At 34.9% G+C, this 144,179-nt stretch overlaps 1 protein-coding gene across 1 annotated transcript; it reads left to right on the top strand.

Moving 5' to 3' along the window:
• Window positions 1-28,527: 28,527 nt before the first annotated feature.
• On the top strand, window positions 28,528-130,823 carry LOC145246676 (uncharacterized). The gene is made up of 6 exons (XM_080108389.1): window positions 28,528-28,685; window positions 99,187-99,298; window positions 106,225-106,493; window positions 119,048-119,078; window positions 125,366-125,393; window positions 127,433-130,823. The coding sequence occupies exons 1-6, from the start codon at window positions 28,613-28,615 to the stop codon at window positions 128,195-128,197; spliced, it is 1,278 nt and encodes a 425-aa protein (XP_079964515.1). The 5' UTR covers window positions 28,528-28,612; the 3' UTR covers window positions 128,198-130,823.
• Window positions 130,824-144,179: the final 13,356 nt, after the last annotated feature.

Raw genomic sequence — 144,179 nt, 5'->3', positions numbered from 1 at the left:
AAAAGGAGACGGTCAATAATATCTAGATTTTGTGTAGAGATCACGCTGGAAAAATGGTAGGATCTTTCTATCGATCCGGTAGATATCTCACTGCTGATGCTATTCTCTATCTATATAAGAGCCAGGTACGTCCAAGGATGGAATACTGTTGCCACATCTGGGCAGGAGCTGCTAGAAAGGACTTGTCCTGCCTTGATAGAGTTCAAAATAGACTTCGTAGCCTCGTAGGAGATGTCCTTTTCTCCTCCTTGCAACCTCTATCTCACAGAAGAGATGTTGCGAGTTTGTCTCTGATGTATCGTTATTTTCATGGAAAGTGTTCAACTGAGCTTCAATCTATGGTCCCCCTCGCAAAACTTTCACAAGAAACACTCGTCTAGCTGTAAACACTATCAATAATTTCCCCCACTCTTTATCTGTGCCTAAACCTAAACGTAGATTCTATGAACAAAGCTTCTTTCTTAGAACTGCACGCCTGTGGAATTGTCTTCCGTTTTCCTGCTTTCCGGCTGACTACAATATGGTTGTGTTCAAGTCTAAGGTAAATAAGTTCTTGATGAGCCGTTCCATATAAGTTATCAAATTTACCAAATTTTCATTACTAATGATTATTATATTGTCCAATTTCTACTGTACACTCTTTAACCCTTATCCTTGAGTGGCCTCTGGGCCTTGATAATGTGGTGATGCCTATGTAAAAAAAAAAGAGAAAGTTTTATTAACAACTGGAGATGAGATACATTTAAGAGGCTTTTGTTGATTCTGTCGCCCGATTTTTCACAATCAAAAACTCTTATTTCATGACTCTGTCGCGTGTTACGTGACCGGCAGCTTAAAGATAAAATTGCATATTTGATTTGCAAAGAGAAGTTTTTCTTATTCATATAGTATAGAACCTTAAGTGAACACGAGTCTTTCAAGTAGCTGTTGCGATAATGCAAAATTATTTGCAAAGCTAATCGAAACAGGTGGAGAGTACAGAACATTCGGGGAGACTTGTTGTCACCTAGACTTCAGGGAACACCATCAGCTATTATCATATATATATATATATAGTAATCTATAATCTGATGGCCTCTGAAAACTTTTAGTGGTTACTACTACTACTACTACTACTACTACTACTACTACTACTACTACTGCTGCTGCTACTACTGCTACTATTACTACTACTACTTATAAGACTATTATCCAATCTACATAAGTGTGCCTATACGCCACAAAGATTCATATATAAATTTGATGGCAAAATAAGATTCTTAACTTTATTTAAAATAAATACATGAAATAACAATAATAAAATAAACTTAAGATTGTCTTGAAAATATTAGATCCCAGTGAATTTTCGAACGTAATAAAATTAGATTAAATAATGGTATTGCTTGTGACTCAACGGGTCACTAGTATGTCTAGTATATCAAAAAAAGTACATTTCCACTTACGTTATTTGTATATTAAGGCAAACCGTTTCCTCCGACTCTCAAGATATGCATCCATTCGTGTCCAGAAAAACGTAAGGTAACAACCTGTCTGTTTGTTCTTAAATCAGAGTTTCACAGTTTTTCGACTACTCTTTACACATTTAGTGTTATTCTCAGTTTCGGTTGATATGATCTCCGACTTTCTTCAAGTATATCTTGGCAAATTAAGTAAGTTGGTTGGTTGTTTTTGTTTTATGGTATATCAACCCTTTTCAGGTTATTTAATGCCAAATCCAGTGATTTTGAAGAAAAATGTTTCAATAGAATATGTATTTGTCGTTGTTTTTAAGTCGGTTTCCATTTAGCCCATAGTTGGGAACCTGACAGGTACTACCACTCCGGGTCAGAATGGACCTGGTAGAAATGCCAATTAAAGGGTTGATTCACACTCCTCAAAGTCCGCAAGCTGGGGCCTGATCATCGGATATAGTTTAAGGTCATATCCAGGACCGGCAAATTAAGTATCTGTCTGTCGAACTCTAGAATCAGCACAGAACCTTTTATTTAATCCACGGGAGGAGCATATTCTCATTCCATCAGCCATGATTGATTAGAACCTTAAGTAATTCGCAATGGTATTTTGAGTGTCGCCCACAATGAATCATTTAATCCCTAGAAGAGTGTAATTTACAACTAAATGTTATCAAATACTTTATCTACTGTACCAGAGAAAAACCTAGTAAAAAATTTACGAGACTAAAACCTATTTATTAATCGTTGTGAAAATAACACTTAAAATGAGAACAGTAGTTCGAAGAACCTAACAAATACAAATAATCAATGCTCATCTAAAAAATTCATAAACACAAAACAAAATCTTTTCACTGATGCTAGTCACTCTAACCTAAACAGCGCATACGTGTCGACTACCCAGTAACCGTGTGAAAACATTTTTTTATTTTTTTTATTTTACAATTTGATACATCACCTCACATCCACGGCCTATTTCTTCTTACTTTTTGACTATGTGAAGTCATTTCAGTCATGGTTAATAAACCTGAAATGTGTTTTTATTAGAGGTGCGCTGAATTCAGTGGTTTTACTAGTAAGTCCACACCCACCTGCAAATGGCGTAACATTAGGGGATGGGTCACTTTTTTTGTTCACCTCGCATACCAAAACTATCAAAATGATGTGCTTTGAACCCATGACTCAAAGGTTTCTCATTAGTTAAAAGAATAGAAGATTTACATTAAATCTGTTGCCAAGATCGCTAGTAAAAAGATTGGATTATTCTACCGCTCCAGAAGGTATATCACTTCCACATCTGGGAAGTAGCTAGCCCTAACTCCTTTTCCTGTTTTGATATGGTTTAAAACCGGCTTAGAAACGTAGTACGCGATATCCATTCACCCTTCTTTCAAAGTTTTTCTCTCAGAATGGACGTTGCGAATATTTCTCTGCTCTATAGTTACTCTCATAGCAGGTGCTCAACTCAGCTTCAGTCTATGCCCTACCCCGTGCAAAATGTTCACGACAAATAATCTTCTAGCTACAAGAAGTGCCAACAAGTTCCCCTATCTATCTATCTATCTATCTATCTATCTATCTATCTATCTATCTATTTATCTATCTATCTATCTAGAAAAGTGAGAATGTGTATGTGTGTGAGGACACTTCCCCACCTACATGTCCAACGAATTTTTGATCTACAGACTTGAAATATAGTATATATGGTATTCAACCATGTAGTAAACCTTTTAATCCGTTTTCATCCAGAATAGGTAGATTTGAAAGCACTTTTTAAAGATCAAATCAAGTTGGTCTAATAGCTATCGCACTTTAATCACGGTTATTAGGTTTTAGTTTCGATCTCAGGCTGAGTATTCTTTACTTACAAGAAGTGACCTGTTTAGACAAATAAAAAAATAATACCCGCATACACATGTCTCAGTCTCAGCTTTTGCATTAATTAAAATATAATATTTATGCATATTTTACGACCGGGCAACGCCGGACAGCCTGCTAGTATAGTCCAAAATCTAAACGCTAATTCCATGAACAAATTTTTATTCCTAGAACTATTCACATGTAAAAACCAACATATTGTAGTCAGCTGGAAAGCAGCCCCGCCCCGAGCTGACTAAAACATGGTTGTTTTTGAGTTCTTGTTTAGCCGTCCTTTTAAATAATCAAATTCTATTCAATTTTCTCCACAATAATCAATACACTGTTGTCTTACCGACAATCTTGCACTCATTACCCCTTATCCTCGAGTAGCCTTCACTCCTTGATAATTGATGACTTCCATACATAAAAAAGCTGGACAGCTTACGTCGCCATTTTGCGTTGAAATATTACCTGAATTGTGTTCAACCATACATAATTTTGGTGATTCGACGAAAACTCCTTATTTTGGTGATTCGACGAAAAATCCTTATTCAACGTAATCCAGCAAGAAGAGATTGAATGCTCCGTTTTGATTAGTTTTGTTTTTATTTTCCAATGAAAATCAAGCAGTACAGTATTACTGGATGTGTACTTAATAAAACCAGATAAAAATCTAGGTTGTCTTTGATGTGTACTTAATATAACCAGATCTTTCGAAGACAAGATAAAAATCTAGGTTGTCTTTGATGGTCCTACCTGAAAACAGCATGATATTAATGCAGATGAAACCCAGGAGTTCCATCCTAAAACCTTTATTATTCTTCATATACATAAACGACCTCTTTGATAAAATTGTGTCCGAGATGGGCATATTTGCCGATGAACCACGCTCTGTAAAAGACAAGAGAGAAAATCGAATGTACATATGTTCAAGGCAATACTTGAAACCTTATAAAAATGACCTACGATTTATAGTGAAATGGGAACGAAAATGGATAATAACATTGAATGATACGATGGGCGTGCAATAAGTAATGCCCCTGACCCACTTCCAGTTGTCTGATCGAGCTGAAATTTTGCATGTGCAATGATTTATATCTCTACAGGTTATGTGGCAAAGTACAGCTCTGAACTACTTGTGGTTTCTGTTTTATAGGTGTTTGAACTGAGTCAGGTGTGAAATGGAACCTGTTGAATGTCGAGCACTGATCCGGTTTTTGTATTTGAAAGACGCATACCACAGGAGACTTTTGATGAAATGAAAGAACTTATGGCGATAATGCCCCATCATATGACCTTGTAAAACGCTGGTATCGTGAATTCAAACATGGCCTGAAGTCTGTGGAAACAACTCCCAGACATGATCGCCCACCCTCTTCTGCCATTGATGAGGAATCTGTCCGTCAAGTTGAGGCTGCCAATTTGGAAGATCGGCGCATTACTATTCGCCAAATAGCGCAAGATGTCAAGATTAGTACAGGGTCTGTGGAAACTATCATTCATGACCATTTGCATATGCATAAGGTGTCTGCCAGATGGATTCCCAGGTTGCTCACACCATTCCAGAAGTGAGAACGCGTCGAGTGGTCGAGGATGAATTTGGAGATGTGGCAAGAAGATAAGTCAAAGTTTTTCAAAAGACTAATTACACAGGATGAAACCTGGGTTCATCACTATGATTCAGAGACCAAAGCCCAGTCAATGTAGTGGAAGCACTTCGACTCACCACCTCCAAAGAAGGCAAGGGTGCAGCTCTCTGCGGTCAAAGTCATGCTCAGTCTTCTGGGACCAGGACGGAGTAGTGATGACAAATTTTCTGGCAAAGGTTCCACAATTACAGGAGCCTATTATGCTTCACTTTTGAGGAAATTAAAGGTAGCTATCAAAATCAAGAGGCGAAGCAAGGTCAGCAAAGGTACCCTCCTCTTGCAGGACAACGCTCCGGTCCACAACTCGCATGTCGCCAGATCAGAAGCACAGGCGTGTGGTTATGAAATCCTTCCCCATCCTCCCTACTCTCCTGACCTTGTGCCCTCTGACTTTTACCTCTTCCCAGCCATGAAGTTGTTTTTGAAAGGAAAGCGTTTCCCAGATGATGCAAACTTGATTTCTGAAGTCACGTCCTGGTTGGATGACCAACCAGGGGTGTTCTACAAAAACGGTCTCCAGAGTTGGATCAAACAATGAGAGAAATGCATAACTGGCGGTGGTTCCTATGTAGAGAAAGACTAATAACTGTACCAAGTTTCGTTGCTCTGCTGCTATGGAAAGTAGGTCAGGGGCATTACTTATTGCACGCCCCTCGTAATAAGACTAAGCTTAGTTCCTTTAACAATTACAAGAAAACTTCTCAGCCACCGACACCGATGTAATAATAGTCTGCCTGAAACTCATAATTCAAACACTGCTTAGTATTCACGTGCAACGTGAATTGGAACAAATGCATTGAATGGAATTGCAAAGACTGCTACAAAGATGGGCTCCTGCCACGGTGCTAGAAACCTACTCACGCCTGACTATTTCATATTTTTATAAAGCCACCATTCGTCCATGCATCTAGGTTGATGCCTCTATCACTAATCTCGTTTTCTTAGACACGGTCCGAAAATAGTTTCAAATCTAATAAGTTCCGCAGTATCATTGTGCTCGTTTTACATGTAATTTAGTGAAATGTACTTTGAAGAACTTGTAGCACTGATGCCTCCTCCACATAAACACTTCTGACTAACTTGACAAGGAGCGAAATCCCATCACTTCACTGTAGAGATCCCTATATGCCGTGTATGAAACAGCTCGTGATATTAATGAAGCGTTTGGCCCAGGAACCACTACTGAACACTGAGCACAATAATGGTTTAAGAAATTTCGTAGCGGCGACGAGATGAGCGTAGTGGTCGGTCATCGGATGTTGACAACGATCAATAAGAAGTGTTAGTCGAATTCAATCTAACCCACAAATCTTAAAGAACTTGCTTCTGAATTAGACGTACAGTATACGACGTTTTCCAACCACTTCAGAGAGATTGGAACAACAAAAAACTTGATAAATGGGTGCCTCACGATTTGAACGACAACTAAAAGAAACGCCGCCATGAAGTGTCATCTTCCTTTGTTTTACGCAACACGACCGATTTGTGACTGGCGATGAAAAATGGGTTCTTTATTACAATCGGCGACGCTCCGCTCAGTGATTAGACGTCGACGAAGCTCTAAGGCATTTCCCGAAGCCAGATTGCACTTAAAGAAAAACCTGCTGACTGTTTGGTGGTCTGCAACCAGTCTCATCCATTACAGGATTTTTTTAATATAGACGAACCCATTACGGTGAATACTGTCAATAAATGGATGAAATGCATAAGAAACTTTGACAACGCTCAACATTAGTCAACAGAAATGGCCCAATTCTTCTCCACGACAATGCCCGACTGCATGTTGCTAAACCGACCCTGCAGAAGTTGAAAGAATTGGGATACGAAACTCTGCCTCATCTGCCATACTCTCCAGACCTCTCACCAACCGACTACTACATTTTCAAGCATCTCGAAATACTTAAAAAACCTAAGTGATATAAAAAAAACGCCTTCAGCGACTTCATCGGCACCAGAAGCAAGAATTTTTACGTTACTGACATAAATACACTTGTTTTGTGTGTTGATTCTGATGGTGTTTATTTCGACCAATAAATCTTTATTTGAACCGAGATAAGTTCATTTGAATTTAAACATTAAGACTACAAGAACTTTTTTGTCAACCTGATACATAATTCCTCTATAGACATAGTCAAAAATAGTAGTACCTTAGGTCCAGATGGCATTATAACGTTACCGTCTTGAGGAGCGATGCTGCTCCCCATTGGGAAGGTTAAAATCCTCTAAAACCCGTAATAAGACTGGTAAATATGCTGAGATTGTCCGTTAAACGTTAATTGAATCTCAGATAGCAGCGGGTGACCTATAAAAAGAGACGAGTTTATTGTTTTTGATAAAAAACAGACAGATATTTTTATTGTTTAAAACAATGACAAGAAATGTCAGAATACTGTAACACCGAGATCATGTACGTGTTGGCCTGGAGGACACCTGCTCAGACGTGATAAGGGGCAACCTCCAGGACGTGGGAGGAAGATTTAATTTTGGTTTCAGATTCATAAACTACGGACGATCGATGAGATGCACACATGCAAAACGGATCTGGGGATTTCCCAGAAGGGTGTTAAACCCTGATTGGTTTAGCAGATCGACCCCCACCTCATTCTCCACTATAAGAGAGAATACCCGAGGCGAATTGAGCAGATTAATTCAGACCTCTGCGAGAGAAGAACTAACCAAGAGATACTACCTCTGCCCCGGCCGTCGCTACCACCGCCACCGTGAGAACGAAGAATAAGATTTTGGGAGAATCTCGATATTTTCTGGTGTAATCGAACTGAACGTCGTATATATGTAAACACTTGAATTTTGGTGGAATTAACTTGTTTCGTAGTTAAAAATCCTGAGCCTGTCTTTCTTTTTCTGGTATGCATGCGAAGCTATTCTTTTTCAGCAGAAATCCACACGAAGCTGAGACGCTGAGAACCCATGTGAGGACCTTCCCAGCAGAATAGACGATCACAATCAAGGTCAGAGATCAATTGCTGACCTGACCGGGAGATCTTTTCACATTATGTGAATGAGTAAAATAAATAATTAAATAATTAAATAATTAAATAATCCGAACTTTTCTGCTTCTCTGTTAATTTCGTATCAGGAAGTTTATAAGTTCATGAACCGAAATCTCCATGGAATCTTTCGATTTTCTTCCGTTATATTTCAAGCGAAGCTTTCATGAATCTGGACCTAACAATTTAAATTAGTAAGAACGCAGTGAATAAATGAAATTAAACTTAACAAATTACAAATAAAGTTATAAATACGCAGAATAAAAAATAAATTAAAATGAAAATAAATAATAAAAAAAAGGATATTAACATTTATCCTACATTGTAGGGTTTAACAAATATTTGAAAAAAAAAAATGAAAAGAATTCCATGTCCACTTCAGTTCCTGCAAAACTGCTCTCGTTTACAACAGTTCACATATACACGCTTGAACTAAAGTCGAACACGTATCTGAAAAAGGAAATCTCACCGAAATATCATACCATACGAAACTTCTCTAAGATCACACTCGCGGAAGTAAGAACACAACATAATGTCTTAAATATATAAATATATAAATATATATATATATATATATATATATATATATATATATATATATATATATATATATATATTGTATTAATAAAAAGTGAATCTTCATATAGGGTGGGACGATAATGTTGTCGCCCTGAAGAAAGCACACTATAGCTTTATCTTAAAACGTTTATTAAAAAAAATCAATTCAGGTAACTTGATTATACAGTAAAGCTGACATCTATTCAATGTAGCTGCCTTCAGCCTCAATCACCGCCTCGGTACGGGTCCGGAACTGGAACCATACCCTGTCCACAAGGGCCGGAGGGAGCTCGGCAAATACTCAACGGATGGCGGCGACCACGCTGGCTTTGGTGTTGTGGCAGGTCATGCTGGTGATGTTCTTGAGGTATGACCGAACGAAGTAATCCAGCGGGTTCGGGTCGGAGAAGGATCGGGGCAGTGAGAGAGGGTACAAAGTCGTAGCACTCCTTCTGAAGTCAAGCCTGTGTCTCTTTGGACTTGTGGGCCAGCGTCGAGTCCTGCTGCGACACCAAGTGTCTGCTAGCGACCACCCGATTGTACCAGGGGATAACCACACTCTTCAGCATACTCAAGTACATTTTGGTGCTGACTTTCAAACCGACTTCGAAGATATAAAATGGCATGATGTGGCTCTCACTTGAAACCACACCAAGAACCATAACCATGGCCAGAAACTTTATTTTCATCACCCTAGGAACGTCCCCGTTATTCGTGGCAATTCAACGATGCATTTTGTGAGTGCTGGCAATAGTCGTGTTGTCATAACTTAGATCGGTAGAGAGCAAGAGTTGTACAGTGACGCATCTCCGATCTCGCTCGCTGAACGTTTGTGTCACTTTCAGGCATGATAGAAGGCTTTTATCGCTCTTTGGATTTCTACACAAGTGGCCAACTAGTAGATGGTCTGCAACCCCCAAAAAAGAAAACTGGTTTTCCTCAAACGGAAATGGAATCATGTTGTCTTTTTAAGGGAGACAATCTTATCGTTTCACCGTTATGTCTTAATTTGCTTCAGTTTGTGTCTATCCATAGCCTCTGCATTATATCGCCTTCTAATAAAATACTTTTATATTCACACGTATGTCTAGCAAACTACATTAACTTATTATTCTACGGTATACACTTTTGTACGATATTAAAGCAGAAGAAAGCACGTATATTTTAGATTTGATGATATCAGTTTTTTATGTCATAAATTCTGGACTAAAACTTATTTTTATTCTCTTTTGAAAATAACTCAACTGAAAAGGATTGCTCTGGATAAGAAAAACAATATAAAGAATGTCCCACTCAAGAAGGATGTTTAAACCTTTAATCAAGAACATAAAAAATACTACTGTGACACTTACGTCACACGCGTGTCGTCTAGTGGTGGAACGCTCCCCGATCGTTGGTCTTCGTGTCTTTTGATGAGAATGTCAGCGGCCAGTACCTGAAAGAGACTCGTCGAGCGTTTCTGCAATCATGCCAAACAAACAAAAAAAAAAAAGACAAGTCGATATTTGTTTTTTTTTTTCTGATTCAAAATTCCTTGTTATTCATAAAAGATTACAATCGTCGTTTCGTATGTCACTAATAAGTTAGGGACTGGCCGTTTGTTAACTGCAAAGTTATTTCTTTTTCGGTAAAAACTAAAAATACGTGACAGGGTCAATCGATGAGGCAGTCGGCTTTTTCGCTCGTTCGAGCTCAGGGGAGCAGCTGTCCCTCTGTGTCTGTCAGTCTCTGTGTGTCTTGCGCTCAAAACTCGCCGCTTATATTGTGGGGGCGGGAGCTATATCTTCTTCTTTTTCTCTCATTCGGCCTTTTAGCCAATCAGGATGCCGGAACCGCTGTCACTACAAATCTTCACCAGGCGGCCTATGCCCAAAAAAAGGAGGCTGTTTCTTCTTCTTCTGTTGGCAATCGAGTAGAATATCTTAGCCGGTGTGTGCCTAATTGAATTTGACGAGCCATTAAAACCAGAATGGTCTCGTGCAATTAACTTTGAGGGATCATAAAAATGAACCAAATCCAATTCCACAAAGGCCACGCGTCTTTTCAATAGAGGCCACTTACCCACCAGGGAGCAACCAACAATGGTCGCTTTGTAAATTGGAATTTCATTGGTACGCTTCCTTCCACTCACTTATCGGGCTGTCATAGTCAATTAGCGTTTACAGCTTTCTTGGCCAAAAAAAAGTATCCCTCGCACATACCATTCTGGCCCTATCTACCTTTTTTCCTTTTTATTTTTTCTCTTTTGTTTACGACTGTTTTTTTTCTATGCCTGTCGTCCGTCCCCCCTCTTTTCTTGGTCGCCTGCTACCTCTCTCAGTGTCTATCCCGTTGAGTGCATTTAGCTTGCAGTTTACTGCACTTTCGAGCCTGTCTCACTACACTATAATCCTATTTTGAAGGCTAAGAAAGTGTATTTTAATTCGATGGATAAAAATAGATCTAACTGCCCCCCCCGTTCTCGTTGAACCCAAAATCAATTGAGATGAATGGCTCTCGTCTTGTTTTAACAAGCTTCTGGGCTTGATCTCTACTCCTGATCTAAAATGGAATACATACATCAAATCTGTTGCCAAGGTCGCTGGAAAAATTATGGGATCTTTCTATCGATCCAGTAAATTTCTACTTGCTGATGCAATTCTCTACCTATATGAGCCAGGTACGTCCAAGGATGGAGTATTTCTGTCACATCTGGCAGGAGCTACTTGGAAGCTCTTATCCTGCCTTGACAGAGTTCAGAATAGCTTTCGTAGCCTAGTTGGGGTTGCCCGTTTCTGTTCCTTGCAACCTCTTTCTCATAAAAGAGACGTTGCGTGCCTGTCTCTGTTTTATCATTATTTTCATGGCAAGTGCTCGTCTGAGCTCCAATCTATGACCCCCCCCTCGACAAACATTCACGAGAAACACTCGTTTGGCTGTCAACACTATCAATAATTTCCCCCACTCTTTATATGTGCCTAAGCCTAAACGTAGATTCCATGAACAAAGCTTCTTGCTTAGAACTGCTCACCTTTGGAACTCTCTTCCGTTTACCTGCTTTCCAGCTGACTACAACATGGCCGTCTTCAAGTCCAATGGAAACAAGTTTTTGATGAGCCGTTCCCCTTAAGTAATCCAATTTACCAAATTTACAATTCTAACGATTACTATGATATTGTCCTTTTGACCACTGCACATTCTTTAACCCTTATCCTCGAGTGGTCTCTGGCCCCTGATAAGTGGTGATATTTTTGTAAAAAAAAATAGATAACATTTCTTCATATTTAGTCCTGGGCAATACTGAAAATTTATTGATCCCTAGCAACGCCGTTTCTTATCTACCTATTTCCGATAATGTTAGAGTTATTTATGATCATCCAAATATTGAGGAACGCTAATCACTAATTATCTTCCTGTTGACCTCTAAAAGAATGTACTATTTCAAAAAAATATGTCAATTTTCTGTCTAAGGCAGTGGTGAAGAAGAATATATAAGCTTTGTGAGTCTATCTTGTGTAGTTTCTGACATTTTGTCAAACGCATACATAGACAACTTTCCTTTATATAATAGAAATAGATTCTTTGTTGTGCCAAAGAGTACGAATAGCCTTAATGTAGGTCAACGTTGCGTGCATCGATCATTCATTCTGAGATCGATATTAGATTACAATCAGTTCGTCCATCTTAACTTCAATAGCGAATCACTCATAGTGATCGCAAATGAGCCCAACTGATATCGATATACTCTCAATTCATACCTATACAAACGTTGAATTAATAAAAACCTTCCATGTTGCCGATCCTTCCGTAAATCGCAAATAAGAAAGAGATTTTTTTATTACAGGTACAGTGCCACTTTTATATAAGGGGCTACTATCGGGGCCATAAGCTATGTAGGGAGTTGAGCAGCAAGATGTCAGTTCACATTATACTTGAACTTCTGCATATCAGTACAGTTAGGGGAGCAGGAACCCGGAAGGGCTTCCAAAGTCTAGCAGTTCTGGGGAAGAAACTATTAGAGTAGAAGACTTTCTTATAACTAGGGATCTTCCAAAGACTTTCTTACAACTAGGGATCTTCCAAAGACTTTCTTACAACTAGGGATCTTCCAAAGACTTTCTTACAACTAGGGATCTCTATCGTGTAAAGGTAGGATTTTGCTGCTTGTCGGGTTTGTTGGGGGTATTTATGTCGAGGATACAAGGGCCTGTAGTTCGTCAGAGTATCCACCATTAAAATACTTGTAGAACAGGCAGAGGGATACTACATTTCGTCGATGGGACAGAGGCTGAAGCATAGACGACAGTTCAGAACCTATCAGGTTGGCGACCCTCTTTTGAACCTTATCCAGGAGTGAGAGACTAGTAGCGGATGTGCCCTCCCAAATGTGACAACAATACTCCATACATGGGTGAATGGTGCCTTGTAGAGGTACAGGATACTTTCAAGCGCAAGTAACTTTCTAGCACGAAATAGATAGCCCGCCTTCCTCGCAGCGGCCTTGGCAATGCTGTCCATGTATCTGTTCCAACTCCTATTTCCTGTGAATGTTAAGCCGAGGAGTTTGAAAGAAATGCGTACACGTAATGTATCTTTAGCCATAGCTATTGGTGGTTTAGAAAGTTTCTTGTAATTTATTATATATATATAAACGTGAACGTATCTGTGTGTGTCTGTGTATATTTTCCCACGCAATAACTCTGCCAATTTTTCAGTCTAAAGACTCAAAATTTGATATACAGGGTACTGAGATTTGAAAAAATCTTTGTAATCAGTTTTCGGCCAGAAATTTGGCTGTTAAGGGATCAAAGTTCAACAATTTGATCATTGAGAACTCTACCAAACTCTTCCTCCAATTTTTGGTCTAAACACTTGAAATTTTAGATATAGGTACCTTGGACATGGATCTAACTTAACAACTTAATTTGAGCCCAAAAGAATAAATATTAAGGAGTCATAATAGGGGTCAAAGTTTAAAAAATTAACCTTTTTTTTTTTGCTCAACATACACCTCCAAACACCCGAGCAACGCCGGACTGAAATGCTAGTTATTGAAGAAAACAAGCTTAAATTGAGAAAAAATGTAAACAGCCAAACAAAGCAACAAAAATACATGTACAATCAATATTTAGTTAATAAGCCTTTGCTCTCAATGACAGCTGCACATCTTCGACAACAAGAACAAATCAGTTCTTGACTATCTTCGATACTAATTCTAGACACTCCCTCTTGAAGCTTCACCCACAACAGCTTAATATAAGGTGAGTGCAAAAATAATGTTGTTTTTATATATAAGTTAAACGTCAAAAAACGACTTTATTTTTGCACTAACCTAATAGTAATGATGATTTAAAAATAGTAATCATGATTTAAAAATAGTACTGATGATTTAAAAGAAGTACTGATGATTGAAAGAAAGTTAGCTATTTTTCTCTAATGAAATGAAAAGAATACGCTGTTGTCCTAGCCCTATTGATTATATAGATGTGAATTTTATCCTATCCTGCATTTTATTACTAATTTTTAATGCCGTATTTTGATCTTAAGATTTAGTTCAAGTGGGAAATTATATTTATTTTGCTTTTAAACTTTAATTCAAGTAGGAAATCATTTTCTATTCGACCGTTTAAAGGATTGAAAGTTACTTTCGAATAAGATAGCTCCACTATATTAAAAACCTTTCTGTCATTTTTTTAATCAATTAACAATTCATTATCTATCTAAATACACATTACGTTATTATCTTGCATGTTTGGTTGTGATCGTGCACTACAGTTTTATACGGATGATTTAATTCATAGGAAGTAGGATAATTAACGTAAATAAATGGCGAACGATAAGAGAAGTAAAGAGATGAATGTAATGAGGCAACTGAAGACAGATAGATAGAGAGGGGGGGGGAAGAGAGAGAACAGAAGTGGAAAAGAGGGAGAGGGGCAGTAGGGAGAGGTATATTATTTCAGTGCAGTGCATTCTGACGTTTGAAAACATTTTCTTTAAACAGTGATTTTATAGTTTTGTGAGAAAAAAAGTAAGTTCCAGGAACAGCGTCTGAAGCACAATGACAGTAATGTTTTCCAAGTTAGTTGCACTTCATGCAAGTGCAAATCGAATAAGCAAATACACTGGACGCAATAAGATTTGAACAAAATAAAATTTATAACCTCAAATTTACCGTATTTCTGGCGACCACCATTTTTATCACAAGTCCTTAAGCTACAACGACTATCGACAATTCCCCTCACTCTCTACCTAAATCTAACCGCAGATTTTAGGAACAATTCCTATAGCTGCTTGCCTGTGGAGCTCTATTCCACTGACCTCGTTTTTGATGACTACAATATGGTCGTCTTCAAGTCTAATGTAAACAAATTCTTGTTGAGCCGTCCCTTTTTAATAATCAAATTATACCCAACTTCTACTTCTGCTGTTGTTCCGGTGACCACCGTACACGCAATAACTCTTCTCCTCGAGTAGCATTCATGCCTTGATAAGTTGCCACCCCCTTGTAAAAAAATGAATGGACAAAATTAAATAGAGAATGAACTAGCTAATTTAAGTAAACCTAAAATACACGCATACCCTTTTGTGGTAGCTTTATTCAGGTTTGTATAAAAGCGGAAGTAGAAAAGACTGTACTTTTCGTATGACGGAAATCAGTTTTTGCGGATGTTTGATAAATTATCCACGGTTCATGATTGTCTGCAGCGAATGACGAAGTTTACATTTCGTTGTCCCAAATAAAAATGCTTAAACTCGTCTCGGCGATTTCACTCATCTGAATTTCTTTTTACTTGCCTCCCCACGAGGGCAGCGTTAGACACAAGGCCGAGTTTTAATGTGTGTATATGGGGGGGACCAGCTCCCAAAAAGGGGTATTTGGTTAATAACAAAAAAGAAATGCATCAGTCATGAAGGAGTTCTCCTCCATCAACCGAGACCAAAAAAAGTGAGGAAAAAAGTTCCTAGTGACTTTGCCTCCCCACAGGACAGAGTTAGACATCAGGGTCGTTTTTTAACATGGAAAAAGGAACAAAAGAACCAGCTCCCCCTAAAACAAGGGGAAAAAGAGGTCACTCTGGCAGTATCACAAAATTAGTAATTGTCTCAGTATGAAGGGTTTCCACCTACATTAACCAAGGACCAATTAACTTAAGTGAAGCAACAGAACAGATACTACACTCTGCTTTTGGCCCGTAGGCCAAGAACCCTTTTTTCTATTTCACTCGTCCGAATTAACAAAAACAAATATTTTGAACAAAAACATTTTAAGCCAATAAAAGCGTTTCTCTAAATTTATCAAATTTGTGCTTTTGATCAAGCTTGAATTTATAATTCTTTTTTTCTTTCAATAACATCCACTTCCCTCGTCCCTGCGTCTGGCGGTAGATACATAAAATAATACATTTTTAACTGAAGCGCACACACTATTATACGCATACGGACTCTGATACTAACACACACACACACACACACTTTTTTAAACTGTCGTCTGCTCATCAGAAACAAAGGTATAAAATAGTGTTGGTACGATTAATAGGAATCTGAAAAATCTGAACTTTTTTAGGTATCGAAATCGGAAAATTTTGTGCTTTTTTCTGATGCCAAAAACGATTCCTTTAATTTTTTTTTTTGATTTTGTTTAAAACAAAATTTTCTACTGTTGTTCGTAATAATAAAATACAAAATATTTATTGATATTAATCTATCAATAAAAACTAAAATCTCCCTCCTACAAGTGTGTTTTTACGTTTCAGAAAATATCTGCACATTTAACGTGCGCTTTTACGGTAATCAAGAAAAAAATAAAATGATTTATAAAGAATCGGAATCGGTAATAGTACGGATTCGTTAATTGTATCGGAATCGGGAAAAATATTGGAATCGTCCCATCACTAGTATAATCCTATTCTTTTTAATACACCTAACTTAAAACAAAATTTAACTGAACTTTCTACATCAAAAACAAATGAACAGTGACTTGTATTAATACATTTTAATCAAATGTAATGTTTACAATTGAGTGGAGAGATTTGGATCAAGAGTTTTCGATCCCATCGATAAATCACAGCATTAAATCATTGACTCGGGTTTCCGATGTATCTTATCTAAAGGAATTCTCTTGACGAAAGCCAGAGGAATAGTTTGCCGAAACGTCACGAAACAACAACAAAGGGATGACGATAATAGTCCGCAATAAATAAATTAATAAGTAATACTCATCTCAATAATGAATCCCAATCAATTATATAATACATGAAATTCACTTTGTTCTAGAAGAACTTTAAAAATATGAACAAACATTCCACGCTTTCTTATCTCTGTAAACATCCATTTTAAACATATATAAAATATTTCTTTCTTGAACTTATGCTTTTCAATTCGTTATTTTGTTTGTGTTTATCAATATAACATTTCCTTCGACTCTCTCGCATTTGAGTTATGATCTAAGCTATTTTCCTTTAACAATGTGCCCTTAAAGCTTAAAAACGACCCTCCCCAAAGACTTTCTTCAAATTGACAGCCTTAAAAAGGTCGCTCCAATCGACTTTCTCCGTGATTTTCAAATAGTCAGTAATGAACTACTAGACATGGCGAATATTGTATTATTGCAACGCTCTTATTACTTTTAAAATGGACCTCGCAAAAAAAAAAAAAAAAAAACTTTGACCCGGACCTTTTAGGTCAAAGAAGTTATTTATTGCGTTCGTTTTTACACGTAAGTCGGCTACGCGTGTTTACAGCACGACACAATATGTTCTCTCTTTCTTTGTTTTTTCTATCAGTTAGCAATCCTTTGTTTTTAGCTGCAATCAACTCTTCTGTTGCAGTAATTCTCTCTAGGATCCACAGGTCGGCCGGCTCGCCTTCGAAAGGGTAGTAGTAATAGGAGCATCACGTACTTGTCAAGCATATGTTTTAAATCACCATGCGTCTTTTTCTTTTGTGGAACTCTGCCCCGTCTGCCTGCTTCCAGCCGGACTACAACTTGGATGTCTTCAAGTCCAACGTTAACAAATTCCTAATGAACCGCCCCTTAAGTAAACACTTCATCAAATCTCCACACTAACGTAATGTACTTGCAATAACCCTTATCCCTGAGTGGCTTCCGGGCCTTGATAAGTGGTGATCACTGTGTAAAAAAAAAACCCCTCTTCTTTTTCGAGCTTGATTCATATCTATTCAGTTCATTCTGAAACGCGACGCTTAGATTCACTGCTTAAATGCTGAATCGATATTAACTTGGCACGTGAGTCGTCAATATGCGAACGTGTCCTAGCTTGATCATTTAAACAATGAACCCAGCAACTAGGTTAGATTATGCTAATCAGCAGCACATTATTTTAGCAGTTCTGGACTTTTTGCCGTTGTCACGTATGTCGTCGCGCCCGCGCGATGCAGGGTCCTAAATCCGTGGCCCTCCATACCAGCTCGTTGTTAAGAAAACTAAACTGTCAAGCGAAGGGCCTTGTTAGCATGTTGTTTTGTTTTAAATATTTATCGTTGAAAACATTTTGGATTGTTGAGCATTTTATTGGTTTGCGACAGACATGCTCATAGTATCTTTTTATTTAGCTGAAGCAAATTTGTCAACGCGTATTCTTCCGGTTTGTATGCAATAACGTTGAGCCGACAACATTTAGACACTAATCCCCCGACAAGAATTGGAAAATAATCTAAAATTAGTCTAGTGGTATTTTTCTTATGTTAGGAATGAGTCAGCTATTTAAAACTAGTGATGCGTAACAATGTAGAGAGACATGATCGTCTTTCACTCTTTTTTTTTCTTTCGTTTCAGAAACTAGATTTTAGACGCTATTTAAATTTAAAGCCACGCGCTCTTTTGTATAAACATTTGTTTTTTTTTTAAATTCATTTTACTTCAGTAAGTTTTAACAGATCAGGAGGCTCCCTCCTGGAGCTAACACTTGATTCTGTTATGATTTAAATTTATATCCGAGGGCTCTTTTAAGAATAGATGCTGTTCCCTTTATAGCTGTATTTCGTTACAGCTTGGTGTTCCAGGGATTGCTTCTAAGTATTTATGAAGATTCTTTTTTATTAAGCCAGTTGCTCCTATCACAACCGGTATAATGTTTGTTTCTTTCAGAGACCATGCCGTTTTTAGATCATTTTTGTAGATCCTGATATTTTGTTATCTTTTCCCGTTCAGCTCTATTGAGGCCGAAATAATTTGGGACTGTGACATCGATAATGAGTGCAGTTTTTTTCGGGCTTGTTCCATATTACAATATCTTGAATATATAACTGATCTGGTATGTAATGCTGTACAACATTTTTAACAGCGTCGTTAAATTTTTACGGACCCAACACGATGTAGACTCCGTCGTAAGAAAACAAAAAGAAAAAAATGGAATCACTTTCTTTTATAACAAAAGTCTTTATAATTAGTATTTCCAAAAACGATTTTTCTTTTTGCTAAATATTTAATCAGTTCATTTCATCTTCCCCAGCCAGGTGTGACTTTTCGTCTCTACTGTGACATTACCCACCTGTTTCGAATACATGCTTCTCTGGACACGTCTCGAACACGTGCTTCTCTCATCACGTCTCTTCTCCGAGCACCCGTGTCCTTTTATCTCTACTAATGTCACTACACGCAGGCGGCTTGGTCATTTGCATATTTTTATGCAGCTGCTGCCAGCGTCAGTGGCTCTATTACGGGTATAGTGTTTTTTTTTTAATTTCCAGAGTTAAACTTTGTTTTTTCAAAATCTGAGCAGAAGCTAATAGAAGCAGCTTAGCCTGTTTTGACAGATTCAAAATAGACTTCGTAGCTTAGTAAGGGATGCCCTTTTTTATTCTTTGCAACCTCTTTCCCACGGAAGAGACGTTTCGAGCCTGTATCTGCTTTATCTTTATTTTCATGGTAAGAGCTCGTCTGAGCTCCAATCTATGGTCTCCCCTCGACACACTTTCACGAGAATCTAAACGCAGATTCTATGAACAATGCTTATATTCCTGTAACTTGCCGCCTACGGAACTCTGTTCCACTGGCCTGCTGTCCAACCGACTACAATATCGTAACCTTCAAGTTCAATACGAACAAGTTCTTGTGGAGCCGTCCCCTTAAATACTCAAATTCAACTTACACCAAAAACGATTACTACATTAGCACTTTAAATTCATTAACCCTTATTCTCGAGTAGCATTCGGGCCTTGATAAGTGATGACTTACTTGTAAAACTAATTTAAAAAATGTTTGCCTAGCCTATTTTGCGCTTGCGTTCGAGGAGGACTAGCAATTCGCTTTACTGAAGGCTGCGTGTTTTCACACAGTTTGCTGAGGTGACATGTTGGACAAAGGAACCAATGAAGCATGGAAACAAATATTGCTGCTATTTGCGTTCTATTTTTTGAATCAGCCTTTCTTCCCGTTGTTTTGTTTTTGTTGAGTACATTTCTAGGCTGAACCAATCGTCGTTTAATACGTATTTTTTAACGCAACACCGCTTATGGCGAAATGGGCTTTCTAAACATTACTCAACTCCACCAGGAAGTGCCTGCTCCTCATCTAATCTCAATGGTTAGAGCAATAAAGTTACTATAGCATCTAACAAATAAAACATCTGCGTTTTTTTACACGATATGCCATGCTATGACACCAGCATAAATCCCAGGCTGGTTAAACCACGACCACCGAGATATAAAAGGCCTGCAGGCAATGTAGGTAAGATTTATCGAACTGTTACTGTCGATACTATATGAGGCATTTTTTTTAAAAAGAGCATTAAAACATGCTAAAAACGAAAAGAAAGGAACCCAATTCGACTAACAATGAAACTGAACTTTATTTAATATAAAATATAAATATTATCTATGTAAAATTACGTCAATTTAAAAGCAATATACAATATATACAATATACTAATATACTATAGATAGCAATATACGAGTCAAACTGAATTATGAATTTAAGGAACAAAAAATTAAAGAAACATAAAGAACAAACAATCCTTGATCGTCGGGATAAGATCACAGTGTAGTATCTGTTCTGATGCTACAATTCACCTTTTCTGTCCTCGACCGGTGGAGGAGAAATCCTTCATGATTGAGACAAATTTATTTTTGTTTCTACCCAGAGTTATTGATGAGCTGTATTTTTCCCACAAGATTATATTTTGAAATATTTAAATAACTATTACTTTTAATACAGAAATTACATTTAAAGTTTTGAATTTCTGTTCTTTTATATTCATTTTCCCCATGTTTTTCATCAAAATGTGTAGCGTATTTTCATTAGTTACGTGATTAGGAATCCTATACTCCACTATAGTCTTCATTTTCATATCAGTGCAGAATACATGAATACGGAAATGAAGTTCACATAACTACCAAAAGACAATCATAACATAATGTGAACATTGGTTAAAAACTAAGACATTATAGTAAACATCTACGATATTAAATCAGGGTGGTGATGAATTTGGGAGAGGACATGATTATTATTATTTCACTCACTAGGAGTTTTCTCACAAGCCATAATCAGTGATTGCTCACTGACTGTAACTCGTGGAATTCGCGAGAGACCGAGTGACAACAAGACTCCCAAGATTTCCAATGTTCTCCACCTCTTGACCACTCATGCAGATGATTGCACGTTATCGCAACAGCCGTTTACCATTGATTACTCGTTGGCATCGGCCAGTTGTGTTTTCTGGGGTTTGGGTGACAAAATACCTCCCCAAGGTACCAGATTTGAACTGCACACTTCCAGTGGATATTTGGTTAGTACTCTCCTACCTCGGACTCTCCATCCTCCCTGACCCTTCACAACTAGTTGGTGTGGCGCTAGTCGATATCATTTGCAGTATTTTTAATCAATTCACGGGAAACATGGATTCTGCGTAAACGGGTTTTAATTTAATGGCTGCTCCCTAGGGTTATCTTTTACTTTCTTCGTATATATCTCATAACCTTTTTTTTTTATAATCGAGCGTGTATTTTATATTTTTTATTTTTTATTTCTTTAATAAAATTTGATTCATACTTTTATTTCGTGCTTGTTTTTATTTTATTTTTATTTTATTTTAATTTATTTTTATTATTATATTTTCGACACTAATATTTTTATTTTTTGTTCCATTTATTTTTTAAATACATATTCAAATAATGCTTTTGACCCTTTTTTGCCTCAAGTAGTACCTTCAAAAAAGTTTTCGTGATTAAAAAAACTAATGAAAACCTTCTGCGTATGCGTTTTTTAGGGAGCAACCATTGAATTAAAACCCGTCTACACAGGGTCCACGTTCCCCGTGAAGTACCATTTTTATTATTGTTGTTGTAGTAGTAGTAGTAGTAGTAGTAGTAGTGATGATGATAATAATAATAATAATAATAATAATAATAATTATTATTATTATTATTATTATTATTATTATTATTGATGATGATGATGATGATGATGATGATGTACACGGACGATCTGAAACTTTTTGCAAGGATCGAAAACGAGCTGGAAACACTAATTAACACTACCAGGATCTTCAGCCAAGATATCCAAATGGAATTTGAATGGAAAAGTGCGCACAACTAGTTATAAGAAATTGAAAACTGGAAACGACAGAAGGCATGGAACTATCCAACCAAACAGAGATGAGGGCACTAGGGGAAAAAGACGACTATAAATACTCGGGACTTCTGGAAGCGGACACCATCAGAGCAACAGAAATAAAAGAGAAAATTGGAAAGGGATAACTCAGGAGAACAAGAAAACTCCTGGAAACGAAATTATATAGCATAAACCTAATAAAAAGTATACATACATGGGCAGTATCACTAGTAAGATACTCTGGACCGTTTATAGGGTGGACAAAAGAACAACTGAGACAACTCGACCAGAAAACCAGGAAACTCATGACGATGAATAATGTACTACACCCAAAGGACGATATCGACAGACTCTACGTGAAAAGGAAAGATGGCGGAAGAAGACTGATCTGTATAGAAGACTGTGTGAAGGACACGAAAAAAGTACTAGAAAAATACATAATGCAAAACACTGAAAGGATAATTATGGCAGCGAGAGACACCGAAAAAAAAAACACTAAAACAGACAACAGAGAGACAAATGACAAAACGAGAAAAGAGAAGTGGAAAGAGAAACAACTCCACGGAAGATTCATAAGAATGACAAAAGATGAGAATAACGAAAACACCTGGACATGGATGCAAATAGGACATATAAACCGAGAAACTGAATCTCTAATAACTGCAGCACAAGATAACTCGATAAGAACCAACCATATCAAAGCAAGGATCGATGAAACACAAGAAAACATGCAAATGCAGACTATGTGGACAAAGAGACGAAACGATAAACTATATAGTAAGTGAATGCAGCAAATTGGCCCAAAAGGAATACAAAAACAGACATGACCAAGTGGGGAGGGTGGTACACTAGGAATTGTGCAAACGATTGCATTTTGAGCGTACAGACAAATGGTACAAGCATAAACCCGCAACAACACTCGGAAACAAGAACCACAAAATCCTATGGGACATGGACATACAGACGGACTAACCCATCCAAGCAAAAAGACCAGACGTCGTAATAATTAACAAGAAAGAAAAATCCTGTCAAATCGGAGACTTTGCAGTCCCAGCTGACCACAGATTGAGTATGAAAGAAAAGCAGAAATGAAGCAAATACACAGAACTAGCCAGAGAGTTAAAAGGGATTTGCATGATGAAGAAAATCAAAATAGTACCGATAATAGTAGGAGCACAAGGAACAATTCCGGAAAACTTCGAAAAAAAGGATGTCAAAAATTGGAATCAGAGGAATAACTGCAAAAGTACGACTAACGATAATGAAAACGACTGAAATATTAAGGAAAACCCTTGAATGCGGAGAATAATACAAGACAATATAACGAATAAGCGTTACAGGGAATGAAAAACACCGAAGCTGCATATCTACAAGGTCTACACCCCCATCATGCATCCCCCCATTGTTTCATCACCGATCCCCCAATAAAAAAAAAATGATACCAAAGGGCCGAGAAGGGTCAATAAGGACTGAAAGACCGAGGAGCGAGCGCCAACCAGACCTCGGCTGGAGAAGCGCAAAGAAAACTGGAACAGTAGGGAGGCTGAGTGCCACTAATTCCAGTATAAACCAATGGCCACTACCAACGAGAAATCAATGTAAAGCGGCTGTTGCGATGATGCAAATTCATTTGCAAATGCTATCGAAGGAGGTGGAGAGAGCTGGCCATCTGGGGAGACTCGTTGTCACTCAGCTTCCAGAGAACACAGGTTTCCAATCAGATCGTTTGTTGACTTGTGTGAAAGCTCCATGTGAGTCGATAATAATAATAATAATAATAATAATAATAATAATAATAATAATAATAATAATAATAATAATAATAATGGTGCTTGTACAGTGTACGCACCATGCTATATTTTAGATAGGATTTTCAGGTTAAATTTAATTCAATGGTACCTTTTTTTCATTAAATTGTTAGGTAAAAATATAGAATAGTTAGAACCCCCTGTTAAAAATGGCTTTCTAAATAACTTTATTATTTCAATACGGTACGTACACGGCCCAAATACTAAACAGCATTTATATATATTTTTATAAGATAAACATAAGAAAATATGTTAACTAAAATTTAATGTACTTTTTATTTTTTTAGTTCATATCAAAACTTTAATTAAAACTGATTAGTTAATGAATTTTTAAGATGAATTTGTGTTCGTATGTCTTGGGAGAGAATAGAGAATTTCCTGTTTCATTTCCCATTTCAGTCATGTAAATTATTTACAGTTAAAAATGTTATAAAACAGACAAACAAAAGCTTTTAAGTTCTAAATATATTTCAAAATAAATTACGCCCGGTGCTAAAATATTAAATTCATCGATCGTTTTGGTTAAAAAAAAACAACAACAAAAGCTGTCGTGAGAAATGCTTCTAACTTTAAAATATTGTGAAATACTAAATGAAAAGTTTTATTTTTTTTCGCCCCAAAGAAGGCATATTGCCACATGGAACGTAAAGGCCTATTTAGAATCGTCTAACAGGGAACTGTGGAGATTTAAGCAGCGAGATATTTGTTCGTATTACATTTAGATTTCAGCAGGTTAGTACAGCCAGGGGAGCAGGAAACGGGAAGCGAATTCCAAGGTTTAGCAGTCCGAGGAAATAAACTATTAAAAGAATGAAATGAAAAATATTCTCATATAATAAATTGTTTGTTTTGCAGTTTAAAACTTAAAGAGATGAAATATTCGACTTCCTTCGATAGAATAAAAGTTCAAAAACAAGTTCGCTTACTGTCATATTTTGTTAGATTAAAATTATCCCAATGCGCAATTATAATAATTGCAATTATATAATTATCCAAATGGAGAATTTTTTTTTCTCTTTAAGAGAATAAAAAAAAAACATGCACGTTTGGACTACCTTCATAAAATTACTACAGCCACAATCTAAGGCAAAGAAAAATATTTTTTATGGCCACGTGGTTGAACACCGGAAACTTTAGGCACCTTTCCCTACATGTTGATCTGGTAATGATGTCACGCTGTCATGTTCACCGGTCTACTCTCTCGGTAGCCGTGGTTAAACTGGCTTCCTGTAAAGGAGGAAGTGTCATGGTAATATTAAATTAATAAGCTGTTCTCAGTCGTATGTTTATCTCAATCAGGGAAGACAACGACCTTAGGTATTTGAAATTTTTGCAGGAAGTTGTTGCCGTCCTCCTACACACACAGCCTGGTATTTCCAACTAATCACCCACCTTGTATTAACAAGGCTTAACGTTGCTTAACTTCGGTGATCTAATGAAAACCGGTGTGTTAATGTGATTGTGCCGTATATTGCACGATGTAAGCGAAGTAATCACTGATTAGATCTTAAACAACCATAAATAGATGCTTACACTTCTCTATAACCTAGAGTGTTGAGTATAAATAACACAATGAAGCATACATGGTCCCCCGTTACTTCACAGTGAATGAGGCATAAAGAATTAACTAAGTTCAGCATTTGCCCTCCTCCCAAGTCCCCAGGGGACGTCAAATCCTGGTGAAAATGAACAAACAGAGCAGTTTTAGACCTATAATGTAAATTTGAGTTCTCCACGATGCAAAAAAAAACAAAACAAAAAAACTGACTAAGTCCATCATTTGCTCCCCACAATTTAACTCCAAAAGTTTCCAATGCCTTAACATATTTAAATTTGAGTTCAGCACCAGCAAAACCGCTAAATAGATATAAACAGATCATTTTAGACAAATATGATAAAATAGTCCCAAAAATGGAATATTTTATCACCTCTAAAAGAGCCCCTGGGACACACACAAGAGTTATCACTAAGTATAGACAAACAAACTTATATAGATATAGAAGTCAATTAGTTACAACTTTTCAGAAATATTTATAAAAATCCAAGGCATCAATTTTTTTTTAATAAGCACTAAAGTATCAATTTTAGCCATTTTAACCAGAAATGCATCCCTAGGGGAGCAACCGGAGTTTTCCGGAGAAATCCGTTCTGTTACTTTTTTACTCATATCATGTTTAATGTTTGTTCAAAATTTCAAAAATGTGTAGTTATTGAGAAAAGTGCAGACAAAACGAAGGATCGAACGAACGGTCAAGGGTGAATTTACAGGTTCACCCACCTTTTGTCGGGAGACTAAAAAACAACTGTAATCAATGCTTGCATAACAGGAGAAGGAGTTATGGTTTGTTTTCATGTGTATTTTCTCGGTCTGCTTGCTTACGTACGAAATAATAAGTAAACGTTCATTTATTGATTAAAATATTAAATAAATAAAACAAAACTCAGTACTATCGGGCAATCAAGCTTAGTTTTTTCGGAGATTTATGGTCGAATCATGTAAGCATTTGGGTAGTAGTTCACAACATTGGCGACAGATGGTGCGACTAATCAGTCATTTATCGAAATAAAATTTTATCAAAATCATCGACTACATAACAAAGTTCTACCAAATTAAAATGAGAAAACCTGTAATCACAGATCAACGACGATGTCGCTAATTTCACAAGACGATATAATGTCGCAGATAGCAAGAGGAAAGTGTAACACAACACAAAATTTCGCACATTCGACTCAACGATAAGAAGCGACCATTTTGTAAACAACAAGCAGGTAAGATTGATGAACCTCATTGAGCTAGGGATCATCTCCAAGAGCACCATCAAAAGGTTAATCAGCGAATCGTCGAACATTTTGACTTATAACCAATGTAACAATTTTTTTGGACGCCGTATAATAGTTTAATAACCTCGAAGAAAAGCACGCCGCAACATTCATGCAGTATTTCCCTGCATAATCACGAAGCTTGAAAACATAACAGATGAAGAATACAAGATTATCCGATATATATATATATATATATATATATATATATATATAAATATATAAAGGACAATATATATATATATATATATATATATATATATATATATATATATATATATATATATATATATATATATATATATATATATATAAAAGACAAGTTGAAGAGTAACTTGCCTGCAGTGAACATACCATACAGGAGTCTTGAAGATGAGGTGAATGACCGAAAAGGATGGAGATCAAGGTGGTTTGAAGGTCTCCAGAGGTTTCAATCTGAAAGCTTAAGGCAACTGAAAGAAAACAGAGTAAGAGCAAAACGACTACCAGCCTCACCAATATCTGCAGCGTTAAATCCACATTCATGTTCTATTTGTGGCCTTGTCTGCAAGTCCCTTGCTGGACAAAAATATCATCAGAGGCAAAAGCATAAATGAGTTTTATAAATATGGGTTGTCCGAACCTTATACGTCGAAATCGATGGGAGAGTCCATCATATATATATATATATATATATATATATATATATATATATATATATATATATATATATACCTACTTAATTTACTCACATAAAATTAATATACGAAAGTATAGATTTATGCGTAAACTTTAAGTATTTACTTCAAAAGTGTTCAATACGTAGGTAAAGCTAGTTAGTAAGTTATAAAATGTATATGACGATTAAGCTACACTTAATATTCCGCGTTTCATCCACTCTAGGATTCCTCAGGCTTATGTGTCTCCATGGGTCATATCATTGGTTCTATCGGATCTAGTGCAATTAGGTAAATTGTGTAAAAAATCAAGATCAAATTATTCGGCCATACATGGATGATGGACTTATAGCCATTCCAGAGAGTAATGGTAGACAGAGAGAATGGAATTATAGCTATGGTCTTTGGCATCAGAGTTCTTAACGCGTGTTGCAAGAACGTCAATTAAATAAGTGATGGGGTGGAGGGAAAGGCATCTGTCACTAAATCTCGAAACAGCTGAGGAGGAGGAGAAAAGGGTATCGTTAAAGCAAACTAAATTTCGAAACAGGTGAGGAGGATTAAATAGAGACATCGTCTACTAAATTTCGAAACAAGTGCGGGGGAAAAAATCGTTACTGTTCATTAAATCTCGAAACGCACACTAGGACATCGGCAACTAAATTTTAAAAGGTAGGGAGAAAGTATCGTCCACTAAATATCGAAACAGGTTGGGGCAGAAAAAAAGACATTGCCCACTAAATTTCAAAGCAGGAGGAGAAAAGATGTCCGTCAACTCAATTTCAAAATAGAATTTTATGTTTTTTTGGCGCTGTTTTACAGCACTTAACTTAAAACATGTTTTAATTGTCACTTAAGCACGCGTTGTTCGTCTAGTAGTCATTTTCTTCCTGTACCCCCTTCCCCCCATTAAATATAAGCAAAACACTTACGTACGCACTCACTTTTTCTCTTCCTTAGCTCCCGACTTTATTTATATTGATTACTAGTCATGCGCTTGAACAAACCGCCAATACTTATAAGCTATACCAGAAATAAAATAAATGACTGAACGCTTGCTTTTATTGCCACCCCGGCGTAGAAAGCCTGACAAAGAGAGGCATTCAGTTTCGGACTTTCTCTTCCTTCTTTTTTTTTTCTTCTTTCGTTTTTATCAAAGCAAATTAAGAAAGAAAGACAGAAAGAAAGAAGGTGAACTGCCACTCCCCCGTGTTCTTTCGTAGCGAGATTATACAGGTAGAAACACCACCATGGCTCGGTCTCTCTACTCGCCTCATCCAACTTACCTGGACATATCTATTGTTCTTACTGTATTAATCACAGGTGAGCTAAAAAGAAAAGCGATCATGAATTATTATTTATCTATTTTTTTTTTCTTGAACAGGCTATCTTGTATAAACATGTGCTCTTGTCTAATTAATTTATTATTAACGTGCGTGTTTTTTTTTAATCATCAAATTTCAAAGCGGCAGAAAAAGTCGCTGTTCATTTCCTCACCTGTGATATTAAAAAAAAAAAATGACCCAATAATAAAATTCCAACCTTTTTTGACTCCCCTCTTTTTTCCTTTTCGTCGGCCCAATTTCTTATAAACAGATTATAAGAGAATAAACATGCATGCTTTAAGATTCGTTGTGTCTAGGTGTTCACGTGTCGTAATCCGTATGGAATTATACGCGTCCGAGGGAGTAAGTATTTTCACGTGTAAATTATCTTGATATATGTTAACCATCGAACGAATTCTGTTAAGCATTAATATTTCATTGATATGCAATGTCGAGTGTTATTGTTAAAAACGATTTCTATATCAAAATAATGGAATATCAACGATTTAACAGTTTTCAATCTAAGTTTATATTTTATATATATTATATATGTATTTTTCTATATATCTATTTATATGCTGTAAATATCTTTCTTCTCACCCCCTCGCTCTCTCTTAATCCCTCTCCTCTCCTCTCTCTCTCTCTCTCTCTCTCTCTCTCTATATATATATATATATATATATATATATATATATACATTTATATATATATACATCTATCTATCTATCTATCTATCTATCTATCTATCTTCCGATCGATATCCCTATTTATATACTATTTATCTGTCTATTGACAAAATATACATCCATCTTTTCAACCGTCCCTCCTTAATTATTCCCTCTCTCTCTCTCTCTCTCTCTCTCTCTCTATATATATATATATATGTGTGTGTGTGTGTGTGTGTGTGTGTGTATGTATGTTTATCTATCTATCTATCTATCTATCTATCTATCTATCTATCTATCAATCTATCTATCTATATATCTATCTAGCTATCTATCTAGCTATTGATCGATCGATCTCCCTGGTTATATACTATATAATTATCTACTAACAGAATATCTGCCTACATCTATATCTATATCTATCAATCTCACTTTATTCATATTCGGTAACTTATGTCCATACCTATCTATCCATCGCTATATTTATCTTTATATTTATCTTAAATAACTGGATGTAAACACACTTGTATATATAAAGTTACCCCCTATTTCTCCCGCAACCTCTCGCTCGAAGTTGATTCAACCAGTGTCTATTTTTTCAATGCCTCTGAATATTTAGAAATAGAGCGAATCTCCTTGTTATCTATCTATCTATCTATCTATCTATCTATCTATCTATCTATCTATCTATCTATCTATCTACCTACCTACCTATCTATCTATCTCGCATTATTAATGCCTGGTTTCTTATATCCATAACTATCTACCCATTGATATATTCATTTCTATATATGCACATGTGTTTACATCGGGTTATTCGAATTACCCCCCGAATTGTTGCTCTTTGTTGATTAAATCACTCTCTCATATTTTTAAGCCTGTGAATTTTTAGAGAACGAGTGAACATCTTTTTCCAATTTTGCTATCTATCGATTTATTTATTATCTATCAAGCATTTTACTAACAATATATCTAAGTTCGTCTCTGACAATGAACTTAAACTAATGTGCCCCATCGTGTGAGAAAAAAGTCAATATGTCTCTGTTCACAGATATCGATCACTAGCAGTTCAGCCCGGTTTTGCTCGGGCCTTATGTACTATTCATAACTTTATGTGCATATGTATATATATATATATATATATATATATATATATATATATATATATATATATATATATATATATTAAAAAGTTTGACTTATGTCCAGGTAACCTACATCTAAAATTTCAAGTATTTTAACCCAAATTTGGCGAGGAAGTTTGGTACAGTCTACAAAGGTCAACTCTTTCAACTTTGACCTATTGGCAGCCAAAATGTTGCACAAAAACTGATTAAAATGCTTGCTGCATGTCTGAATACACTTTATGCAAAATTTCTTTTGATCCTTAGCAGCCAAATTTACGGGCAAAAACCGATTAAAAAGCTTTCCATATGTCTGAATACACTTTATGTAAAATTTCAAATGTTTAGAGCAAAAATTGACTAAGTAATTGGGTAGAGACCGCAAAGGTCATTTTTTAAAAAAATTACTCCAATTTTGACCTCTTAACCTATATTGTTTTGGGCTCAAATCAAATTAAAAAGTTTCACTTTTGTCCAAGTAACCTACATCTAAAATTGCAAGTGTTTAGGCCCAAAATCGTCGGAGGAGTTTGGTAGAGTTTTCAAAGGTCAAATCGTTGAACTTTAATCCCTTGACAGCCAAATTTCTAGCCGAAAACCGATTAAAAACCTCTTAAACTTTTAAATGTAAGGTACTTGGACATGTCAAGGGGTTCAAGTTCAAAAGATTTGACCTTTGCGGTCTCTAGCAAACAATTCAGCCAATTTTTTGCTGTAAACATTTGAAATTTTACATAAAGTGTATTCAGGCATGCGGCGAGCTTTTAAATCAGTTTTGGAGTGAAAATTTGGCTGCCAAGATGTTAAAGTTGAAAGAATTGACCTTTGCAGTTTCTCAAACCCCTCCGCCAATTTTGGGTCTAAACACTTGAAATTTTAGACGTAGATTACTCGGGCATGAGTCAAACGTTTGGTTATATATATATATACATATGCACATAAAGTTATGAACATTACATAGGCCCCAAGCAAAGCCGGACTTAATTGCTAGTATAATACTTCGTATGTTTTTTAGATGTAAAGCGGGAATGAAGACGCTTAGATAATGTTGTCATACTTATTTTATGCATCGTTCCAGGAGGTTAGTCAGGTATTAAGCTGAAAAGCCAGTGCACTAGGAGTAGTGAACTATGGTGTATAAAAATACCGGCTTAGTCAGAATTCTCTCGTATAGATGCTTTAGGCGATTAGCTATAAATTAACCTTTTTTCAAATGAGAGGTATTGCTTGGGAGAGTGAATCCCTTGAGAATAAGAACTATACTTGCTACCGACACTAACAACTAACTGTTTGTTAAGGACAAATACCAAACTGTCAGAAAGTAATACGTTGCTGTTGTCATACCTATGTGGGTGGTTATGCTATACTTATTGTGTTTATATTATATTTGTATGTGTTTATATTATAATTATGAATGTGGGTTTATATTATATTTGTGTGTGTATTAATATTATATTTAAAAGTGTGCGCCTATACTAGTGTGTTCTATTATAGTTATGCGTGTTGATATATATGTGTGTGTGGATTTTATATATGTGTGTTTATATGATATTTGTGTGCGTTTATCCTATATTTAAATGCATGCGTTATATCATATTTAAATGTCGGTGTTGATATTACACTTATGTGTGTATTGACATTACACTTATATATGTGAGTTTATGATATACTTATGTGTGAGGTTCAGTTTTGGTGTAGGGTGTTATTAGTGCCTACAGTTCGCTTGCGAGATCGAATTAATTCGACCAAGTACATTAATATGTTGACTGAGCATTTTTTATCCTTCTTTGGCCAGAATTTGGATGCTAATCTCATCTTTCTGCAAGATGATGCTTCGATTCATACAGCTGGCAATGTCAAGAGGTTCCTTGAAGAGCATGATATTCCGTGTTTGAGATTGGCCCGCGCAATCTCCACACCTCAAAATGTATGCCATTACATCAAACAACAGTTATGCAATGATAAAATTTCAAATTTGGAAGAACTTTGGACAAAAATTAAAGAGAAGCGGGGTGCCCTTTCACCGGAGTATTGCTGCAGACTAATTCAAGAAGAACGACCCAAATTTGCATGCTGACAAATTGCTGAAAGGGCCATGCTATTAAATAATAACTAGTTCCTTGTGTTCCTGGTGTATTTGTGTTGCATTAATGTTCTAAAGTTACATTTAAATAACAATTTTCCATTGTGCGGAGTTTCTTTTTGCCATCTAAATTTGAAGTCATTGTTTTTAAATGACGCGAACACTCGGACACTTCCATTAAAAGTAAAATATGAACAGATAAAATTATAGAAGAATAAAAGGCAAATCAAATGAGTTATAGTTTGTTTAAACAGTTACATTCAATATAACTTAAATTTACGGTTTTTGAAAAAATGTAATAGATAGATAGATAGACCGATAGATAGATAAATATCATAAACACACATAAGTATATCATAAACTGACATATATAATTTTTAAACCATCGTGAACACTAGGATACTTCAATTAAAAACAAATATGAACAGGGAAAATTATAGCGGAATGAAAGGCGAATTAGATGTTAGATTGTTCATACAATTACAGTCAATTTAGCTTAAATTTGAGTTTTTGGAAAAATAACAAGCACGGATTTTTACTTTTGGCGGCACTGTATCTCTCTCTCTCTCTTTCTTTCTTTCTTTCTTTCCCCCCCTCTCTCTCTCTCTCTCTATATATATATATATATATATATATATATAGTCATCCACATACAGTACTGTTTCGTTGTATTACAATTCATCAGTGCCGCGAACACTTTTTCCTAGCAGTAGATTAAACCTACAACCATCGCGTTGAAAGTCCGCAGTAAAACACACACACACACACACACACACACACACACACACACACACACACACACACACACACACACACACACACACATATATATATATGCTAGCAGGTCGCCCGGCGTACCCCAGTCGTAAAATAAGCTTAAATATATTTTAATTCATACAGATTTTGTATTTATTATTATAGTGCCATATCTTTATTGATTATTATATTGTACTTACTATATAGTAGTAATTAAAAAAAACAAGTGTTCAGTGCCATCAGCTAGAATCCAAATCAAAATATACCATTTCCTAGCCGTATCCTTTATCGTATGACCTGAATTTTTAATATACAAATGCTGCAAAAAATAATCCTGTTAAACCTATAACTTTTAATTAGGTCGCCCTAATGGTTTAGATCACTTAACTTACGAGATGGATGTCCAGAGAAATCCTCAATATCGACCAAAATAAAAAAACAAAAACAAAAGATTTCGTAATAACAATGTTTAAGAAATAAATTACAATGGTTTAAAATGCCCTTCTATAAACTTGAAAACACATTTGCACCGATCTGACAATACCAAAATGTGGACCTGAGAGTAGTGTTAAGCAAGAAGTAATTTTCTACAACCCCCAACTCTCAGATTAGATTTTTAGTATCGGATACAGTTATATCCCATACTCTTGACGATTGGGTGAAGTGGAGGGAGCTTGAGTAGCTGATACTCTTGAAAGATATAATAGCCAGGAAAATGTTAAAAACTTCCAGTAAAAATCGATGTCGGAGTAATAAGGTGAGATTGATGCGAATACTCCGACCAACACTCTTCCGAAAGAAATTCATTTAACCAACAGATTGAATCATGAACGATACTACCGCTTCCGGTAAAAGTTAATCTAGGAATAGTTATTACTAAGAGATTACTACTTTTCCTCAGTCTCCAAAAATTAAAGCATCCTCATAGTCCTTAAAGTCCTAGACAAGACCAATATTTAAGTACTGTGTGTTCAGATTCAGGAATTGAGAAGGACTTAATTCGAATGGAATTATTTTATTTAATCTACAGAGTAACTTGTTCTCATTCTGTCAGCCAAGATTGGGAAGCAGTTTTTAGTAGTTTGTAATTGTATATTTTGCATTGTTCGTACTGAGGATTGTATCATCATTCTTCAGAAGACCATCACTTAGAACTTGTTAGTAATTAGCATATTATCTGTTACACAACAGGTCTTTGCGAGTTAAACAATATACACCTGAAGAAGGTCGGGGGATACATCGGCAGAAACGTCGTGCGAATAACATCCAAGATGAGAACAGTAGTATCAATAATCCAAATAATACAAAGTTCAATAGGTTTTCTGTATCATTCGATTTTTTCCACTTTACTTCAGTAAGTAAATTGTCAGAAATCAAGGTGCTCCATTTTAGGGGTAACACTTGATTTCCATATGTGATACACAGATATCCGACTGTTCGATTGAAGCAGATTCAACCAAAATCAGCAAAAATGAAAGAAGAAGCGTGTAAAAAGATACTCTAGGAAAAAAAGGAACTCGTATAAATGGAATTATTAGTCGCCTGCAAGCGACTCTATAAGTCACTACGTCGGTCGGTCGGTCGGTCGGTCGGACGGTCGGTCTGTCCGTAACACTTTTGTGCTTGGCCTTTTTGGTTAAGATCAAAGGTCTGTTGTAAATAGATGCTGGTCTTAACTTATAAGCGTAGTATCTGTTCCGGCAGATACTGTAAACAAAGACCATATGTGGGGGAAACCCCACATATATGACCTTTGTCAATGCAGGGGCAACCCTTCATACCAATTGTCACTATCGAGCTCCCCTACTCCACGGGGAGTTGGTCCCCATTTCCCCTTCACTCCTCACATTAAAACTCGGCCTTGTGCCTAATTTGCTCGGTGGAGGAACAAATAAATACCCGTTTCTTAACCTTTTAGCCAAGATCAAAGTATAGTATCTGTTCCGGCAGATAATGCAAGAAAAAACCATATGTGGCTTCAGCCCCACATATAAGAACTTATTCAATGTAGAGGCAACCCTTCATACCAATTGTCACTATCCAGCTCCCCTACTCCCCGGGGAGTTGCTCCCCATTTCCCCTTCACTCCTCACATTCAAAATTGGCCTTGTGCCTAATTTGCTCAGTGGGGGAGCAAATAAATACCAATCCCATATATAAGACCTAAGTCAATGTAGGGGCAACCCTTCATACCAATAGTCATTATCCAGCTCCCCTACTCCCCGGGGAGCTGGTCCCCATTTCCCCTTCACTCCTCACATTAAAAATCGGCCTTGTTCCTAATTTGCTCGGTGGGGGAGCAACTTAATACCAACGCTTCATACCAATTGTCACTATCCAGCTCCCATTTCCCACCCATCAGGAGTTGATCCCCTTTTCCCTCCTCCTCCCTCTCTCTACACATTAAAAAACGGCCTCGTGCCTAATTTGCTCAGTAGGGAAGCAAATAAATACAAATATATTCCGGCAGATACTGCAAGCAAAACCATATGTGGGGGAAACCCCACCTATAAGACCTTGGTCAATGTAGGGGCAACCCTTCATACCAATTGTTACTATCCAGCTCCCCTACTCCACGGGGAGTTGGTCCCCATTTCCCCTTCACTCCTCACATTAAACATCGATCTTGTGCCTATTTTGCTCGGTGGAGGGGGGGTAAATAAATATACTTATCTTGATCTTTTGGACAAGATCAAAGTGTAGTATCTGTTCTTCAGATGCTGCACTTAAGATAATTTGTACCAGTCAATGGAGGGGAAACCCTCTATACTGGGACAATTATTATTTTTGGTAACCAGAGTGCCCCCTTTTTGCCTACTTTTAGGGGAGCTGGTTTTTACCTCACATTAAAAACGGCCTTGTGCCTAATTTGCTCAGTGGGGGAGCAAATAAATACCATCTGTTCCGGCAGATACTGCAAGCTATGACTAGCTATGACTAGCTATGACTAGCAAAGACCAGATGTGGGGGCGGCCCCACATGCCTGACCATTAACCAGCTCCCATTTCCCACCTCTCGGGAGCTGGTCCCCTTTTTCCCTTCCCCCTCCCTTCACTCCTCACATTAAAAATTGGCCTTGTGCCTAATTTGCTCGGTGGGGGAGCAAATAAATACCATCTGTTCCGGCAGATACTGCAGCAAAGACCATATGTGGGGGCGACCCAAATATAAGACATTGGTCAATGTAGGGGCAACCCTTCATACCAATTGTCACTATCCAGCTCCCCTACTCACCGGGGAGTTGGTCCCCATTTAACCTTCACTCCTCACTTTAAAATTCGGCCTTGTGCCTAATTTGCTCAGTGAGGGAGCAAATAAATACCTCAAAGTGTAGTATCTGTTCTTACTACATGCTGTACTTATTGTGATATAAAGTGGGGGATCACTTTTCTGTATTAATTTAATGTAAAATGATTACCCACTCTACAACCAGTCAGTCTCAAAGCCATTCAAGTCATTCTCCAGATCATTCAAGTTGTTTTTTTAATTATTCCAGTTATTTTTTAAGCATTCAAGTCATTCTTAAGGTAATTCAATTAATCCTTAAGTTCATTAAAGTCATTCTAAGTCATTTACTTTTAAAAAATTTAAGTTATTTCAGCTCTTTTTCCGGTCATTTTTGTTTATCTTTAAGAATTTCATGTCAATCCTACATTCACGCATTCATTCATTACACGAGAGCACGCGACTAATGGCTATCGGCCTCGTATTGTAGAAATCTACCAAAAAGAAAAACACCTGTGGAGCACCATTAGTCAAGTACTCTATTACATAATAATGCTTTATATCCGAAAGATTATACTGGTAGACACTTCTTTTTTTTCTTCTTCAGAGTAAATTAGCAGAAATCAAGAGAACTTATTCATGTTTAACACTTGAATTCTATATGAGACGCATAGATATCGATAGTTCAATCAAAATTATACTCTACCTATCAAACGTCGAGTATACTCTACCTATCAAACGTCGAGTATACTCTACCTATCAAACGTCGAGTTAGTAAAACATTAAAGAACACTAATTTTTTTATTTCTCCAATTCACCAATTAATTATGTTATTTACCTCTTCTTCAGGATGTTAGACATAAGGTCAGGTGTAGGTCTAGATAGAAGTATTTCTATGGAACGAGCAAGATTCGAACTTTGCGCACCCGAGTTTTCACTCACAGTCGTTAACTACTTAGCCCTTGTCACCCCCAGCTAACTATGTTATAGTGTATCTTTCTTGTGGTCTCTTAGCCTTACCGGGATTTCATAACAAGAATTCATCTAGTCTGGTGGAATGTCCCACACAATACTGTTACTTGAGGTAACACCACTAGAATAAGCTGCATCATTTCTCTTATGAACCAGAGTATAACCGTGTCAAGGCATTTTATTTGGGTTTCGGATTCTACGTTCATTTGAATATTTGGTTAGGGTTTACTTATAGGGTGAAATATCCTCACATGAGATTGCCCTTAGAAACCTTTGTACAAAGACCAGACATATTCGAAGGTGGTGTCTATTAGGTAATTCACACTCCCCTAAGTTTAACACGATAGTATTAACACTGTATTGTAAAATACTGAGATGGAAAAACAAACAAAAGGATTAACTTACTGACTGGACGCCATGCAGAACCGGTTCACATGTTTACCGGCTCGGCCGAATTTTCCCAGCCTCATGTCGGCCCAATACGACTACCTATTACTTTTTTTGTGTGTGAAAGTAAATAGTGATCTATTGATTTCGTTAGGGCTAGGGTTAGGGTTAAATTGTATGATTGTTTGCAATGTTTGTACAAATGTATAATCAAATCGATTGCCCTGCTGATGACGAAGACAAACTCAACGCTTTACTATTTAAAGCTGTCAAAGTTAACAGCCTTGTGTTTTAATTCTTTCGACTACTATTTATATTTTGGTTCTATTTTTTATAACGTTTCGGCCGATGTAACCTTCGCCTCCTTTCAAGTTCATGTTTTCCAACTCGGAAATCTATACAGAATTTCAAATCCTGTATTTAATCAATGTGGGTCATTTTGTAGATGCTTTTGTAGCGACTGAGTTCTTTTTATGGGGTGCGGGTGCTGACCCCACGCCCAACCTTCCCAGAAGGTACATACAGCGCGTAGCCTTCCCAAATGGTCACCCATCTGGTACTAACCAGGCTCAACGTTGCTTAACTTCACTAATCTGGCGAAAACGGGTGTGTGAACATGACTGTGATGAGATGGTTGAAAGTCGGAAAAAATCGGAACTTGAAGTGGTATCGGAATCTTAAAAAAAGACTCCTTTCCTATGCTACAAACGATTTAAAAAAGAATTTCTTTTGTTTCATCTTGTTTAAAATTTAATTCCCCATTACTGGTACTGTATTTTTTTTTAATTTATTGCTAAGGACCCCCACTTTTTTATACAACACTTTATTATAAATATTTTATAAAAAAAAAATGGGGGGGGATCCTTGATACAATGTGGCATGAAACGAAAAGAGAATGAAAGTGGGATAAAAAGGCGTCGGAAGTTCATTCACTTTGTCTATTCCCTCATGAAAAAGACATGTTCCCTTAGCATGTTTATCACTTGCCATAATACCTCATTCACTCTTTGGGGCTAAGCTATTAAAAATATCCCAACAAGAATGAATATTTTTCCAAAATTTATTTACAAAACATGATAAACATTGTTTTTTATTTACAGATACAAAAATTCAACCCATTGCTAGTACCAATGATAAAATGATAAATATTAATTGATTTTAAACTACCATATATATATATATATATATATATATATATATATATATATATATATATATATATATGTAATCCCACCTGTGTATTTTTACGCGTACATATATTACATGGGTTTTATGAGAATCAAAAAAAAAATAAATAAATAAAAAATAAGAACTCTATCATTCAAACATGTTAGTGTTGGAATGATAGCGTTCTTTTTTTCGGATTTTATAAATTACTAACTAGCTCTACTTACGTATTGAGCACTTTTGAAGTAAATACTTAAAGTTTACGCATAAATCTATACTTTCGTATATTAATTTTATGTGAGTAAATTAAGTAGTTATATATATGTATATATATAAATATATGTGTGTCTGTGTGTATTTTTACGTGTACATATATTACATGGGTTTTATAAGAATCCGAAAAATAAATTAAGAACTTTATTATTCAAACATGGTAGTGTTTGAATATATGGTTAAGGGACAGTTTTAGTCATTTAGAATTGCTTTAAGCTCCACCGCTTACTCATTTTCCGACCAAATTTCAAAAAATTATTATAATTTATAGATCACCTTCTCAGCTATATTGTGAAAAAAATTTTTTTTCACTTTTCGTTCAGTAAAACAAAAGTTATGATAACTTATTAAAATATAATGCATTAATAACTTAAAACATTGCGGTATTAAGAATTTTTAAAAAATTCAATTTATACCATTATATAATCAATTCTTAATGCTGCATAATTTAAGTTATAAATTTATTATATTTTTTCTATAATATCTTGTTCTTTTCTTTTCCAGTTTTAACAACTAGTCCTTTACTTTTCCATGTTAAAGCTTAACCATATTACTTTTCATGCTCGCATTTTTCAATTGTAATAGCTAAATGTTCATAGGTTGTGAAAAACTCGGAATGGGTATCGTCTCGGAATTGGGAATTTAGAACAGAGTTCGTAATTGTATTGGGTTCGAAAAAAATGTTGGGCTCGTTCCATCACTAGCAGATGGCCCCCGTCCCGCCAGCAATAAATGTGCAGAATGGTTAATTACAAGGTGGAACGATAAAAGTGTCGGCATGAGGAAAAAAAACAAAAAAAACACTACAACTTTATTTTAAAACTTTTATTGAAAAAATCAATTTAGGTTACTTGATTATGTAGTAGAGATTACATCTATTAGATGTAGCCGCCTTCAGCCTCAATCACCGTCGCGATATCAGTCCAGAACTGGGAGCATGCCTTTTCCACAAGCTCCGGCGCGATGTCGTCAGATGGCAGTGATCAGGCTGGTTTTGGTGTTGTGGGAGGTCATGCTGGTGATGTTCTCAACTTATGACCAAACGAAGTAGTCCAGCAGTTTCAGGTCGGGAGGGAGCAGTGAGAGAAGGGTACAAAGTCTTAGAACTCCTTCTAAAGCCAAGCCTGGGTTTCTTTGGAATTGTGGGCCGGTGCTGAGTCCTGCTGCCACACTCAGGGTCTGCCAGCAGTCAACTGATTGAACCAGGGGATCACCACACTTTTCAGCACATCCAGGTTCACTTTGGTGTTGACTTTCAAGACGGCTTCGAAGATATAAGATAGCATGATGTAGCCCTCACTTGAAATCACATCAAAGATCATAACCGTGGCCGGAAACTTTGTTTTTACTAACCTAGGCACTTCTCTGCTATTCGTAGCAATCCAGCAATGCATTTTAAGGGTGCTAGCAATGGTCATGTTATCATAACTTGGATCGGTAGAAAGCATGAGTTGTACAGCGGCGCATCTCCAGTCTCGCTCATTGAACATTGTGTCACTTTCAGACATGATAGGTCGTGGGATTTGTGCCCAACCGGCCGCCGCCGCCAAAAAAAAAAAAAAAAAAATGGTTTTCATCAAAGGGCAATGGAATCATGTCTTCTTTTTTAAGGCGACAATTTCATCGTTTCACTCTGTATTCAAACATATTTATTCTTACTTAGATGTCGTAGGGATGGATAATACAACCTTAAAATACCTTTTACCGTTATGTCACAAATTTATGGTGAACGTAACGGAAACAATATACTCCAGAGGATTAAATAAAATGTCAATTGTGAAATGACAAATTTATTTAAGCAATACAACTCATTAATCCCCATTAACATATAATAAAAACTGAAATGTTAACAAGAAATGGGTGGAAAAATATTAGGCAACATGTGTTTTAGATTAAAATTGTTTATGTAACGTGACCTTCGTAAAGAGAAGGCCATTCCATTGAGTTCTGTTTCACCGCTGACGTAACAGTGGTTGATGCCAAGTAGATAAACAAGGCACTTCGAATTGAACGGTTACAAAATATATGTAGACATATGACGGTGGTAATATATCTCTTAAATTATTTTATCTGTGTACTAGTAACTGTTTGGTATTCAAAAAAAAGTATACTGACCGTTTTGTTCATGTCGTTTTCAAGATAGAAGTGTGATAGTAATTTAAAGATAAAATATCTACAAAAACTCGCTTAAACTAAAATTCCAGACGAATGACAAACCTGTCTTGACAGGAAAATATCTATCTCTACTCTAACATAAAAGGAACTTCGTGTGTGTGTGTGTGTGTGTGTGAAAGAGAATGAGTTCCCTGTCGACTCGAAAACGGCTGGGTCGATTTTCATGAAATTTCACACGGACGTACTTTATGCGCCTGGCAGTAGTCTTAGGTATGGTTCGGTATGTTTTCGATAATTATCGATAATCGATAATAGAAATATTCCGATGAAAGAAGGAGCAAGCGATGTTGACTAGCTAACATCAGCCTAACATCACAAGTGCATTTGAGAAGTTTTATTACCATGCAAACCGAAAGGACCAACATATAGAACCAACAGTAGTTTCCTTCCAAGGGCGCTTCGAAACGAACGTTACTGTTTAAAGCACAATTGAACCATGAGACTTGACCTTTTTTATTATTTTAAACTTAAATTCAAACCATTATAACCCAATGAGTAAGGCCAGGCATACAAAAGCCATAGTAGGTTCTTTGATATGACAGGGGCGCATCCAAGTACAATTGAAGCATAGTACTTGATTTTTACATTTTAAACTTTAATTCAATTTTATAAAATTAACAATAGGTTCTATGCAGTTAAATGTAGACTACAATGTATTGTGGATTAAGCCACTGCTTTGAAGTACGCGAAGTTTCTCCCGCTGCACCACGGTGGGTCCCCAACTAGAGCAGGCAATCGATTAGATTGAAAAACGGGCGATTTCACTGATTTCGATACTAATAGAAGTATGGGAGCGTGAAATATTCGTTGTTTATCATTCAGTCCCGGGCAATGTAGAGTCTCCCTGCTAGTATTAAATATAAAACAAATACTTGCATATTTTTTTACTAAAGGTTGAACTATTATAATACGGGATAATTGTATATCATAATACGTTTTATTTTTGCTTATACGAAATTCCATTTTGAACGTGCATAAAATTGAACCTGTATGTCAACCTGTAGACACCCTTTCTTTTTTAACATTTTCTCAGTAATAAAATATTATTGGCTAAAAGTTCAGTTTAAACTTGGTTCTTTTTGTGGCAGACATTCTTTGTGTGCAATAAAATTCTAAAATTCTTCAAATTCTGAATAGGACAAGAAATACTATTCCTCGTACTCCTACAATTATTGGCATTATTTTGATTTAATTCATGTTCTAAATTCCTTTCAGTGCTATCCCAATTTTCACGTATTTGTTTCGTTTTTCTGATTGCTTGACCTTCACCCCATGGCCTGCTGGAAAAGCAAAATCTATAATTCAGCACTTTCTTTCCTTCTTATAAATCATTATGACGTCCGGTCTTCCTACCTTGATAAATGTGTCTGTTTTGTTCCTCCATGTCCCAAAGAATTTTGTAGTTTGCGTTCTCCAGTACTGTTTCAGATTGGTGTTTTTACTATTTGCACGCATAGTTTATTGCATTTAGTTATTATGTAGTTTACTGTTTCGTCTCTTTGTCCACATAGTCTTCATTTACTGTTTTCTTGTGTTTTACTTATTTTAGCTATAATGTGGCTGGTTCTAATCACGTTATTCTTTGAAGACGTTCGTAGAGATTCTGTTTCTCTGTTCTATATACCGTTTTCGTAATCATATTCAAGTGTTTTCATTGTTTTCTTCGCTTGCCATTCTTATAAATCGTATATGTAGCTCTTTCTCTTCCCACTTTTCTTTTGATTTCTGGCTTTGTCATTTCCTATATTGTTCTTCTTGATGGTGTCTCTAGCTGCGATGGCCATTCTTCCTGTGTTCTGATTTATGTTCGAGGGTGGTTCCAAAAGGAAAGCCTCCTATTTTTTTTTAACTCAAAACGTTGAAGATTTACAGAGACAAGAGTGGTACTATTTAAAAGAGCAATTTTTTGTTCTCCGGAATTTATTTTTTATATAGTTACCACCATTCTCAATTAAATTTTTCCAGGAATTCAATGATGCATCTCTCCTTCTGACGCACACCAATGACAGAAGTTGCTTTCTTAGAGTAACACACAGTTAATAGACAAAGATGAAATTCTTAGGTCATGAATGCATAAATATTAATTCCGTCTGAGCCATTCGCACGGAATAAAAAATAGGGGCATTATTTTTGGAACACCCCTCGTACATTTCTCAGGCGTTTTATACCTTCTACACAGTTTTCTACATTTATAAGTTCTCTTCCTCCTACGTGACTGTTCTTGGAGAGTCGGTAAATATCATATTTCGGGTATAATGCATTGTGCATTGTTATTAGTTCTCTCGTCTTCTGGTCAAGATACCTGAGTTTTTCTTTGACAAAGTCTATAATGGTCCAGAGTACTCTATTAGCCATACTGTCCAGGGGTTTATTTCTTTAAAAAAATTTGTACTGTACAGTTTTGTTTCTAAGATTTTCCTTGTTATTTTCAGATACACTTTTCCTATTATTATTATTGGCTCACATGGAGCTTTCACACAAGTCAAGAAACGATCTGATTGGAAACCTGTGGTGTTCTCTGGAAGCTGAGTGACAACAAGTCTCCCCAGACGTCCAGCTCTCTCCAGCTCCTTCAATAGCATTTGCAAATGAATTTGCATCATCGCAACAGCCGTTTACCATTGATTTCTCGCTGGTAGTGGCCATTAGTTTATACTGGAATTAGTGGCACTCAGCCTCCCCACTGTTCCAGTTTTCTTTGCGCTTGTCCAGCCGAGCTCTGGTTAGCGCTTGCCACTCGGCCTTTCAGTTTTTATTGACCCTTCTCAGCCCTTTGGTATCACTTTTTTTATTAGGGGAACGGTGATGAAACAATGGGGGATGCATGATGGGGGTGTAGACCTTGTAGATATGCAGCTTCGGTGTTCTTCATTCCCTGTAACGCTTATTCGTTATATTGTCTTCTTGTATTATTCTCTGCATTCAAGGGCTTTCCTTATTATTTCAGCCGTTTTTAATTATCGTTAGTCGTTGTACTTTTGCAGTTATTCCTCTGATTCCAATTTCTGACATTCTTTTTTCGAAGTTTTTCGGAATTGTTCCTAGTACTCCTACTATTATCGGTACTATTTTGATTTTCTTCATCATCCAAATCCCTTTTAACTCTCTGGCTAGTTCTGTGTATTTGCTTCGTTTCTCCTATTCTTTCATACTCAATCTGTGGTCAGCTGGGACTGCAAAGTCTACGATTTGACAGGATTTTTCGTTCTTGTTAATTATTACGACATCTGGTCTTCTTGCTTGGATGGGTTTGTCCGTCTGTATGTCGATGTCCCATAGGATTTTGTGGTTCTCGTTTTCCATTTGTCTGTACGCTCAAAATGCAGTCGTTTGCACAATTCCCAGTGTACCACCCTCCCCACTTCGTCATGTCTGTTTTTGTATTCCTTTTGGGCCAGTTTGCTGCATTCACTTACTATATGGTTTATCGTCTCGTCTCTTTGTCCACAGAGTCTGCATTTGCTGTTTTATTGTGTTTTATCGATCCTTGCTTTGATATGGTTGGTTCTTATCGAGTTATCTTGTGCTGCATTTATTAGAGATTAAGTTTCTCGGTTTATATATCCTTTTCCCATCCATGTCCAGGTGTTTTCGTTATTCTCATCTTTTGTCATTCTTATGAATCTTCTGTGGAGTTGTTTCTCTTCCAATTTCTCTTTTCTCGTTTTGTCGTGTGTCTCTCTTTTTTCTGTTTTGTTGTTTTTTTCAGTGTCTCTCGCTGCCATAATTATCCTTTCAGTGTTTTGCATTATGTATTTTTCTAGTTCTTTTTTCATGTACTTCATACAGTCTTCTATACAGATCAGTCCTCTCGCGCCATCTTTTCTTTTCACGTAGAGTCTGTCGATATCGTCCTTTGGGTGTAGTACATTATGCATGATCATGAGTTTCCTGGTTTTCTGGTTGAGTTGTCTCTGTTCTTCTTTTGTCCACCCTATAAACGGTCCAGAGTATCTTACTAGTGATACTGCCCATGTATTTATACCTTTTATTAGGTTTCTGCTATATAATTTCGTTTCCAGGATTTTTCTTGTTCTCCTGAGGTATCCCTTTCTAATTTTCTCTTTTATTTCTGTTGCTCTGGTAGTGTCTGCTTCCAGAATTCCCAAATATTTATAATCGTCTTGTTCCTCTAGTGCCCTCATTTCTGTTTGGTTGGGTAGTTCCATGCCTTCTGTCGTTTCCAGTTTTCCCTTTCTTATAACTAGTTGTGCGCACTTTTCCATTCCGAATTCCATTTGGATATCTTGGTTGAAGATCCTGGTAGTGTTAATTAGTGTCTCTAGCTCTTTTCGGTCCTTTCAAAAAGTTTCAGATCGTCCATGTACATCAGGTGGTTCATATTTTCCTCTGTATTGGAGAACTTGTATCCGGCTTGGCACTTTCTCAGAATACTGTTAAAGGGCATCATGGCTATGATGAACAGTAGTGGTGATACTGAGTCTCTTTGTATGTTAATTTCTGTTATGTTTTGCCCATCAGATGTCAATTCCGGTCTCCATGTTTTCATTGCATTTTCTACACAGCATCAATTTCAGTTTATAGACACTTAATTTTAGCTTTTCTGCTAAGACTAACACATACACAAACATACATTTAGTACTAGATACAATAGTATATTCTACATTCTTCTTTCTTTCTTCCTTTCTTTCTTTCATTGTATTCGTCGATGTCAAATGTAAACAACACACGAGTAGTTGTTGACCGATAATATATCAGTCACTTTTTAATGAATAATGTTTGCTTATTTTTCCCTTTACACATCTAATTTTGCACATTTATTAATTTGGTAGGATAATACTTTCTTTTTCTCATTTGGATCCTCTACAAGCGGAGGACGATTATTTTTTTTTAAATATAGATTGATATATTTACACAACTATTTTTTTTTCTTTTAACACTCAGTATATACCTTTTGGACTTATGCATTTACTGAAGCGCACTGAAATAATAATGTGATTATTTAGAAACCCTATTACAAACGTGAGGAGGCGATAGTGTCTTACAACTAATTACATCTTTCACCCCACAAACTATTAACCGAAGCTGTAAAGCTTAAATTGAAGAAACTTCCCTACAGGACGCAATAGTGCTAGGAAACACAAATACAAACATAATAATTAATCAAAAACAGAAAATTAACCGTAAAATTATCCTACTGTTTCATAAATACTGGCAACATATTTACAAGTTAGAAAAGCATTTCATCTAAGGCATGAACATTGTTAAACAAAATGTGTTTACTATAGGCTTTAAAAATAAAGGTATAGATTCAGTTTGAGATTTATTTGTCTTCTAATTGCACTTTTATAAATTTTACAAAGTAAGGTATAAAAAATTAATTTAAATTGAATGAAAAAAATAACCTTGGATTTATTTTATGCAATGTATATTCTGTTGCACTTTAAAAAATCATTGAAAATTTTATATCTATATTATTAATTGCTAGATGGAAGATAACATTTTTAAATTATAATTTAAATTGTACATAATACAAGAATGTATTCCAGCTACATTGAGAATGCTGTAGAAAATCACGGTTGACCATCTTGTATTTCGTGCACAGATATATACATATATATATATGTATATATATATGTATATATATATATATGTATATATATATATGCACACACACACACACACACACACACACACACATATATATATATATATATATATATATATATATATATATATGCACACACAGCTTATCAACAGCATCAACTCCTCCTTTAGTTTTATTGTAACATCTTATCATCTCGGGGGGGGCATCTCCGTATTTCACGGGCTTGCTAGTAATACACTGTCTGAAATCACATTTTGCATGAAAAGGCTCTAGCTTATCAACTGTCATATAAGGTGAAACGCGATACGCTTCCTTACAGTTTGCCACAAAACGTCCGAACGTTTCTCTGATCAGTGCTAATTTATCTAATCCCTTTCTCTCAGTTCTTATCGCAATGTCATCAACCCTGATGCATTGTAATAAGAACTTAAACTTTCCTAATGATATCGAAATATATCTAAACTTGTTCAACCAGTGTGGCACAAATCATAAATACGCACAGTTCAAACCTTTCAAAATACAGCCACTCGATACAACGCGCGGCTCTTTACAAACAGACTTCTTTCTCCAAATTTACAACATGGCAAGGAAGAAGAAAAAGAAATAGAAACAAAACAACACACTGAAGATGGAGTCTACTCCCGAAATATATTTATGTTATAAATTTCAAACAAGTAAAATATTTGTTTATTTTCCTAATATTACGTTGTGCTTTGACTTTCAAGCGCACTTTATGCGTAATTCATTTTATATCTAAACTTGTTCCACTTGTGTTGCACAAATCATCATAAATATTCTGACAAACGCTGTTGAAGACACAGCAAAGTCCAGAAGGCGAACAAGTGCTTTATCTCTTTTTCTGAAGTTGATTTTGCATTTCTTTGTGGTTTGTAGTTCATTTGTTTGGCTTCAATATATTCATTTGTACAAGTTACAATATCTTGGAGCATGTCAGCCAAACGAAAATTCCCCCTGCAAGTTACATGACCTTTACTTGCTTTTGCGAGGCCCATAATACTTGATTTCACTGCTATAATAAGCTCTTGTTCTTGATCGAGATTTAGACTTAGTTTACTCCAGATTGTTTTACCATCTCTCCCAGTGTATTGTCTTGAAGACACGTCATCTGGATCACATTCGTCACTAAAAACGTATCTAGCTGCTGTTCATCATTATCAGTTACATTCTCATCATCACGGGTATCAAGGCCAGATTCAACATCAACTGATTCAAGCAAGCAACATCTATGATAAGGCTTGTAGATAAAAAGTGTAAATCCACTTTTATCATAGATTTTCTAGTTTTTTTTTTTTTACAAAGGAGTCACCATTTATCAAGGCCCGGAGACCACACGAGGATAAGTGTTAATAAGCGTACAGTAGTCAATGGGACTATGTCGTAATAATTGTTAATAGTGGAAATGTGGTAAATTTGATTACTTAAGGGGAACGGCTCATCAAGAACTTGTTTATGTTGGACTTGAAGACGACCATATTATAGTCAGCTGGAAAGACGTCAAAAGGAAGTGTTCCACAGGTGTGCAGTTCTAAGAAAGAAACTTTGTTCATGGAAAGAAAAGGAATAATAAAAAAGGAATAAATTGGGGCATTAATAATAGAAAAACAATTTCCATACATAGATGGTGGCATTCGGTTTAAGGGGTCAATCTTACCTTAAACCCAACGGAAATGCTTGACGAATTACTTTTCTGGGCTTGATCTTCTCACAGCACACTAAATTCCATCCACTTAAAAGGTACTAAAAGCAAACACGTAATGTCACTTGGAAAATAAAAAAAAGAAATCTGTCAGAAAAGTATTGTACCGTTAACGACTCTTGACATTATTGCCACTATTTCTAAAACTATCAGTATGTCAATAACTAGAAAGCATGCGATAAGGTTTGAACGCGACGTAGCGGATTCCACAGTAACCGCCTGTATCTATTAGATCAGGATTTCCTAGGCAAGCTTCCGCGGAACCTTAAGGTTCAGTAAGCATGTGCCAAGAGTTTCTTCAAAAGATAGTGATAAGTAGGCTGATATAATTACGCTTTTATACATATGTGTACCTGGATAAAATTTTGAAAGCTAATTAAAACTTTATTTCAGTAACTTTTGAATTGTTAATAAACTAAGAAATAGAATTCATATATCATGTGTTTGAACTTCGTTGTTAGAAAAATATGTTGCGACATTTTAAAAAATAGTCACAAATTTGGTAAATACCCCATTTTTTAAAACCTAAACTGGTATTAAAAAGAAAACTATTAGTTGCAATATGAAGAGAAATATATAAATAAGATTGTAAAACTGTATCTTATGTAGGAGTTCCTTGGGTGATCACTATTATTGAAACGAAAGTAAACGTGTTGCGAAACACTGCATTAAACCAATGTACACACACTCACGATCTTGTTGTACGTATGCTACAAGATTTGTGTAAATTATAATATGCAATTTCTACTGTCCATAACTGCAAGTTTGAAATATTGTTATTACTATAACGCCATACGTCCAATGTAGATAGTCACATGTTTATTATCTCATGAAACTAAGACAAAAGATCCGATTTAATATAAGGGTCAGCGATTTCACAAGCCAAGGCCATTAATAGCAACGTCTCTTCTAAAACGACACTTTTGTCACTTGTAGACGTTGCACGTGCATCACAGATTGTCTCAGATCCCGACCCTTTTCAAACGAGATTATTTACCTCTTTGCCAAGAAAATAGACACAAGGTAAGGTGTAGTCCTGAGAAGCTAGCCATATAATATAAGCGCACTCTTTCCTAAAAATGCCTGAGCGTACCTCTCGGCGTTCCCCGATAGAGTCGATTAGCAATAAAATTACCCCTTTGTAAATAATAAGAAAATTTTGATTGCGAGAACCTCCGAGGAGTAAATAGAGCTACCCATCTGTCGGACAGCAACAAAATCCCCCTCGGGCTGTTTTGCATTGTGACTGTAAAAGATAGAATTGTAAAGCTTATGTATTTTTTAATGAAGGGGATTTGTGAGAGGTTTTTATTTCTCTCACACTGCAAGAACTTGGACACCAGCATCGGAAAGTGGGATTGAGAAATCAGCGCCCCAGAGGCGGGACACTCTGAAATGCAACAATGCCTGGACAGTCTTGTCGGAATTTCCCGATAAGAGCGCCTCAGCAATAGATTAACCCCTTCACAAAGAAAGAAGGCAAGGCCTGGGCGGATGAACCTCCTGGAACTAAACTCACACACACACACACACAAAAACAATAGGGACCGGATCATTACAGGAATGGCCTAATATGTGTTGGTTTTGTGGGGCTGAAGATGACAAAAAATCTTCTAAATCATAGGACAACAATGATAGCTTTGTATTTTTAAAGCTGTGCTATGGCAAACGAGCTAATTTGTGGCTGTTCTCATCCGCTACTGAATACTACGGGGGATAGTTTCTTTTTTATTAAAAAATGATTGTCGCTTAATTTCTCCGAATCAGATATTATTTAAAAGATGCAGTAAATAACAGCGAAATGATGATAGGAATCATAACTAATTCTGTGCTAGAAGAGCAATGAAACATTTCAGCTAAAACATTATTATCTGATGACATCATTCATAAAAAAAAACACTCTCAGTCGAATAGTTTCGCATTCGACCGGAAACAAGAATTACCTGGTATTGTTTCGACTTATATCAAAAAAGTTAATATAAATAATTGATGAAATTAAAGAGGATATATATATATATATATATATATATATATATATATAATTATGAACATATATTTATGTCAATTAAACCACTCACGGGCTTCCGCGTTTCATCCCTGTAGGAAATCATCAGGCTAAAATGCATTTAGCCAAACGATTCCTTTCGGAAATGGAACACAGAGGTCTCTGTTTAGCTTAATTAATTATAAATATATTATCATAGCTTACTACATAGCTCTACCCATGTAGAGAGCACTATTGAAGCAAATACAGAAAATCGCTACATAAAATATTAATCAGGAAATTTTATGTGAATACATGATATATATATATATATATGTGTGTATATATATATTATATATTAATATATATATATATATATATATATATATATATATATATATATATATATATAAGAAATTTATTACCGTGAGTCCAGAATGAGTTTACATATTGTTTCAACTAGAGGAAGATCCTCAAAGAGAGGAAATATCCAACTAGCATCGTCTAGTTGAAACAATATGTAAACTCATTCTGGACTCACAGTAATAAATTTCTTATATATATATATATATATATATATATATATATATATATATATATATATATATATATATATATATATTCCTCATTTCCGTGACAATTGTTTGGTGACCTTGGGGTAAAGGCTTAGCAAACTGAGCAAAAAGTTGCTTCGTGGCTGTTTCCGATTGGAAAAATACTGTGCAAGCACAGCTATGTTGTAAGTGCTATTAGATTTTGCTCCATCTAAAAAAAGAATGTTAGAGATGTGATATGCTGACTTCCAACGAGGTCATATAGACATGAATGGTGCTGGGTGCTCAAGTCGACGAAATTCGACAGTTTTCGCGGCAAATATCTACAAAATTGTTTTGGTCAATTGTAAATTAAAATTGCAGAAGATAGCAAACGACATTAAAATATCAGAAAGTGTATACACCATTTTGACAGAAAACCGATGTGCCAATGAAAATGCTTTGTTCAAAGTTTTGTGCCGGCAACAAAACGTGTACAATTTAGAGCAGTGTTTGCAACTGTTTGAACGCATCAAAACGGAGATTTTGCGTTAAGATGTGATAGTAGAGAAAAATGTAAAATTAGAAGTCAGTTGAATGGACGACAATACTTCCAAACCATCTAAATCGAAAATATCATGCAAGGTTTTGTGATACGCAAAGTATTTTGTTAATTGATTATTAATGTGTTTGAAAAGAGATTTTCAAAAAACAAGCACAATTAAAGAAAAACAAGTGTTTTCCTTAAAAGCATTAGTCATAATATATTTTTTTAATCAGCAAGTGTTTTTCTTAAAAGCATTGGTATTTTGTTAATTGATTATTTTAAAAAAGAATGAACGCTCTGTAGCGAATACTATATACCACTATTAATGTGTTTGAAAAGAGATTTTCAAAAAACAAGCACAAGTAAAGAAAAACAAGTGTTTTCCTTAAAAGCATTAGTCATAATATATTTTTTTAATCAGCAAGTGTTTTTCTTAAAAGCATTTGTATTATGGAATGTGTTAGTGTACTTCTCTGGCCTTTTTAGACTGTTCCTGTGCTATGATGTTTCGTGTTTCTGTCGCATTTGTGAGACTGCTATCTTGTTCAAAATGTTTGACCATCTCTGTGTCGGAGCTTGTTTTACTGGCTCTTGTCTTTTGGTGTGCAATCATTTGGCTTAGCTTATCAGATATTAAATATAGCTCCCAATAATGGCTCTATGTTGATTGTTAATCTCGAAGAAATGTATCCCGTGTTCTTTTCTGGGAAGACACAGACTTGGTAGACACTGTTTTTCTTATTGTACAGTATTCATTAAAATGTTATTATTTATCTTGATTTGTGTATAGAGTGTTTATGTTTTAGCCAGTCTATAATGCTGATAATGTATGTTATTACTGGCATGGCAAGTTACTTAATTGAACTTCTCTGGAATCAGCACTGTTTGGGGCCAGTGGCAAGGAAACCCCAAGACTAACTGGAAACAATGTCAAGATTAGTGGAGAGCACATACAGAATCTGGAATTCCGAAATGGTCACCCATTTTAGTCGCTCAGTCCTGCTTAACTTCAGTGATCTGACAGAGAACCGGTGTGTCAACGGTTCTTGTATTAGACCTTGGGTTAAGTTGTAGACATTCTTACACTTGTTCAGGAACTTAGTGAACGAATCTATCGTCACACAAAAGACTAATGGAAATAGACTCCTTGTAAGATTTCTTATCCGATCTTAACCTTTGGGATAATGATCCTTTTGTTGTCGCTTAGAGATATGTTTGTTTCTCATATTTTCATATGAGATGTCAATATTATTCTGAGTAGTACAGGGTGCCAAAAAATCACCGAGGAGTTGAAAATCTTTCTCATTTTACTGTTATTGTGTACCTTTTCTTCATTTTACATATTTTACAGATAATATTTTGGAAATTAATTATGCATGAGTATAGTATTGAACAACAGCACATACGGCGAGAGAAACCATGGAGCTTCTCAAGCAATGCTTTGGCGACAACATTATTTCTCGTTATGGCAATGTCAAATGGCCACGACGTTCCCCAGATTTGACTAGCCGCGACTTTTTGTTGTGGGCATATTTTAAAGAAAGAGTCTATGTTAACAAACTCCAAACCCTGCCAGAATTTGAAGGAAAACATCAGGAACGAAATAAGGGAGTTAAATCGCAATCCAGAGATTCTGCAAAATAATACTAATAATAATAATAATAATAATAATAATAATAATAATAATAATAATAATAATAATAATAATAATAATAATAATAAAGTATACTTTTTAACCATAGGTAGACATTGCAATTGAAAGGAAGTAAAAAGGAAGACACCCTTTTAAAATACAACAATTTTAAAAGACATTATTTTTTATAAATAAAGATTATTCAAATTTTGCATTTTCTGAAAACAATTCCTCAATATCCTAGTCAGATTGTGTTAAAAATACAGAAAGATATCATAAAAAACAAAGAATCTATTTAAGTTCAAAACCCATCAGTGACTTTTTTTAGGCACCATTTATGCTATGTTTCACATATTTTTTCTCGTAGGGATATCTTAAAGGAAGAGTCTATGTTAACAAATCCCCAAAGCCGCAAGAATTGAACAAAAACATCAAATCGCAATCCAGAAATTCTGCAATCTGTCATGAATAATGTTTTAGAAAGAGCACAAATATGCGAAGCTGAAAATGGGCAACATTTAATAAACATTATTTTTAATAAATAAAGATTGTTTGAATTTTGCATTTTTTTAAATTTCTCAATGTAAAATTCCCAATTCGAAGTCAGATTGTATTAAAATTACAGAAAGATATAATCAAAAAACAAGCGTCTATTTAAGTTCAAACCCCTTCAGTGACTTTTTAGATACCTTGTATAACCCAAGGTTCCGCAGTAACCATGAATGTGTTATAATATCATATTTCTTTACTTAACTTATGCATGTCAATCTAAGGTTTCACTTCCTCTCTTAACCGTCTCCAAGAATGGCCTTGTACAGTAAAAGATGGTCCTTTGTGCCAAAAACACACCTTCCTTGTTCTTTTTCAACGTATGCTCTAGATGAACGTTGTCCATATATATTGTCATGTTACCAGGGCAGTAAAGAGCTTATATGTAGTTTAATTTACCTTCGTCATAGTTGGACCCTACGTCAAGAGGTTGTAGTGAGACAACAGATTGGTTTAAATTTATTAGACCGCTGTGTCCCACTTATTAGTGTGTGGTGAGTGCCACTTTTTCATAACGATGATGGCGTGGCCTCCTCAATAATCGACAGCATCTGTTGAGGTGACTATAGAGTGTTGTCAGTTATATTAGCCTGTAATTGTATACATGGATTATGCCACTGTTTTTTTTTTGCGATTGTTGTATCTTTTCTGGCTGCCCTTCTAATCATTGTCTTTATTTTCTAACATTTCTCGTTTGCTCTAAATAATTTCCATGATACATTAGTCAACCTGTATCTAAATTTAAGTTCTTTTTTTTATATATAAGTTAGTAATTAAAGGAGATGAAGAGCCGTGAAGAAAAAAACGCGAACAACAGGTTTTGGTAGAAAGAATATATTGTACAAGAAATTGAAATATAATGAAAGGTTGTCGGTATTTCCGATTGTTAACTTAGACTGTCTGTAGCTTCGTGTTATGTCGCGATATTTCCGCACGAGACTATTAACGTCCAGGGTTTCTTTTATTGATTATGATCAGCAGATCACATTACGAGCGAATGAGTAAGTTCCCATAACGCATTTTGTTCACTTGATCTCCGAATAAAATGCGCGTTATTCTGAAGAACCCCCCCCCCAAAAAAAAAACAAAAAGAAAAAACTCCCCTATAAATTGAAAAATTGTTGATAATGGTTGTAGCTAGTCGAGTGATTTTTGTAAAAAAATTGCAGATATTGGGAGTTCCAGAAGATTAGATAACTGTCTCGCCAAAATTGAAAATATGGATCAGAAAAGAAATAAACATGGTTATTTATTTTTGACATATATATATATATATATATATATATATATATATATATATATATATATATATATATATATATAACTACTTCAGTTATTCACATAAATTTAATATACGAAAGTATAGATTTATGCGTAAACTTTAAGTATTTACTTCAAAAGTGCTCAATACGTAGGTAGAGCTAGTAAATTATAAAATATATATGGCGATTAAGCTACACTGAATATTCTGCGTTTCATCCAAATATAGGATTCGTCAGGCTTATGCGAGAATTCTGTCGTTGCTTCTTGTTTTTATATATGTTGAGGATTTCTAGTCGGCCAATCAGCTTTCTAGTATCCACCGCGCCCCTTCCTACCAGCCAATGGGCATGCATTTTATCAAACAAAGGATCTGTTTTAGAATTAGGTTAGTGGTTTTAGGTGGCCGTTCTCCTTTTTTTTTCTACATATAAATATACCTATGTGCACACAACAATGCACATACATATACATATACACATATATATATATATATACATATATATACATATATGTATGTGATCGTTTATGTATATTCATGTTTATTTAATTTATTTATTTGTTTTTTTTTCTATTGTTATTGTTAGTTTTAAAGCTATTTTGTATCGCTATCCTAGTGTAAGTTTTATTTTGTGAACACAGTTGTTTGCTATTTCCCGCCTACAGTTTAATAGATTTTGAGGTTCTTTAAAGTACAGGATAGAAAATTTTTCATGGAGGCATAATTTACATGAGTCGTCTAAATGTCTGCATGTGGTAGCTTGTCTCATTATTTTCCATTCGACTACCGGCGAATGTCCACTTTCTTTGAGTTCCCAGTATTTATTCGCTAGTGTTGTTTTTATACGGTGTTTTTTATTTTTGAATGTGCTTTTGTGGTCATAGTATCGGGTTTTGAAATCTAAGGAAGTCATGCCTATGTAATATTTCTTGTTATTCGGGTTTTCTTTCGCAAATATTGTTGCTTGATAAACTACGCTTTTTGTTAGACATTTATATTGGACTGGGCAAAGTGTGCGGTGTCTACAATTGCATTTATCTTGTTCGTTATTAGTATTTTTATTTATGGTATGGTTGTTCTTGTCCGGGGTTGGTTTGTTATTATTATTATTATTATTATTATTATTATTATTATTATTATTATTATTATTATTATTATTATTATTATTATTATTTCTGCTAGTGTTGGTTTTATTTCTGTCATGGTGTCTACTTTTTTATTGTTTATTTTGTTGTTGTTTACATTGTTTTCATTAATTGGAGAGATGACCGACTAGCTATAATAAAAAACTCCAACAAAGTCAAGGGAGAAAACTTTAAGAAAATCATACACAAAGAAATGAAAAAATTAGGCCTAAAAGCGGACATATCAGCTAACATAAAAATAACAAACTTCCTGGACGTCACGTTAAACTTAGATAAAAACACATATGAACCATACTTAAAAGATAACGCTACTCCAATTTACGTAAACCCTAAGTCCAACCACCCACCATCAATTATAAAACATATTCCTAACTCGATCGTAAGTAGACTCAGTAATAACTCAAGCGACGAAAATGCATTTAACAGGTCATCCAATATTTACGAAACAGCCCTAAAAAATAGTGGATACAAAAATATCGATATCAAATATAAGCAACAAAACACCAACAGCTATAATGAAATTAAAAACAGAAGAAAAAGAACTATAATTTGGTATACGGCCCCATACAATCAAATGTTAAAAACAAAACTTGGCAAGAAATTTCTAGATCTTATTGAAAAACACTTTCCCGGAACCAACCCCTTACACAAAATCTTCAATAAAAATACCTTGAAGTTATCTTACAGTTGTTGCGAAAATTTAGAGATGATAATTAAGGCACATAATAACAAAATACTAAATGAAAACAATGTAAACAACAACAAAATAAACAATAAAAAAAGTAGACACCATGACAGAAATAAAACCAACACTAGCAGAAATAATAATAATAATAATAATAATAATAATAATAATAATAATAATAATAATAATAATAATAATAATAATAACAAACCAACCCCGGACAAGAACAACCATACCATAAATAAAAATACTAATAACGAACAAGATAAATGCAATTGTAGACACCGCACACTTTGCCCAGTCCAAAATAAATGTCTAAAAAATAGCGTAGTTTATCAAGCAACAATATTTGCGAAAGAACACCCGAATAACAAGAAATATTACATAGGCATGACTTCCTTAGATTTCAAAACCCGATACTATGACCACAAAAGCACATTCAAAAATAAAAAACACCGTATAAAAACAACACTAGCGAATAAATACTGGGAACTCAAAGAAAGCGGACATTCGCCGGTAGTCGAATGGAAAATAATGAGACAAGCTACCACATGCAGACATTTAGACGACTCATGTAAATTATGCCTCCATGAAAAATTTTCTATCCTGTACTTTAAAGAACCTCAAAATCTATTAAACTGTAGGCGGGAAATAGCAAACAACTGTGTTCACAAAATAAAACTTACTCTAGGATAGCGATACAAAATAGCTTTAAAACTAACAATAACAATAGAAAAAAAAACAAATAAATAAATTAAATAAACATGAATATACATAAACGATCACATACATATATGTATATATATGTATATATATATGTATATATGTATATGTATGTGCATTGTTGTGTGCACATAGGTATATTTATATGTAGAAAAAAAAGGAGAACGGCCACCTAAAACCACTAACCTAATTCTAAAACAGATCCTTTGTTTGATAAAATGCATGCCCATTGGCTGGTAGGAAGGGGCGCGGTGGATACTAGAAGCTGATTGGCCGACTAGAAATCCTCAACATATATAAAAACAAAAGGCAACGACAGAATTCTCGCATAAGCCTGACGAATCCTATAGTTGGATGAAACGCAGAATATTCAGTGTAGCTTAATCGCCATATATATTTCATAAATTACTATATATATATATATATATATATATATATATATATATATATATATATGCGGTTTGGTGGTGGTCGTAACAGCAAAGGCAAGCACCCGGGAAACACCGGGCACCCATGCTGACGTAGGTTTAAATTAAGGTTAGACAATCGAAAAGAGGGGATGACTTTCGAAAATGTCGGCGAAAAAAGCAACCCCTTCCTGTAAAAAAGTGCCCAGTTGAGGGTGAAAAAATTAATGTTTAAAGCTAATTTTTAAAAATTAATTGTTTTTAGCCAATTTTTCGGTATTTGTCGTCTTAAGAGTCGAGTTTCAAAACGATACTGATCTTGTGAAAATCAGTTGCCTCTGTCAAAAGTTTTAGACAGACATGCAAACATACATGCATAGATTTATATATTTGTAGCTTAAATTTTCCAAAACCGGATCAAAAAGCTTGCCCTATCTCTGAATACCCTTTTATGTAAAATTTCAAATGTTTAAACCAGAAATTGTCTGAGTAATTTGGTAGAGACCGCAGAGGTCAAATATCTTTTAATTTTGGCCCCTATTATGACGCCTTAGCATGTACTGTTTTGGGCTACAATCAAGTTATTAAGTTAGATACATGTCTAAGGAACCTATATCTTAAATTCCAATTGTTTATACCCAAAATTGGCGGAGGAGTTTGGTAGAGTTCTCAAAGGACAAATCGTTGAACTTTGACTCCTTAACAGCCAAATTTTTGTCCGAAAACGAGTTACAAAGATTTCCCAAATCTCAATACCCTGTATATGGAATTTCGAATCTGTAGACTGAAAATTGACAGAGTTATTGTATAGGGAAATGTACACAGGCATACACACAGACAGACAGACACGTTCACACACACACAGAGACACACACACACACACACACACACACACACACACACATATATATATATATATATATATATATATATGTGTGTGTGCGTGTGTTGAGTCACGGGAAACGGATGTTTTTAAGGAAAGCAAAATTTTGCGAATATTTCAACAAGACTACCATCCTCACTCCCTATCCCTTAAATTGTTGTGTCCTTAGGAAAAAGTCATGAAAAAAAGCGAACAACAGGTTGAGGCAGAAATAATATATTGTACAAGAAATTCAAATATAATGAAAGGTTGTCGGTATTTCCGGCTGTTAACTTAGACAGTCTGTAGTCTCGTGATACGTCGTGATATTTCCACACGAGACTATTAACTCCCAGGGTTTTTTTTTAATTGATTACCCTAAGCAAATCACATTATTAGCGAATGAGTAAGTTCCCATAACACATTTTATTAAGTGGATCTCCGAATTAAATGCACGTTATTCTGAAATGGCGGCCTTGATTAATTTTCTTTATCTCGTTTACCGGGTGACATTGTGCAGCTAATGAGATTCCTGTTGAATGTTCCTGGAATTATCTTTAACTGTATATTCCCTCGTGCTGAGAAAAAGGAAATAATTGTTGTTTTCTGGGTAGAAATCTATCTTTCACTTATCTTTAGCAAGCTTTTGACCTTGACATGGTTGAATTTTAGCTCGTTACATAACGTTACTTCATGCATTGTATAGAGTGCTTTACATAACAAATAAAAAAATACATAAGATTTGCATATGAATAATGTATTTAATCATTTCTACGAAGTCTTTTGATAGTAGACGAAATATAAAAAACGTCAGACAGACGCTTTCCATTCATTTCTAAATGTGAACTTTTACCTTTTTATGTAACTGTTACGCATTAAAGATGCATGACATGTTCTGAATGGCTGTTTTTAACAAATGGTATGACCCACTAATATTCAAGCTTACAATACACAACATCTGACAAAGAGAACATTTGATTGTATCTGACTAACGATTTCATAAACTCAATCGCAATTTATTTTCCTGTTAAGCCTATTCACTATATTTCAATCAATATAAAGTGATATATATATATATATATATATATATATATATATATATATATATATATATATAAAGGAGATTAGAACAATAGTCTAAAGAGCTGAGTGTATTTTAATGTAACAGTGAAATTATTAGTTTAATTAAAATACAGGAAATAGCATTACTTAATATATATATATATATATATATATATATATATATATGTGTGTTTCTATACTTGTATCCGACCTTATATTTAGTTTTGAAACATAATTTCTCGGCGTAGGAAGCGGTATTGCTGGTTACCTTTATTTTTAGTTATATTCAAAGGAGGTAAAACTGGATTGAAACCCTTCATAAAAAATGTAAATTCCCCATATTTTTGTCAAATTTTAACAATAGGTCCTTGACATCAATTTAGACATATTCTTCAAATTTCGTTTCCCTGGGGCATTTTTAAGATCGTTTTATTCTAACATATCAGACATAGCAAGTGCCTTCAATAAGTTTCCAGACATTTTTGCACAGGCAGTTTAAATTGTCGTAGACTCTTGAAAATTCAGTATGTTATTGCTACACAGCTTATGAGATGACTGACCAATTTTTATGGTTTCAGGTTAAAATGAACAGCTGTAGTAGGAATTGGAATATATCCTACTAAAGTCTGATTGTCACAGCTGTTGAATTTCAAAAATGCAATCAGGTCGTAAGGAAACTTTTAAAGAACGATATGCAATAAAATTCTGTTTTAAACTTGAAAAGAAAATGCCACAGAAACGTATGGAATGCTTCAGACTGCTTTTGGACCATCTTGCATGAATCGAGCGTCAGTTTTTGAGTAGCATAAGAGATTCAAGGGAGGTAGGGGGTCTGTGAGGGATGATGAGAGCTGTGGAAAGAGTAAGAAAATCAGAATACCAGAGTTGATTGGCCAAATAAAGAATTTCATTGAAGATTAGAATTGAATGAGAAGTTATTAAAAAAGGCTAGAAATTCTAAATTGAGACGCTCACAGAAGAGGAATTCCATGGGGCCTCCCAGAAGTTGTTACAAGGATAAAACATGTGCATTGCAACCGGAGGAGATTACTCCAAAGGCGATTAAAGTATTATCTGTGTGCTATCAATAAAAGGTCCCCTACGAAAAAGTCTGGAGCCTTATTTAAGGCACCTCGTATATTGAATTTGATCAATGGCCATTAAGCAGTAATCAAGCAAGATTCCATGAATGTTATTCGGTTCTTAAGACCCCCCTTTAGCTTAAGTATTATATTATTTATAACTAAAATGATCTAATGGATTTAAATCAAAATTGAAATAAGGATTCTAGATGTAAGATTTAGTATCTCTATATCATGATTTTAATCTTCGTAAAGTAATATAAAAGTGTTGAAAACTGTTCTGTTCTGTGCGGGTATGTTTATATATATATATATATATATATATATATATATATATATATATATATATATATAGTAATCCAGCAGCACAACAGTGAGGCTAGACAGGCAACTACCTCAAGCCAGGATTGAAACCCGACCGTCTGTACGGCAGTCAAGGCTCCTAACTATTACGCTATTGACGGCTGGTGAACGAGTGGTGAATTTAACAATGTTTTGACATCGTTCGAAATACCTCCGCTCGATTTGTTTACACAAAGAGCGTCGCTTATATGCTAATGGTAATTCGTGTATCACTTCTCAATATGCTCAACTCAAGGTGAGGAGCATTATAGTCATCCACATACAGTGCTGTTTCGCTGTTTCACAGCTCATCAGTGCGGCTAGACATGCTATTACCTCAAGCCAGGATTGAAACCTGACCGTCTGTATGCAACCATTTTTGGCTTAAAACGTATATGAAAATTTACTGAATTTCACGAACTCATTATATTATATATATATATATATATATATATATATATATATATGTGTATATATATATATAATTATATGTAATATACTGATTACATGAGATTCAGTAAATTTTCATGTACGTTTTAAGCCAAAAATGGTTGACTTAAGGAGTAGTTACAAAATTATCACATTTCATAATTGAGCATTAATATACTGTGTAGGCCCCTTCAAAACAAGGTGTTGATGGCAACAAAAAGTGCATTTCCTTTTACGTTACAATTGTTTCCATGTCAAGTTCGACAATTTTAAGCATTATATCGTTTGAAAATTTTCAAAAACCAGCATTTCTTCATACTTTATGAATAAACACACTTTATGAATAAACATGCTCTTCAAAAAAAATGCTCCATTGCCAAAATTGTGTTTACTCATAAAGTCTGAAGAAATGCTGGTTTTTGAAAATTTTCAAACGATATAATGCTTGAAATTGCCGAACTGGATGTTAATGGCCAATGATGTAATGTCCTCCTCGAGTATGAAGAGCCCGCTTGGAAAATGTATATACACAAATAGTACATATACAGGGATTTTTTTTTTTTTACAAAGGCATCACCACATTATCAAGGCCCAGAGGCCACTCAAGGATAAGGGTTAAAGAGTGTACAGTAGAAATTGGTCAATATAGTAATCATTAGTAATGAAAATTTGGTAAATTTAATAACTTATATGGAACGGCTCATCAAGAACTTATTTACTTTAGACTTGAACACATCCATATTGTAGTCAGCCGGAAAGCAGGAAAACGGAAGACAATTCCACCGGCGTGTAGTTCTAAGAAAGAAGCTTTGTTCATGGAATCTACGTTTAGGTTTAGGCACAGATAAAGAGTGGGGGAAATTGTTGATAGTGTTTACAGCTAGACGAGTGTTTCTTGTGAAAGTTTGGCGAGGGGGGACCATAGATTGAAGCTCAGTTGAACACTTTCCATGAAAATAACGATACATCAGAGACAAACTCGCAACATCTCTTCTGTGAGATAGAGGTTGCAAGGAGGAGAAAAGGACATCTCCTACGAGGCTACGAAGTCTATTTTGAACTCTATCAAGGCAGGACAAGTCCTTTCTAGCAGCTCCTGCCCAGATGTGGCAACAGTATTCCATCCTTGGACGTACCTGGCTCTTATATAGGTAGAGAATAGCATCAGCAGTGAGATATCTACTGGATCGATAGAAAGATCCCACCATTTTTCCAGCGGCCTTGGCAACAGATTTGATATACGTGTTCCATTTAAGATCAGGAGTAATGGTCAAACCCAGAAGCTTGTCAAAACTTGAGGCCTCCTGAAGACGAGAGCCATTCATTTCAATTGATGACAAATGTGGATTAGAATGTTGATGATGTAAAGAGAGAAGCTTGGTTTTAGATGCATTAAAAGTAACCAGCCACTCCTTTCCCCATTGTACTACGTGCTCAAGATCAGAGAAGAGAGAATTGGAGAGAACTTGGTCGTTTACTGTCTTAGATGTGGTACCATAAATGGTAGTGTCGTCAGCATAAATGTCTACAAATGATGTAAGGATATGATTTGGAAGATCATTAATGTAGATCAGGAAAAGAGTTGGGCCCAGGATGGATCCCTGAGGGACACCGGCATTAATACTGTGAGCTTCTGATTTTTGCCCCTCAACTACTACTCTTATGAACCTATCAGAAAGAAATGATTTAATAATTGAGAAGACTTTTCCAGCTATACCATAGCTAGCGATCTTATGAAGTAAACCTTTATGCCATACCCTATCAAAGGCTTTAGATATGTCAAGAGCAATTGCCCTAGAAAGATTGCCACCGTCGAGAGATTTGCTAATCCTATGCGATATAACTGTAAGGACATCTGCTGTAGATCTAGCAGAACGGAAACCATATTGAGTGTCACTAAGAAGGTTATTTTTGTTGAGATGTTTGATTACTTCTGTATTTAACACAGATTCCAGCAACTTACTCATGACGCACAGGAGACTTATTGGCCTGTACTGAGAGGGGGATGAGCGATCACCTGAATTCTTAAATACAGGGCATACTGATGAGATTTTCCAGGGAGATGGGAAACTATTCTCCTTAAGACAACGTTTAAACAGTTTTGTAAGTATGGGCGCTAATTCAGGTTGAAGTTTTTTGAGTACTATAGTTGGAATACCATCAGGGCCAGTTGCTTTACTCGAATCAAGGTTTTTGATTAGCTTCGCAACATCACGTACAGATATACGTATATCACATAGCGTGTTTTCTGATACAGGAGGAAATATTGGGGGTTGGCGGTCTTGGTCGCAAAGGGTAGAATTAGCTGCAAAGTTCTTGACAAAGAGTTTGGCTTTGTCTGATGCTGACGAGATTACCTCAGGTCCATTGATAATAGTTGGGATGGAGCACACGCTTCTGTTCAGGATTCTGTTTGCTATTTGCCAAAACTGGTGGGAACCAAGCCGCTGCTCAGCTACTTTGGACTTAACAGATTGAGCATACAACACTCTTGCGTTCCTTATTACTTTCTTACAATGGTTGCTGGCAGTCCTGAAAACGGCTTTAGTTTCCATACATCTATTACGTTTGAAGCAGTGGAAAAAGTGATTTCTGTGCGCAATGGCAGCAGCACATTCTGGAGAGAACCATGGCTGGCTGTTAGGTTTTTGCTTAAACTTTTTAGAGGGTATGAAATGGTCAATACCTACAAATAACCATTCAGTTAGGTCTAATACTATAGAGGACACATCCTTTTTAAACATGGAATGCAGAGGTAGATCAGATATAAATGTACGGAAGCTATCCCAGTCAGCCTTAGTGTATCGATATAATGTACGATGAAGAGGTACGTCTGGGGACTTATTGCATTTCATTTTTATCTTAATTGATACAACAGAGTGGTCGGAAGATCCAAGAGGCGACAGAACAGAAACTGAACATAGTTCAGGGCAAGTTGTGAGAAAAAGGTCTAGTAGGCTCGCATACTGGCCGTCATTATCGGGCACACGGGTAGGTTCATGAACAATCTGAGTGAGTTCATAGGCAATGGAGAAATCATGACAGAACCTCCCCTCATCATCGGTCTTGTTTGAGTGGGTCAACCATTCGACGTTGTGAACATTGAAGTCTCCACATACGTGAATGTTAGCTGAAGGATAAGTAGAAAGGACTTGGTCAATTTTCTCAGATATGCTTTGAAAGATAGTAACTCCGCTGTTGTGGGGGCGATAGAGAGTAAATATAAATGCAGTAGTGTGAGCTAAAGCAACCCGGAAGTACATATAGGGTAAGTTAGGATCTTCCCTGGAGATGTCCCTCCCACATGGAAAGCTATCTTTAATATATGCACATATTCCATGCCCATGGCGATCTTGGGGGTCAGATTTAGAAGTTAAGTTAGAGTATCCTGAAATTGCAAACTCATCTAGGGAAATAGCTTGTCCAATGCCAGTTTCACTTAAAAATAAAAGGTCTGGTTTAGTCTCCTGTAATTGGGTTTCAACCTCTGGAAGGTTAGAACGAAGACCCCTGATGTTGGAGAAGGAGACATGGTAGTAGGGGTCTACGTTGGAAGTTGGAGAACCGGGTTTAATCGTGTATTTTTTCTTGAAACTTGTCATGATGAAATTTTGGAATTTGTGGACTAGGTCGACAGATTTACTTAGAGCAGGACAGAGAGGGGAAATTAAGAGAGAAAAAGAAACGAAGAATTTTTTTTTTTTTTTTTTGTAGCTAATGATAAGGTAAAGCCGTAACAATTACCCACTAGTATGGCATCGAGAGGCCCCACCAGAAGCTACTGCATGGTCCAGAATCCATTCACCAAATGGCAATACAGCAGCCCCAGTACTTTGCACCTGCTGATAGGACAGCCTCCTTAGTGGTTAATCCAAGGTTCGGGTCCCTGACTATCAGGCGGATAACGTCAGCCCAGACAAAACGTTTACCTCCAGCACCCTTACTAGTAACATGGCTACAAGGATAGACATAGAAACAGAAAATTTCCGCCATCTCAGCCAACTGTTCGCAAAAATACTGCCAACCTAGAAACAGCTTTTTCTTCTCCCTTTGTCCGAAAAATCACTCATTTAAAAAATGAGGACTGAGGGACAAATAAGAAGAAGCGAGAGTAACAGGAGCTGCCGATAACGCATTCACAATGCGTTTTCTACTCTCCATTAAAAAAAAAACAAAAACAAAAAAAAACTATTAAGTATTGTACTTAAAGTCCAACAGACGTGTTTAAGGGAAAGTATGGTGATAGATTCCCCTCACACGAACTAAAAATGAGTATAATTCGTAATTTTTGCTATCAACTCGGTAGATAAATAAACATATGTACGAGGAAAAAAAAAAGCTAGCATTTAATAAAACAGAAATACACAAATTAAATACTGAAATAAAATGGAGTTGTTAATATTTTAAATCTAAAATAAAAAGCATGATTGAAATCACTTATCTCAACAAAAACAATTCCGTCTCCAAATTGCAAGCTGTATTGAAAGAAATTCAGTTAGTAGCGTTCAAAACATTTTTTTTTTTTAAATTAGCCGTTAAAAGAAAATCGTGATTTTATTCTGAACTTAAGCTAGTAACGTTTTAAGAAGCTTACGATATAAAAGAAAAGGCTGAGGGGGGGTTCTTCCGAAAGTAAGTTGGTGCCGTTATAAGTAATTTCGAGACAATATGGAAGCCGTTATTGGACTAGAAAAAAGCTAGCATTTAATAAAACAGAAATACACAAATTAAATACTGAAATAAAATGGAGTTGTTAATATTTTAAATCTAAAATAAAAAGCATGATTGAAATCACTTATCTCAACAAAAACAATTCCGTCTCCAAATTGCAAGCTGTATTGAAAGAAATTCAGTTAGTAGCGTTCAAAACATTTAGATATTTAGAACACGTGTTTCACGTCGCCTTACATGTCACATGATCTCTTCTCACAGCTCCATTGACGAACGCCTAAGTAACACATGACGTCCCAAAGAGATTCCAGAAATAGGATAATAAAAAAACACTGCCATTCTTGTTGTCCCAAATTGCAACCTACGCCTCCCCATCATCGAAGCGTTACTAATGTAAGCAAACAACCCTACCATCACCAAACTCGATACGAGGACAGAGAGAGAGAGAGAGAGAGAGAGAGAGAGAGAGAGAGAGCGAGAGAGAGAGTATACTAAAATGCTTTAGAAACGGGTTCAATCGGTTTTCTTAATAAATTCACCAATTTTAATTTCCGTACTCACTACGAAGTTTCATGAAAATCGAAAAAGTTTTTTTTACAAGGGAATCGCCATTTATCAAGGCCCGAATGCCTCTCGAGGATAAAGGTTAATGAATGTAAGGTGGTAGTGTGGTAATCATTAATGGTGTAAATTGGGTCGAATTTTGATTTTTTTAAGAAGACGGTTAACAAGAACTTGTTTGCATTGGACTTGAAGGCTATCATGTTGTAATCTATCGGGAGCAAGGCCAGTTGAAAAGTGTTCCACAGGCAGATAGTTCTAGGAAAGAAGCTTAGAAGCTTTGTTCATGGAATCTGCGTTTAGATTTAGGCACAAATAGAGAGTGGGGGAAATTGTTGATAGTGGTTGTAGCTAGTCGAGTGTTTTTTTTGTGGAACTTTGCAGATATTGTGAGTCACTTTTCATACCGGAGCAGATTAAATCACTATCTCGCCAAATCGAAAAGATTGATCAGAAAAGAAATAAAATTTCATGAATTTTCATTTATATGTGTGTATATATATATATATATATATATATATATATATATATATATATAGAGAGAGAGAGAGAGAGAGAGAGAGAGAGAGAAAGAGAAAGAGAGAGAAAGGGTGAAAGATTAATAATTCTTAAATTATCAATCAAGTTTTCATAGGAGGGAACATGACAAACTTATATGTACGATTGTTTCGGAAACGACATCCTTTATTCATTTTAAAATTCTAATGGCAGCAATTAGATTTAAAAAAAAATGGCTACAACTACTAACGATCTCTTTTCGATTAAAAAAAAATATCTTATCCAAGAAGGTTTGCGAACCGAGAGGCTTCTTTTCAGTTAAAAAAAAACATACAAAAAAAAACAATATGGAAACACTCTCATACAAACTATATTTACTTGCATAAGCTAGTTAAAATTTGATGTTTTCTCCCCCCCCTTCATTTATGTTAATGAGGAGACGATATCCAGAAATATTTTACTTAGTTCTCGATGGTTTTATTTGTAAATATTGAATGAAAAAAGGGATATCGTTTCTGAAACGATTGTACATATAAATATGATTTTGTTATTTTTCCTCCCATGAAAACTTGAGTGTCTCTCATTCTTTCTATTTATATAACTCTAGGGAATTACACCTATTGAGCTAATCATAACTGCAATACTCAGAGCACAGCGCCTGTAAATATATTTATATTGCTCATTTAGACCCTGTTTATTACACACACACACTCTCTCACACACACAGACACACACGCACACACACTTTCTCTCTCTCTCTCTCTCCCTCCCTCTCTCTCTCTCTCTCTCTCTCTCTCTCTCTCTCTATATATATATATATATATATATATATATATATATATATATATATAGATAGATAGATAGATAGATAGATAGATGCTGGGACGATTAATCGGAATCGGAATTGGGAATCGAAAAATCGGAACTTTTGGGGGTATTGGAATCAGAAAAATTTATGCATATTCTCCGATATCAAAACGATTCTTTTAATTATCTTTTTTATTTGATTTTGTTTAAAGCAAAACCTTTCACTACTGGTAATAATAATAAAATAATAAATATTTATTGATTTTAAACTAAGATTAAAACTAAAATCTATAAATCACCTCCAAGACAAGTGTGCTTTTATGTTTGAGAAAATATGTGCATATTTAACACGTGTTTCTTTTTTTATGGTAATCAGGAAAATTAACAACTTTAAAGTTAATTATTTAGAGATTTATAAGAATCGGAATCGTTAATTGTATCGGAATCGGAATCGCAAATTTCGTGCGGTATCGGTAATTGTATCGGAATCTGGAAAACTATTAGAATCGTCCCATCACTAATATATATATATATATATATATATATATATATATATATATATATATATATATATAACATAATTTTATAAAAATTACTAACATGACTATCAGATATTATCCAAGCGGGTAGCTAGCATAAACTAAGAGTTTAAAAGTAGGATAAAATAAAGACTTTGAAAAGGCCATCACGTTAGAAAGAGAAATAACGTTCGGGGGATCACGTGAGAGGCGTGAAGAACGTCTGAGTAAGCGATTAGGCGAGGAGCATCAAACGATCACGAGAGAATAAAGAAACAAATATCGTTGTACAACACACACACACACATACACACACACGCACACGCACACGCACGCACACACAAAAGCGAATTGAAGTTTTTTTCTGTTCTTTGTCTGCTTTGCGACAGAGGCTACAACGTGTTGGTTCTCGGACAACATTACATTAACACTTTCAACAAACGCGTTCTCTTGACGGATTTCATACAATCCTTTTCTAAGCTCGCTGTAAAGATGAGTAGCTCTTTCTACCGCCCTGAAAGGCAATCAACAACCTGTATAAGAGTCACATACACCCAAAGGTGGAATGTTGCTGATATGGGGCGGGGCTATTCAGATTACTCTTTATTGCCTAGACTAAGTTAAAAATCGACTATCTATATATAATATCTCCCTGTCATTTTGCTTATAACCACTTTGCCTCACGGAAAAATACCTCTCGTTGTCTTTTTATTTATTTATTTATTTGCAGGCTATTATCCTCATCTTCATAGTTGTTGTTGTTTCGCGACGTTTCGGCCAACTGTTCCTCTTGCCTTCTTCAGGTAATTAAGCTCGACCCGATAGGACTACTCTTAACTGTATCCTCAATAATTACTTCCTTTCATAGTTTTTGTTGTCCTACGTTTTGGCCAACTAATCCTCTGACCTGCTTTGGGTAGGATTGGAACCGCTTCTTCAAACAATGCTCACCTGGAGCAGTAGGATTCCAATAAAAATAATATATAATACTCTCTTATCTTTTTCTACACTACTTTTGTCCTCATGGAGTTTGTTCGACTAAGCTCCAATTATTGACTATTCCTTCCAAGCCATTCGCAGCAAGAACCTGTATTATTACCACAACGAAAAAATGACTTTCCCTTCTATCTCCATATATTTACTCTCGGACGTTATTTGCATGAACAGAGATCCTTTTACAAAGTATTCCAGTCTGTGAAATACATTAGAGCTGGACTGCTTCTCTGCGGTCTATAAGATAGTCAGGAAGATGTGACACAAAATTGGAATGTGGGGAGAATCAGTCAAGCGCCCCTAAAGGAAGCGTATATGGCATATTTAGAATTGCAGGGGTAGTCCCGTCGGCATCCCCGGTCGGGGCGCCTTAATAAGCGATAAACTTACTTAACTTCAAATAGGGAAGGTAAGGCTTGGGATGGTCGGCAACTTAGCACTACCCAGGACGAATATCTCAGCCCGATTTCTGGCGAAACGTCGACTTGTATATCCAAGAATTTCACAAGATATGAAATAAAATAGCGAGGGCGTCTGTGACCACAAATCCAATGTAAACATATATGTCATAAACAATTCCATAAGTAATCAAAAATCATTGCATCAATCAATATTTTTTTATTATTACTTATGGTAATGACACAAGACAAGGCAGGAAGCTACTTTACTTATGGAGCTAAAAATAAAACAAAAATACTACTTCAAGGAACAGGACTAACCAAGGATAAATATTTGATCGATAGATCCCGATCCAGGAAACAGCGATTCGCCCCCTTTGTCAGAAACATTGCTAAATGAATGTGTGAAATAAAAGACAAAATAAGGGGAGCGAGAGTTATTGTGGAATTTGGAACTTTGATTTAAAATTAATAAAACAACAACAACGAGTAGGCGAAAGAAATGAGTTTCACAAACAGATAGGAAACCATTTTATTGTTAGTTGAGTTGTACGATCGTTTGAGCATTTTATACCGAAAACGTGTTGCATCGATCAGTTTTTCAAATTATTATTTATGGTAATCGCCCAAGACAAAGCTTTAAGTTACTTGATTTAAGAAGCTAAAATATGATCAATAAAAGAATACTATTTCAAGATCTAAACCTAACCAATAATAAATGTGGGATCGATAGATTTCGATCCAGAAAACAGCAATTCTTCCCCCAGAAACATATTTCATAAATTGTGAGGACTAAAAAACTAAATAAAAGAAGCGAGAGTTACGACGCTTGAATCAAGTGGCAAGGAGAAATCTGAAACGACTGCAAACAATGCCGAGATAAGCGGAGAGCACATGCAGCACTTGGTATTTTCAAATGTTTACTCATTTTAGTACTGACCAGGCTCAGCGATGCTTAGGTTCGGTGATCTGATGAGAACAGGTGTGTCAAACGCAGAATTTCCCCTCTGGACCAAAGTAGCGTAGGTTTGCTACAACAGATGCCACATACAAATTTAATACATCTAGGCTAATAGCCACCATCTTGTGTAGCTTTCGAACACCATTTTATACATATTTAGTCGTGATATAATAATACTACATTTTATCTTACAAGCAACACCATCACAATCGCAACATCTATAGACGAAGGAGTTCCTATTTTTCTCTTTAAATATCTAGTACTACCACTACTTTTAGTTGTCGCCAGAACGAATTCTACACTTTCCACCGATTCTGTTATCACATCGACCGTAAGTGGCTTAAAACCCCCAAAAAACCCCAAAAAACCATAGACCTTACTTACTCTTTCAATTTCTTATTTATAAATAATAAAGACTAATTTGCCAAAGTCCTTCAATTCTGATTGGTTAACTTCTGAAAATTCTCGTATTCCAGAATGTAATTCTTAACTTTATAAAGGAACAGTTACTATAATTAAAACATGGCGTCACTATCAGACATATTACTACGCCCGCTGTCAATGCTTAGTTAATTACAGTCGTTATATATATATATATATATATATATATATATATATATATATATATATATATATATATATATATATATATATATATATATATATATTTGTGTGTGTATCTAAATGTCATTTCGCATTTAGTTACGTCTTCTCTTTACTTATATTACTTATATTTCCACATATTGTACAAAGGTTATGCCTCTCTCTCTCTCTCTCTCTCTCTCTATATATATATATATATATATATATATATATATATCAATGCGTGTACTTTACTTACGTGTGTTTGTGTCCGTGTGTACGATTGAATATACATCTCAAATAAAAACAAAACCACCTTTCATTGATATAAAATATTGCAAAAAAAAAATTATCAACTTAGATATTTGTCATTTCGCATTTAGTTACATCTACAAAAATTCAACGAGAAAATGATTTCGACTATGTTTGTTTTGGTCACGTGACATGTTCCGTAAACACAATGAAAACGACTAACATTTCTAATTTCTTCAACAACTATTTTCTTTATTATTTAATTCATACCTTATCGGTTTTTCATGAGTTTTTTTTTTATCTATTTACATTAATGCGACAGGGCAATTCATTAGATTCTATTGGTTACACTTGAACCTCATTATTTCGATTTCAGAATATCGCTACAATAATAAAAAGGAAGCAAAATGTTTACGCACATTCTCATTTAATTATATTTGAACGCAATATTTTCAAAAAAAAATATGTGCGACAATAAGGATATTTTTTGAATTAAAAAAAAAGTTTGCCAAACTAATTCTTTTTTGTTAAACATATCCGACAACATTTTTACATTCTTTTCCCATTTGTTTCTTCCCTCTGAAATATCACCGGCTTCCCACTTACTCTGTTGGTTTAATCACTGAACAGTTTTCTTTTCGATTTTTCCATCAATGTACTTGTAATAATACACTATATTTTCATGCAAACAGAAAATCGACCAAATTTTTGAATCTACGAGATTCTCAGTGCGTGCTCATATACATGTCCATAGTAAAATTAAACCCTATGTTTTCGCCTCTGACAACCTAAGTAATAACGGGCTGGGAACGTGCATTGAATGAATTCAATGGATACACCTTTTGCAGTTAAAATAATGTACTCCAAAATCTACTGGCGTTTGCAATAACCATTAAGTATTGAGAACATAAACATAATCAACATACATTGTCTTTTTTGTTTTTGGTTGTTTTCCATTTAAACAAACTGAGCCACAGTAACAACTATTATATATTTGCGGGTTCGAATCTGTCGACGAGTGTTAATCGTGACACGCTGCACTGAAGATTCCCGACGAGTGAAGCACTAGTGTCTGTGGGTATTTAATTATTATAGTAAAAGAAATAATTATATATATATATATATATATAAAGCTGAATGTGTGTGTGTGTGTGTGTGTGTGTGTGTGTGTGTGGTCGCGAATAGGCTCCTATATGGTCGACTATTTTAAAAAAACTGATTGCATATAAAGATAGAAGATGTATCGAGCCACAGGAATGGGTATGTTTGATCTGGCAAAACAGTGGTTCATAAAAATTGTGGGGTCTGCGTTCGCGCCTAGTCCACAAAGTATGGAAATAAAAAATTAAAAAATTAAAAAAAAAAACAAACGATTACAAGTATTTTTGATATAGATGTACATAAGAATAATTTGATAAGTATGTTTTAACTTAAATAGGGATGGTATAATAAAATTGTGGGGTATGCGTTCGCGCCTGGCCTCCACAGAATAGAAATAGGCATACACTTTAATACAGACTTTTCATATCTATCTGTGTAAGTATACTTTGATAATTATGTTTCTGTTTGAAGAAATACGGTATAATAAAATTATGGGGTGTTCGTTCGCACCTGACCTCCATAGAATGGAAATATGTCACAAAGTTTAACAAGGTTTTTTAATATAGATCCACAAAATATTGTGATAAGTATTTCGGTGTGAACAGGTATGCCATAATAAAGTATGGGGTTTATCTATTTTATTTTTACTTTCATCATATTTTGCTTTGGTTTTGATACCCCCAAATTCAACCAAAATTTACAACCCTTCCTTTTCATAAGCTATCATACTTTCATAAATCAGAGTCCATTCTCTGTAGGTTGTTTTTGAACCCAGTCAACGACGGGTACATTTGATATACTGTGAAATCTCTAGATACGAAAAAAATAAAATGTTTAAATTCAACGTCTCGCGGTTAATCCTAGCCGATTGGATATGGTCTTAGCTAATCAGCCAGAGATGGCTCGTGTTGCCGGGCTAGAATCTATGGACTGGTGTTAATCGTGACACCTTGGAATGAAGATTCCCGAAAGGATGAAAAACTAGTGTCTGAAGATATCTAATTATTATAGTAAAAAATGTCAGCCCCTCTAAGACACTCGTTACTTATCGTTGAATACTTTCAGTTGAATTAAGTCGGTCAATTTAGCTCTTCTGCACAGATCATCGTATAACGATTAGATCACTATGACTGACGTAAGGAATTTTAAAATTAAAATGTCTAAATTCAACGTTGTTTCTTGCGGTTAATGGTAGAGCATTGAACACGGTCTTTGCTAATCGAACCAGAGATGGCTCGTGTTGCCGGGTTCGAATCTGTCGACTGGTGTTAATCAAGGCACCCTGCACTGAATAGTCCCGAAAGGATGAAACACTAGTGTCTGTGGGTATGTAATTATTATAGTAAAAAAATAATTATATATATATATATATATATATATATATATATATATATATATATATATATATTGTCTTGGAAGCTCTTTAATATTGAAAATTATATGAAACAATTTTTATAAAAAAATAATTTGAATCCTTCGTGGAAATGTTATTTTGTTAAAAATGTAATTTAATCTCCTGCAATCGCTAAACAAACCTGCTTTCTCGACCAAACAATAGATCTTCGTTTTCATTAATATATATATATATATATATATATACTCCGATAATTTTGTTTTTCTGTGCATATCATGTTTCATATTAAAAACTTTGTTATATTCATTTAAAAAGAAAATAAAACTAATTATATTCATGCAGATATTCTACATGATTTATACTTGCGTAATATTTGCGTAAAAAGCTTATAGTAAACACAAGCCTCTTTTTATATGTATTTATGTGCGTATATATATTTGTTTGAAAATTTTTGCCTACCACACTTCTGCCATTTTTTTTTTGTCTACAGACATGAAACTTTATATATAGGGCATTCGAATCCACGTTAAACTTTTGATTTGGGTTTTAACCGGGGAAAATCGGCGCAAAAGTATGAAAATTTTAAAAATGAAATTTGTCAGGTGAAGGTTGAACGAGGGCATTACGAATTTGCATGCGTAACGTAATAACTATTGGTTCATGTTCTAATGTTTAGCCTTGCAGCAAACAGTCTCTATAGCTCAGGCATTAACGTCAAAGGAAAAAGTAAATTGTATTCTAAACGTTTTGGTTTCGATGCTCGGTGGTGATGCACAAGTTATATTTCTTTAACTTTATAAATCATTACTAAATATTGAGTCGAATATAATATGATAACAAATACGTAATCTGCATTAATCAAAATATTATATTTAAGCGTATTTTAATGTTGGACAATGCTGTGAGGCCTGATAGTATATATATATATATATATATATATATATATATATATATATATATATATATATATATATATATATGAGAATCGTTAAAAAAAATCATTGATATATGTAGAGTATAGAAATTTGGGGGCACCTTACTGGGGTAAACCCTTGATCTCTAGATGAGATATATAAATACCCGAATGTTTTTTAAAGTATTTTAAATGTTGATTTTTGTAAAGAAGTTAAAATCAATTTTCCTTCCCTAATTGACCAGTAATTATGTTATGATACATCGTTGTTTTGATGTGGTCGCATTGCCTTCCCTGATTTCAGAACAATTATTCATCTGTTCTGATGGAGTATCTAGCTAAGTGCTATTGCCTTAGATAACATCACTAGTAGAAGGTAGACCGTTTCTAGATTTTGAATTAAGCAACATCATATCAAATCGATACTTGCTTGAATCAATGCAAAAATGTAACTGAATCGACGCTCTTTTCATGTCATAAACGCATCAGAGCATCACACATTTTGAAGTCTAGCGACTATAGTTCGTAGGAATAAATAACAAAAAACATTCTTTCCACCATTCAGATATAATAACCATTATCAAGATACATCAGAAGAAGATCGGAGGTTGCACCGACAGAAAAATTGTGAGAACAACATCTAAGATGAAAATGTTACTTCGGTCCTCATCTAAAAAAGTCAGAAACAACATTTTGTTTGTTAATGTTTCCTTTTTTAACATAAATTTGAGTACAAGGAGTAAATATTTTCATGAAATATTTACGGAAAATCACGAATTTTAACGAAATCGGCTGCACCTTCAAGCATGTCTGTTCAGATTCTTTAGTTTAGTACAATAAAATTCCGCTCCACATTTTTGACAAACCTTTGCTTTCCGGTGTTTCTAAGTTTAGCTCGAGATGTTTTAGTGGTTCGGCAAAAGCCACCACACATTGAAATAACATAATTGTAAAAACAGAATAATAATGCACTTAAAAGGGGAAAAAAGAAAAAGAAAGAAAAAAGGAAACAATACTAATTTCGTGGCGTCGACTAACAACACATATATTTCTTTGTTGTGGTATCGTCGTACATCCTATCAGTTCCTGGGTACTTGCATATTTAAGGTTTCGACCACATTTTTTGTTTTCATTTAAACAATTATGTATTTGTTTATGCTGTCAAATTGTTATAAATTGTACCAATTTCTTGACTTATTTCGACTACATTGTTTCTTGTTTTTATTTAAAAAAAATTCAACTCAAAACAAGGGGAGACAATTCTAAGAGTTATTGAAGCTCTGCGTAACTTAAAACAAAAAGTAAAACAACTTAATTTAAAACTTAAACTTAACTTAAAAGGCAAAAACAACGTAACTTATATATATATATGCATATATATATATATATATATATATATATATATATATATATATATATATATATATATATATATATATATTGTCATTCATGATTGAAGCTTGACTAGCACCTTTCCATAGTCGGAGATTGAGCGTACAACCATCGCGGCCAATGGAATTGTTGCTCACAAATGATCTAAAAAGAAAAAATGCCAATTGAAATAAAATCTCGACCACTGCTTTTATATATATATATATATATATATATATATATATATATATATATATATATATATATATATATATATATATATATTGATATGCCCCTTTAAGAAACTCATTTCTTATCGTTGAGCACTTTCAGTTGAATTAAGTCGGCCAATTTAGCTCTTATGCATAGATCATCACATAATGATTAGATCACTCTGACTGACGTAAATTTATGTTTTTACAAAATGTTTAATTTCAACGTTATTTCACGCGGTTAATGGCAGCCGAATGGATACAGTCCTTGCTAATCAAGCGAGAGGTGGCTTGTGTTGCCGGGTTCGAATCTGTTTACTGGTGTTAACTGTGACATCCTCCATTGAAGATTCCCGAAAGGATGAAACAGTAATGTCTGTAGGTATTTAATTATATATATATATATATATATATATGTATATATATATATATGTATATATATATATATATTTATATATATATATATACAACGAAGAGGAGACAAGACTGACTGACTGACTGACTGACTGACTGAGAGAGATGTCATCCAACTTTACGTAAATCAAACTGAGAGGTAAAAGGGATTTTCTCTCTCAGAAGACATGTAATCATCCCCGACTATAGTTATTTCTTCTTGATTCCACGAGCTTTGGACTAATTTAGGTATCTTATGAAAACATTGTAAGCATAGTAATATTGTCAGATCGATAAACCACGAAAAGCACAAATTAAAAAAAAGTCTTTTATTACACGTTAGTTTTTTTTAAGTTTGGGAAGATTGTGAGGGAAGAGGGTCACCAGTAAAATATTTTTTTCAAATGATCGATACAACACTCTGAAAATTATTTGATATTTTATTCCAACTATGCCAAAAGCGTATCGAAACTGGCAGTGTTGGGTCTGTAACAGAATGTTATTTATAGCATTTTAACATATATAGTTACACACACACACACACACACACACACACACACACACACACACACACACACACACACACATCATCATCGGCAGTCACTCGTGTCCGAGTAAGACTGTCCTCCGTTGTGGCTTCTGTGGGTCCTCTGGTGAGCATAGAGCCCAATCCTAGACCCAATGTTTCTTGTGCAATTTGAACAGATAAAGGTAGTGGTGGTGGGGTGGGGTTGGGTGTGTTTGGTTGATAATCTGTCCTTTCTGTGCTTGCGTTTATCCTCGATTATCCTTGATTTACGTCACTGCTATAAAGTGCAGCACGTTTGTGGACAGCGCTCCTCCATGCCAACCTGCTCCCAGCCACTTCCTCCCATGTCTCAAGGTCCATGTGACACCGCTTTAGATTTACTTTGATGTTGTCCTTATACCTCATCTTTTGGCCACTCTGGGCACGCTTTTCTTCAACAAGCTGAGAGTAGAAAATCTGTTTTGGGAGGCGGAGATCCGGCATTCGGACAACATGGCCAGTCCATCTGAGCTGGCATTGAGCAACAATAGCGGTGATAGTAAGAATGTCAGCCTCACTCAGGACGCTGGTGTTGGTGCGTCGGTCCTTCCAACTGATTCTGAGAATTTTTCGGAGGCATCTTTGGTGGTACGTCTCCAGGGTTTTTACGTGCCTCCTGTATGTGGTCCAGGTCTCCGATCCATAGAGAAGAGTGGGCAGCAAGACAGCTTTGTATACCATGATTTTGGTCTTTGGCAGAAGGTCACGGTTCTCAAATACTCTCTTCCTTAGCCTTGAGAAAGCCCCACTGACACAGCTGAGACGGTGTTGTATTTCATCATCTATGTTGGCTTTTGATGATAGGATGCTGCCTAGGTATGGGAAGTTGTCCACATTTTCCAGTCTAGCGTTGTCGATGGAGATGTTTGGGGGTGAGACTGGAGTACTGTTTGGTGGTGATTGATGGAGCATTTGAGTTTTTTTTATATTAATTGTTAGTCCTAGCTGTTTGTACGCCCTCGTGAAGGCAACCAGTGTACTCTGTAGGTCCTCTTCTGAGAGGGCTACAAGGGCGTTATCGTCTGCATACTGTAGCTCCATAATAGATATGGTGTTCGTTCGACCTTTGGCCCTAAATCTGTTGATGTTAAAAAGTCGCCCGTCAGTTCTGTACATAATCCGTACTCCACGGGGAAGAAGTTTGTCCGTGAGATGGAGGATAGTAGTAGTAATGAAGATGGAGAACAGGGTTGGGGCAATGACACATCCCTGTTTCACTCCCGTGTCAACCCTGAAGGGCTCTGTTTCATCTCCACTACTACTGAGGACTGTAGCTGACATATTGTCATGTAGCAGTCTCAGTACCCGAATGTACCTCTCTGGACATCCAAACCTTGCAAGAACCAGCCAAAGGGCTTGACGGTTCACAGAGTCAAAGGCTTTAGTAAGGTCTATAAAAGCCATATATAATGGTAAATTTTGCTCCCTGCACTTTTCTTAGAGTTGACGAGCAGTGAAGATCATGTCCATCGTACCTCTATTTGGTCGAAAGCCACTTTGGGACTCGGGAAGGATGGTTTCTGCAAGGGGTGTAAGCCACACACACACACACACACACACACACACACACACACACACACACACACATATATATATATATATATATATATATATATATATATACAATTTTCTTTATCAAATGTGGTTGCTTTCAAATGCGAATACACGACAAATGTGCGACAATGTCCGACAACAACTTCTGTTCGTTCTCTTCGTGTGATATTTTCGCACATCAGAGTCTTATGTCCAGAACAACATGAATTAATCGATTTTAATTTAAACAAATTATCATGCTGATTTTTTTCTGCTAAACTCTTTATAAAATGTAAACAAGTATTTTTTTGTTTGTTTCTTTTTAAAACTGACAGTTGAGATCTGAAGGAAATAAATACGTTGTTGATATACAGACTTTTATTGACATTTACTATAAAATCCTATATAAAAAAGCATATTCATTATAAAAAATAAGTAAACAAATATATTTTTCTTTTAACTTTGTTTTCTTTTTATGTTTGACTCGGATTTTTTTCTATAATATTCCTCCCTAAGTCTTACAAAAAGAAATTGTTATTTTTTACAGAGATTCTTAAGGGAGAAAAAAAATAACACTAGAAACAATTTGTTATGCCTTCGTTTGTCGTGCCTAAATATGCCGTGCCGAAATTTGTCGTTCCTAATTTTCTCGTAACTTAATTTCTTGTGTTTAAATATTAAACCAATAGAAAATATGCAGAAACAGCTGTCGTGCTGTGTCTTACATTTGTCATTCTTTAATTTTTTGTAGATATTTAGTAGGCCCCTTAATCCTACATGAAGTATACACACACACACACACATATATATATACACATATATATATGTGTGTGTGTGTGCGTGTGTGTGTGTGTTTGTGTGTGTGTACGTGTGTAAATGTCTATATATATATGTATATATATTTTATTTCTGAACTTATTGCAATTTTGCATTATTATTAACTAATTCGCCATGACAGGTCACCTGCTCACAAATGTCTGAGCACCCGTATGGATAAAAACGCGCTGAAACTAAAAAAACACTTTTATTCTTTTAAATCTGAATCGTCTTTTTCTTTTCTGTCACTAACAATTCGAAGATTTTATTCATGTACAAAGAGACAATTACTATATACAGATCTGCATTCTGAATGAGACAGTTCTCTCTTCTTCATTGAGACTTGTTCCCTCGGCAAAAATAAATCAACATAGTTTAGATCATTTCTGGAATGTATTTTTTCTTGTTAATTATGGTATGATGCTGAAGTTGTGCACTTCTAGGAGGTTCACTCTCCCAGGCTTTGCCTTCTCTCCCTTATCTTCTCTCCTTTGACTTCTCTCTTTGAGACGGGGTTAGCTTATTGCTAATCGCCTGAGGCACCCCTGCCAGGGAATGCCAACGGGGCTGTCCAGACATATTTTGCGAGTCAGAATTCTCACCCTCAGGGGCACTGACTCTTCATTCTATTGTGTCACGTTTCTTACTGCGAGGGAGATATAAATACCTATTTATCCAACACATTTACTCTGATATTTTCAACGAACAAAAGCGTCATCGTCATTAAAAACAAGTCTGGCTAATATATCTAAATAATCCAGCACTTGATTCGAAATAACTACCTTCACCGCCGACACAAAATACGCGAAATTCTAAATGGTTTTAGCAGATTAGTAATTTGTCCAGTGACCCAAAAAACCACGTGACAACAATAAGAACTCGTAACTTAGTTTCACTTGTTTTTCTTTCTTTTTTAAATGCACTTATTTACTGCGTAATTAATGCCTGCGGTAGAACTTGTATAATTAATTAAGCCTTTTGCTCGTTTATTTTATTCTATATTCAGCATTCTTTAGTGTCAACGAACGCCAATGAGGGCACAAGTTTGTCGTGTAACAGTGCGATCGCATCTCACAAGACCTTAACAAAATTAAGCACAAGCTTGAATTTTTTAAAAATGGAAATCACACTAGACGAGACATAAAGCAACCTTGGCACCTCATATTGTATGCAAGCAATGTGTTGAGAATATTCGGCGTGGACAAAAAAGGATAGAAAGTCACGCCACTTTGGTATTTCACTGATCTGGCGTGAACTGAAAAAATCATTCTGATGACTGTGATTAAAAAGTAATACAAACCTGACCTTGTATAACGTGTCGTCCGTTTCAGAAAAGGGATAACAAAAAAATGTCCGCTCTTGCTATTTATGGACTGGTGATCACGTGAGGTAACAAGATTTTTGGGAAATATGCAAATGAGATGGAGTCGGTTTTTCAAATAAAAGCCTGTGTGTCAGATATATATATATATATATATATATATATATATATATATATATATATATATATATATATATATATATATATAGAGAGAGAGAGAGAGAGAGAGAGAGAGGGAGAGAGGTGTCTCTTTGGCAGAAGTAAGTTCCGACAGATGTGCGCTGGGGTTTGATAACGAGAATTACGAGAAGGTGGAGGTAACGGTTAGGAATTCTTTTTGGACTTTACTTTCTAATAATACCAATATATTTAACTGCAAACCATTTCACAACGAAAATGAGCGTAAGAATAAAGTTAAGACGCAACAAAGTGAAGCCGCTTGAGAAGGCAATGTGATCGCGTGGTTTAAAAAACTGAAGTTGGTGGCAAAGCTGGAGAAGATTGAAGACCCAGCCACATTGATTCCAATATATTTGCAAGGGGACGCTTTAGCATTCTATCTAGAAATGTGGGAAACAGATCAGACCATTGCTGAGAGTATTGAGAACCGATTAAAGACAACATTTTCAAAGAGCGCGTTGGAGGGTTATAATAAGTTCAGAAGAATTACCTGAACCAGAGTCGGTGAATGTATATGCGCAGAGATAAGACGACTAGCGGGATTGGCTGGATATGTAGGACGCAGCCTTGAGAAGACTCTTAAACTGGCTTTCGTGAGTGTTTTCCTTTACAGCATCTCTATGGAACAGAAAAACTATGGAGATGGAACTGTCAAACTATAGAGATGGAACTGCAAAATTATGGAGATGGAACTGAAAAACTATGGAGATGGAACTGCAAAACTATGGAGATGGAACTGCAAAACTATGAAGATGGAACTGTAAAACTATGGAGATGGAACTGCAAAACTATGGAGATGGAACTGCAAAACTATGGAGATGGAACTGTAAAACTATGGAGATGGAACTGCAAAACTATGGAGATGGAACTGCAAAACTATAGAGATGGAACTGCAAAACTATAGAGATGGAACTGCAAAACTATGGAGATGGAGCTGTAAAACTATGAAGATGGACCTGTAACACTATGGAGATGGAATTGCAAAACTATAGAGATGGAACTGCAAAACTATGGAGATGGAACTGCAAAACTATGGAGATGGAACGGCAAAACTATGGAGATGGAACTGTAAAACTATGGAGATGAAACTGCAAAACTATGGAGATGGAACTGTAAAACTATGGAGATGGAACTGCAAAACTATAGAGATGGAACAGCAAAACTATGGAGATGGAACTGCAAAACTATGGAGATGGAATTGCAAAACTATGGAGATGGAACTTCAAAACTATGGAGATGGAACTGCAAAACTATAGAGATGGAACTGCAAAACTATGGAAATGGACCTGTAAAACTATGGAGATGGAACTGCAAAACTATGGAGATGGAACTGTAAAACTATGGAGATGAAACTGCAAAACTATGGAGATGGAGCTGCAAAACTGTGGAGATGGAACTGCAAAACTATGGAGATGGAACTGCAAAACTATGGAGATGGAACTGCAAAACTATAGAGATGGAACTGCAAAACTATAGAGATGGAACTGAAAACTATAGAGATGGAACTGCAAAACTATGGAGATAGAACTGTAAAACTATGGAGATGAAACTGCAAAACTATGGAGATGAAACTGCAAAACTATGGAGATGAAACTGTAAAACTATGGAGATGGAACTGCAAAACTATGGAGATGGAACTGTAAAACTATGGAGATGGAACTGTAAAACTATGGAGATGGAACTGCAAAACTATGGAGATGGAACTGCAACACTATAGAGATGGAACTGTAAAACTATGGAGATGGAACTGCAAAACTATGGAGATGGAACTGCAAAACTATGGAGATGGAACTGTTAAACTATAGAGATGGAACTGCAAAACTATGGAGATGGAACTGCAAAACTATGGAGATGGAACTGCAAAACTATGGAGATGGAACTGCAAAACTATAGAGATGGAACTGCAAAACTATGGAGATGGAACTGAAAAACTATGGAGATGGAACTGTAAAACTATGGAGAGTAAACTGCAAAACTATGGAGATGAAACTGCAAAACTATGGACATGAAACTGCAAAACTATGGAGATTGAACTGTAAAACTATGAGATGGAACTGTAAAACTATGAAGATGGAACTGCAAAACTATGGAGATGAAACTGTAAAACTATGGAGATCGAACTGTAAAACTATGGAGATGGTACTGTAAAACTATGGAGATGGAACTGCAAACCTATGGAGATGGAACTGCAAAACTATGGAGATGGAACTGAAAAACTATGGAGATGGTACTGTAAAACTATGGAGATGGAACTGCAAAACTATGGAGATGGAACCGTAAAACTATGGAGATGGAACTGTAAAACTATGGAGATGAAACTGCAAAACTATGGAGATGGAACTTTAAAACTAGTGAGATGGAACTGCAAAACTATGGAGATGGAACTGCTAAACTATGGAGATGGAACTGCAAAACTATGGAGATGGAACTGTAAAACTATGGAGATGAAACTGCAAAACTATGGAGATGGAACTGCAAAACTATGGAGATGGTACTGCAAAACTATGGAGATGGAACTGCAAAACTATGGAGATGGAACTGTAAAACTATGGAGGTGAAACTGCAAAACTATGGAGATGAAACTGCAAAACTATGGAGATGGAACTGTAAAACTATGGAGATGGAACTGCAAAACTATGGAGATGGAACTGCAAAACTATGGAGATGGAACTGTAAATCTATGGAGATGGAACTGTAAAACTATGGAGATGGAACTGCGATACTATGGATATGGAACTGCAAAACTATGGAGATGGAACTGTAAAACTATGGAGATGGAACTGCAAAACTATGGAGATGGAACTGCAAAACTATGGAGATTGAACTGCAAAATTATGGAGATGGAACTGCAAAACTATGGAGATGGAACTATAAAACTATGGAGATGAAACTGCAAAACTATGGAGATGAAACTGCAAAACTATGGAGATGGAAATGCAAAACTATGGAGATGGAACTGTAAAACTATGGAGATAGAACTGTAAAACTATGGAGATGAAACTGCAAAACTATGGAGATGGAACTGCAAAACTATGGAGATGGAACCGTAAAACTATAGAGATGGAACTGCAAACCTATGGAGATGGAACTGTAAAACTATGGAGATGGAACTGTAAAACTATGGAGATGGAACTGCAAAACTATGAAGATTGAACTGTAAAACTATGTAGATGGAACTGCAAAACTATGGAGATGGAACTGTAAAATATGGAGATGGAACTGTAAAACTATGGAGATGGACGTGTAAAACTATGGAGATGGAACTGTAAAAATATGGAGATGGAACTGCAAAACTATGGAGATGGAACTGCAAAACTATGGAGATGGTACTGCAAAACTATGGAGATGGAACTGTAAAACTATGGAGATGGAACTGTAAAACTATGGAGATGGAACTGTAAAACTATGGAGATGAAACTGCAACACTATGGAGATGGAACTGTAAAACTATGGAGATGGAACTGTAAAACTATGGAGATGAAACTGTAAAACTATGGAGATGGAACTGTAAAAGTATGGAGATTGAACTGTAAAACTATGGAGATGAAACTGCAAAACTATGGAGATGGAACTGCAAAACTATGGAGATGGAACTGCAAAACTATGGAGATGAAACTGTAAAACTATGGAGATGAAACTGTAAAACTATGCAGATTGAACTGTAAAACTATGGAGATGAAACTGCAAAACTATGGAGATGGAACTGCAAAATTATGGAGATGAAACTGCAAAACAATGGAGATGAGACTGCCAAAACTATGGAGATGGAACTGTAAAACTATAGAGATTGAACTGCAAAATTATGGAGATGGAACTGCAAAACTATGGAGATGGAACTGTAAAACTATGGAGATGAAACTGCAAAACTATGGAGATTAAACTGCAAAACTATGGAGATGAAACTGCAGAACTATGGAGATGGAACTGTAAAACTATGGAGATGGAACTGTAAAACTATGGAGATTGAACTGCAAAACTATGGAGATGGAACTGTAAAACTATGGAGATGGAACTGTAAAACTATGGAGATGGAACTGCAAAACTATGGAGATAGAACTGTGAAACTATGGAGATGAAACTGCAAAACTATGGAGATGGAACTGCAAAACTATGGAGATTTAACTGTAAAACTATGGAGATGGAACTGTTAAACTATGGAGATGGAACTGTAAACTATGAAGATGGAACTGCAAAACTATGGAGATGAAACTGCAAAACTATGGAGATGGAACTGTAAAACTATGGAGATGGAACTGCAAAACTATGGAGATGGAACTGTAAAACTATGGAGATAGAACTGTAAAACTATGGAGATGAAACTGCAAAACTATGGAGATGGAACTGCAAAACTATGGAGATGGAACTGTAAAACTATGGAGATGGAACTGTAAAACTATGGAGATGGAACTGTAAAACTATGGAGATGGAACTGCAAAATTATGGAGATGAAACTGCAAAACTATGGAGATTGAACTGTAAAACTATGGAGATGGAACTGCAAAACTATGGAGATGGAACTGTAAAACTATGGAGATGGAACTGTAAAACTATGGAGATGAAACTGCAAAACTATGGAGATGGAACTGTAAAACTATGGAGATGGAACTGTAAAACTATGGAGATTGAACTGTAAAACTATGGAGATGAAACTGCAAAACTATGGAGATGGAACTGTAAAACTATGGAGATGGAACTGCAAAACTATGGAGATTGTACTGCAAAACTATGGAGATGGAACTGCAAAAATATGGAGATGGAACTGTAAAACTGTGGAGATGAAACTGCAAAACTATGGAGATGAAACTGCCAAACTATGGAGATGACACTGCAAAACTATGGAGATAGAACTGCAAAACTATGGAGATGGATCTGCAAAACTATGGAGATGGAACTGTAAAACTATGGAGGTGAAACTGCAAAACTATGGAGATGAAACTGCAAAACTATGGAGATGGAACTGTAAAACTATGGAGATGGAACTGCAAAACTATGGAGATGGAACTGCAAAACTATGGAGATGGAACTGTAAAACTATGGAGATGAAACTGCAAAACTATGGAGATGAAACTGCAAAACTATGGAGATTGAACTGTAAAACTATGGAGATGGAACTGTAAAACTATGGAGATGGAACTGCAAAACTATGGAGATAGAACTGTGAAACTATGGAGATGAAACTGCAAAACTATGGAGATGGAACTGCAAAACTATGGAGATTTAACTGTAAAACTATGGAGATGGAACTGTTAAACTATGGAGATGGAACTGTAAACTATGAAGATGGAACTGCAAAACTATGGAGATGAAACTGCAAAACTATGGAGATGGAACTGTAAAACTATGGAGATGGAACTGCAAAACTATGGAGATGGAACTGTAAAACTATGGAGATAGAACTGTAAAACTATGGAGATGAAACTGCAAAACTATGGAGATGGAACTGCAAAACTATGGAGATGGAACTGTAAAACTATGGAGATGGAACTGTAAAACTATGGAGATGGAACTGTAAAACTATGGAGATGGAACTGCAAAATTATGGAGATGAAACTGCAAAACTATGGAGATTGAACTGTAAAACTATGGAGATGGAACTGCAAAACTATGGAGATGGAACTGTAAAACTATGGAGATGGAACTGTAAAACTATGGAGATGAAACTGCAAAACTATTGAGATGGAACTGTAAAACTATGGAGATGGAACTGTAAAACTATGGAGATTGAACTGTAAAACTATGGAGATGAAACTGCAAAACTATGGAGATGGAACTGTAAAACTATGGAGATGGAACTGCAAAACTATGGAGATGGTACTGCAAAACTATGGAGATGGAACTGCAAAAATATGGAGATGGAACTGTAAAACTATGGAGATGGAACTGTAAAACTATGGAGATGGAACTGTAAAACTATGGAGATGAAACTGCAAAACTATGGAGATGGAACTGTAAAACTATGGAGATGGAACTGCAAAACTATGGAGATGGAACTGCTTAACTATGGAGATGGAACTGCAAAACTATGGAGATGGAACTGTAAAACTATGGAGATGAAACTGCAAAACTATGGAGATGAAACTGCAAAACTATGGAGATGACACTGCAAAACTATGGAGATGGAACTGCAAAACTATGGAGATGGAACTGTAAAACTATGGAGGTGAAACTGCAAAACTATGGAAGTGAAACTGCAAAACTATGGAGATGGAACTGTAAAACTATGGAGATGGAACTGCAAAACTATGGAGATAGGACTGCAAAACTATGGAGATGGAACTGTAAAACTATGGAGATGAAACTGCAAAACTATGGAGATGGAACTGCAAAACTATGGAGATGAAACTGCAAAACTATGGAGATGGAACTGCAAAACTATGGAGATGGAACTGCAAAACTGTGGAGATTGAACTGTAAAACTATGGAGATGAAACTGCAAAACTATGGAGATGGAACTGCAAAACTATGGAGATGGAACTGCAAAACTATTGAGATGGAACTGTAAAACTATGGAGATGAAACTGCAAAACTATGGAGATCGAACTGCAAAACTATGGAAAGTGAACTGCAAAACTATGGAGATTGAACTGTAAAACTATGGAGATGAAACTGCAAAACTATGGAGATGAAACTGCAAAACTATGGAGATGAAACTGCAAAACTATGGAGATGGAACTGTAAAACTATGGAGATGGAACTGCAAAACTATGGAGATGGAACTGCAAAACTATGGAGATGGAACTGTAAAACTATGGAGATGAAACTGTAAAACTATGGAGATGAAACTGCAAAACTATGGAGGTGGAACTGCAAAACTATAGAGATGGAACTGCAAAACTATAGAGATGGAACTGCAAAACTGTGGAGATGGAACTGCAAAACTATAGAGATGGAACTGCAAAACTATGGAGATGGTACTGCAAAACTATGGAGATGGAACTGCAAAATTATAGAGATAGAACTGCAAAACTATGGAGATGGAACTGCCAAACTCTTGAGATGGAACTGCAAAACTATGGAGATGGAATTGCAAAACTATGGAGATGGAACTGCAAAACTATGGAGATGGAACTGTAAAACTATAGAGATGGAACTGCAAAACTATGGAGATGGAACTGCAAAACTATGGAGATGGAACTGCAAAACTATGGAGATGAAACTGCAAAACTATGGAGATGAAACTGCAAAACTATGGAGATGGGACTGCAAAACTATGGAGATGGAACTGCAAAACTATGGAGATGGAACTGCAAAACTATGGAGATGGAACTGCAAAACTATGGAGATGGAACTGCAAAACTATGGAGATGGAGGAGATTTTAAGACAGGCTAGAGTAGTCACCATTTTACTCTGGAAAGTCGTGTGAGAGTGTGTGGCCACAGATAGTGATCACTATTAACGGGAAGATACCGAATGTACGACAAAGCTTGGTAATACAAATCTTGCCAACTCTTACAATGAAACCAGCAACATTAGAGCAATAGATAGCAGAGAAGTGAAATATTGTGGCGAGTCCGATGCTAAGATCGTGGTGACGAATATGCCGCTGCCACTACAAGTGATTGTACTAAATAGGCTTATTGCAGGAATTGATGTGGTACTGGGCCTGGATGTGATAGACCGATTTGGATGAGCAACCATTGCTAAACACCAAGAATGAAAAGAAATGCACCCGTCAAAACCATAGCAATGTCTGATTGAGGATGAGGACGTCGAGCCTATTTTGATGATGATAAATGGATGATAGAGTGGCGATGGATGACAGTACCATCTGTGTTGACAAATCTGAAATCCTGAGGGGCGCCAGTGTTGATACTATGAGCTTCTGATTTCTGGCAATCGACGGCTACTCTTATAAACCTATCAGAGAGAAAAGATTTAATAATTGAGAAGAAATTACACTATTCCATAGCTGGCCATCTTGTGAAATATACCTTTAAGTTATACTCTATCAAAAGTTTTTTATGTGCAAGAGCTATTGCTCTAGAAATTAAGCCTCAGTCGGGAGATTCACTAATTCTGTGTAATATTAAAGCTAACATATCAGCTGAAGATCTAGCACAACGAAAACCATATTGCATGTCTTTGAGGTTATTTCTGTTGGGGTGGCTGATCACTTTTCTATTTATGACAGATTGCAACAATTTATCCATGACGCTCGGGAGACTAATTGGTCTGTACTGAAAGGCAGATGACCGATCTCCAGAATTTTTATATACGAACAGACTGATGTTTTCCAAAGTGTTGAAAAGCATTTCTCCTTACACAGGTTTGTAAGTGTGGAAGCTAGTTCCGGTTGAAGCTTTTTGAGCACTATAATTGGAATGCCGTCGGGCCTAGTTGCTTTACTTGACTCAAGGTTTTTGATAAGCTTGGCAGCATCACGTGCAGATATTTGTATGGTCCTGAATATGACCTTAAACTATATCCAGTGGTGAGATCCCAGCTTGCGGGTGTTGGGGAGTGTGGAGCCACCCTTTAATTGCCATTGCTCCCAGGTTCACTCTGACCCGGAGTGGTAGTACCTGTTAGGGTCCCAACTGTGTGTTAAATAAAAAACGTACTTGAAAACGACAAATATGTTCTATTAAAATATTTTTCTTCAAAATCTTTGGATTCGGCATTAAATAACCTGAAAAGAGTTAATATGCCGTAAAACAAAAACAACCAACCAGATATTTGTCAGTCACAAAAGGAAATACAGAGGCTAACTGGCTCTGGTCGCAAAGAGTAGAATGTGGTGGAAAGTTTTTAGCAACAATTTTTGCATTGTCATATGTTGTTTTCCAAAAGAAAAAAATTGTGAAGTTAGAAAATTTGATAGGTAAACATGTTTTAAATAAAAAAAAAATGCCAATCATTTGGCCGTTATATTCATTACTTTAACATTCAAATTTCGATGTAGTGGAGGGCAGAATATGAATTCGATGATGCAGGTATCACTGTTACTTATTAAATAGATGGAAAGAGTGTGAGAAAGACTCAATTTGAATGTGGGGTTTGGTTGTTATCTTTCATGGCATATCAATCCCTTTTTTTAATACAAAATTCGGTCATTTTGGTCAAGAATTTTATGTTTCAAGTTCTTTATATCTTCAAATATTTGTTCATGGTGTTTGGTTTGGTTGTTTTGTTTTACGGCATATCAACCGGTTTGGATTTTTAATAACGTATCCAGTAATTTTGGAAAAGTTATATGCTTTAAGTGTTTTTATATCTATATATATTTATTCATAGTTTAATTGGTTTTTCATGGTATATCAACACTTCTGGAGTTATTTAATACCGAATCCGGTCATTTTAATAAAGAAGGTTTATGCTACAAGTATATATACTTTTCGGATTATATAATCCGGAATTTTGGTAAAGGCTTTCATGTTTGAAATTCTTTATATCTTCAAATATTTGTTCATGGGGTTTAGTTTAGTTGCTTTTAGAGGACTGAGACTAAAGCTGCTTTCAGGAATGCCAGCAACCACTGTAAAAGAGTAATAAAAAATGCAAGAGAGCTATATGCCCAGTCTGTTAAATCCAAGGTAGCTGATCAGCGGCTTGGTTCCCACCAATTTTAGCAAATAACAAATAGGATCCTGAACAGAAGTGTGCGTTTTATCCCAACCATTATCAATGGACCAGAGGTCATCTCGTCAGCATCAGACAAGGCTAAACTATTCTCAAAGAACTTTGCAGCTAATTCTACCTTATGCGACGAAAGCCATCAACTCCCCATATTTCCTCCTATAACACAGAACACGCTAGGGAACATACAAATATCCGTGCATGAGGTTGCCAAACTAATCACGAACCTTGATTCCAGTAAAGCAACTGGCCCTGACGACATCCCAATTATAGTGTTAAAAAAGCTTCAACCAGAACTTGCTCCCATACTTACAAAACTGTTTAAGCGCTGCCTTAAGGAGAAGTGCTTTCCGACTCCCTGGAAGACCTCATTAGTTTGCCCTGTATTTAAGAATTCAGGTGATAAGTCATCTCCCTCTCAGTACAGACCAATAAGTCTCCTGTGTGTTATGAGTAAGTTGCTGGAATCCATATTAAATAGAGAAATAGTCAACCACCTCAGCAGAAACAACCTTCTTAGTGACACAAAATATGGTTTCCGCTCTGCAAGATCTACCGCAGATGTGCTGACGGTTATATCACACAGGATTAGTGAATCTCTTGACAAAGGCTTCTCTTTCTAGGGCAATTGCTCTTGACATATCAAAAGCCTTCGACAAGGTATGGTATAAGGGTCTACTTCACAAGATTTCCAGCTACGGTATAACTGGAAATGTTTTCTCAATAATTAAATCATTTCTCTCCGATAGGCTCATAAGAGTAGTGGTCGATGGAAAAAAATCAGAGGCCTGCAGTATTAATGCTAGAGTCCCACAGGGGTCAATCCTGGGCCCAACTCTCTTCCTGATCTACATCAATGACCTCCCAAAACACATACTTAAATCATTCGTTGACATTTATGCTGATGACACGACCATCTACGGCAACACATCAAAGACCGTAAATGACAAAGTTCTCTCTGATTCTCTCTCCTCTGATCTCGAGCGCGTGGTTCAGTGGGGGAAGACGTGCCTGGTTACCTTTAATGCATCCAAAACCAAGCTCCTATCCTTACATCATCAACGCTCTGATCCCCATCTGCCATCAATTGGGATGGATGGCTCTCGTCTGGGAGAGGCCCCGTGTTTTGACAAGCTTCTGGGTTTGACCTTTACTCCTGATCTGAAATGGAACACGTACATCAAGTCTGTTGCCAGGGTCGCTGGAAAGATGGTGGGATCCTTCTGCCGCTCCAGAAGATATCACACTACTGATGCAATTCTCTATCTATATAAAAGCCAAGTACGTCCAAGGATGGAATACTGTTGCCATATCGGGCATGAGCTATCCTGCCTTGACAGAGTACAAAATAGACTTCGTGGCTTAGTGGGTGATGCCCTTTTCTCTTCCCTGCAATCTCTCTCCCACAGAAGAAACGTTGCGAGCCTATCCTTGTTTTATCGTTATTTCCATGGCAGTTGCTCGTCTGAACTCCAATCTCTGGTCCCCCCTCGCTAATCTGTCACAAAAAACACCCGTCTAGCCGAATCCACTGTGAAAAATTTCCACCACTCTTTATCTATGCCTAAATCAAAACGTAGATTCCATGAACAAAGCTTCTTTCTTAGAACTGCACGCCTATGGAACTCTGTTCCGGCTGCCTGCTTCCCACCTGACTACAACTTGGATGTGTTCAAGTCCAACGTTAACATTCCTAATGAACCACCCCCTTAAGTAAACACTTCATCAAATCTCCACACTAACGTAATGTACTTGCAATAAACCTTATCCCTGAGTGGCTTCTGGGCCTTGATAAGTGGTGACATCTGTGTAAAAAAAAAAAAAGGGAAAATTGTTGTTTTGCCTTTAGCTTTGCTGAACATGTCTGAGTCTTGCAAAAAGAGTTGAAAACAACAATAACTTCGATGTTTGGTGCATTTTAAGTCAGAGAGCCATTATCTTCAGATAGCCTAATCTAGGAGCACAAGGTTGAATGTCGAGAGAAAAAATACAAATTATTCCTAATTTAATCAATGGTTTCGAATTTTGCAGAGAACTAAAAATAATTCAGTGATATTTTTTTTTTTTGACTAGATACGGTGTTACTGCTATTTGCTTCACAGACTTCGACTCTGAAAGTAATGTTGAAGCCTTTACATGGGTAAATAGTCAGTAGTATAACACTCGCATAATCGACCAGATTCAACGTGATTTAATATCAGCAATCTAACGGGAATCATTGTGTCAACGTAATTACAAAGAATGCTTTTAGATGCAGCAGAGTAAATCACATAAAAATATTTTATGCTTTAATTTGTGGTTAATTTGTGGTTAATTTGTGGTTAATTTTTGGTATGTATAATTAAAATACAATTTCGGGCATCTGACACCGAACATATATGGCGTAATCTAAAGGGTCGCATTTTCACAAACTCTTCGTATTAAATTAGACTGTATTTAAGCAATAATCGAATGTTGCTTTTTATTTTACATGGAGGTCACCGCTTATCAAGGCCATTCAGGGACAAGGGCTATTGCGTGTACAGTAATCAATGAGATAGTATTGTAGTAATTATTAGTATTGGGGGTTTTGATAGAGTGTCTTACTTAAGGGGGCGGATTCTCAGGAGTTTGTTTATGTTGGACTAGAAGACGTCCAAGTTGTAGTCAGGTGGGAAACAGGCAACCGGTAGAGAGTTCCACTGGCGTACAGTTCTAAGAAAGAAGCATTTAGGCAATCTATCGAGTCTGGTTCCTCAGCGTAGAATAAGATTTTACATACCCCCTCCCCCGCCTCAAAAAATAATATCTGATGGGGTGAAATCGCACGAACGAAGTAGCCAATTGGCAGATCCAGTTCGTGTAATATCCGTTCGTGACAACGTGTGTGAGAACACTTTTTAACCTATATACTCAACGAATTTTTGATTTACTTACTTGAAATTTGGTATATAAGATATTGGTATATAAGATATTGGTATATAAGATATTGGTATATAAGATATTATGTAGAAAACTTTTTTTATCGGTTTTCAACCGGGAAACAATGGCTACTGTGGTGTCAAATTTGAAAAATTGGTACTTGGGAACTTGGTTTGTTAACTGTTTCACGACTGCGCTTGCGTGATCGTGAAACATTACAGATTTTTATGTTAAGTATAAGTGGGTTTGAAAACACATTGTAAAGATCGTGTCAAGCTGGTCTGATGGCATCGTTCTTGACTCACTGTTTTTAGGTTTTGGTTTCGATCTCAGTTCAGTGTATGTTTTTTTTTACTTACATCAAGTTAATTGTTTGAAAAAAACATAATACTCGCATGCACATGTCTCAGTTTCTGTATTAATCAAAATATAATATTTATGCGTATTTTATGATAGGACATTCTCGGGCAGAATGCTAATTTAAAAATAAATTTGCAGAAATTGCTAAAGCTGCTCGGATGTCAGTCTCTTCATGATGAATTGCCAAACCAAGCAGCAATAGTTGCAAAATCTGCAATTAACAAAAAAAAGCTGTCAATTAAAACGATAGTCACCACCATTCTAAATGTACTTTTCCTAGCGATGAACGATGACTCGGTTATAAATGTCCGGACTGCGCTTTGTCACTCACATCTGTGTCCCCACTCTGAAATCGACAAACCCATATCCTAACTCTGCTGATACTAACTGCATTGGCCTTGTAAACGTTCAACAAACGCTGGTGAATATTGATTGGTTCATTTTCTTCTGCATTAGGGTTTCACACCGTTAATATCTTAAACAAAGAAATGAACACGTTCAGGTCATAAATGACATAAACTTCTGTCATCATAACAATACAATTTGTATTCCCCCTGATCCATTCGCGTGGAATAAAAAATATGAGGTATTACTTTTAGGAACGTCTCTTGAAGTGTGTGTGTATATATGTATATATATATATATATATATATATATATATATATATATATATATATATATATATGGGCAGAAATCTGAGGACCTCAATATTAATGCTGGAGTCCCTCAGGGGTCCATCCTAGGCCAAACTCCCTTCCTGATCTACATCAATGATCTCCCAAAACACATACTTAAATCATTCGTTGACATCTATTCTGATGACACGATCATCTATGGCAACACATCAGAGGCCGTAAATGACAAAGTTCTCTCTGATTCTCTCTCCTCTGATCTTGAGCGCGTGGTACAGTGGGGGAGGAGGTGGCTGGTTACTTTTAATTCATCTAAAACCAAGCTCCTATCTTTACATCACCAACGCTCTGATCCCCATCTGCCATCAATTGAAATGGTTGGCTCTCATCTAGGGGAAGCTCCATGTTTTGATAAGCTTATGGGCTTGACCTTTACTCCTGACCTGAAATGGAACACGTACATCAAGTCTGTTGCCAAGGTCGCTGGGAAAATGGTAGGATCCTTCTACCGCTCCAGAAGATATCTCACCCCTGATGCAATTCTCTATCTGTATATAAGCCAAGTACGTCCAAGGATGGAGTACTGCTGCCACATCTGGGTAGGAGCTGCTAAAAACAGCCTATCCTGCCTTGACAGAGTACAAAATAGGCTTCCGGGCCTTGTGGGTGATGCCCTTTTCTCTTCCCTGCAACCTCTCTCCCACAAGAGAGACGTTGCGAGCCTGTCTTTGTTTTATGGTTACTACCATGGAGGTGCTCGTCTGAGCTCCAATCTCTGGTCCCCTCCGGCCAATCTTTCACGATAAACACCCGTCTAGCTGAAACCACTGTCAAAAATTTTCCCCACTCCTTATCTGTGCCTAAATCAAAACGTAGATTCCATGAACAAAGCTTCTTTCTTAGAAGTGCACGCCTATGGAACTCTGTTCCGGTTGCCTGTTTCCCATCTGACTACAATCTGGATGTCTTCAAGTCCAATGTAAACAAATTCCTAATGAACCGCCCCCTTAAGTAAGACACTTTATCAAGTCTCCAATACTAACGTACTGTTTTTTTTTGTTTTTTTTACACAGAGATCACCACTTATCAAGGCCCGGAAGCCACTCAGAGATAAGGGTTATTGCAAGTACATTACGTTAGTGAGGAGATTTGATGAAGTGTTTACTTAAGGGGGCGGTTCATTAGGAATTTGTTAACATTAGACTTGAAGACATCCAAGTTGTAGTCCGGAGGGAAGCAGGCAGACGGAACAGAGTTCCACAGGCGTGCAGTTCTAAGAAAGAAGCTTTGTTCATGAATTACTGTACACGCAATAACCCTTATCCCCGAGTGGCTTCCGGGCCTTGATAAGTGGTGAATACCTTGTAAATATATATATATATATATATATATATATATATATATATATATATATATATATATATATATATATATATATATATATATATATTAACAATTATTTTTATGCCTACAGGCACTAGTGTGTTATGTCTTTTTTTTTAATCTATCTGACAATAGCTAAAACAGTAAAGACTACGGCTGGAGAGATTTTTGCTGGTGGTACTTAAATTATATATTTCTGTTTGGAAATCACTACTGTATATTGATAATAATATAATATAATATTATTATATTGTATTCTTATATTATGTTAATATAATATGATATTAATATATTATGTAATTATATTATAATAATTTAATAATCGATAGAGAATTGACTCTATAATAATAAATACGAAATCTTAATGAATTAAATAATCATATTGTTATGACCCTATTTAAGAGGTGACAAGTAAAGCAGAACACAGATATAGAGTAACAATATATATTCACAGTAACATACAGAAATAAGGGATGTTCGTCCAGCCAATGAACAACCTCGGTTGGTCCATCGGACATCGATTTGGGTTGCTAATTCGATGACCTGTCTATTTTGCAGAGACGTCGGGTAAAACGAGTCGGCAGTTCTTCCATATTGTTGGAAAACCGTTTGGAAAATATCAATTTCCGCTTGGCCTTCTGTGGCCTAGATTAAGGAAAGTTTCCCTTTAATTTTTTTTACTCACGTTTTCACCCCTAAAAAAGTATATCGCCATTTGGACGTAAAGAACTACTATTTGATACCATGCCTAGGAAAGATTAATAAAATGTTGGCTTATGTTACATTTAAGCTTCTGCATATCAGTACAGCCTGGGAAGCAGGTATTAGGAAAGGAATTCCAGAGTCTAGCTGTTCGAGAGAAGAAACAATTAGAGTACATAGCTTTCTGGCATCTAGGGACCTAAAGAGCGAAGGGGTTAGATTTTGTTAAGGGGTTTTTTTGGGGGGTATGTACATCGAGGGGGCACAAGTGCAACGAGTTCATCAGAGCACATTCGATTAAAAGTTGCTTTTTAAAACTTAGGTGTCTGTTGTACATTTCATTTTTTTTTTTTTTTTTGCAAAAAAATATTGATGGGCTGAATCCAGAATTTAAATTCATACATTCAGTTCGAACCCAGTAGATTCGTGACTTTTAACATTTTTCGCTTTTTCCAATACCATCGCGTTGGTTAATAATTCTCCTTCAAAATTAATTTGTGTACACTTTACGGCCTTTGCTGTTTTGTGTGATTTCAAAATTATCGAGCTATTTAATTTTTTCCATGTCTGTAAACTTAATATCGATACATCTTACCTTGAGTCTAATTGCATTTTAATTTTTTTATCCAGAATTTGTACCGTGATTAGTGTAAACCTCCATTTTCGATTTCCGTTTAACGCATACGGTGTTTGTTTTTTAATTTCATTTCTACAGTGGGAAAATCGTGTCTAATTTTATATACGCCAAACACTTTTTGACAGATATGGGTAGTTTCATACTCAATGCAAATTTCCACATCGTTTATAAGGATACGGAATTTTCTTTTCTGCAGTTCTTTTGTAGAAGTGTGCGGCTATATGCAAAATGCATCGCTGGATTGCCACGAACAACAGGGACGTGCACAGAGTGATGAAAACAAAGTTTCTAGCCACGGTTATGGTATTTGGTGTAGTTTCAAGTGAAGGCCACATCATACCTCCTCACATTTTCGATGTCGGTTTAAAAGTCCACCCCAAAGTGTACCTAGATGTATTGAAGAGTGTGCTGATCCCTTGGTGTAATCAAGTGGCCGTTGGAAGACCCTGAGTGTGGCAGCAAGACTCGGCGCTGGCCGAGAAGTCCAGAGAGACCCAGGCTTGGCTTCAGAAGGAGTGCTACGACTTTATGCTCTTTTCTCACAAGCCCCCCCCCCCGATCTGAACCCGTTGAACAACGTTTAGTCATACGTCGAGAACATTGCCAACATGACTACTCACAACACCAAAGCCAACCTGATCGCCACTATCCGCCAAACTTCCGTCGGCGCTTATGGAAAAAAAGCCTTCTCCCAGTTCCGGACCCGTATCTAGGCGATGACTGAGGTTGAAGACGGCTAGATTGAATCAAGTTACCTTAATTAATTTGTTAATAAAAATTTTAACATAAATTTGTAGTGTTGTTTTCTTTAGGGTGAAAACTTTATCGATCCAATCAGTATATATTGATTCTGCTTCTCTTTCAATCTTCAAACATTGATCTTTCGAAATTCAACCTATATGCTATTGCAGATTATGTATTCACGCTATCCATTGTTTAATTTCCAGGTTGCCATGCATCGACAGACAATGAAGAGATTAGTGGTGTTATCGCTGGGTCTGTAGTAGCCTGTCTCATCTTGGTGGCGGCCATTGCTGTCATAGTCTATTGCGTAATCAAGTAAGTTTCTTCCAGAACGGCTTTATTCTTTTCCTTTAACAGTTCAGCGTAAGAGAAATATTTACTTCTTTTCCAGATGTGACACAGGTTCGGAAGACAGGGTGAGTCAAACCAGTCTCTAAAGGGAGAGCACTCTGGTGTATCAAAAAATGGCTTGGGCAGTTCCGTCGGCATCCCCCAATCAAGCCGCTTCAGGCAATAAGCAATAAATTTACTCTTCTCGAAAGACGGGCGGTAAAACCTGGGAGAGTGGACCCAATAGAACTACGCAGGATCAAAGTCAGTCGTACCCCATCCAACAAGGAACAGACCATTTTACAAGTCTTTTGGGATTGGGGACGAGGAAAACACGTTCATAACAAGAATATCATTAAAAACATAAGAGACATCAAAACATCCCTCGCTTTCTTTTTCTTTATTTCGTTCACTCTCTCCTTATCTCTCTCTTTCTCTTGTCCTATCAATATCTTTACCAACACCAGCAATATCATAGTCCAAACAGTTTTAACCCTTCTTAAAACATCTACTACTGTGTTTCTAGTGTAAGCTTCTAAAGGCTAACAGTAGCATTAATTTATTTTTTTATTTCGGACTATTATTCTCATCTTTATTAGTTGTTGTTTTTGATCTTTTATTGGTTTTGTTTATTCACAACGTTTCGGCCAACTATTCCTCTCGCCTTCGTCAGGTGGTAACCGCGACGGATAGGAACTTCGAATCTCCTAACTGCATTCTCAGCCATCACTGCCATCCGTAGTTGTTGTCGTCTCACCACATTTTGGCCAATTAACCTCTGGCACGCTTTGTGAATAAACAAAACCAATAAAAGATAAAAAAACAACAACTAATAAAGATGAGAATAATAGTCCGAAATAAAAAATAAATTAATATATAATGCTCATCTCAAAAATGAATTCCAATTAAGGAATAATATATATATATACCAATCGGTACGGACCCGACTATGGAAGATCAGATAATAAATAAACGTGGATTTATAAGATCAAAGAATCCAACCTTGATCGCCCTTTGGGGCCCGTGGCGCAGTTGATAGAGACGTTGAATCTCTACAGTTCCAGATGAACATTGTCTGAAGATAGCGGTTTCAATCCCACCCAAAGCGCTTACAGTAGCGCATCATGCAATTCATGTGAGATCAAGAGATAAAAAAGAACAAGAAAAACGCGTACGACCCAACACTTTCAGTAATCTTCATTTTATTCTCTAATAAAACGAGTTTGATAACCGATCATACGTTCCAGCTGTAGACTCGTCTCCAGGTTCCTTTGCTTACTAGTGGTATTTCGGATAGGCTAATAATGGCGTAAAATAGCTATTTCTACTGCAAACTAGTTTCATCAATATAGACACTGAACAAAAGGAAATGTTAATAAAAATGGGCAAAAAAAATGTCCGGTGTCAATAGCATTTCAGTTATGTAAGAACAAAAATTAAATAATCATTAAGTAAAACAAAATTGAGAAGAAAAATTGGGAATTATAATAAAACTAGCGGGGGTACCCGGCATTGCCCAGGTGTTTGGATGTGCGTGTGTGTAGGAGGGGGGATCAAGAACTTCTTAAAAATTCGCCCCCCCCCAAAAAAAAACAGCAAGCGTAAAACTTCTTTTAAAAAATCGGACCCCCCCCAACAAAAAAAAAGGACGGCGTTGCCCGGGTGTTTGGAGGTGTGTATGTAAGGGGAGGGGGTAAAGAATAAGCGAATTAATAACCCTGTTTAAACTTAAAAAAAAAAAATTCTAAAAAACAGAACAATAAAAAACAGCGAACGGACGTAAAACTTCTTTAAAACAATCGGATAAACAAAAAAAAGAAGAAAAAAAAAGAAAGGAAAAAAGAACATAGCGAAAAGCGAAACAAAAATGATCGGGATCGTATAAACAATGAGAAAATTGAATTTGATTTTGAATATATTTGTTATTCTAAGGAGTGAGGAATTTTTAATGTCTATGTATCATTTGCTATTTCGACCAAAAGAATATTTTACCTACCCTAGGACGGGTATTAGACTATGAAATAATTGTATCTTATCTAGGGTAGATAATTTACAGCATGTCTATGAAATAATTTTATCTTTGCAAGGACGGTGAATATGTAACACATATTTAAAATAATTTTACCTTTGCAAGGACGGTGAATATACAACACGTATTTAAAAATGAATTTTCCTACAATAAGACGGATAATTTAAATACATATATGAAACAAGTTCACGTACTTCTTGACCCCAAAACGGACATTACTCTCTCCAACACACAAAACAGAACTTAAAATTAACCCAACCCTCAAAAGAGAACTTAAAATGTGTATAATCATGCTTCTTTCTACCCACTTCTCCAACCCTCACATCATACCCGGGTGATAACATAAAAAATTCAAAAAAATATAGATCACCCCCTATAGAAACTGGCCTAGTAAACTTTTTAAGATCAACACGAAACTCTAAGGACGTTTCATAGGCTGCCCTATTGGTTTAGCATGCCGAGAAAAATTTGAAAACATTTCCACGAATAGTGGCGATGGAGAGGTGCTTGTAAAACTAAGTTAATAGTCTGCATGCAATGCATACGAAAAAAAAAAACTTTTTATACTACAAAAAAAAAAAAAATAACAAAGGCAAAAAAATAGAAGATCATGTAAGAGATAAAAATGCCATCACGCAAAACTAGCATACATTTCTAGAGATTGTTTTTTTTTTAAATGTTTTTTTTTTATTGATGAAACCAAAAGTTTGTAATGAATGTTTTATGAACGTGAGTTCGGCCTGAGATGGATTTTTATTTCAAATAAATCAATCAAATAAAACTCTACTAGAAAATCATGTAGAAAAAAGGGGTGGTTGTAAAGAAAAGGTTATGTACTGGTATATATATATATATATACAGGGTGACCCAAAAAATGGGCCACAACTCTAATTAGTCCCCGTTTCTTAATGTTTTATCCGAATGAAATGAAACTTTGGTCATAACTAGTTTATTATATTCAAAACATCACATCAAAACACTAGGGTCTTTGGCCTTTTTCTCCGTTCTACAGCATATTTTCTAGATGGCCTTCATTTAGATTTTTTTTGGGGGGGTCACCCTATATATATATATATATATATATATATATATATATATATATATATATAACAAGGTGGGAAGAGATAGCTGAAGACCGGGAAAGTTGGAGGCGCTACGTCTACGCGGGATGTGAGAATTTTGAGGTTTTGAGAGTTGAGCACGCCACTATAAAGCGAGCCTTACGAAAGCGAGAGGATACAGAGGACTTTGATCTCGACCCCGCGTACTCGTGCGGGATATGCGGTAGGGTGTGCCTGTCAAAGGCAGGCCTCAAGAGTCATGGAACTACGCACGCGGGACATGAACTGGGAGCACGGGAGGGAGGGGGCGGTCACCTACAAGGTTATCCTGCAGAATATGCGGCAAACTGTGCAGGCCAGGTGGGGCTATGTGGAATCATATGCGGACTCACTCACGCGCCATCGTATCGTGAGGGTTGGCCGTCTTCTGTAAAGAAGTGGCAGTCACCATATATATATATATATATATATATATATATATATATATATATATATATACTAGCTGTATATGCGCGGCATTGCCAGGTCGAAGCAATAGTCATACATGACGCCATATATCTGCAATGGCGTCATATCTAAAATTATCATATATGACATTATCTTCTGTTACGTCATCATATATGCTGTTGTCTGCTATGACGCATTGTATGACATTTTTGTGAACAAACGAACAATAAATATCTGACGTCTTCATATATGATGCTATGTTCTATAACGTCATATATGACGTATATTGTGAAGAAACAGAAATACGGCGTTATTATAAAAAATATGAACGCAGTTAGTATTCTTTCTGGAAAAAAAAGTCTGTTAAAATTTCCACATGTTGCAGCATATTTTTATTGCAGTCTCTTGGTCTTATTAGATTACAGAATAAGGACTCATCTAATCTGGTGGAATATCCAGCTTCGTGCGGTTACTTGAGGTAACATCATTTTATGAATGTATATAATTCCTTGTAAAAGCCAGTGTGGGTTAGCCATACTAGGAGATCTTATTTGGGCTGCAAATACTATGTTATTTTGAATATTTAGTCAGGGTTCACTTTCAGGGAAACTATCCTTATTCCAGGTTGTCTTGACAAACCTCTGTACAGAGAGACATTAGATGAGGATGGTGTCTAGTAGGCATTCAAGTTATCCCCACTGGACATTCAAGTTCTGCCTCGTTGTCCATTGTCTGTTTGAATATGTGAGAGTAAATTGTTGACTTTTTCCGTTTCTGTTATTACTTTCTACTAGTGTTGATTTCTCAGATGTTGTAGTCTCTTTACATCCTCATACATGATATACTTGATGCATTCAATGTTTGCTGTTTCTTCGTTGGTGAGTTCTGTAGACTTGTGGTCATTCGTTTCTATTGTTTTACTATTTGTGTTGCTTCTGGTTTTTACTTCTGACTTTTCATTGGGAGGCATTTTTTAAAATTGCATTTTCACCCCAAACAATTGTCACTTTCATGTAGGGGGCTACTATCAGGGACATAAGTTACAGGGGTACTATGTGGGGAGTTGGCAAGCAAGATATCGGTTCACGTTACACTTGAACTTCTGCATGTCAGTACAGTTGGGGAAGCAGGAACCCAGAAGGGAATTCCAAAGTCTAGCGGTTCTTGGGAAGAAACTGCTGGAGTAGAAGGTTCTCTTACAACTAGGGATCTCAACTGTGAAGGGGTGGGATTTTGCTGCTTGTAGAATTTGTCGGGGGTATTTACGTCCAGGGCGTACAAGTGCTTGCAGTTCGTCGGAGCATTCACCGTTAAAGTACTTGCAGAACATGCAGAGGGATGCTATATTTCGTCGATGGGACAGAGGCTGAAGCTTAAGTGACAGTTCAGGACCTATTAGGTTGGCGACTCTCTTTTGAAACCTTGTCTAGGAGTAATCTGTCACTTGCAGAATATTAATAAGTATTATTTTCAGTCACGTTTATTTTTATTAGCTTTGCTATGAGAAGACTCATCCTTGACAGTACACCTTACTTGATTTGCATCATCATCATCATCATCATCATCATCATCATCATCATCATCATCATCATCAAAAAGTAAAAAAAATGATGATACATTAATTTATTTAGTGCGGACAATTATTCTCATCTTTCTTAGTTGTTGGTTCACGACGTTTCGGCCAACTATTCTTTTAGCCTCCGTCAGGTGGTAACCGCGACGGGATAGGAACTGCCATCCTTAGTTGTTGTCGTCGCACCACGTTTTGACCAAGTAAGCCTCTGGACGGCTTTGGGTACAAATGAAACCGCTATCTTCAGACAATTCTCGCCTAGAACCGTAGAGATTCAACGTCTCTATCCACTGCGCCACGGGCCTCGAAGGGCGATCAAGGTTGAATTTTTTGGTCTTATAAATCCACGTTTATTCATTATTTAATCTTCCATGGTCCGGTCCGTACTGAATGGTATATATTATTATTTATTATCAATAATGAATTCCAATTAAATAATATAAATGTGGTACAATTTTAAAATGAAAAAAAAATATCATTATATTTCTAACATACTAAGACTTTCGATGCCTAAACATATTCTCTTCAATATCCTATTTCAATTTCTATCCTATATATTTATATATAAACGATGACTTTATAAAATATAAACATTACTTAATTTATTATTTATTTATTTAATCGCTAGGAGTTTTCACACAAGTAGTTATCTGACTGACAACACGTCTCCCTAGAGCTGCAGCACTCTTTGCCTCTTTCGATACACATTGAAAACCATTTTGTGTTATCGCAACAGCTGTTTACCATTAATTTCACACAGGAAGCGACCCTTTGTAGTCTCTTATATTCTAGTGCCAATAAGCCTTTTTACGGCTTTAGGGCATTCCGTGCTTGTTCTCTAACCCTAACCTGGAACCCTCATAGCTATTTCATGCCAATGTTGGCGTCATCACATATATGTGCGTTTTTTTAATGGTGAGGTCAGTTTATGCGATTTCGTGCAGTTTCAGTTCTGTTGATTTCGTATGATATTTATTTTCAATGTTTTGCTTTGATTGCTGTTGTTGTTGTTGTAATTATTATTATTATTATCATTGTTATTATTATTATTATTATTATTATTATTATTATTATTATTATTATTATTGGCTCACCTGGAGCTTTCACACGAGTCAGCAAACGATCTGATTGGAGACCTGTGGTGTTCTCTGGAAGCTGAGTGACAACAAGTCTCCCCAGACGTCCAGATCTCTCCTCCTCCACCTCCTTCGATAGCTTTTGCAAATAAATTTGCATCATGGCAACAGCCTCTTACCATTAATTTCTCGCTTATTATTATTATTATTATTATTATTATTATTATTATTATTATTATTATTATCATTATTATTATTATTCACTCACTAGAAGTTCTCACACAGGTGATCACTGGCGATCACTCGCTGGTAATAACTTGTGGTGTTCCGTTAAGTCTTGGTGACAACAATTCTATTCACATTTCCAGTTCTCTACATCCTTCGATAAACAACGCAGCTAACTTCACGTACTCTCAACAGCGGCTAATCATTGATTTCTCTCTGGCGTTCGCCATTATTATTCCTTGGGGTTTTGGTTGGGGAAAAAACTCTTTTAGACCCTATTTCTCTTCGCACTCTTTCAGTCGAAGTCTGGACAGTGCTTTACCTCCTGGATCCTTCACAAGTCTTTCAGTTGGGGTTACCTGATATAGACGTCACCAATTTTGCTACTTTTTTGTGTGGGGGGGGCGTTTTTTTTACCTGTCGTTGTGTTATTTCTGATTTTTTTTGTTTATTATTATTATTATTATTATTATTATTATTATTATTATTATTATTCGCAGAGTTCAGAATGCGAAGAAATTGAAAAAGAAGAATATGAATCCAGTACACAAAGAATTGGATCATGGCACAAGGGTCCTCCGGAAAATACCGACAGTACAAAGGGGTTATCCATCGATTATCGGATATTCAGATTATATGATTGGTTACCAGACGCCATTTCATAACTCTCGGATATCAATGGTGTCCCGCGTGGCTACCATCAGCCACATGCCCATAGAAAGGCCATCATTAAATGAGGGCTTTTATTCCATACCGCGTCCTATAAAAGGTTTGTTCTTTTGCGATTTCATTTTGCTTCAGTTCCGTCAGTCGGTCTCACTTAACAGCATTTTTGTCACGTAATTCTTTGTTTTGTATGACGTCATTACTCGTGCGTCAATGGCGTGTATTCTATTTCTTTGGACCGACGCTTCGTAAATAGTTCATTTGTGATGCAAAAAAATGCTTGAATGTAATATCTGATAAAATGTCAAAAAGACAAAAAAACTCTTTCTTATAACTTTCGAAATGGTCACGTGATATTTTATCGAATTTTGCATTAAAATACAAACTCAGGGTTTTACCATTTATGCACGACATATTAAGGCACGGCAAATGGTACCGCTGATTCTCTATTCGTGTGATATTTAGGCACGTCATTCGAGCAACCTTGGATTCGTATGTTAAGAACAAGAAGCAACAGACTTTTTTTGTCTTTCGCTAAAAATCTTTGCAAAAATAAACACTTTTTTTTTCAGATTGACGGACCGAGAACAGTATTGAATAATTCGTTTATATATTTAATTATGTTATTTGAACGCCTATCTTATTTAGGTTCTTATAAAATTTTAGTGCTTTTCTTTTTGTATTTGCCAAAAAATGTTGAGGGTATTGCAAGTTCTTGAATGTACGTTCGATATACTCAAATTCTTCCTCGATGTATTCTGCACTGCATATTCTCAGGGCCCTAAGAAAAAATCCTATTAGAATACCTCTTTTTACTTTATCATCGTGATGAGAGTAAAAGTGTATTGGCAAACACAAAAAGAAAAACACTAAAAATTTATCATAACCGAAACCGAGACCATTCCCTAAATAGCCAGACACACAACAACAATTAACATTACCAACTAATAAAAACAACGACACAATCTATAAGAACCTAAATAAGACAGGCATTTAAATAACAAAACTAAACTCTTTAACAATTAGGGATCTAACATATTTAATTATATATACGACATAATCACGTTGACACACCGGCTCTCATCAGATTACCAAAGTTAAGCAATGATGAGCTTGGCCAGCACCAGATTGATGACCAATTGGGAATTGTTCTTTCCGCTTACATCTGCATTGTTTCCAGTCGTTCTAAACCTCTACTTGTCACTGGTATTTAATAATGTCGAATAGGTGCGGTGGGAAAATACGCAAATCTTGCAAAAAAACAAAAAACAAAACAAAAAACAAAAAAATCATGCGCAGGCAAAAACTGAACGAAAACCAATATTTATTTTTCATTGTCATTCGCTATATATATATATATATATATATATATATATATATATATATATATATATATGCTACACTGATTATTCTGCGTTTCATCCACTCTAGGACTCTTCAGGCTTATTCGCATAAGCCTGAAGAGTCCTAGAGTGGATGAAACGCGGAATAATCAGTGGAGCTTAATCGCCATATATATTTTATAAATTACTATATATATATATATATATATATATATATATATATATAATTTAAAGGAGATTAGAATAATAGTCTAAAGAGCTAAGTGTATTTTAATGTAATAGTGAAATTACTAGTTTAATTAAAATACAGCAAATGCTCGTTGTAATTTAGATATATAATAAGCTCGATAGTTAAATGTCCTAGAGCTAATTCAATATTAAGTAATGTGATTTATAATTTAAAAATTAAAAAAAAAATTTTTTAATTTAAAAATCAAATTTTAATTAAATTAAAAATCAGTTACATAAGAAGGAACAACAACAAAGTCAATTATCTGTACGATCGTTTCGGAAATCCGTGCTTTTTACTTGTGGTATACATGAAGTCACGTAGAACAATTATACATAGTTTTTTTGGTAAGCACGGTCTCCTCATCAGCAAATTTAGGAAGATTTCTATTGAATTGAAAAGACACCAAAAATAAACCTAGCATTAAAAGTAAGGCAGATGAATCTGAAAAATTGAAATAAAAGGTTTGGATTTAAAATTTATAAGAAAATTAGTATAGGTTAGAGATAGAAATGAGTAGAAAAAAAAAATATTTTTTTTGAATTTACATAATAAATTTGATTTAAAAATATATAGAGATAGTTACCTTTTAGTTTTTCTTTTTTTGTAAATCAGGAACTGTGTTTAAAGTAGTCATTTAGATGTTTGCTATAGCTTTTTATTTTATTGAATGATGAATTTTAAAAGGGCGACGCTCGTGCAGTAAATTGTTTCCGTTAGCGTATTTTGATTTAAAGACGCTACAGTTAATATATATAGAGAGAATATTTATTTTGCAAGTTTTTAAGGGGAGATAATTGTCATGTGTTATTGGCTTTATTTATTATTTGATTTACGAGTCCAAGGGCGGTAATTGGTCTAAGTTAATTTATTAAAAAAAAAAAAAATTGTAATCTATTTTTACTAATGAGTAATTTTTAACGATTTAAGGTGGTTTATATTTATTAAATTTAAACCAACGTTTATGATTACATGATAGAAGCTCGTGTCTTGAATTTACTAGTTTGGTTGTGCTTTTTATATCTTCATATTTTAAAAGTTTTAGGGTTTCTTTTGTACATAGTGTACAAAATTTATCTCCTGGTTTATATGATTTGCAAGTCTCAATTATTTGCCATTTTAAGTTGAAAGAAATATTGCTATTTTTTAGTTGCCAAATATAGTTGGATAGAGTAGTTTGGTTTGATAGAGAGTTATTTTTAAAAGAATGTTTGTGCGTTGAAATTCTATGTTTTATTGGACCAGATGTGGAACCAATATATATTACCTCTTGATTATTATGATTATTTTCCGTTAGGTCTATTGTTGGATTATAATGTGGTGGGTTGATTAGTAATTGATCGGTAGATTGATTTAAGTTGGTGTTATTATTTAATCTGGTAGTTGAGTTATGGCTGTTGATAGGTTTTTGTATATTTGGAGTTTTTGATACTGTGCAGCTATAGATAACATTTTTAATTTTACATGAGCCTTGTAGGGGACATTTATTTTTTCTTCTACAGTTACAGTCCGATGTATTTTGTATAGTTGTATTTTGTAGTTTATTAATTTTCTTATTATTAGAGCTAATTATTTTCTGATGAAGGTTAGGCATAGTAGAGTAAGAGACTTTAATTGTGTTCTTATTGAAAATCTTATTATATCTATGGGGGGCTTTAAAGTTCTTATCTAATATTTTAAAAAATTCTCTAGCTATGTTTGTTTCTAGGTTTTTGGAATACGGGGGGTTGAACCATAGGATCTCCTTGTGTCTATTCTTACGTTTGCGGGTTTTAGTTTGTTGTTTATTTATATTATTATCTAATATTTGTAGTTTGGTTTTATCTTTTTTTGTCTCTTGGTTATTTTTCTTAACTCGTATACGGGAAGACATTGCCATATTATATGTTATTACGCTCTTAATAGGTTTATTTTTAATGCAGTTTATCTTTCTATCATTTTCATTTATGAATTTAATTTGTGAATTATATCCAGAGTTTTTAAGGGCTTCGTTATAGTATTTTTCATTTTTGGTAAATATTGATTTAGTAGAAGACAGTATAGAAATTCTTAGAGCGATATTGGGAACTATTGATTTTAATATTGATTTAGGGTTGTTTGATTGATTGTGGACATATAGAAGTGATTGGTTAGGTTTATGGTATGGTTCAAAGGTAGAATTTTCAAGATTTAAGGTTATGTCTAAGAAATTAACAATTTTTTTATTAGGGTCGATTTTTATACTAAGTCCATAATTTTTAAATAATTTATGTAGAGCTTTAATTGCTTTTTCATAATTTTTATTAGTAGAATTCGTTATGAAAAGTGCATCATCTCTATATAGCCCTCCTTCAAGTTTGAATTGTTTATGGAGTATACAATGTATTTCATTTAAAAGGAAAAGGCCAACTAGATCAGTGACCTGAGTCGAGTCCGTCGATCCCATTAAAATGTTGAAGTGGTTAGGGGTATTTCTCCTGGTCCAATATTTATTATCAAATGTTATTAAAGGCTGTCTAGCTATAAGTATTAGTTTAGTTTCGTCTTGAGTTATATTAGTTAATTTTCGTGCCATTAATAGAGATTTATTAAGTAGGATAGGTGATATAGATTGGTAATATGATTCAATGTGAAAAGAAAGAAATTTAATATTATTTTTATTTTGAATATTAGAAAACCAGTCGATTACTTGGTTGGAAGATTGTCATAGTGGGTATTTTATTATGGATTTAATTTTGGGGATAATTCTATCTAATATGTTTTTACTAACCAGTCCTATATCTGATTTCGAGGGGCAAATGAGTCTAATAGTAGGGTTAATATTGAAGCTGTGTTTGTGGTCTTTTAAAGTAAATCTTGGGGTACATGGTACCGTTATTTCTGTGTATTTATCTATTTTAAGTTTAGTTAAAATGTTTTTTGCATCATTATTTATTTTATTTAGTGCTGATTTATTAGTAGTTTTATAATTTTTATTAAGTTCTTTATATATTAGATTTTTATATTGTATATAGTCCATTGTGTAGAAATTTCCAGTTTTATCTGCCGGTACTATGAGTTTATTTTGGTGGCTTATAGAAATAGATTTTGAAAATTTATTTATTTTTTTAAGTGTTGGAGTGATATATTTTTTATTTTTCTTAAATTTAATATTTTTAATCAGGTTGATTAAGTCATTTTCAAAATTTTCAGTGTCTATGTTTCTCTTAGGGTTTTTGTATGTTTTTAGTCTGTAGTATTTCGCTGCTTTTCTTTCTTCATTGTCTTGTCTGAGGATGGTTTCTTTTATTTCTCCAGGTTGGTGGTGTATTGGTTCTGTGGTTTCACTTTGGTAATTATCAAAATGGTAGGCTTTCCATCTCAAGTTCCTTATAAATGTATTTATACTTGTAATTAAGCTGGTTATAAAGGTGTCTTTAGGGGGTATGGGGATGCATTTAGTTGATAATTGTATGTCCTTCTTATGAAACATATCAGCAATTACGTATATAAACTCAACCTGTTATAGGGAGTTAATAATTTAAAGGAGATTAGAATAATAGTCTAAAGAGCTAAGTGTATTTTAATGTAATAGTGAAATTACTAGTTTAATTAAAATACAGGAAATGCTCGTTGTAATTTAGATATATAATAAGCTCGATAGTTAAATGTCCTAGAGCTAATTCAATATTAAGTAATGTGATTTATAATTTAAAAATTAAAAAAAAAAATTTTAATTTTAAAAATCAAATTTTAATTAAATTAAAAATCAGTTTCATAAGAAGGAACAACAACAAAGTCAATTATCTGTACGATCGTTTCGGAAATCTGTGCTTTTTATTTGTGGTATACATGAAGTCACGTAGAACAATTATACATAGTTTTTTTGGTAAGCACGGTCTCCTCATCAGCAAATTTAGGAAGATTTCTATTGAATTGAAAAGACACCAAAAATAAACCTAGCATTAAAAGTAAGGCAGATGAATCTGAAAAATTGAAATAAAAGGTTTGGATTTAAAATTTATAAGAAAATTAGTATAGGTTAGAGATAGAAATGAGTAGAAAAAAAAATATTTTTTTTGAATTTACATAATAAATTTGATTTAAAAATATATAGAGATAGTTACCTTTTAGTTTTTCTTTTTTTGAAATCAGGAACTGTGTTTAAAGTAGTCATTTAGATGTTTGCTATAGCTTTTTATTTTATTGAATGATGAATTTTAAAAGGGCGACGCTCGTGCAGTAAATTGTTTCCGTTAGCGTATTTTGATTTAAAGACGCTACAGTTAATATATATAGAGAGAATATTTATTTTGCAAGTTTTTAAGGGGAGATAATTGTCATGTGTTATTGGCTTTATTTATTATTTGATTTACGAGGCTAAATTTCCCACACGTAGAGGATACGCAGGAGCCTTTTATTGTACCTTAATTTGTCGTGTCTTAATTTATCATATCTTAATTTGTCGTAGCTAAATATCACACAGATAGAGATTACGCAGGGGCAATTTGTTATACTTTAATTTGTCGTGCCTTAATTTATCGCATCTTTATTTGTCGTGGCTAAGTATCACACAAGTAGAGCATACGCAGGAGCCTTTTGTCGTACCTTAATCTGTTGTACCTTAATTTGTTGTGTCTTAATTCATTTTATCTTAATTTATCATGGATAAACATCACGCAGATATGGGATAGGGAATACACATTTGTTGTTTTTTCATTTGTGGTATATAAATAGTTGGTTGGTTGGTTGGTTAGTTGTTTTTGTTTTATGGCATATCAATCTTTTTCGGGTTATTTAATGCCGAATCCAAAGATTTGGAAGAAGTTTTTTTTTAATAGAATATATTTGTTGTTTTCAATCTGGGAGCAATGGTAATTAAAGGGTGGCTCCACACTACCCAAAGCCCACAAGCTGGGGCCTCACCACTGGATACAGTTAAGGTCATATCCAGGACCCCCATTGAGGGAATTTTACCCTCTGGAGGGAAGGGGGGGGTTGAAGTCAGCGTATTCTAATGCCCCACCGACAGGGCCATAAATAGTAGAACCAGAATGACTTTATAATACATATTTCATTTCGTTGCTTCGTGTTCTGTTGGGAAGTTTTAATCGCACTCCCCAACCATTATATTCAAATCAAACTTCTTTTCATCATTTAAAGTAATAAATAAGAAAGAGCAGATGCCGACATTACGCTGCTTACTAGTAATACATTGAATAACATTGTTGGTTTTAAGATTATTGATTTAAGAATGAGAGAGACAGCCCTATGAATTTTAACGGTAACAGTAAAATACGTAAAACATTGCAATAAATGAAGTTGATCTAAAAGCAAGTCCAAGAACCGTGCATTTGTTTGAATGTCTTCATAACTCACATTGAAGCAGCCAAAAGTTTTATGTTTCATCTGCGTATCGTGGCCAACAATCCTCGAAAATACTGAGGAGTTTTAATAAAAATTCAATGGTGCCGTCAAATAATACTCTTGGAGTTAGATATTTCTATGCTACCATCAGAAGTCGTTCGTTTTCGAAACTTTTCCCAAGCAGATTGTAATGGAGAGGGTGGTATAAGCTTAACAGTGATGACCAAAAATCATCGGCTATTGAATTGCTGAGATAGCGCTATCAGTGGCAAGTGCAAGAAACCGTGCCAAATATTGTTACTGCTCTACGGCCGTCGTAAACTTCTATAGTTTTTGCTATCGACCCAAGAAGCTTCACAACAATAAAGCTTATGCAAATGTTGTAACCTTTAAGAGCCGATAATAAATAAAACAGGCAGTATATTTAAAAGTATTCTTATTTAAAGATACATCCACAGGAAGATAGCACCGAGACTGCTCCTGTGTATTTGTTTCCTCACGAGAGCAAAGTTTGACACAAGATCGTTTTTAGCGTGGAGGAATATTCAGCTCCCCGAAAAGGTGCACTCTGGATTAAGGTAAAAAAAATAAAAACTGGCTTAATCTGGAAAGATTTTCCTGTCATTGGTTAATAACAAAATAACTTAGCATCAGAACAGACACTGCACTTTGAAAAATTCATTTATTTATGGAAATTATACAAAAGCCATAAATAAATGGGGCACACGACCATTCTAATTTATGGAGAGATGGGTCTATCGTTATCCTTGGCACTGTACTTTATGACTGTCTAAGCTATACCTAACCAAAGCCTCAATCATCATAATACCACATTCATCCCAGGGATCGTCACAAATCGATTAAAAAAAAACATGTACAGATGTCAATCGAATACCAGATATTGTTTTAGTTTGGGAATAAAACCGCAGACTTTATATAAGCTGAAAGAAATACATTCATAAAGAGAGAGAAGCTAAAACCAACGAAATAGAAACACTTGCCAAGGGGCAATTACACCGAGACATCGTAGAAATGCTTGCGTTGGAATAAGTACTTCCGGTTTTAGTTAAAATAAAAGTTTACAATACAAATGAAAAGTATTCCAACATTTTGTATGATTTTTTGTTTACTTCGTAATAATTGGTATTTACAATATTTTCTTTTTGTGCATAAATAATACAATTTTTTCGTTATAAAAATATTTAAATTAAAAAATATTTAATGAAATTCAGTTTATTTTGTAAATGTATTATTAAAAAAAAACATTTTTACGTTGAGGTAGTTTGATATTATTTCTAAAATTCCATGAAAAGCTTTCTTTTTTTAATAATAAAAAATATATTTAATGAAATTGGAAATGATAAAAAATATTTACCGAAATTGAGTTTATATATTAAAAAAGAAACTCATTTTTCCCAGGAATTATTTTATCTCCGGAAGATATTTTGGCCTAAAATAGTTTTCTGCTGACTTCAAATCGATACTTATTCCATCATGCATCTGCACTACATAATCGATAAAGAGTGCTAAAATCAAATAAGATTACATTTTAAGAACTAATTATTAAAAAGAACACATTGTTATAAAATATACAGTTTCCCTTTTATACAACTAGGTATATACCGACATTATTCAAACTTTTTAGTAATCTATCTACAAATATATTCATATTAAAGAATAACAGTATTAGTATTGTGACAACATTATCAAGATATCCTATAACCACTTTATCAAATAACGATCATACTTTCATTTTGCCATATAAACAATATACACTCCGAACCACACTAGTAGCTTAGAAGTGAACATTAGATTTTCCCGTTTTTATAATTAATTTGAATAAAAGGTGTCTTTTGAAACTGGTTAACTCACCGTTGTTATATCATCGTTTATTTCTACATTATTCCGTGTAATGTTCTTTATTTCTTTTGTGACTCAACAGTTTGTGATTGAACCACGTAAATAGCGTTTCTCCTTTGTAAGAACCTTGAGGAATGGTACAATCCTCAACGTTGTATAAAGGCGTGTCAGTTATCAATGAAAATGTTAAAAGAAACTCTGATCGTTGAGGTTAAATGATCAAATATTAATTATGCCGCACTTCCAACTAACAATTTCCAAGGGTAAAGACGACACACCGATTTCAAGACTTGCTACTTCAACATCCAATTCCAAATCAAATTAGCCTTTGAAGAATCAGGCTTTTATATATTTAAACTGGAAGGATCTAATTTGCATATGAGGTGAACAGATCGTCAGCATATAAAGAGAATCAGCAGCCATTTTTTTTCTTTTCTTCGTTCTTGTTTGCATCGGACACTGCAGGCTGCTTGGGGAACAGTTTTTTTTTATCAAATTTATAAGGCATTTAATCACACTTATTACCAAGCTCAATGCATTACACCTAAACGATGATGCTGACGACTCTGCGTGAAAAGGAAAGATGGGGGAAAATATACAAACTTGTGTGAATGTCACAAAAATAAATTTAAAAAAATACATAACACTGAACACAGGAACGCTAATCATCGCAGCAAAAGATACTGTTAAAAAATAGATAAAAAAAGAAGGTATAAAACGAGAAACGAACGGTAGGGAGAGAAACAGCTACACGAGCAAAATATGAGACCCATTAAAACTCTTGGACATTGCCATGAAAAGGCCATCTAAACAGAGACACTTAATAATAACAGCGAATAATAACAAGATAACGCGGTTAAAATCAACTAGGATAAAACGATAAATCACATAATAAGTCAATACAAAAATTTAGCCCAAAGAGAAACAAGAAAACTCTTAGAAACTAAATTATATAGTAGGAAGCTAATAAAAGGTATACACACATAATCAGTATCATTAGTAACATATTCTGAACTAATGAAGAACTGAGTCATCTCGACCAGAAGACAAGGAAATGTATAAATGTTAAATGATACTGTTAATTATGCGACACTTCTAACTAACAATTTCCGAGGTTAAATCGAACACACAGATGAGGTTTATTTCGTTAACGTGCATCACTAATGGTTTACGATGTCAACAACAGAGTAGATATATGATGTTAAGGGTTACTTATGAATAAACTTGAGGTTTATCTGACAATGCACATTGATTCGAAAAAGTAATCAAAAACAAATATATAACACATAAATATTATCAAAGGCGAGGTAAGTTGCTCTTCTACCTAGCTGGATAAGATTTTAGTGTTTCTATTCAATGTAAAATGTTTTTTCGGCTCGAAAAACAATTAATGTCAAACAGTTACACAAGGATAAATAACCGCAATGTATTTGTTATTCATCGAAGGCAGTTAATTATAAAATAAAGTAATTGAAACATTCAATCATTCAAAAGATTTTTGAAGTTATTAATAAAAATGTCTCCTCTATACCAAAAGAATTCATCATGTAAATAAATCTTCAAACATAATGCTTTTCTGTTCAATATGTGATCAATAGGTGTGTCATAGGAGAACATATTCTCTCCTATGATTGGATTAAGAAATATATAAATATTTCTTATAATATATAAATATGTTTATTGATATATTAATTAAAACATAAAGACGTTTCTAGAATGTCGTTATTCATAAAAATAAATAATAATCGGCGTCTATAAATATAAAAAGCCGTAGAACGCCTTTTTGCTCCTTTTTTGAGTCTCTAGAAGGTTCCAGGAAGTTCCTTTTAAAACTCATATAAAAGAAACGCTATTGGTGGGTAAAGTCAGTTCGTGACATATTTTGGGATGCAAAAAGAGGCAACCAACGTCCGAATTCCGGCTTCCACATAAGGCCGTAAAAACAAAAACCTCACTGAAGAACTCGCTATCTGGATTCTGGTAAAGTTTTTATTTATTCTTTGAGTTTGTTGACCGAAACACATATACATATAAAAATACACTAAACAAAACATTTCAAAACACAATACATTAAGAAATACTTTCTTTATGATCTAAGGGAGACAATTTATTAGCGAGTTGTTGCCCTTCATACATGGTAATCTTTTCTTTTGTTTTTTTTCTTGTTAATTTATTTTTTAATAAATTTATTTTTCGTTAAATCTTTTTCTTTTGTTTTAATTTTATTACACGTGGGTGCTGATAAATCCCTAGACCATACGAGCTATGATCGGCACACATATGTAATAGGGTGCTTAATTTCATTCAGTATTCTTGTTTTTCCAGAAAGTAGGCGATTTACAATTATTTAGAAATTAGTCGAACATAAGAAAGAAATATGGAAAATTATATTGTAGACACGTTTAACTGGAAGCGAGGGTCAGCTGAGCGGATCTACGTGTGAGTCACGTGATCAGGTTAGCTGGAAAGAGTGAGTTTGGGTTTGGAGAGAAGAACAGATGGCTTAACAGGGCGGGGGGGGGGACGCTGACGTGTGTGAAAAATAAGACCTATGCAAGCAAAGACATTCATTTTCCATTTTCTGTGATCGACATCTAGAAGGTGAATAAAAAAAACTATATAAAACCATTCACTGTCTTCGAGTGAATGAACATTCGTCCAAAACAGGTTTCCAATCTCCTCCCCAAGACACAAGATGAATTCCAGGTGGGCAGGATCAACGACGAATGAAGAAGGTATGCCCAAAATACATGTACCACACACACACACACACACACACACACACACACACACACACACACACACACACACACACACACACACACACACACACTAACACACACACAAAAGCATATGAACAATTACATATGAATATATCACAAATAGAAAGCAACATTTAGACGATCACACAACGGTCTCCTTTTATCATACCAAGTATACAACAAAATCAACCTTTGTTAGCATGATTCACCCGTATCATCTATCGAATTGTCAACTTTTTCTCATGCATATTTGATGCGCAGTCAAAAATTCATATATGTAAACATAAAACATATTGTTTAACGAGAGACCAAAACGAGCATTAATTGAGATGATCGAGTTCACACGCTCGCGCCAGATATTTCCGTCCCGCATGCCTGCTTCCAGACCATGCTTCTCAATATTGGCATCCATTGCAATAACATCTGGGTATATGAGCATTCCACATCTGGAGTGGTTAGTAAGGCCCCACAGATGCAGTGAATGAATAGCTTCATTTGCTGCTCACGAACAATGGCCTGCAAATTGAACACGTTTTGCTCTGACAATGGCTGATGCAGATGAAAGTGCGCAATCGATTTGTTATTTGGTCAGATGGGTTTTTCATGAGAGATTATAGGCTCTTATGAAAAGGCGCATATAGGAACGATTCAGTTTTCAACTTTTTGAAAAGTGTAAATGCTTCCGAACCAAACGAAGCTGTGATTTTCAGAGACCGAAGGCCAGATTATAAACCTAACACGTGTATGCCGTTAGAAACGACAGCTCAAAGAATAATGGTATTGGCATATCGTGAAAATTTTATCGAAATCCACAGAAAACAGAGACATCATAAATGTTATTACGAAACTCTTAGCGTGATTGCTGCTGGATGAGATTTGTATTTAAAAGGTTACACTCATTGGGAGTGAGAGATACAAATGGAATTACAACAGAAACTTAATTAATAATAAAGGTTACAAGTTTAGTTTCATTTTATGAAACAAGTTCACATTTTGTAGTCTGCTAATACAGTTAGCAAAACACATATGTGGAATCTTATTAATATAAATGTCTAACGTGCGTAAAGTAAATCTTTTGAAATATGCCTGCATATTTTAACGAAATGTTTGTTAAAGAAATTCCGTTTTATTTTTGTAGGGAAATCAGTCGGAGAACGAAAATCCAAACAGTAAGTTTTGTTTACACATTCAAACTTTCTTTTATTTGAATTTAACTATTAAGACATCTTTTATTTTTATCAATAACCTTATATTTATTTCTATACTCCTTTCTCTCTCTCTCTCTCTCTCTCTCTCTCTCTTATTATGTATATATAAATATATATATATATGTGTGTGCTTGCGTGTGTACTTGTATATATATATATATATACATACCTACATATATATATATATATATATGTATATTTATTTTTTTACTATAATAATTAAATACCTACAGACACTAGTGTTTCATCCTTTCGGGATTCTTCAGTGCAGGGTGTCACGATTACTACCAGTCGAACGATTCGAACCCCGCGACACGAGACATCTCTGGCACGATTAGCGGAGGCCGTATCCATTCGGCTACCATTAACCGTGTGAAATAGCGTTGAATTTTAAACATTTTAATTTAAATGTTCATTACGTCAGACAGACAGTGATCAAATCGTTATACGATGAGCTACGCATAAGAGAGTTGCCATTGCTAAACCAACATATATATTTAATTCGCTATTAATGTAGAACGTTTACACATGTTTCATTGAACAGCGGACACACACAACATATATATATATACATATATATATACATATATATATACATATATATATATATATATATATATATATAAATCAATCAACAAAGAAAGAAAATGACGATATAAAAATGTATACTAATATATACAGATTTAATCATTTATTCAATAAGGGTGATACATCAGTTAAGAGTGTAGGGTAAGTGAGACCTCTTTATACCATGGTATTTCGGAGCCTAATGCTTCTCATCTAAAGAGGAGAGAAGATGCTAGGTAACATAATAGGGATATGACGTCTGTCGATAGTTACATTAGGAGCGAAATAATTGTGCAGTGAGAGATAAAATATTGAGACTGGGGTGGGTGAACTAAATTGATTTCTGTGATATAAGTATAGCTTTTATTATATAATTAAGACAGATGTATAGCATATCTAGCATGAGGGGTTTGATCCCCCCTACACACACACACACACATACACACACACACACATATATATATATATTAATATATATGGCAATATAGAACTTACTACCTAGCTCTACATATGTATTGAGCACTGTTGAAGTACGCACTTAAAGTTGGCGCATAAAATTATACTTTCTAATATTAATTTATGTGAGTAAATGAAGTAGTCATATATATATATATGTGCGTGTATATATATATATATATATATATATATATATATATATATATATTAGTGATGGAACGAGAAGATCCAATATGTTTTCCGATTCCGATACAATTACTAATTCCATAGTAAATTTCCGATTCCAATACAATATACATTTGTAGGTAAAAAAATAATTAAATAACAATTAAATAAAAACTTTTTTTTATTTTTTAAATGTACTTAGAATGCAATTATATTTCACACAGTCTTAAATATTAAATCGGCCAAATGTTTCCCATCATTTCGAGCACACAATTGTAAACGTTCATAAAAATTCTCAATAATCTGGGAATAACAGCAATTTTAAAACGAATAGCTCGTTTTAATTCCTCAAAAGATCGAAGGCGTTGCTGAATACGTAGGGGTTTAGATCAGGCGATCTTGCGGGTTAACCAATAACATCATGCAAGAAATCAAATAAGTCTGGAACATTTCCTTTAAAAATGCATAAAATACGGATATAAATGAATTTTGATCTCATTAAAATAAAATGGTATTCTACGTACATCTAACAAAATAAAGTATTTTCTTTATATAATTGTTATTTATTTTTTTTACAAATAAGTATGTCAGATTATTTTGCGATATTCTATATGTATTATATATGTGTATTATATACATGTTATATATATTATATATATGTATTATATACATGTTATATATATTATATTATATATATTATATCTATTATATATATTTTATATATTATTTTATATATATATATTACATATGATATATATATATTATAGTATATGTATTATATTATATCTATTATATCTATTATTTTATATATATTATTTATATGATATATATACTCTTTATATTATATAATATATATATTATATATTATTTTATATACTCTATATATTATATAATATATATATCATTTATTATTTTATATATATATTATATGTATTATATATATTATGTGTATCATATATATGGCATATATTATATATATTATTTAATATATACATTACATATTACATATATTATATGTAAATATTATATATGCATATATATATATATATTATACATATACCTTATATATATATGTGGAGATAATATATAATATACTTCTTGTAATTAAGCTGCAGAGAAATGTTTATATGTCATTCTAGAAAGTCAACAGTTATGATCACTAGTAAATCTTAAAATTCCATGATCATTTTTATATGCAAATACTTCTTAGAAAACATCCTTCTACTAATAACTTTTAACAGAAAACATTTATGTAAATCTTCTGTGGTTACCACTTTTATTGGTCAGTAAATCTTAAATGCCTTCTTTTAATATTTTTATCTCACATTTTTTGTTTTAAAATATTCCTTCAGAACCACATTTACCATCCTGATATTTAGAAACAATCAGTTTTAGAAAAATACTGTTAATATATTTTTAAAAAAATCGTTTTTATTTATGCGTCAAGTTTTTAGAAAAATACCGCCAATATATTAAAAATTCCTTTTCATTTATGCCTCAGGTTTAAAGAGTTCTACTGGTTAAGATAAGATAATCGCATTGATAAAAATTCGGCGCTTCTGTATTATACAAACGAAGACAAATATTACATTTCAACTAAAAAAATGGTGCCTATGTAATTGTCATGTCTAAAATAGTAAGAAATCCAAAAGTAATGAAATACGATGAGGTAGATAAATAATTATTAATGAAAAAGAAATTTGTGAAAGGAAGCGAACTCACTATATTACGCTCACAAAAAAAGAGAGATAAGTTGACAGAAGATAATTTTATTTTGTTTGTTACGTCACGTGACGAACGTAATTCAAAATGTCGGACAAAATTGATTCCCCATATGAACTTTATCGAAAACCGTTTTTTATTAATAATTATTTTGCTACCTTATCGTTTTCAGTAATATACAGGTTACTATTTGAGCCCTGATAATGATGTAGGTACCATTTGTTTCACTTGAATTTTTTTTTTTCGTTTGGATTATATAGAAGTGCCCCAAAATCTTTTATGTTTTTTTCATGAGATTAAAGTTCATTCAAAACGAAGTAATCTCCATTAGTCAATTGTGGAATAATTTCGATTAATTTCAACAGATAGTTTATTAAAACGATTTCATGACTGCAAATATAATCAAATATCTTAAAAGGTATAACGTGTTTAAAACATACTAAGCCTTGTCTATTGAAACAAAAAATGAAATATTATTACTTACTATAACAATATTTATCATTTGAACGAGCTAAATAAATATTTTGAATAAATCAAATTAAGTCAATCAATAAATAAATACACGAAGGAAATAAATAATGTATTCGAACTAATGAACTTATTGTATGCTTATATATCATACGTGTATACTTTATGAACCGGAAGGAAGCTTCTCATGTCTCCGCGCACTGACTTACTCGTAGTCTATAATACATTGTTGTCTACATTCCACCGTGGATAACCTACTATTTGTTATATAATGGCTTGAATTAAGGTTTAAAATGCAAAGTTCGTGTATCATGATTCAATTGTGCTCTGAACAAAGACATTAATTTTAGAAGGCGCCTCTGTCTTACTAAAGAACCTGATATTAATTTTATAGCCTGCCTCTTCTGCTTGTACACTGAAAACATTTCTTAAATGACTCGTGATGTTTTTGTCAAAATCCCCTCCCCTCAAAAAAAAAAACAAAAAAACAATATATATATATATATATATATATATATATATATATATATATATATATATATATATTTACCAGTGGTGAAAAAAAAAACCGGACTAAAGTGCTCAATGTGTAGTCAGAGCAGTATATAGGACATTTATTACTGTGAGTCCAGAATGAGTTTACAAATTGTTTCAACTAGAGGAAAATCCTCAAAGAGAGGAAAAATCCAACTAGCATCATCAGAATTCATTGAATTCTGATGATGCTAGTTGGATTTTTCCTCTCTTTGAGGATTTTCCTCTAGTTGAAACAATTTGTAAACTCATTCTGGACTCACAGTAATAAATTACCTATATATATATATATATATATATATATATATATATATATTTAGATCAACTTGTGTTCCTTGAAGTCTGAGTGACAACAAGTCTACCCAGATTTCCAGCACTCACCACCTTCTTCGATAACTTTTGCAGATTAGTTTGCGTTATCACAATATGAATGAAGAGAAACGCTCCAGGCTCAAATGGACATGTGGCAACGAGAGACATTTTAAGTGGTACCGAAAGTAACAATAATTACTATTAAAGAATTCTCTTTGAACACAACTGTGTTTATTATTATTATTATCATTATTATTATTATTATTATTATTATTATTATTATTATTATTATTATTATTTTCATTAATATTATTTTCATCATTATCATTTTTTTCATCATAATATTTATTATTAATTTCATTAATATTATTTTCTTTTTAATTATTTTCATTATTTTCATTATTGTTATTATTATTATTATTATTATTATTATTTTCATTAATATTATTTTCATCATTATCATTTTTTCATCATAATATTTAAAATTATTTTCATTAAAATTATTTTCATTTTAATTATTTTCATTATTATTATTATTATTATTATTATTATTATTAATAATAATATTATTTTCATCATTATCATTTTTTTCATCATAATATTTATTATTTATTTCATTAATATTATTTTCTTTTTAATTATTTTCATTATTATTATTATCATAATTATTATTGTCATTAAGTTTATTTTCATCATTATCATTTTTTTACTCATAATATTTATTATTAATTTCATTAATATTATTTTCATTTTAATTATTTTCATAATTATTATTATTATTATTATTATTATTATTATTATTATTATTATTATTATTATTATTATTATTATTATTGGCTCACAAAGAGCTTCCACAAAAGTCATCAAAGGTCTCTCCTTGAAAACAGCATGTGGTGTTCCCTGGAAGCTGAGTGACAACAAGTCTCCCCAGATTTCCAGTACTCTCCACCTCTTTCGATAACATTTGCAAATAAATTTGCATCATCGCAACAGCTGCTTGCCATTTATTTTTCGTTGGCAGCATCTATTGGTCTCCACTGGAATTTGAGTGGCAATAAGCCTCCCCTAAGGTCCCAGTTTTCTTTGCACATCCAGCGGAGGCCTGGTCAGTTCCGCGGTCTTTCTTTTCTCCTTGACACTACTTGGTTATTTGGTGTTACTCTTTTTGGAGGAGGGCGGTGATGTGGCAATGGAAGGATGGGGATGGGGGATAAGAGAACCTATAGATATGCGGCTTCAGTATTCTTGGTTCCATGTAGCGTTTCATGTTTTGCCTTTGCAGCAGGTTATCTGACCCGCACTTGTTGCTCCTGTGTGTTAGTTTCCACATTCAAGGGTTTTTCTTAATATTTCAGTTGTTTTCATTGTTGTTGTTCGTTGTATTTTTCCAGTCATTCCTTTGATTCCAATTTCTCCCATTATTTTTCAATGTTTTTCGGGATTGTTCCTAGTGCTCCTACTATTATAGACATTATTTTGATTTTCTTCATCTTTCATATCCGTTTCATTTCTCTGGTTAGCTCTGTGTATTTGCTCCATTTCTCATTGTCTTTGATATTCACCCTCTGGTCAGCTGGAACAGCAGAGTATATGATTTGACAGGAGTTTTTCTTTCTTGTTAATTATTATGACATCTGGTCTTCTTGCTTGGATGGGGCTTTCAGTTTGTATGTCCATGCCCATAGGACTTTGTGGTTCTCGTTTTCAAGTGCTGTTTGTACCACTTTTTAATTATTATAATTTCATCTTTATTATTATTTTTATTATTATCAATATTTTCACTCTTATTATTTAATCTTTATTATTATTATTAATATTTTGCCATTCATATTAATATTTTCATTATTATTATATTTGATATTATTATTTTTGTTATTATTATTCCTTATATAATTTTCTTTATTCTGTTTTTTTATTATTTTTTTCTTTTATACGTCATTATTAATAGTATCATTTATCATTTAATTATTATTAATAATATTATTTTAATCTATTATTGCCCCGTTTTATTTTATTATTTGCAGAAAATTTATATCCAGAAAAAAGGAGTCGGTAAGTAAACGTTCAAAACCCCCGTTTTAAAATAAAATGTCCCTATAAAATGTCCCTATAAAATAAGATAAGAAATTAAAGAAATAGTACTAACGAGTGAGAAGATAAAACAAAGAAGTTTTGGAATTTAATTAAAATTTGAGTTCTGAACCATGCAAAAAAGAAATGACCAAGTTCATCATCCCCCCACCCAAACAACCCTAAAAGTCCCCAAGGCCTTGACATACTTAAATTTGAGTTCAGTATCATACAAAACTGCTAAGCAGACATACACAGAAAATTTTGGACAAATATGGTAAAATAGTCCCAAAAATGGAGTGTTTTTAATAACCCTAAAAGAGCCCTGGGACTCACCCAAGAGTTATCGTGAATTATAGACAAACAAAATTATATAGAAATCAGTCAATTACAACTTTTTCAGAAAGTTTTATAAAAATCCAAGGCATCAAATTTTTTTTAATAAGCACAAAAGTGTCAATTTTAGCCATTTTAACCCGAAAGAAAGCCCTAGGGGGGGGAGGCGCAACAGGAGTTTTCCCGGAAATCCGTTCTGTTGCTTTTTTTTATTCATATCACGTTTAATGTTTGTGCAAAATTAAAAAAAATTCCAACGCGTAGTTATTGAGAGAAGTGCGGACAGACGAACGGACAAACGGACAAACGGAAAAGGGTGAATTTACAAGCCCATCCTCCTTTTGTCGGGGGACTAAAAATCTTTAAAAAAAATGTGATTCTTAAAGAAATATATTTTCATCAAATATATTTGATGTTTATGCTTTATATATTCTGGTTCAAGGTCTTATGTCTCACAATATTTACCATTTTGAACCATAACCATATTTTTTTAATCATAGCGAGAACGCTTATCAAAGCCAAAAAGCCACTCGAAAATGAGGGTGCATGAGTATCGAGTAGATTATGAGGCAGCATCGAGATGATTGATTCTTTAAGTGAACGGCTCAACAAGAACTTATTTACATTAGCCTTGAAAACAATCATATTATAGTCAGCTGGAGTGCAGCTCCACAGTATTGCATTCCATGGATGAATACTTCTAGTAATGTAATCGTACTCATGGAATTTGGTTCAGTTTTAAACACAGATTGTGAGTAATGGTAATTGTTGACATTTGTTGTAGATAAATGAGTGTTTGTTGCGAATTTTTTAATAGAGAGAAACCATAGATAGCACATTTAGATTATTAACAATGTAGTCATAAACAACCTTCATTCAGTAATAAATGTTACAGAAACTATGGTCCTAGAACGCTCGACACATGATACACTTACTATTGTAACATTTTGCTTTAAACAAATAGTTCGCACATGTCGTTTCGAATAAACGCATAGGGTGCACCTGTGCGTTTACGTCAGTGAGCGATCAAGTATCAAATAAATAAAATAAAGCCAATTTGATACATACGTGTGCGATTGTTTATCCTAATTCTCCGATCGCCGCCTTTCCATGTATGCGCCGTCATCGACTCGTGGTTGTTGACCTTTGGCTTCCTCTGTTTAGCAATATAAAAAAAATTAAAAATCTACTCGGGCATGGAAACTTTATGGAGACTCACTGAAGTCTCATTATTAGAGAGAGAGAGAGAGAGAGAGAGAGAGAGAGAGAGAGAGAGAGAGAGAGAGGGATTGTGTGAGAGAGAGAGGGATAGTGTGAGAGAGAGAGTTTATTCATCGGGAAAGACTACCTAGGCTAAAATTAATGGCTTCTCTTTATCTTTTACTTGAAAATTGAGAGACGCAGACGGCAAACATTGAAGTAACATTCGCTTAGATTTTCTTTCTACATGTTGCATTCTCTTATAGAGAGCTAGCCCTTAACCTCTCGCTTCAATCACAACGCCTGCAGTTTGTATAGTTGCGTTTTCCACCGGGTTATCCTGACATGAACTTATGTGACCCTCACCAAATTTCATACTAGTTAAGAATTTCTACTTAAGGGCGTAGAGTCCAAATATGTAATACGATGAGAGTCGGAGAGGTTTATTGCTTTACACTTTATATCTGTTTTTTTTTCTATTCCAGGTGTCCCCGGATAGGAATAGGAAGTATACTGACAGATGGAATGAGGCAGAATCACAGTTCGTCTTGCGAAAAAAGGAGGATCCACAACCAGAAACGAAACCAACGGCGAGACACAATGAACCTTACTCTTTGACCTCTCTCTTTAACCAGAAGCAAGTTCCCACACAATCAGCTGATCCTTATCCTAAAAAGGAAGAGACACGAACAAATGACATCCTGACCTCCACCTTATCTTATCCGTCCACGTACACTAACCATCAACAAGCAAGCGAAGCCCCTATAGTTTACCCACCCAAATTAAGTTCATCGAAAAGATATTCGACGAAAAATTATTCACCGAAAGCCAACCCGCCGGTTATGTATTCACCGAACATGGAAAACGTTGAGGGTGTAGAGAGTTCAGAAACGCTACGTCCCGATTACCCAGATTACGATTTGGAGTCAGAGATGAACGAAAACGCTCCAAAAGAGAATATCCCCACAGAGGTTTTTCCAAAAGAGGATTTTCCAGATGAGGATGTTCCGAGTCCCAAAACAAACAAGTTCGCTTTACCTTTCACTGAAGAATTAAAGCAGAACAGTCGATTCCGAGCTAGCGTCCCCAGTATTTCTGACTCGACTGCGAAACCTTTAAGCTCGTCTTTAAAACAAGTACAATTTAATTCCTTGTCCTCTAGCGGTATCCATTCTCCCACTGGGACGTATCCACAAAACGAGGTTATTTATGGTGATGTTCCGCCACCGCCGCCTGTACCTCCACCATGAAACCATTTGTTTCAGATTACATTCATAGTTGGGTAAGCGTATAATTTGTGGGTGTATGGGGGGTAAATGAAGAGTATTATGCAAGTTATTTATAAAAATCGCCGCCATGGAAGAACGCGAGAACAAACCTGTTAAGGGGTAAAAAAATTGTTTTATGCCGCTGTTTTCGTTACACATTACTGTTTAAGAAGCCATTTTAATTAAGAAGCAAGTTGCTATTATGCATCTAAAATTGAGAAACGCACACTTGGAGAATGTCCACATAATGTGAAGAAACCGTAACAAAACAAAATGGCCCCCGGATCTGATCTGATGTCTTGAATGTTTAATAGCAGAGCTGAATTAAAACTGCTTTTCTCAATTTTAGATGCACAATACTAACTCGGTTTTAATGAAAATGGTTCGACATTTAGTGGTATACAACAAAAAAATCCCATAAAACTAAGTATAAGGCCAAAACAGATTTTTTTCTCACGTTCTTCCATGGCCGCGATTTTATAAATTGGCAATATATGTATGTAGGCTTGTTTGAATGCGAACAGTACTATATTTTACACGAAACACACGTGTTCGTTAATTGTGATGCTGGAATTGAACAGGCGTCGTTTATTTACTTTTTATAAGTTTTCATCACTTTTTAAATTTGATGACGATAACATTCTCGTACGTTATTTTTAATTATTTGGACTACTATTCTCATCTCCAGTGTTATTTTCACAACGTTCCGGTTGATGCATTCCCCGACTTTCTTTAGGTGTCTATTGTCGGACACGGGAATCTTTCTGCCTGAAATGTCAACCCGTGGATTAAATAAATAGTTTCCGTCCGAAATTCCGTGCAGATTCCTCGAGTTTAGACAAAATACACCTGTAGAAGGTTGGAGGTTACCTTGGTCGAAACTTTGTAAAATATAACACTAAAAAAATTAAGAATAGTAGTTCGAGCGATTCAAATAGTACATCTAAAAAAACAAACAAATATGATCAATCGATCAACGAAGGACTTATTAAATTTGGAGACGGATACAATATTTTTTAACAGAATACAGAATGAAAGTGAAACTTGACAATCGCCCCCACTGCACTGTATGTAATCTTCAAATAACATGACGATCACGGACTTTTTGCGTCCATTAAACCTTTCATTTCATATTTAAAAAAAATAATATATTTTTATAAGGTGATCTACCACACTAAAACCCCTAAAAAGTATGAGTACACGTGCACTTCAGGTGACAGTTAAGTTTTTTTTTCGGAAAGGCGACATGTGTAACGTTTTCCCTTAAAAATTAAATTCCTTATACATGCACAAACCTTCCATCGTCCTCGCCTGACATAGCCGTATCGTTTCGTCTAGTTTTCACTGTATCATTGATTGTGGTCATCGATCGTTTCATCAGTTAAGCTAGACAAATAAAACTTTTTTCCCGAGAGTTTCTGATTGTTTTTATTTCTGAAGAGGATTACCCCAAGCAGGAGAGATCAACTAAATTTCTGTTAACTAATTTATCCATCTATTTTGGAAAGTATCAGGATTGGCATCGAAATCGAAAACAAATATGCTTATTTTCCGATGATAAAAAAAAATCCCCCATTTTTAAATTTTATTTGAAACTTAATTTTCCGTAGCTGGTACTAAATAATAAATTTTTTTTTCATTTTAAACTCCCAGTAAAATCAAAATTCTACAGATAATTTTAGTCGCAAGTGTATTTTTACGTTTTCAAAAATATATTCACATATTACATTCGTTTTTACGGTAATCTGAGAATTTTATTAATAGTAAAAACCAACTCTATAGCTAAATAATTAAAGTTTTAGAATCGGAATCGGTAATTGTACTGGAATCGGAAATTTAGAACGTAAGCGGTAATTGTACCTGAATCGAGAATATATTGAAGCGTCCCATTACTACGTGCGACTATCGTCAATGAATCTAATGAAACAGGTCGCTATTTTGGAAATAAGAAAATAATGCTAGCATATTTACAAATTAATAATAATCTTTGTATTGATGAGGATGAGTGTCTTTGCCGCTTCAGTTGCTTGAAGACTTGGGTAGAAAGTACCAGTCAATAATCCATTCTTGACAATCAGCCCGGCAGGTGCAAGGCCAGGGACTGGTTCAGTACTTGTCGGACTGAGATACGTCGACTGAGTATTACCTAAGAGGTCCACCGTCCCATGCCTTGCCACACGGCTTTCGGGTAGGAGCAAGTTTATTGCTTAGTAGGAACAAGTTTATTACTTATTGCCTGAGGCGCATCTACCGGGGATTGTCGATGAGGATGTGCAGGCAATTTTTGCTATGACAGAGTGCACTTCCTTTAGGGGGGCTGGTTGGACATCGCCACTTTCCGACTTTGTGTCACATCTTGCTCAGGTAAGCAGCAAGTCAATATCTACTTACTACTAAAAAAAAAGTGTTTTTCTTTAATATTTCATACGTGATATTAAATTGATATCAACTCCAATATATTCAGCATATCATAATCTCTAAACATATTGTTTGATCTACTGTATATTGCTTTTCGGAAAAACTTAACTTTCATATGAACTACATGTTTACCAATTATGATTTTGATATATTCTTGTTTTGTTTTGATGAATAAAATATAAGTTTCCTACATCTTATCTGACTTTTTATTAAGCAAAAGTGTCGCTTTTATATAACACTAGCAGTTCAGCCCGGCTTTGCTCGGGCCCTATGTACTTAATGTGCATATGTATATATATATTAAACTATTTGGCTCATGTCCAGGTACTCTACATCTAACATTTCAAGTGTTTACACCCAAAATTGACGGAGGAGTTTGGCAGAGTCGACAAAAATCAACTCTTTGAACTTTGACCTTGTGGCAGCCCAATTTTTACCCAAAAACTGATTAAAAAGCTTGCTCTTGGCTAAATAGTTTGCTAGAGACCGCAAACGTCAAATCTTTTGAACTTTGATCCCTTGGTAGTCAAATTTTCGGCCAAGAACCGATTGAAAAGCGTGCCCTATGTCTGAATACACTTTATGTAAATTTTCAAATGTTTAGACCAAAAATTGGCCGAGTAATTTAGGTAGAGACCGCTGAGATCAATTTTTTAAAACTTTAACCCCGATTCTGGCCCCTTAACATTTATTATTTTGGGCTCAAATCAAATTTATAAAGTTTGATCCATGTCCAAGTAACTACATCTAAAATTTCAAGTGTTTAGACCCCAAATTGGCGGAGGAGTTTGGTAGAGTTTTCAACAGTCAAATCGTTGGACTTAAACCTCTTGACAGCCAAATTTCTGGCCGAGAACGGATTAAAAAGATTTTCCCAAAGTTCAATACTCCTTATGTCAAATCTCGAGTTTGTAGACTGAAAATTGACAGAGTAGTTTTGTAGGGAAATGTACACACAAACACATAAACACACAGACAATTTTACTTTTATAGATATAAAGATTATTAAATATGGGCAAAATTGGTTGAGAAAACAGACCCCTATGCTTCTTAAAAGAGGCTTATCATAATTATTTTTAAATGCGTCTAAATTTTCATTGTGTTTGATAACAAAGCAAGTTAATCTCTAAACAGAAAAATACTATGTTTGCATGTTAAAATGTAACAGTGAGAAATGTTGAAAAAACAAACACAAATATTCATACGAATTACAAGTCTGATTAAATCAACTTTAAATATCTCTGGAAAAAATGATTATCAATTTTCATAAACTATTTCAACGCTAATTAGTAAATTAAAATCTTAACGTTCCGGATGAAAGAAAATGTAATACTTTTAAAAAGTAAATAGAGTGTAATGAATAAAATTGAACAAAAAAAACCCAGTGATTTGCGGTATGAAAATGTTTCCCTAAAAACGTAAACAGGAATCCCGCTGATTTTCACAAAAATACCATTCAGATGAAATGTAGACGAGTAAGAATTTCTTTATTTTTCTGTAAAATAGTGTTTTATATTAAACTTGGTATAAGTTTTTTTTATTCATTATTTATGATCTTCGCTTACCAATATTTTCCCTGGAACTTTGAAATGTATTACTCGATTTCTTCTTATTATTGAAATACGTTACTTGATTTATTCTTAAATTTTATAATGCATTAAAAAATAAACTAAAATAATTCCTTATTAATAATTAAATAGAAATCAAATTTAAACGAAAATGATTATTTACTAATGAAAGTTATAAATGTACTCTTTATGTTTTCGTCGTTCTTTTTTTTTTTTTAAATTAATCGTCAATAGAAACCATACCATTTTTAAAAATTATTTTTATTGTTAGTCACCAGGGATCTTACTTTTTAAAATTTATTTTAATTTTTAAGATTTAATAATAAAAAAAAATTCTTACGCTGATGTTTACAAGGGAACTATTTTAATATTACATTTTTAATTTGCCTTAATTATTCTCATTAAAATCACATGAAATATTTCTTGCAATTATATTATTTTTTACTGAAAGTATTAAATAAACAATTCTTAATTCAATGATAATATCGTTGGTTCGAGAAATTTATTTTTTCGTGTTATATTGATTTCATTTGCACGGATTTTATGGCCTTTTCGTGCAATGTTCTTAAAATATAAAACAAAATAATTGTCATCATATCTACAGCTTTCAGCCTGTCTTTGTGGCTTTCATTCTTTCTCGTTTTCCTACACCAGATGCTTTCACCTCTTTTTCACGTCCACCAGCCCATTCCTGTCTATTTGGTTGAAAATGATAATAATGTAAGTCAGTACTCTCTCCTTTATATAACATATAACATTAAAAATAGCTACAAAACACCACAATCCCCGACGAAACCAGGGCAACTTGACTCCCAAACAATAGAAAAATGTTTTTAATAAATTTTAGATCTTATTCATCCAATGCAACGCTGATCAAAGATATACTAACTTTGTGGGTCTTTGTTGTGTCGTTTTTTACTTTTAACTATAAATACAAACACATATACAAACATACAACTGACCTTTTATATAATAGACTAGTAGGATTATGTGGCTTTGCTCAGAGCCTAAAAATGCAGGTTGCAGCAGAAATATCTCCCGCATTTTGACATGCGACCTCCCCAATCGTGTTCGTGCAGTTTATAAGCAATCATTAATTTGTGTAAATCAAACTGCATATCAATGTATATAATTCTTCTGACTGTTCGATCAGACAATTTCAAGGCTAAAACATGTTTGTAAGCTGAACGTGTAGGGAACTGAGCAACAGAAAGTTTCACAGTTCGAATACTGTCGGGCGTTTGAATGCTTCAAGGCCTTTCAGTAGACTTTCTCTTAAGTGCTGAAACTGTAGCTCTGAAATTTTCAACCCATAGCTGTATTGATTTTCAAGAACAGCATTATACCGTCCTAACTCGTAACGAACTCGTGTTGCAGTTACGGATTAGCCATTATTAAAAAAGCAAACATTTATATAGTAAACACACTACATGCACCAGATCAAACTATATTGCTTGATGAGGGTATTTGAGAAAATGGCTAGTTATTAGTCAAATGAAAACATCATTAGCACTTGCGTAAATTCATTAAAAACATATAGTTGCTAGTTTAAAATAAGGGAGGCATTTCTGCTGCACCTTGTATAAAAGATGTGTAAATTTCCACTCTAAACATGAGTGTGTGTAGCATCTTTAATATATAAAAACTCCTATAATTTACATCCCTGAATTCGTACGTCTACCTCCTCTCTTTCGCAGTTCTCCGTTTTTTTTACATCTTTCTTTCCTCACTCTATTTTCTTATCTCCTTTATATAATAGACAACACTGGAAATGGCTGAAAAAAAAAATAGAACCCCTGACGAAACCAAGTCGACTTGACAGCTAAAGAATGAATAATTTTGTATTATTTTTATATATTATACACCCGGAGCAACGCCGATCAATAAAATATAGCATTTGTGGATCTTTGTTTACTGATTTTGGACATTTAACTCGATATACAAACATATACACAGACAAGTGCCTTTTTATATATTAGATTACTCGTACGTAAAAAAAGTTTAAGTGACAGGTAGTCCCCTCACATTTCCAATACTCTCCAAGAATTTCCGTCATCATTTGAATTCATGTGATGTTCTCTTTCCAACCGCGTACAGCCATCTTCAAGTCCAACGTAAACAAGTTCTTGATGAGCCGTTTCCCTTAAGTAATCCAATTTTACCAAATTTACACTACTAACGATTACTACGATATTGTTCGATGGACTACTGTACACTCTTTAACCTGTATCCTCGAGTGGCCTCTGGACCTTCATAAGTGGTGACTTTTATGTAATAAAAAAATCTCTCGCTATTAGTTTTCTCTTCTTTTCTGTACTCTTCCAGTCAAGCTCAGAATACCGTTATCTCTCTCCCGTTCTTTCCTCCACTCAGACTTCCCAGAATTACTTTTTGCGATACTCATGAATGTTGACAGGGGTAGTCGTTTTCTTCTAAGAGAAGGCATGCTGTAGTATTTTTCCTGATGTATCTACCTAGTAAATATCAACTTGTTTGGGTTCTATATTGCTAGTTATATTTTCGATCCAGCGTGATGTTACTTAAACTCATCTGTGGTTTAGTTTCCGAATTTATGGATTAAAAAAAAAAATGCTTTTTATTAGTGCCGTGGTGAGAACTCTCTCCAATTGATTTTTATTTTTCATCTTGCTTTCCAAAACCCCACAGTGGTTGCCACCCATTTAATTCTGGCTTTAGTCATAGTGTCCTCTTACGTTTCAGTTACAACATGCCTGGAGATGGAGAAAATAAGAAGAAAAAAGAAAAACAGCAACTACTACTACTACTACTACTACTACTACTACTACAACAACAACAACAACAACAGCAGCAGCAACAACAACAACAACAACAACAATAATAATAATAATAATAATAATAATAATAATAATAATAATAATAATAAAAAAAGCAAACATCAGCTTTGGCTGATACCGCACAAAATATTCATGAATGATCAAAGTATATGGAAAGACCAAAGAAGGAGAGCACTAACCAGACCTCCACTGAAAGAGTGCAAGTTAGAAGTTTGTGGATGCTTATTGCAAACTAAATTCCAGAGAAGAACAAGGTTGTTGCCAACGAGAAATAAAAAAAGGCTTTCGCGATAACGCAGAGTCAGTTGCAATAGATGTCGAAGGAGGTTGTGAGTTCTGGAAATTTGGGGGAAACTCCAGAGAACACTACCGGTTATTATCAGTTTATGAACTCTACTGATGACCTGTGTGAGAACTGTGAGTTAGTTAATGATGATGATGATGATAATAATAATAATAATAATAATAATAATAATAATAATAATAATAATAATAATAATAATTCTGAAACCCCAGGAAATGCCAATGGTTGAAATCACTTGAAAATCTGGAAAGATTTGTTGTCTTTCAGACTTCAGGGAGCACCACAGGTTATTGACAGTGAGCGATCGATCGTGATGGTCTGTGTGAGAACTGCTAGTGAGTGAACAACAACAAAAACAACAACAATAATAGTAATGATAATCTATATATATAAAAGCGAGAATGTGTGTATGTATGTTTGTATGTATGTAGTTTGTGTCCGCTAAAAAATTTCGATAGACAGAAAAAAAATTCACAAACTTGGTATGATATTGAAGCTCTATTTTTCGCCCGAAAAATATCGAAAAATTGGCCAAAAACGTTCATTTTTTCACCCCGAAATCAACAATTTTCTACAGGGGGTGGGGTCAACAAAAACCGTCCTCTCATGACGAGATCGGTTCTACGCATGCGTCGGATGACGTTATGACCTGATTTAGTTTTAATAGTTGAAGAACTGACTAAATTTCATGTACGTCGTGTTAGCTCGGTTGGTTAGAGCGTTGGGTTATTATTAAAACGTTTTGTGTTTGAATGGTGGTGTGAGATGTCTTTTTTTCGATTTTTAAAATTTAAATATTGAACCAGTGTTATTTAAGCTATTTTTCACGTAACGTTCGTTTTCTGTTTTTTTTTTTTTTACTTCGGTTATTCTTAGATTTTCATTAACACCCCCGACCGACCACGCACACCCCAAAACACTCGAGTACCCACCGATTTTTAAAATTTTAATATCGAAACAGGTTTATTTAAGCCATTTTTCAAGTGTTTTTTATTTTTTTTGGTTTTTAGTTTTAACGTTCGTTTTTCTGTTTTCTTTAGTTTTCGATTTTTACATGTAACATCGTTCGTTTGCCTTACGTTAGTTTTTGTGTTTTTTTTCGATGTTTTGATTACTCCCCCCGGGTACACTCGCTTAAGTTTTAACGTTCTTTTTTTATTGTTTTTTTACTTCGCTTATTCTTAGCGTTTTATTAAAATCCCCACCCCCGCCCAACCACACACACCGAAAAACACCCGGACAACGCTGGGTACCCCTCGCTAGTCTATAATATAAATCCCACATGTCTGTTTAAATGTATGTATGTATGTATGCATATCTGGCAAAAACTTTCGACAGAGGCGACAGATTTTCACGAAACTGCTATTGTTTTGAAGCTCAACCCTTCAGACGACAAATATCGAAAAATTGGCCAAAAACATTAATTCCTTCACCTTCCACTGGCCACTTTTCTACAGGGTTGGGTCGCTTTCTCGCTAATATTTTCAAAAGTCACTCCCTCTTTCCGATTCGTCGCTTCCGGTTTGGCGATGGACGCAACAGCAAACACGTCACGTTTCTTTCTTTTTTGCAACGTTCTTTTCCTCCTTCGCGGTACGGGTTCGAGCCTGTTCGCCTACTACCATTTTTTTTTTTTTTGCTCAACACACACCTCCAAACACCCGGACAACGTCGGGCACCCAGACTAGTAATAATAATAATAACCAATTCAATTTAAGACGACGGGTATTTGTCGAAAGAAAAAAATGAAAACATTGTTTTTGTTTTCTCGAATGTACTTCTTATGAAGGACTTCATTTCGAACGAATAAAAATAACCGATGAAAGTATCGAGGTCAACTTTTATGCTGTATTTTCGCTCCACTGATTATGACTAAGAAAAAAAAAAGGCACCAAAGAAATAAAATCACGACATAAACCTGCAAAACAACAACGACTTGGGGAGAAATATTCAGATAACTTCTAACAATTCAAGGCTAAATGAAACCGTCTTCGTTGTCTAAACATAAATAGTTTTAGAAAATAGTTGCGGATGGCCTACATAACCTATAATGTCTATTGATAACATTTGAAACGAAAACATGTTAATTAAATTTCAATAATCATTTACTTTTCAGTACAGAGTTATTTTTTATTTTTTTCAACCCCCAAACAAGATACATTGTCATTTAAACGTAAAAAGGCTATCATGTGAGACCGTTTCTAACAGATGACTCTGGGGAGTTGAGCAGCGAGATGTCTGTTACATTTAAACTCATGCAGGTTAGTACAGTATGGGGATACATGAAAACAGGAAAGGAAATTCCAAAGTCAGGCAGTTCTAGGGAAGAAGACTTTTCAGTATCTAGGGACCTTAAAAGTGAATGCCTGAAATTTCTCGGTTTACGTCGAGGGGACATAACTACCATTTTCATCCGAGCACATTCTATTAATGTAAAATAAGCGCAGGGATTCAAAATTGCGGTGATGGAACAGACGTTGGGGCTTGGGCGACAGTGCGGGACCTATTAGATGTGAGACATTTTCGTCGGCTACTCTAAATGCGTCGATAAATTATTTTTTAATAACACTACAAATGTATTTTAAGTGTTGGAAGGTCAAAAATACAAACTTATGTTTTAATTAATTGGAATGTTTACGTGAAATTTAAAGTCGACTTTACACAATTTGAAACGTATCTGAAAATGACATCGGGTAGTTGGAGGGGAAAGGTAGGGGGGTGGGGGGTAAAGGTAGAGGGGGCAAAACGGACAGGATTCCTTTTCTTTTCAAGAATGAGCATCCGTAGTTACCGACATGGAACGTTTGTATAATGTTTTCCATTTTTTTAATTTAGTTATTTTTGTATGTTCTTGTTTTTAAATTAATTTGTTTTTAATTATTGTTCAATATTATACAATAAATATGTTACGCCGTAAGTTTCACATTCTTGCGAGCAAGGAAATTATTAAAAGCTTGCATATAAAAATTATGCGAAATATGTAATTTTAAAAAAAAAGTAGAAATATTTTTTGCAATTATAATTTTTGGGGCGGGGATGAAAATATTAAATAAACAATAGTAATATCGGTAGTTCGAGAAATTCATTTTTCTTCGAGTTATATCGAATTTATTAATACGAACTTTAGGGAATTTTTTCGTAATGTTCCTGTAAAAATTATTTTATTTTATTTTTATTGTTACAAATTACGATACTTTATTTATATAAAAAAAGCAAAAATAAATTCTTGCCTTTTTTATTTACTACTGAAAACCATAACTTTAATAAAGGTATTTTTGTTAAAACGAAATAATACATTTCCACTAAGATTTAAATAAAACTAATTTGTTTATTATATTCAGCGATCATTATTTGATAAATACTGAAAATGTCATTAAAATTGGTTAATTTCCTGATTTTTTGTGAATTTTTAAGTAAAGGTAGGGGTCAAAACGTTTATACATTTTGAGCGTCAGCATTCATTTTGCCCGTACCTAGCAGCCATTGTTTTAAGCACGCTTTTTTAAGCACTTCTTTCGTTTACCACAACAATTTAACTGCTTACAAAGCCGCGAGAATCCTGTAATCCCTGCCACAGTAGAGCATCAACATAATGAAATAACGCCCCTATTCATTTGATATTGTTTTGTGTGACTTTTCCCATTTCTCACCCACTGGTCGTGGCTCTCAAGCGAACCTGCTTTGAAGACGTGCAGTCTGAATTGAAGGGAAACTCATAAAAATTCTTTGCATAAAAACGCGACAGAGAGATGCGAGATTGAACATTAGGTTTAAAAGGGTCACTTTGATATGATTAGCCATGGAACTTGTCGCTTAAAATTAAATAAATTATTTTTTTACACCAGTCCCGTTATTTTTTCAAACACATCTAGTAGAGTACAATGTATCAATTGGTCTAGTTATGGAAAAAAGAGGTAAATAAAACACATGTTCATATCACAGAGGATTTATTCAAACTTATAGGTAGTATTAGTATTAGTTTCCCCTGGGAGTTTCTTTCCCTTCGTGAAATGTTATGGTTTTGTAGAGTTTCATTATTGTTTAATATTCCATTTACAAATTCTAGATAAATAGTTGCGAAATTTTCTTAGTATTCCACTTCACCAGATAAAACAAAACAAAGGCGAAAAACAAAAAAAATATTTCATCTTCCATTTGTTAATCTATTTTCATTGAACATATATTGACACTTTCGACTACTTTTCGAAGCACACACCGTGTCACAGCTTTAATCGGATAGGTGGTGAATTCTAATGGACTTTTTCCTATTTTATTTTTGTTAGTACTTTCACCTTAATGGTTATCAAGTACTAACGGTTTTATATAAACTGCCATTGTCTTGGACTTTGTATACGAATGGTTTCACAATACGGGGAGATCAATACGAATATGCATGCGTAACGCTCTTGGTTCAAGTTTAAATTTTAAAAAATAGTAATATGTTCTTGGTTCAAGTTTTAATTTAAAAAAATAGTAATATGCTCTTGGTTCAAGTTTTAATTTTTAAAAATAGTAATATGCTCTTGGTTCAAGTTTTAATTTTTAAAAATAGTAATATGCTCTTGGTTCCAGTTTTAAATTTTAGCCTTGCAGCAAACATGTCTTCATAGGTTTAACCATTAACGTTAAAGGAAAAAATAAATCGAAAGCTAAACGTTTAGGTTTCGAATCTCGGTGGTTTAAAACTTTTTAAATCATTGCTATATAATAGGTCTAATATAATATGATATAATACATACATACGAAATCTGCATTAATTAAGATATCATATTTAAACGTATTTTACGACCGGGCTAATATATATATATATATATATATATATATATATATATATATATATATATATATATAACTGTCGAGGTTAAGAATATATTCGTAGGATGAAAACCCAGAGAATATCCACTGGGTGTATATAATGGTACTCAATAATGAATAGAGCTATTTATATTTATTAATACAGAAATGCATAGGCTTCGTTACACTGACGTGACAATGTTTCAATATGTAGCTATTTATAATTAAAAATCTCATCGGACAAAAAAGCTTCTTTTTTTTACGTGTTTATATTGAAAAGACTGTTCAGTGTAGTCTGTACACGTCTGCATAACTAAATACTAATATATCTTTTTATCTATCTACCTCTCCCTCTCTCGTTACACACACACACACACACACACACACACACACACACACACACACATATTGTTTGACATTCTTTATTGGTAATGAGTGTAATGATCGTCCAATGGCCTTGTCATGGCCAGGTCGTTTTTTTTTTTTTTTTTTTTTTTTTTTTTTAGCTGGACGAAATTGATGTTACTTGCAAATAATTAGTCAGCCCAGACTTTTACTTTTATAAGTAAGAAATTTTATTCCTTTATGTTTCTGATATTTTAGGCAAGGAGTTATACTTGGTATTATTTTGATTAGTCTTACTTCAGTTCTCATCTTGTCATTCACAAAATTTGGCGATTGATATAACTCCAATTTCTTCGCGTGAACTTGTTAAACTCGGGAATCTTTATGTTGGATTTGAGAATAGGATAAAGTAAAGGATACAAATTCAGCTCAAAGTGAAGATGGCGAGTGCTCGTTTGAGCTTCAATCTATGCCCCCCTTAATCAAACTTTTCACGAAAACACTCGTTTAGCTGAAACCACTTTATCTGCGCCTAAACCTAAACGTAGATTCCACCAACAAAGCTTCTTTCTTAGAACTGCACGCCTGTGGAACCTCTTCCGTTTGCCTGCTTTCCAGCTTTGAAAAATTGATCGCCTTAAAGTCCAACGTAAACAAATTCTTGATGAACCGTTCGCTTAAGTAATACAATTTACCAAATTTCAACTACTAACGATTACTACGATATTGCTCCATTGGCTTCTGTTTACTCATTAACCCGTATCCTCGAATAGCCGCCTCCAGGCCTTGATAAGTGGTGACCTCTATGTTACAAAAAAAAACTTTTGGGGGTTGATGGTTCTATCTTCAGTTTGGGCGATATTAAGAATATAATTGCAAATTACTGGAAATTTCTTCGTGTTCGGGAAATTTCTTCGTGTTTACGACTGATGGAACGAGTACATGCTACCCCGTGGATTAGGAAGGAAACGCCGTTTTAAATTCCGCTAAGTTTCTAGAGTTCAACAATACAAAGATACACCTGAAGAAGGTTAGGGGTTACATCAAACGAAACGTTGTGAGAATAACACTCAGACTGAAAACAGTAGCCCGAATAATATAAATAATACATCGCCTTCCTTTATTCATCATTGCATGGACGGAGAAGAAAGAGAGAGCGGGAGGGAGAGAGAGAGAGAAAGAAAGAGAGAGAGAGGTGAGGTGAAAGAGAAGGAATACAAAATAACTGTAGAAACATAGACAGATTTACACTGGCAAATAGTTTTTTTTTTCAATTGCATTTTTGAAATACTCTCGATTTATTTCTAACCGGGTACTCCTACCCCACCATAAAGCTCGACACCTGTCCCTTTTTATTTCTGTTTCCATATCCGCCCTACCTTTTTTTATCAAGAAGTCAATTTTAACTTTCTGACACGTTTGACAACCAACTCCTTTTTGTCCTTCTCCAAACCATTGAATATATGACATTGAAAATTGTTATCAATATGCGTGTCCACTTGTGTGACGAGAATCAACTATTAGCCAGTGGAGTGGTCGCTATTATTAATGTCTTCCTTACGGACGAAATGAATACGATGTGTTCGTCAAGGACACATAAAAAAAGGAAGTGTCAAAAAGGGACTGTTATTTCCTTCGACTATCCTTCCAGCGTTTGATTAATATGCGTCACAAACGCATCCTGTTCTTCCGAAAAAATGATGGAAAACCAAGATATTTGGACATTCATTCTTATTATTTATGCGATCATTATATACTAAAATTTATATACAGAATTACAAAGATAAATATTATCTTTATATTATAACTATGGCTATGACAACAGCGTATTCTTTTCATTGCTTTGAGTCTCGAATATATATCCGGCACAGTTAGACACAATTAATCAACCGAGAACCACATCAATCTACATAAAAAAAACATATAAGATATCAATGGATATATACCTGAGAATCAAAACAAGGAAAAGAATATGCTGTTTGCCATAACCCTAATTATAACTTATCGCGAACTTGTTCGACATAGATGCGTACTACCCTTCGATTTCCCCTATACTATTCGAGAAAGCATTTAAACAAGCTGAAGAGGAAACGGACTTGACACAGTTGGAAATTGAAATTATAAAAATAGCTAGAAAAATCTTAATCAGATATGACGGGGAACTGTGGACTAGAAAAGATAGAGAGGGCCATTTTGACGTCACAATGGGTATCCCGGACTCCGTGTAGGGGTTACTGACTTGGTAGGCTTGTACTTACTAAGGGAGATAGGAAAATTCCCGGTTTAAATGGGGGGGGGTTATAGGGATGACGCACTTTTTATAGTTAACTCTAACGATCGCATTACGGAAAAATCAAGAAAAAATATCAGAAGTTTTTTTTGGGATTAGGGATAACAATAGACAGCAATTACATGAAACTTAACTTTTTAGACGTTACTCTCAACTTAAACATATGAACTATATAACAAACCCAGCCAGAAAATATCCTACATAGATTACTAATCGAAGGATCCGAAGTGTATGAAGAAGGCGCTTATCCCCAACATTTCCAAAAGAGTTTCCGAGCTTTCTAAGAATGAGAGTCTTTTTGATAAAAACAAAGAATATTACAATGAAGCTCTTCTGAGACCGGGATACAATGGAAAAATAGAGTACAAGAGGACCAATAATAGTAAGAACATCAAACCTAACTGCACAATATCGTATAACATGGCAATGAGAGCTAGAAAGAAACCGAAGATTAATAAATGATACGTTAATAAGGATCAAAAGAATGGAACAGAGGGAGTAATAATAACAGCAGAACAGATAATGATGAGGGGGTACCATTAATAAGAAAAATAGACGCAAGAGACAGGTTTGGTTCAATCCGCCGTTCAGCGAGTATATAAAAAATAATATACCTAGAGAATTTTATGGAATAATTGATAAAAACTTCCCTCCGGAGAATAGATTAAGCAAAATAATAAATAGACACTCGATAAAATTATCTTTCTCGACTTCAAGCAACATAACCAACACTATAATAAGCCCCAACAACAGGAAAATCAACAAAATAAGGAATAATAACGAGTTAGCATCGAATGAAAGTGTCGTAGAAAGAAAATGTAACTGCAGAATACCTGGCAATTATCCGTTGTGTGGTCAATGCCTAACCTCAGAAATAGTGTATAAATGCGAGATTAAGACTGATAGTACTAAGAAGATATATCTTGGGAGGGGGCACTGATTGCGTTTTTAAGGAAAGATATAAAAAACCACATAGCGTCCTTTAAAAAGGAACCAGAGATGGAAACTAATAGAGAAGGTGTTAACGATAGCACGGAGGATGGCACAAAAATCAATATTAGAAATAAAAGGAGGAATACAACTTCATTAGGGGATTGGGTCAGGGAACTTAATAGAAAGAATAAAGATTTTGAATTGAAATGGTCAGTAGTGGATGGGGGGAGTAAGTATAGCCCTGGGAAATCAAAAAGCTGCAATCTATGTCTATTGGAAGCCTTCTACATAGTGAATTCTAAAGAAGAAATATGAAATAAAAGGCTGGATGCTATACAGGGATGTCTTCACAGGAATAGGTTTTTGCTATCACGTCTTAAATATAACTGAGGTAAAAACTTTCTGTAACAATAAAGATCCTTAGTGACAAGGCCAAATTTTAATGTAGAGTTAAATAGCTTGGAATGATGTACTTTAAACGACGGATCCAAATCTA

Source organism: Euprymna scolopes, chromosome 24 (assembly GCF_053919585.1).
Source record: "Euprymna scolopes isolate OS-2025 chromosome 24, ASM5391958v1, whole genome shotgun sequence".
Classification (NCBI taxonomy): Eukaryota; Metazoa; Mollusca; class Cephalopoda; order Sepiida; family Sepiolidae; genus Euprymna; species Euprymna scolopes.
Note: the sequence above shows the minus strand (reverse complement) of the source record. Positions and strands in the feature narration are given on the sequence as shown.

What these genes read in the sequence shown, in the direction of transcription:
- LOC145246676 (XM_080108389.1), top strand. Translation starts at nt 28,613, where the DNA reads ATGGCTCGGTCTCTCTACTCGCCTCATCCAACTTACCTGGACATATCT. An exon ending in TCTTACTGTATTAATCACAG is followed by an intron (nt 28,686 to 99,186) that starts GTGAGCTAAAAA and finishes TTTAATTTCCAG; the next exon opens with GTTGCCATGCATCGACAGAC. An exon ending in CATACCGCGTCCTATAAAAG is followed by an intron (nt 106,494 to 119,047) that starts GTTTGTTCTTTT and finishes TTATTTTTGTAG; the next exon opens with GGAAATCAGTCGGAGAACGA.